The following is a 125978-nucleotide window of genomic DNA, read 5'->3' as shown; positions in this document are numbered from 1 at the left end:
CATGGAGTATGTTCTTCCCGTGCTTGGTGGGTTTCCTCTGGGTACTCCGGTTTCCTCCCACAGTCCAAAGATATGCAGGTTAGGCTAATTGGCGTTCCCAAAAAATTGCCTGTGGTGTGTAAATGAGTGTGTGTACGTGTGTGTGCCCTGCGATGGATTGGCACCCTGTCCAGGGTGTACCCTGCCTTGTGCCCTAAGCCTCCTGGGATACGCTCCAGGCTCCAGGTCCCTACGACCCTGAATACAGGATAAAGCGGTATAGACGATGAGTGAGTGAGTAATAGAGTAATAAAAATTTTCTTTTACTCCACTACACCCTACAGCAAATATCTGTAATTTGTACAATGTACTTTTGTTTAAGCAGCATTTTAAGCCACCTCCTGACTATTGTGTTATTGCATGATTACCTACAGTAAATGCACCTGTGAACTAATACAAGCTCAGTAAATTTGATACTTTAGTAAATTTGAAGGTATCATCATCTGGTCATAATAATAGAAATTACATTTAATCTAAATTCAGAGTGCTCAGTCCAGCCCTTCCAGCCCTTCCAGTAAATTTGTCTACTTTTACTCAAGTAGAAAAGTAAAACGAGGAATTCTACTTAATTCTAATATTTTGCCTAAGGTATCCATTTTTACTTAAGTACATGATTTTTGTACTTTAACCCAGCACAACCTAAACCCTAAACCTTTCAACAACATGACAAGGAGACTGTGTGTTGTGCCAGTACAGTAGTAGATTTTTTTTTATGTATCATTGGTTGAAGAAGTCTGCTGCGAAACTATGACCAAATTTCTATTATACCACTAAGTGTATATTGTGTTTGGTTCTAATACCAGATTACATAAGCTGCGTAATAGCTTGTGCAGGCTTCTCAGCCGCCTTACTTTAAGTGAAGTGTAGTGTGGGGCACCCCGGGGTAGCATTTACACTCATCAGCAATAATCACAGAGAATGAGTGCTCTGGGAAGGATGGGAAGGTCAATGCTCTGTTGCGGGTATCGACAAAGCTAATTGAGGACTGAACAGTCTGCAGTGACATTGATTAACAGTCTCTGATCTGAGATCTACAGGTTTAAATGTTACAGCTGAGCATGTCCCCGAACACTGATTTTTATGACTGAGTGGGCATAACGGATGGACCGAAAGGCCAACGTTGTCATGTTAATGGACCGTCGTAAAACCACACTAATCATCTGGTCATAATAATAGAAATTACATTTAAACTAAATTCAGAGTGCTCAGTCCAGCCCTTCCTTATACTTATAATGTGGAAACATTTTATAGAATTTATAGTAATTAATAGTATTTAAAAAAGCAAAATGATGTGATATAGTGTAAAGCCAAATAGTGGAATGCAAATTTTTATCTAAATAAAAATATTTCAGTGTGCAAGGGGTTAAGATAAGAGAAATCACAGTTACAAGGGCAAAGTGTAAGCAAACAATATTCCGGAATATTATTATTGTTTAGAAACCAAGAAAAACTTTTAAACTGAGAATTTTTTTTTAACATGAATCTATAAATATTATTTGACAATTTAGTTAGAACTTTTAAAAGATATGTGATTTGGGTCCAGATTTCCCTTATTTCAGAAGTAAGGGTGTGTCAGGGTAACAAGGGAAGCAGATGAAGACTTCGGAAGCAGTGTTATGATCGGGGGTTGCTTCAGTTGGTCAGATCTAAACTCAGTAACGTTATGTGGCAATAACATGAAGTGAGCTTATAACCTAAATGTACTGAATAACCATTATATCACATCACTGGACTATTCCTTCCCTGATGGCACCGGCTTATTCTAGGACTCAAATTGAGGAAAAAGTGGTGATTAATCATTTTCAGACATATAAAACCTGCCATCACATTGTTTTCTGTAATCAAAGCTAAAGGCGATGGAATGATAGCTTAGAACTTTTTTTTTTTTTTTGCCAGGCTGTGTAGGCAGAGGTATTTATTAGGACATCAATACGCATGACATATATGCAGTCATCAGGTTATAAAATGTGCCTCATCCCACACCACACTGATTTTTTCGCAACTGCTGCATAGTCTGGCCTCCCGTGTGCCCAGTGTGTGTCAGTGTGAGAGCACCATCTGTCTGTGGTACGTGAAGAGAATGAGCAGAGCCTACTGTCATAATCAAAAGAAGAGAGAATTTTACTGAAACTCATATTTCTATTCTACAAAATCAGATGTGCCCTTTGTTAAAGCCCCTCATCAAGCCTATAAATTATACCTTTGTTTGTACATTTTGTACAGTATTAATGTAGGCTTTCTTTATTCAAAGAGCAAACATCTCGCTAAACTGATTGTAAATCCAGGGACATTTTTAGAAAAGGCATCGCAAGCGGATATTCCAGCAGGAGGGACCACCAGGACACTACAGGAAATGCAGTCTGGGCCAGTTCACTGCTCATCATGGCTGTGTTCCAGTTCAGAGGAATGCTTTCTTTCCTACCATTTCTGTTGGGTTTAAACAGTGTGTGGGCTGATTTTGCATTGCCGTTAGCAAAAAAGAGCTCCTGAGAATCCCAATAGCTGTAGTACCACGTGCTTAGAATGCATTTAGAAAATAGCAATAGTGGCAGACCACTCAAAATATTGTAGGTGTCTTGTCACTAGGATACTCCAGATACAATCACCAGCCACTTTAATAAAAACAACTGTACCTCTACATATTCATGGAATTATTCCTGGAAGCAATAATACTGCAGCAGTACAGTGAATAATGTCTCGCACATACTGTACAGTACAGGTCACTATTTTCAGTCAGTGTTCATATCAAATTAGAATGAGGACAAAATGTGATCTCAGTGACCTTGACCATGACATGGATGTTAGCTCTGGACAAAATGGTATTTTAGGAAATGCTGCTATGCCTTATTATAATGGTTAACTGTTAATGCACTCTCTAAATATTATACACATCCACTGGACACTTCAATACATACAGTGCATCCGAAAAGTATAAACAGCGCATCACTTTTTCCACATTCTGTTATATCAAGGTCTTATTCTAAAATGGATTAAATTAATCTTTATTAAAAAATAAAATAATTGAAAAAGCACATGTACATAAGTATTCACAGCCTTTGCCATGAAGCTAAAAATTGAGCTCAGGCGCATCCTGTTTCCTTTGATCATCCTTAAGATGTTTCTGCAGCTTAATTTCCACTTGTGGTAAATTCAGTTGATTGGACATGATTTGGAAAGGCACACGCCTGTCTATATAAGGTGCCACAGTTGACAGTTTATGTCAGAGCACAAACCAAGCATGAAGTCAAAGGAATTGTCTGTAGACCTTTAAGACAGAATTGTCTCAAGGCACAAATCTAGGGAAGGTTACAGAAAAAATTCTGCTGCTTAGAAGGTCCTAATAAGCAGTGGCCTCCATCATCCGTAAGTGAAAGAAGTTCGAAACCACCAGGACTCTTCCTCAAGCTGGCTGAGGCTCTAAACTGAGCGATCGGGGGAAAAGGCCTTAGTCAGGGAGGTGACCAAGAACCCGATGCTCACTCTGTCAGAGCTCCAGAGGTCCTCTGTGGAGAGAGGAGAACCTTCCAGATGGACAACCATCTCTGCAGCAATCCACCAATCAGGCCTATATGGTAGAGGGGCCAGAGAGAAAAAAATTCTCATCAGACCTGAGAATTTTGTTTCTCATGGTCTGAGAGTCCTTCAGGTGCCATGTGCCTTTTGCTTCCGTCTGGCCACTCTACCATATAGACCGGATTGGTGGATTGCTGCAGAGATGGTTGTCCTTCTGTACCTCCCTTATTGGGACCTTCAAGCAGCAGAAATTATTTCCTATTTCGGAGGTCTACAGACAATTCGTTGGTTTGTGCATCTGAGCTCAATTTTTTAAGCTCCATGGCAAAGGCTGTGAATACTTATGTACATGTGCTTTCTCAATTTTTTTATTTTTTTATTTTTAATAAATTTGCAAAAATCTCAAGTAAACTTTTTTCATGTTGTCATTATGGGGTGTTGTATGTAGAACTTTGTGGAAAAAAATAATTTAATCTATTTTAGAATAAGGCTGTGACATAAAAACGTGGAAAAAGGGATGCACTGTACACCTTGACCTGTACCAGGTTGAACCCCTTTTGCCTTCGGAACTGCATTACCTCTTCATGGGCATAAATTCAACATGGTTCTTTAGAGATTTTAGTCTCTATTGACATGATAGCATCATACATTGTTGCAGATTTATCAGCTGAGCATCCATGATGCGAATCTCATCTTCCAAAGCTGCTCTATCCAATTAAGATCTGATGACTGTGGAGGCCAGAAAACTCATTGTCATGTTCAAGAAACCAGTTTAAGATGAGTTAAGCTCCGTGACATGACGTGTTATTCTGTGGTTAGAAAGGAATAGACACGGTCAGCAACAGTACGTGGCCAGGCTGTGGCATTTAAAACATGCCCTGTTCATACTATGGGCATTACTATGAGTATTCCAAGAAAACATCTCCCACCAAAATATCAACAACAGCAGCCTAAAATGTTGATACAAGACAAAATGCATTCATGCTTTCAAGATGGTTCAAGATTGTGCATCTAAAAATGCTCTTTGTGATACATTGGGTGTAAAGGAATCTTATTTGATTTACTGTTGCCTTTTTATCAGCTCTAACCAGTCTGTCCATTCTCCTCTGACCTCAACAAGGCAATTTGCCAAGAGAACAGCCATTGAGTGTATATTTTCTTTTTTTCAGACCATTCTCTGTAAACACTAGAGATGGTTGTGCATAAAATTTCCAGTAGATCAGCAGTTTCAGAAAAACTCATGCTAGCCTGTCTGGCACCAATAACCATGCCCCGTACAATGTCACTTATATTACCACCTTCCCGCATTTATGATGCTTGGATTAAACTGAACAGATGGTCTTGGGCTTGTCTACATGCCTAAATGCACAAAGTTGCTGGCATGGGATTGGATAATTAGATATTTGCATTAATGAGCAGTTGTAGCTTATGAAGTGGTCAGTGAGTGTAAAGTGCAACAAGATACACCATCCAGTCAGTGGATAGACTCTTTTAAGTTGAAAAAAAAAAGTATATGCCAAACCTTGAGCTTCATGTGATACAGGAGCAAAAGACCACATACTGTACAAACAAGATTCTGAGACTACAGTTGAAGTTAACCAATCCTAGGAAAATTGAATGTCTGGCATACTTTTCATCAAAGATCAGAGAACATCACATTATGATGATTGTCGTCATTCACTTATCGCCTTTGTTAAACTTTAAGAATTACATTTCACTTAAAAGTAAAGTGTGGCACAGATGAGTTGGGGGACATGGCAAAATCTTAACAATGGCAGGAATTTTATTTGCAGAATGCTAGTCTTATATAATCGTACAGTACACCTCCTCCCCCACTCTATTTTGCCTAAAAATATAAGACTCCACACACCTGACTCATAAATCACTCACATCCCCCTGCCCTGCAGTTGCATCAAAAAGATCATGCCGTATCTAAAAGCAACCTTGCCAGGTCACAGACTAATAAATAGAATGGATTAGAATAAAGCAGACCAGGTTAGGGTTTTATAGGTCTCATGACAAAATCAAAGTTGAGAACAATGATAATGAAATTTTAATGCTGTAGTACAGTTATTACATGAATATAGTAGTTACATAAACACATCCACTAACTCACATAACATATTTCAACCACAATTCGATCATCATAGAAATATCTGTACAGCCTTTATTTTAAAATTCGGTATGTGTATGTAACTATTTGCATTTACGTGCATACCTTTAGCTTATAACATGGTGTTGGATTAAGTACCACATTATGAACAAAAGAACGAATCACTACGCACCCCATGTGATAACATTTTATCCTAGTATAAATACAATCTTATTCATTTCAAATACAAATATACAATAGATTTTGGACTTTCAGCATTATGGAATTTTGTCTGTTACCTATGAGCAGTGCATCTAATTCATTATTGCTAATAGCCCTGATAAAATATTGCTTAATGTGAAAATCTATTTACAAAGACCAAATAAATGTACGTAGCATAAATGCAAACATACATTTAAGTATTAAGTCTCCTTGAGTTTAACGGAGGATATATCTGATCCATGCTAAAACAAGGAATGTTTCCTCAGTGCCAGAAAATGACCCTGTCTCAAGTAAAAATGATAGGGAGTCCGGTGAGGCCACACACAGCTACGGACCACTTCAAACAGAACATTAAATATAAAACTCAGGACAGAAATCCTGTGCGCCAAGATGAAGAAAAACAGGAGTGATGGTCTGCGGAGGGCAAACGGGACTGTCAAAATATAAAGCACCTGCAGAGAGGGGGAAGAATGTTAGAGAGTGAGAGAGAGAGCGAACAGCTACATATGTCAACTGATTTGGTGTGTGTATTTATATATATATATATATATATATATACATACACACACACACACACACACACAAGCACAGTATATATACAGTTTGTGTAAATAAAACTGTAAAATAAAAGTCCATATAAACACCTCTCCAAAAGTATTGGAACACCAAGGCCAACTCTATTGTTTATCCTATATACACTGAAGACATTTGGGATTTAAGATTAAATAATATATACATATGAGATAATGGATAAAATTTTATTTATTATTTTCTCATATTTACATCTAGATGTGTTAAACGGCTTCAAAGATGCAACATTTTGTTTAACCCTACCTATTTTAAAGTAAGCAAAAACATAAGAACTGACTGACAGATGTTTCCTAGGTTAAATATAAATGTTGTGTATAAACATAGTGTAAAAATATATATTTATTTATAGTCACTTATTTGTATCATGTAAGTGATAAGGGATCTCTGGATAAGGGAGTCTGAGAAAATGCTGTGAATGTAAATGTACTGTAAATGTTTCTTGTTTCTCATATTTGCCCTGTTAGAAAGATCATTTAAACAGTTAACACAAGTTTCCCCGTAAGAGTTCCATTCCAGAAGCTGGTTCGTAAGTCAGATTTGTTCGTAAGTCAGACAAAGTAAGTCTTCTACGCTTTGACATTTAGTTGGTTTAGTTGGACAGTTAGTTTGTGTGAGAGAAGAGGATGCCGAGTTGGGTTAGATGGAGGCAAATGATTCGCTGTGGCGACCCCTGAAAGGGAACACCCGAAAGACAAAGAAGAAGAAGTGAAATGTTGTCTCTGTGCCTTTAAATAATGAGGGTAATGCAGGATGCCATTTTGTCTCAGAATGAATTTTCTCATAATAAATAATAGAAACTCCAATAATCCGTTCCACAACCATAAAATCATAAAAATGATTAATATGAAAATATAAAATAAAAATAAAACAAATTAACCTGCACTTTACCTTTAAAAAGAATCACCCCCGACAGGAGAGGAGGAGAATGTTTATTGTGTAGGACAACTTTTGCACACACAAAGATGCACACACGAGATTTAATTAGACTGCAAACTAAGTTATTCACAATGCAAGGTTTGTAAAATATAACAGCGTTGTCTCTGCGCCTTTACATCGCGAGGGGAACCCCAGACGCCATTCTGCCAGCTGTTTTCCACTTTCTTGGACAGTGAACTCTGTTTTGTTGAGGATCTTATGAAATTAGGATTATTTAACCATGAGGACAGCTTTACAGGACAGCCATTTTCTAACATCTTGCTCCCCGACTGATTTATTGAAACCGGTGAGGCCGACTAAGTTCTCTCGCACTCCTACGTGCACACACATACAATATACCAGACTTTAGTTATTTTATACACTCACTTACACACTGAACATATTGTATATACTTGTAAACATTGGTATCTGGTGCGCTGCCATGTCTATTTTTGAACAATACATGTAAGCTGCTTTTGCGATTTGTTCGCATCTACGTAATGTTCATAGGCCGTGGTCCATTTGCATCTCCACAAATTTGGAACTCGAATGTTCGTAAGTTGGGGACTACCCGCATTTCTAAATGTCTTATCTTATTTTAAGGGGTGAGTTAGGTCCTGCATTTGCTGTTAAAAAGGATATATCAATATGTGGCCACAAGAGCTCTTAAATGGAGAATTCTGAAAAAAGAGGGAAAACTGGTCAGAGTTATTGCACAAAACATTGAGCATAGGCAACCAGACATTAGTCAGTCAAGTAAAGCCCCACCAGTGCATGACAGAAAAATTGTAAGAGCGATGAATAAAACCCACAATCAACCTCCACAGAGCAGGGGTAAAGGTATTTGTGAGAGGCATATCTTTTTTACTTCTCTAGTGCCTGTAATACAATACAGCCAACATTACCGCAGGGAACCTGGAATAGGTGGGAGTGGACAGAAAACTGCACACTGACTGCATGGACCATCAACTACCTCACCAACAGACTACAGTATGTAAAGCTGCGTAACTCAAATATTGACCTAAACAATGAACTGGACTGGTCAGATAATACAGATTCCCTGTACAAGAAGGGCCAAAGTCACCTTTACTTGCCAAGAAGACTGATATCCTTTTTAGTATGCAGGACTTTATTAAAAACTATTTAATGATACAGTGGTGAAATATGACAGCAGAAATATAGTGGCCATACCAGAAGGTGCGATCAGCACTCTTCAGCAGTAAGAATCAGAAAGCCACATTGGAATTTGCAAAAGACGTACAGGGACAACTTCAAATAGTTCTTAAACCAAGATTAACCTTTACCAAGTGATGGGAAGTTCAAAGTATGAAGAAAGATCTGCTTATGACCCAAAACATATAAGCTGATCATCTGTAAAGCATGGTGGAGATACCGTCATTGCTTGGCCTTGGCTACATCTGGAATGGACCCACTAGTCTTTATTGATGATGTTGATTGATTGATGATAACTTACAAGAGTATCAGAAGAATGAAGTTCATATTAACATTCGCTCTGCCAATTTACAGTGAAAGCTGTAAAACCAATCTACCTAAGGAACATCATCTTGCAGCAAGACAACACACTGACTACACAACAAATTACTTTTACATGTATTTTACATCCTGAAATAAAAAAGGAGAAACCCTTCATCACCCCCAAAACAACGCAGATAAAAGCTGGAAAAGCATCACACAAGAATAATGCAACATTTGGAAACAACTAAAGGTATTGCAACTGTTAAGATTGTCTGTTACTATAATTTTGTTCACCTAAAAGACATATTCTAGGTTGTTTTACATCTAAATGGAAATATCAGGCTAAAATTCTGATCTTTGTAATTAGATCTGATCTTCATATATCATCATTCATACATCAGTAAATGTATTCAGAAAAAAATTGTTCCTGCCATACAGTATATAGATACACACATATTGTATGCACACATATTACTCTATATGTTCATTCTTACATGGGCTCAAATGAAACAGGACATCAAATTAGAAAATACATTTTATTAATTTGATCAATGTTTTTTTTAATGAAATTAACAATGAACAAAAGGTTTAAACTCTCACAATTAGACTTTTTTAAAATTACAGGCCTAGAAATAGGGGCGAAAGCAGCGGAAGGGAGGAGGAAAGACATAACGTGGAGGGAGCAGGGGTCGAACAGGGAACATGCAGGGTACAATTCTACGCCCTACAAAAAAGAAAAATAGATCAATAAAACAATAGAACAATAAAAGATTGACAAGGGACTGAGAATGGGGATGAGTGAGACTTAGTAACAACTGATCAGAAGAGACTATTCAATATCATAAGAGGAAAATATACTAAACCGAATGCATTTTGTAATGTTTTTATCCTTCTATATCCATGCATTTCAACTGAAATTTAAATGGTTTCTAGTATAAGCTGTACACAGAGGCATCAAATACACCAAAATACCTGGGGGTCCCACTGGAATCCGTTGTGGGACTGAGCGTTGATGCAACCTTATTATTACCGTACAATCTTATTAGACCTGTATGCTTTAATACTGTATGTTACTAAAACATTACACCAGCAAGAGAAAAGGGATTGTGGAGAAATTTAATGAGAGAAAAAAAAATCTGCTTTGGTCAGAATATCAAGAAAGCACAGAGCTACAAGGACCTGTGTGAAAAGCTTAGGTTTGACAAGAATATGGACAGTTTGTACACAGACACAGACAAATTCAGCCTCTATGGACACAGTAAGAGCCTGCTGTGTCAAGTCTTAGTTATTTTCTAGGCTGCTGTGTGCTATGGCAACATCACTACAAAGGACAACAACAAACTCAAGCAAATAAAAAGTCATGGCCTCCAGACTGGACTGAGTGGAGATGGTAGTGGACCGTAGGATACTGTCTAAGCTCATGATCATAATAAGCAATCACACACACATACCCGCTCTCTCTGACAATTACTGCACAAGAGAAGCACACTGAGCGAGAGGTTACTTCCTACCTTAGACCAGTAAAGAGTGCCTTCACAGTTCCTTTCTCTCTTCAGCCATCAGACTGTATATATAGCTCCACACATAAATTCTCCTGAGAAAGCACATTGATTTTTCTGCGCTAGCTCTTGAAGAATAAACATCATGCTTATATATTGAACTCAATCCAATGGTGCACAATGATTTTTTGGGGGTTACTGTTATTACTTGCATATGGGTATAGCAAGTCTGTGTTATATACTGTATATACATATACATTGATTAGCCATAACATTAAGCCCAATATTGTGCAAGTTCCCCCTGTGCCATCAAAACAGCTCTGAAGTCTTGATGCATGACTTCACAAGCCCTCTCAATGTGTGCTGTTGTGCCTGGCATCAGGAAATTAGCTTCAGATCCTTTAAGTGCTGTAAGTAGCAATGCAGGGCCTCCATCGATCAGATTTGACTGTCCATCGGATTGAATTGGGATTTTAGATCCAAGATCAACATCCTTGAACTCCTTGCCTGCTAAGCCCCATATACAGAAAGCTGTGATATACTGAGTGCTCTGATAAGTTTCTATCATAACAGCATTTATTATTATTATTATTTTTTTTTAGCAATTTATACTACATTCGCAAGACAGGCTGCCCTTTGTTCCTCATAGGCATAAATGAACTTTGGGTGCCCATGATCCTGTCACCAGTTCACTTATACAGTATATAATTGATAATCAGTGTTAATGTAATGGCAGATCAGTGTATATCTTCTAGCCCATTTTGCTAATCATCTACTAGGTGTCCACATATTTAGTAGAAATTAACAAAGCTTTGATCCAACCATGAGAATGATTTCATTATGTTGGTATTTTGTCAAAGTTCTTCAAACCTTCCTTAAAGCTGGCTGAAAAATATACATACCAACTAAATATGAAACTTCAAAATAAATTTTGCAAAAAAAAAAGTACCACACACATAAACCACACTTTTGGGATACACTGTTTATCCAATATAATTAATTACTACAGTTTTATATACTGAGTAATATATATAAATTTTGTCTGCTTATATTCGATCTCATTTTGCACATAATATATACTGTAAACTGTATATTCACTCTAGCATGGTACATTTGTATAGCTGTTTATCTTGATGTATTTTATTTAAATACTCTGCTGCAGCTATATTTTCTTGTCTTACATTCTCTATTGCATCTTGTCTACAGCTGTAACACTGGAATTTCTGACTTTCTAATGTTTTATTTACAATGTAAGTAAACAAATGGGAAAGCAAAAAGTGATGGGATGAGTAAAATTTATACTAAATACACCCAGTGGGTCTGCAGAAGAATCATACAACTCTCAGATAACTTTGGAATACATTTTTGCATGGAATGAAGATTGTGGGTTTTGACCACAATTATTTATCATACTCTCTTACCTTCATTTTAAATATTTAAACATTTTAAAACCTCCTGTTTATTTCTCATTTTCCCTTGGTTTTAGTTCAGCCTATTGAAATCCAATTATTTTTTAATTAACCTAAATTAATGCTTACAATAAAGGTGATGTTATTTCCAAAACTAACCTTCTTAACAGTGCTTTAAATTGATTTCTTGATGTAGTGAATTACGATGAGGATCTGTTTTTGATGGTGACCTCAACACACTTCTGTCTTCCACAAATGTACCATTTCCTTGGTTCAGTCTACTAAAGTACTATTTGGATCAGCAAGTTAATGCTCTTGTGGTTAAATCTTTCCCTCAAACCTGTGAAGTGTTAATAAATGAAGAGTATTCCATCGCATCAACGAATCTAACAATCAAGTCTCAAAGAGTTCAATTCTTAACATTTCACATGTAAAAAAAAATAATAATCTAATTTACCAGCACTGGCAACTGTACATCACTAAAAACATGCTTTGACCTTCTGGAATTTGTCAGTGGGTGGCTATTCTGATTAATAGCAGAAACCAGCCACCTCAGACAAGCTACACTAGATCTCCCTCTTTGATTGAGTGCTTGTTCTTTGCTTGGCTAAACATAGACACGCCTTCTGCAAGTGTTTCCTTTGAGAATCTCCAGCCCAAGGCTGATGATGTGCTGCTGTTTTCAGTGAGCTAATGCATGCATGCATATAAAAAATCTGAGACAAAAGCATAATCTAGTAGATATGAATGAAAATACATTATACATATTGTGCTCCCATAAGCAACATGGGAAATTGTATGTCTGATTCCTAGGGGAATTTCCACACACTATAAACTCGATTATCAGCCTGGTATGTTTTCAAGGCCAATTTTAGCACTGTTACAATTAAGAATCATTTTTATCAGTATTTTATCAAGAATTTTCATTTCAAGTGAATGTGTCTTCACTAAACTCTCTGCAATTTTGAGAGGAACAGAAGCCATCTCACTGGAGAGCATGCTGAGCAACTAAGCTCCTAGTTGAGACTTATATTTCAGGTCTTCTGTAAAAATTTCATTACTTTACTGCAGATGGCAGGATAGCTTAGTGGTTAGCGCTGTCGCCCTGCGTCGTCCGGGTTCAATTCCCGCCTCTGTGTGCAAGGAGTTTGCATGTTCTCCCCGTGCCTGGTGAGTTTCCTCTGGATATGCAGATTAAGCTAACTGGCATTCTAAATTACCTGTAGTGTGTATGTGTGTGCCCTGCAGTGGATTGGCACCCTGTCCAGGGTGTACCCTGCCTCCAGGCCCCCGTGACCCTTTACACAGGATCAAGTGGTATAGACAATGAGTGAGAAATGCTGCTGGGAGCTCCCTTCAGCTTCCCTATTAAAAGGTTCTCCTTAATTTGAACACATGCTTAAAGGCATCTCAAAAATATTTTGTGCTGGAGTTTATGCCATTTAAAATTTTAACACCGAGATTTCCATATAAGAATGCAAATCATTACTAATAATCAGTATCCTAATCAATCGTCTCTTACTGTAAACTTGATTTAATATTCTTTCTCAAATGTTTCACCCATCAGTTTAGTGCCCTTTGTTGAGAAAAAGTGATCAAGACAAATTATAAGAAAAAACACAAAGAAAATAAAGGGAAACTGTCATGCTAGTGCACAATGGGGTATTTAACAAGCTAGTGCTCTATGGAGTTATTAAACAAGAGGCCTACCGTGTGGTGGAGGAACCACTGGACCATAACCATAAGGGGTAAAGCCTGCAAACACACACACACACACACACACACACACACAATACTACATGTGTGCTCAAAAAAAAAATCATTATAACTCACATTACATAAAGGAAACAAATTACATGAAAAGATTGTGAAAATACATACCTGGTGTGAAATATGCAGGAGCTGGAGGAAAAATAGGAAGCAGTGGCCTGGGCATTGTAACGCTCCTCTTCAATCTGGGAAGCCCATTTACAGCAGATGAACTCATCTATGAAAAAGACACAGTGCTGGCATATACGATCAATACACACTAAAAGGTAAGGGAGATGTATTTGCCTGAACTTACTTTTGTGTATGGCTTCTTCCTCTTGTTGCTGTTTGCATTGTGTGATGAAAAGAGCCTTTCTATTGCTGCCAAGGCTGCATTCGCTTTCGCTACCCTTTTATTAGGCCCGCATCCTCTGAACCTCAGTCCATCCACTTCCACCTGATATACAGCAATAAAATAAAAGTACAAGACCAGCACTTTAGAGTGTACAACACATAAAAAGATGGACAGGTCAGGATACATCCCTTTGAAAACTCAGTTAGGAGTAAATGGAATTCCATGTAGACCGATTACAAGCTCTGTATGTGTCTTATAGTGCCAAGTCAAAGTAACAGGGGTTTCACCCAAGGGGCTTAATCAAGGGTAGTGATTGGGTTACCCGAAGTGTTCATGTTTATATAAATTACATTACTAGACACGCTAAGGATATATTGTATGCTAACATTTGCTAAAATTAGACAAGTGTATAGTTAATAGTATTTAACTATGTAGAATTATTAAGGATGCTACCAAATAAATAAAGTGAATTCAGGATGACAGTTTTGGAAAATTTTACTGTTTATTGCACATTACAGGAAAAATAACAATTTTGTGGGGAATTTTATTCATTTTTTAATCTAAAAATAAACAGAACTATATACCCCAAAGGTATTTGGATAGTGACAAACTTTCAGAATTTTGCCTTTGTACACCACCACAAAGGATTTGAAATGAAGCAATCAAGATATAATTAAGGTTTAGAATTTAAGCTTTATGTCAAAGGGTTTTAGCCATTTACAGCCATTTTTAAAAAAGTCTCTCTTATTTTCAACAGCACAAAATTAACTGGACAATTGACCAATAAGCAGTTTAATGTGAAATTGTTGCCCGTTTTTTTTTTGTTTGTTTTTTATTGTTTGTTTTTTTAGAATTTTATCTCATAAATTTCTCAATAAATTTACCTCAATAATGAAGCGTTGTTGTTGGTTCTCTCCGTTTTCAGTGATGAGGTTATACGATAGGCCTCTCCTTTTCTCATTTAGCTCCATTACTGGGTTTTTGCCCCTGGCTGTGAGAACAGGGCCCTGAACCTTGACCTGAAACCCAGAACAAATCTTATAACACTCATGACATGCTATGAAAAATAAAACTATTCAAAACTATACAAATTGATCCAACCATGCTATCTAATGCAAAGCACATTGTAAATATAAGTACAATTAAATGTAATTTGTAAAATTAATTATAGCAATAGACTGCCTAACAATGACAATTCTCACAAAGCAGATTTAAAGAAACATGTTGTATTATTGAGTGTTTCACCTAGGTAATCTTTCAGGCACAGTAGCAACAGGATGAAGGAGACTTTTTGTGTAAATTTTTTTGTCATTTATTTTTAGCAAAACACAAATAATTGGTTGGTAATTTCCATAAGTGTACTAGAGTTGTGCTGATTTAGAGAGGTCAAGCCCTTTATTATTTCAAAAGCACCTTGTCTACTGCCTGACTATGCATACAAAATTATGATTATACAAAAATGTACATTTTTATATTCTATGGATTTACAAGGGAGTAACTGTAATAACGGCCAATACAGTACCAGTCAAAAGTTTGGACAGAGGCTTGGATTTATTCTCTACATTCTATAAAGAAAAACGCTCATTTTAGCATCAAAAATCATCAGCCTAAAAATTTTTTTTTTTTAAATCACCAATTAACAGCACCCTTAGATTAGAGCCATTATGAAGGCTTTACAGAGCGTAAGGAGCAGACACAGATTTCAATATCAGATGTTCAAAGGAAATTAGTGCATCTTTTGGATACATTACCTTTAGCATTGTTTTACAATGTCTAAAGAAATACAATTTTTTTTTAAAAGTCCATGGAATTAGAAGGTGTGTCCAACCTTTTTTCATGTATTTTTTTTTAGTGCATTACAGGCCAAGCACGGAGCAGTGGTAGACATTTTGTGTTCTAAAAAGTTACATGAATAAAATAATCTTTAATTACTTACGTACAATATAAACCAAGCAATGTAACTAAGAACTAACTAATTTGCTGCTTATAATTAAATTTGTGACTTATTTGTAAGACACTAGACAGGCTTTTATTTAGACACGCTGATGGGATGCATGTCGCTATACTTGTTCCGTACAATACTTTATGTATTCTAATAAAAAAAAACATTTTCTTTACTTTTCTGTGTTCTCTTTTAAAACACACAGTGATAATGTTTTTACATTACATATGTAAAGTATGAATAAGGGTAGTCCGGTTATTTTCCTATTCATTCTTAGGTAAGAAACATTGAATATTAAGCGAACATCAAGTGCTTATCCAATTTAACTCCAGTGAGCTGAGCCATTAGTAAGCATTTGCCCAAGATAGCAAGTTAGCTTACAGTGCCAAAAAATGTCTCGATATGGAATTGTAGCTGTAGATTTATTCTGACAGTAATAAACATTGACTACACAAACCAGTTCTCCATGACACAAAATTCATTACTTATACATTAACTGTGGAGGACAGCATTCAATACTTGTTATTGAGGAGAATAAGTTCAGTGTTAAGTTAGCTAATCTCGCAAAAAAACATCTATACACACTTTTAGCTCTAGTCCACCACTAAAAATCATCTTGCCATCTTGTGGTGTTCTTTGGTATTACAAATTTTGTAATGTTCATTTTGTAACTGTTACAGTATATTGGATGGTAGTAGATTAGAAAAAAAGAAAAAGACCTAAAAGTGCGTTTTACCTTGGTTGATGAAGAGCTGTGTTTATTCCCCGAGCTTTTGGATAGAGTTTCAACTTTTCTTTTACAATCTGATTTGCCATCTGATGTTAATAAGCCTGCAACGGGACCTGAGACTAATCACCATTGCAAGGACTGATGAAGTCTTATATGGACAACTCAAACAATCGTCTTTAAAATGTAAAAAAAAAATAACATAAGCACTTAAAATTATTATGCTTACGGATGTTTTTGCATTTAAGTTCATCTGCAGTTTCATCTTCGTGGAGTCTTTTCTGAGACATCCCTGCTGCAAAGCAAATCCAATTTCAAACACGTCTACGCCAAATATGTTAAAGATATTATACTAATTATGTCCACAAAAACCAACCTTCTCCACAAGAAAGTTTTGGTTCCACTGCAGGTTTTGCTGTAGGAAGAGGATCTACCTCTAAGAACCTGTGGATCTGTCCAAAGGCTAGAAGCCTTAGCGCATGCTAAAAATATATAAAACACTTGTTTATTTTTGTTTTAACCATTTTATGTAATTTTGCCACAAGACATCTTTGTCCAAATGAGATAATTTCAACCTGTGCAGTGTGGGTAAGAAGTTCAGCCTGATCATTTGTCATAGTTGACAATGTATCTACATCTTCTTTTTCACATGGATCATGTAGTCCAGGTCCACCTGAAAAAAATGTGTAGTTATGATTCCTATTTAAGACATTATTCCAGATAATAGATAGTTTTAGGGAACTTACCTGGAAGAAAGATGCCTGAGGAAATGCATTCCAAGACCCGCCTCAGAGTTTCACTTGGCCCCAGTGGCCTATAACTCGTGGCAAAGGCTTTTTCACATATCAGCTCAACTGGCTGGATAGGCACAATATATAAAGTTTATCAGAAAAAAAAAAACATTCATGAGTTTAAAAGAAACTCAAACGATGCAGATCCTAACACTAACCCCTGAGGTTTCTCACAACAGAATACAAATACTTTTTAATTTCAAATCTAATTAAATTTCACATTGTGTTAATCACATAAATCTTTAAGAAATCAGTGACACAGTAATGATGCTGAATCAACTGTCGCCCAACTCACCCATCCTTTAAGAGGTGCCCAGACAGGCTTTGTGTTGCATATATCCCTGAGGATCCTCAAAACTATGAGACAGGATCTCTTTCCACTGACTCGGACCTAAGGAAGTCAGACCACTTTAGTGAAAAAAAGACATACAAATTTGCAACAAGAGCAACATGTGTCATGCAATTTAGAAGCGTAAAGCAAGGAGGAAAGGTGAGTGCCGGAATAAAGGTCAAAAGTGTTTCAGTCAGTTTGGGTCATTAAGAGGTGGAATGAAAGTTGTCTGATTTTGAGAGCCTGAAAAGACAGTGTTGGATTTCTATTATCAAATTGTTTCAAGCTGTGAATTGACTTTTAATTTAACCATGTCAAAAGGCTAAAACAACCAAATAGTGCAAACTGATGGCCAACCTGGAACCATTTGGCATGGTGCAGAGAGGCCAGAGCAAGCAGGCATCTCTGCTGGTCCAGCAGATCAGACGGATCTTTCACTTTTGTGTTTTCCACTGGTGAGAAGAACAGAACAGGACACACAACAGATTCGCCATGAGCTTTTCTGTCAGAATGAACTGGCAGAAAAGTGCAATACCACAGTTAGGATCCCACTGATCTGACTGAGTTAAAACATGGTGAAGAGTAGTTATTTCATGCCCAAAAAAAAAAAAAAAAGTTTTTTTTGTCATTTTTGCTAACTCAAGATGCAGATCAGAGGCTTGAGCAGTGAGTAAACCAAATGTGTTAAAATAAGCAAGATCTAAAAATACTAGCATGAGCCACTAATCAGAAGCCAGAAAGCTGAACATTACAATGAAGTTTGTCTTACAGCCACATTTCTGTTGACGTAATGTAGGTACAGCATTTTTTCTTGTCATTTGAGTTTGGTCAATTTAGCCGCATGCTGGTATTTTTGTCACATTTGGTCACGTTTATGTCTTCCCAAAAAATTGTCTTGAGAGAACAGATATTCTAACAAGCCCAACTATGGGAGCTCATTATTATAAGCAACAATACAATGCAAGTTCATATCACTAGTGCCCTGTTTAAATAAAAAGGATCTGTGCAATATTAACAAAAACCATATGCAAAAAAAAAAAAAAAAAAGATAAAAAAGGAAATGATCAATGAAGTAAATTCTTCTAAAATATGAGTTAAGAGTCAATTCCATGATGCAAGATTGAGGTGAAAAGAGGGGGAAAAAGGAGGAAAGAAGGAAGCCCGGATCTTAGGGCTCCCCGACAACAACACACCAGATGCTGTGTCAAAAGAAACACGAATCTGGTAGCACCAGGCACGACGCCAAGAGAACTCGGATGTCAAGTTGACTCATCAATAAGCTATATCAACGTTCATAGAAGAATCAATAAATAAAACTGCATAACAGTTTGATCAGTGAATGGTGGTTTCTGTGGGTTGTACTGTATCCGATCCTTTTTATCAAGGCTGCTTACTGTTACATTGCTATACCCGCGGTTACCTTGGTTTTTCTCCAGCTCCTGTTTTTTTGTCTGCATTGAAGTAAGGATGACCCTTAGAGGCAGATCAGGTCTGCTGCTTTGGAACACTAGAATAGCTGCCTCTGGAATGCAGGGCTGCACTGTGTGCTTATCCTCTGACAGTTTCTGTAAAGGAGGAGAGAAAAGACACAGCTACATACTGTGCATCAAAGGTGGCATGGTTACAAAGTTACCTTCTTTAGAAACATATTTGTTTGTGTTGTAATACAAATAACCAACTAAGCTACATTTCACCAAAAGCTGATGGTATTTTCTAAGATAAGCAAGTAAAGCGAAGACGCATAATAGAGATGTAGTTGAATCGAAGCCCAATATAAATGGGGTGGAATTGCAATTAGACCCATTTTCTGCAGCTTAACTACATCCACTGGAGAGTAGCTGATAGCTAATTACTTTTCTGAAGCAAGTTGCATCACTGAAGCATTTCAGGCAGGTTGGTTATTTTGAGAAAGGGCAGCACACCAGCAGTAGTTTCAGTCCAGTTCTAAAGGAAACAAAAGCTTGCAGAGGTCTCAGTGGGAATGCTCTAAATAAAACTAGCAAACCTTTATCTGCAGTGGCAGATTGGTGCAGACTGTGAGAAGCAGATTTTTAGTAGGCTTTTCTCGGCAGAGCAAAACCAGCTCTAGGTCCATCAGACCCTTAATGAGGAGGCCTTTAGCCAGAGATCCAACACGCATGACGCCAATCAGTGGCCCTCCACACCTAAACAAAAATGACTGACATGTTATAAGATCTCAAAACAACCTATTCAATGGGTAAAGATATGACATTATGCAAAGAAAAGTAATGTGATATCTTAATGAGCTAACTTTGGGTTGGGTTCTTCAGGTTCAGTCGATTTGAGAGCAGTGGTCTTGGTGGAATCGATAAGCCAGTCAGAGACATGTTTTAGTCCCCCCTCCACTGCAGACACAAGAGACTGGACAGCCTCCAGCTCTTCTGCTGATGGATACACGGCTGTGTGCTTAGCCATCACATAATGATCATCGTTAGCCAACGATTCAGGAGAGCACTAGACAACACATATACACATAACATGACATATCAAACAATTAACAGTATTACAAATAGATGCAAGCATATTCTTGTTCTGCGCACACAACAAACAAAGACGTGTAACTTACATCACTGCTCTCCTCCATCATGGATTAAACAATGTTGATCAGTGTAAAGCAAAACAAGCCAAAGTCTTCATTTACCAACCGTTCACCTCAATGTCAAACTTCCCTTGAGTGTTTCTGATCCAGCTGGAAAACAGTGAAGACCAACCTGAGAATGACCAAATCCGTACATGCAGATCAACATAAAATGATGAGGCATATTAAGCAAGATCTAAGTTATATTCTGACCAGCTCTGCCAAAACACAGACCGAGTTACTGGAAATTGTAGATCATCTTTGCCAGATGGAAAGTGCTGATAAAATGGAAACAGTTTCTAACTTACTGCTACATTACAGACATGAAACTCACTGTCTATGAGAAATTTTATATTGAAAAAGTATATACACATCTTTTATTTTCATGATCAAACAGTTGAGTGGAAAAAAACTGCTTATCATCTGTTTTATTCAAGATCTAGACAGTAGAAAAGTTTACATGCACACTTTCCTATGTGCAGTATATAACATCTTTTTTCCTGTCCATTTGCATACTTTTTTTCCCAATGAAATCAGAGCATTTCAATGTCAAATAATCTTTATTCTGTTCTTTACCTAAAACATCCAGTGACAACTGATTTAACTTTAAGACATAGAAAAGCAGAGCGTAAGGATTAGTATTGCATAGTATAGCATAAGGTCAGAATTGCACAAAACAAAGAAGTCCAGAATGCAATTTAACCCATGTGTTCTAATAGGATTGATTATATTTAAAAGAAAACGTTATAAAAAGATTAGGATCGCATTTGGACTATTCAAAAGCAAAGGAAAGGCTTGTTACCGTAAACGCATGATAGAATGGTGCTCATTAAATCCTCTGGTTATCACAACCAATATGTTTTTTATGGAATAGGTCATTTCTTTACTGTAGAAACCGTAGACATACGGTTGTAATTTAATAATTTAATGCACATTGTTTTTTATTATTTATTTGCCCTATACCATTTAGGAATATAATAATCCGGTTTAAACGCAACACAGATATGACCTTCAATAACCTGAATTAGACTGAATTAGAATTTCCTAAATATAAAATCTGGTTCTTTGATATAAACCTCTCATTGTTGTTGTATCCTTGTTTGTCTCATTTTCAGTTACATAGTTTTTGTCATTGCGATATACTGTATAACTATACATACTTTTTTCAGCGGGCCCTCACTGCAGTTCTATCCGGGTTACGACCATGATCAGTTATTCTTCAGAAAACAAAACACCAATAAAGCAACAAGAAATTATCCATTACTTATTGGTCAAAGAATTTAATTTTAAAAAGAAAAAGTAAATAAATAAACAAGCAAAGACTTGACCAGCTTGAGATGTGTGTTGATAAAAGGTCAGACCAAGCTGATATTATGAAGAGGAGGATTTTTACCAATCTATTCATTTAATCCTGAACATTCAGTATTAAAGCAAGCTGAGGTCAGATTATAGTATTATACAGAAGCTTGTGTGCCTAAACACAGTGGTGTTGTTTCTTTGGTTATTTTGCTATTGCTTAATACTGTACGCACACCCACAGGTCATATAGCCTATGCACTTAAAAAAATAATAAAAGTTTATGTCACATTCGGATGCTTTTAGAAGCTCTGCAACAGCTCTTCGTTATCTAGCCAGATGAACACACTGGCTTGTATTGGATTTGGATGCAAAAGCACAAAACATGAACCTGGCGATTGAGCAAACGTTTTGCGCACGTTTTAATCCTAAGTTTACCCGCAAACAGTGGCGTTTAGCAAGACGTTGATGAAATACTGCAGCGTTGACTCACAGCCACCGTCAGGAGTTGACAAGTCGACTTACAAACCGCGAACAAACTACAGCAGTGTGAGATGCATTGCTCCTGATCGTTAGCGCAAATACACGCTTACCTGCTGGAATCGGACGTGCTCGCCGCAGGACGCCTGCTCTGTCTTCGTCTGCGGTTCTTCACGTCGGCGTGGATAGTGTCATAAAGATAAAGATCCTCTGCTGAATGCTGATGATGGCAGGCCGGCTGGTGCAGCAGGCTCTGGTGAAGAGTGTGCGCGCGCGCGTGTGTGAGTGTGCGCGCGAGGATGAGATGAGCTGTATGTGCGCGCGCGGGTGGGCGACGATACCGCAGCCGCAGCGCGTGCGTGCATTCACACAAGCAGCGCACACAAGTTTCACGTGTCGCTGCTCGGTGTAACACGAGTCCGACTTGTGCAAAGCACTCGAATAAATGACTCAGGTTCGATAATGTGACTATATATATATATGTATGTGTATTTATTTGTTTCTAATTTCTTCTACAATGCATTTCACTCCACAATACTCTGTAGTGTAAATCAGTGTGCTGCAAATACACCGCCGTGTCTCAGAGTTTCCACATATAAAAAAACGGATAAGTCTAATGGCCTACTGAATATAGCCCTGCTCATGCATTTTTAATTCCTTTCCCGGTGGTAAGACATCCAGCTAGGATTGATTTCACTTCAAGACCAAGTAAAGGAGAGTATAAGGTCAGAATTGTACAAAACAAACAGAAAAGGGCTTTCTTATTTTCTTTTTTTAACTTTAGACGAAGCAAAAAAGAAATAAAATATTACAGTAAATACAGGATAGAATGGTGCTGCTTACACAACCTGTGCTTTCTTTACTCTAGAAATCAGGACATAAGCAAGTAATTTTATGCACGTCTTTATCATTTATTTGGCCTATAATATTTATGATTTTGTTTTTTTTATTCAACACAGATATGACATTTAAAAGTTTTGAAAAATTAAAATAAATCAATGTGCCACAGTGGCTTTGTGGTAACCTCAAACCTCAAATTGCATGTGCTTGGTGGACTTCCTCAGAGTACCCTGGTTTCCTCCCACAGTCCAAAGACATGTTTGGTAATTTTTTGGGGTTTCCAGATTGACTGGGTGTGAGAGTGTACGTGTAATGAGATGGACTGGCACCCAATTCATGATGTACCCAGCCTTGTACCTTAAATTCCCCCCAGACATGATCGATGCTCTCCATTACCCTATGGATAAGCAGAACAGATAATGGATAGATGGAAATGAACTGGAAAAAAACTCTTCTTCGCAAGAAGGAATTAGAGTCTGTCTTGCATTATATCCACCAGATTAAACTGTGATGCTCCGTTCTGCTTTGTTAATCCTTGGGTGTGATAACTCTGTAGTGGTTTCAGGATTTCACACAATAACAAACAGCACTGGCAAGCAAAGTGGCAACATTTTAACACAAAGTTTCTTGGTTCTTCTGTTAAATGTATTCAATTATTTTTTTACTCAGCATTGCCTCCAGGACTGAGAATAAGTTTATGTTAAAGAACAGAGTCGACAATAAAGGATGCCATGCCGCCATCTAGTGTCCATTTTTAATCGGTCAGAACAATTTCAAATTATAAACATGGTAGAAATTTAGAGGTAGAAATTTTACAAATTGCATGATTGATCAGTCTGTACAGAGAGTGTCTGTGTTTTTCCTCCTAATACCTTCCTCACACATCAAAAAATAGATGCCGTTGTGGATCAGGGTGTGTTTTGGTTTAAAATGTTGCATGACTTCCTCTGACAGATTTAGGCTCCAGGGGAAGAATGTCCCTCTCAACTAAGGACTTTTGAGGTATTGTTCCCTTTTTGGCTTTTATGTTTCCTGTGGGAGTAACAGAACAGATTTAGGAGACATTCTTTAGAACAAACTCTCCATAATTATTGACACCATTCAAGAGTCTATAGTGAAGAAATATTGCTTAAAGAGTAAATAAAATGACTAGAATTTTCCACTCAACCAATTTGACAATTTTTGTTCTTTACAGAAAATTGTGTTGCGGCACCAGTGGCAACTCTAAAAATAAATTGTATTTTTAAGATCAGCAGAAAATCTGAAGAGTATTCATACATAAATGTGATCCAATACATCTACAATATACTACTTACAAAATTAGGCTTTATAAAAGCTGAAATATTACCATACAGTCCCATGCATAATGAGGAGCATAGTGACAAGCAATTTACCTGATTATTTACATACTATACTTCAGATTTTACTATTAGATGCCACCTCTACAAAAAGTTCTAATGGGTACACTAACAGTAGACCACATGACCGTAACTAGAGGGAGTTGGTGGGTGGGTCTTTCAACTTATGTGCCACAAGGTTCTTTGTGAACACTCATGGTATCCATTAATTTAACTTGCTACCACAAATGTAATCCTGTAATCCATTTTACATCATAAAAACTATTAATTAATATTACAATGGTCTTAATATGTATAAGCTACCTTTGAATACTTTTAGAGAGCTGCTGTTTCTTGGATATAACTGATTTGCCTGTGTGTGTTTGCTGTAGGACAAACCCCAGGTCTCCAGCCATGGTGTGAGCTGTAGCCTTCTCTGAGGCAGGCATACCTGAACTGCAGCAGCAAACAAACAAAATATGAGAAATATTGTATACAGTAACGATGTATAACATATCTCAGTTTAAAACATAAGACATAATCCTCTTATCCTTTGTTTTAAGAAATGAAAATAAAACTGAAAAGGGTCATGTTCTGCTATCACATGATGATAAATATTGCATGTCATTTGTTTCTTCTTTGGTCTTGTAAATGATCAAAATATGAGAAAGAACGTGTTATGTAAGACTTTTCTTCAAATGCAAGAAAATGGTAGGAATGCGTGGGACTAAATTGCTTTGATGCAATATGTGGGGGAAAAATATTTTGTTGGTTACTTGGCTCTTGCAAAAGAATACATCCCTCAGAACTTAGATATGTCTGAGTAACAAATTATAAATATTCAAAATACATACCTTATTTATTGGTCAATAAATATATTAAAAATAAAATAAAAAAAATAATAATTGAAAAGAAATGCTGCTTGCTTTACCCCCAGGTACCAGATGCTCCAGATGTAAGATATTTTTTTAACAAGGACACAAGACAACTAAATTACCTTCTCCTCTGAAATATTAAAACAGCTCACATTTTTTACAAAAGACACCTAAGGTGAACTGAAAATGAAGACTCATATGGCTTTTCCTGAGTAATGAAACCCTTTCTTAATAAAAGGGTGAAACAGTAAAGATGGTTTTGGTGTGATGACACCAGGACTAAGGCAAGTTTCAAAGCATTATGTCTGTTGCAATCCAAACACAGGGCATAGTTTAATTACAAGAGTTTCTGTAATGAAAAATTTTAATGGCAGCATCATGCTGTGGATATACGCTTCATCCACAGGAAGCAGGCTTTTTATCAAAAATGAAAAAAGAATTGATGGCGCAAAATACAGGGGAATATTACAAGAGTGGGCAGAAACAAAAAAGTAGACAAAAACAAAAAAGGAATATTCTACAGTGGCAAGGCCACTTGCAGGCAACATCCATCCAACATGAAGAACCTGGAGAAAATCTGCCAGAAATCTAATGACTTTTAAGAGGGTTAAATACTTTTTAAAATACTGTATATACCTCTGTATGCCAGCTGTTTTTTTACATTCTTGAGAGTTTTCTGTCGTAGGGATAAAGTGCGATAAGGCAGGGCCTTTGGTGATGGCTGCAGCACTGTCCAATATGGCCATCAGCTTCTGTATCATCTGATTTCTCCAGGTCAGGGTCTGCACTTCTGAGTCATCTACTTTAGCCGCCTCCTGTAATAGCCAAAACTAAGTAAAACTTTTATAAATTTTCCCCAAATTAGTTTTTATAATTCCATGACTGCTAATCATTTCCATTACCCTTAATGTTTTCTTTAAAGCCACAGCTGCCTCTTGGAGTACTGCCTCAACCTGTCTTCGCTGTATCCTCTCCTCCTGAAGCTCTGTTTTCAGTCTTGCAGCCTCCGCTTGTTTGTGAGTGAGATCATCCAAAGATGATTCATGTTCCTGTCTGAGACATTGGTCAAGATTCCCAGATATGAGGATTAATTAAAACCAATGACCATTTCACAAGGATGTTACATGCCTACAGCCATGTTTTTTATAATTTATACACAAAAACATTAGGCAATGATGTGTCATTGTATTTATTTAAAGGAGTCGTTAAAGCTTTTTTTTTTTTTTTTTAACTTCTGAACTTTCTGCTTGAAGAACCTAATCTTAATAAAGACTCATATTTACAAAATGTATGCTTGGTTTTAAAGCTAATGAGCTTTAGATAAGGAAATTAAACCTTTCCTATAGGCAAAACAGGAGTGCAACTAGAATAATTCTAAACCCATTCAAATCTCATTTAATATAAATAATAAAATTATACAGAATTAGATATGTAGATATTATCAAACCTGAGGGCATCATACTCCTTCTTTAACATGGAGTGATTTTTTTCTAATTTTTGGTGTTCTTGTTTAAGTCTCCCATAGCCTTCAAGTTCGGCTTGCATTTGCTTGCACTTCTCCGTCAGTTGCTGCACAACCTTTCCAGGGAAAAAAAGAAATAGCACAGATGTTTAATCAACATTTTTTTACATTTTAATGTTGTCTTCCAGGACTAATTTACACCCGCTCCAAACACATGCCCCAAAACACAGACTAGAACACTGTGATGCTAGCTCAAAAGAGGACACAACACGTTTAACTGTGAGCTGCCTTAATATGAGGACATTTTTAAGATACTGCAAAAAGTGTCCTTAAACATTTTTGACCATACTTTGAAATATTTAGGCAACCTTTTGATTAGCAAGACTTTTCCTGGTCATCTCTTTTAATATTGGCTCCATGATCTCTAGTTCTCTTTTCAGTTCTTTCTCCCTGGCATTGAGACCATCATTCTCTGCCATCAGCTCTTTCGTCCTGTCTGAAATCTGCCTGAGTTGGTTTGTCACTAACATATTCTCCTGGATGGCTCTCTTTGTTGTCTCGGGCATCTGTTTATCAGAGACTCTGCGAAATTCAGTGGCGACGGCAGCTATGTGCTCCTGCATCTCTTTTTTTAGTCTACAAAAGATGAGACAGAATATGTTTGAGACTCAAGGCCCACACACAATGAAATATGAACTGCTTCCAATACAGTAGAGCTGAAAACTAATTGCTTTATTTAAAGATTTTTCTCTAAGGAATATTTGCATATAAGGAAGAATATTGAGCAGGAAGTAGGGTTTAAAGGTTGCTAATACATCACACCTACCTGTGGTTGTCCAGTACAGCTTTTTTCTCCAGATTGTAGATGACACTTTGATGCTCGTGCTTCTGCTTTTCTAATTGTTCCTTCAGAGTCTCTATCTGAACCAAAAGTTCATCCTTTTGCACTTGGAAATCCTCAAGAGATGCAAGTTTTCCAGCTGTTACCAAAAAGCAAGGATTGATTTGAAGTTCCTTGTGAATTTAAATACTCAGATGCAGTATATTATCTTTAAAAATTTGGTATTTGCTAACCTCATGACATACCCATTTTATCTAGCATCAGACATACATGATAATCAGCATCTAAATAAGTGGTTTTTACCTAGGACCATGTTCTCGGAAGTGAGTCTGTCCTTGGTCTCTTGGAACTCACTGCGAAGCATTCCCAGCTGCCTGTCAAACGACTCCTTCTCTGCATCCTTGGCTGCCTGTAGCTCCTGAAGCTTCTCCAAGACATCAGCCAGATCATCTTCTTTTTGGGCCAATGTGCGCTTTAGATAGAGCACTATGTCCTTCTTTTCTCTCACTACATTATTATAATTAGTAGAAAAGTCCTTCTGACGAACCTCTAGTTCATCACATTTGTGCTGATACCTTTGAAGTAAAGGACAAAAGATTGATCATGGTGAATGTTTGCAGAGGGATACATTTCCTTTATTACTACAATGAGTCAGTTTTCTATGGGATGAGGAGTGGCAGCAGGTTAATTATTATGCGTTCGAGTAGACTGCAATCTAAGGGCTTGGTTTTGTTATAACTTCCTTGTGTTGGGACTAAGACAGAATGGACAGAGAGCAATTCTAAAATACTTAGTCTTATCAGTTTATAAATAAACTATTGAGTAGTTTCCTGATTTTTCGAACTCCTCAGGTAAGTCTGCATACCCATACACCTGTATGTCTTTAGGTTATAAATTCTTACAGAGGGTATACAACTTTCTTTCAGGAAATAACTCCATTTCCATTTCCACTTCTCGTACATCGAGCCTGTTTCTAGCGTTTAGCGACTATGTTGTTGCTAACGTCAGCTAAAGTTATCTAAGTTTAGCTCTGCTCACTTTTCCAGTCGCTCCTCTAAGTCTCGTATTTGAGCCCGGTAGAATTCTTTACCGCCCTCGGGTAAGGCATCATCCGGAGCGCTTTTCTCTGCAAGAGTCGCTGTCTTGTCGGCATTTTGTTTTCCATCTTTTTTAGGAGGCATACTTATCGCACTTCGGCGTACTAAAGTTTGGAGAAACTCAGCAACAATAAACAACTGCGCAGGTTGCTCTGGGTTACCAGAGGGGATGTGACGTCATTGTAGCCGATTTAAAGACTTAGAATGTAGGCTCTTACCATCCTGAATCTTTGTGAAGCCACCACACATTATAAACTTCATTATATAATATTTTATTTATATAATATATAAATAAATTATAGCAAACATTTTGCATTTAAATATTTATACTAGTTTTTCTTTTCCTGAAGTGTGTATACACACTTGGCTAAATTCTGGTCTAACTTTTAAAACTAAAATTTAAAGTTTAGTTGCACTCTAATTTTGCTGTACTTACCATAGCGAAAATAAAGAATCTTGAATCCTAAATAACATCAATGCTACTATCTACTAGCTCACTCGTTCATCGTCTATACCGCTTTATCCTGTATACAGGGTTGTGGGGGGCCTGGAGCCTGTTCCAGGAGACTTAGGGCACCTGGATAGGATGCCAATCCCTCACAGGGCACATATACACACACTATCACGCTCATTCACACACTATTTGGGAATGCCAATTAGCCTAATCTGCATGTCTTTGGAGAGAAAACCAGAGTACCTAGAGGAAACTCACCAAGCACAGTGAGAACATGCATACTCCATGCGCACAGACCCATGACAGGAATCAAACCTGGAACCCGGAGGGGCAAGGCGACCATGCTAACCATTATGCCACTGTGCCTCCTGCTACTATACACTTCAACTAAATTTTGTTTTGTGTAATATTGTATGTTTAATAATCTGGCTATAAATTGAGATCCCTCATGAGCAAGCCAGAGGTGACAGAGACAAATAAATACAGGTACTCACTGAGATCAGACCACAGAGTCAAACAGTACTGGGTACAGTACTTTAGGGAAAAGTCTACAGTATCCAGGAGAGAGTATCCGCTAATGCAAGGGTCAGTCTTGGGAAGACATCTTTATCCCACTCCCTCATTGCTGTTTTCTCTAGATTTTGGAGTATGGCAAAGGCAGACACTTATGTCAGATGAGGATGCCTGGGGTTCAGTCAGCATTCTATTTCATTCCACAGGGATTGAGGTCAGCGCTCTGTGCAGGCCCCTGAAGATCTCTCAGTAAAACCTTAGCAAAACATGCTTTCATGAAGCTTGATTTTGTATAGGGACATTATCATGCTGGAAAATGTTTGGGATGCTTTAGTACAGTAATGGGATTTTTTTAATACTACACAACATAAATACATCCTTTACAATTATGTGCTTCCAGCTTTGTGTCAAATAATAGTAAATAGTAGTAAATAATAACAGTAAAAGAGATTGTCTTCTTTTTCTGAAATACAGATGCCATTACAGTCATCTGGTATGGCTCTGACAAAGAAACTCTGTTATGATCAGTAATGGACAGAAGGGAGAATGAGCTTGAGCTCTGTACTGAGGTCTATAGGCTACCCTCTGCTCACTTGAGTAATCTGGACAAAACCATGGCTGTAGGCTATGGTCTGTTTTACAACTCATTTTCTCATGTGACAAATATGCAAGAAATGTTCCATTTTTCCAATGATAAGTTAGATGGTACCATGCATGTATGGGCTACCTAAAACTTCCACAGTAAATTCATTACAATTTTGTGGGAACTGACTAAAGTTAGCACATAGTAGTTTTATCATTTTTGTGTACATTTTACTACACTCTGGCAGGAACACATGCCTACATAATCTCTCTTTTCATTTCTTGTTGTTGTGTTTCTCTAATAAAAAAGGAATAAGACAAAATATATACATATATACAGTATCAACAGTAGGAATAGTAGTAGTAGTAATAAAATGTATTAATTAATAATAAAAAAATAATAATGGTTAGATGGATGGTTAGATCCACATATATATGATTTTGGAGTGTTTCTGTAGGATTTCATGCCTATTCATTATGTAGAGCATTTATGAGGTCAGGCACTGATGTTAGACGAGAATGCCTGGTTTGCAGTCTCCGTTCCAGTTTATCCCAAAGGTGCCTCAGTGGGGTTGAGGTCAGGGCTTTGTGCAGGGGGTAGTCAGGTTCCTCCACACCAAACTCATCAAACCATATCTTTATAGTCCCTGCTTTGTGCACTGGGGCACAGTCATGTTGGAATAGAAAAGGGCCTTTCCCAAACTTTTGCCACAAAGTTGGAAGCTTGTGCAAGATGTCTTGGTATTCTAAACCATTAGGATTGCCATGTAATAATAGGCCTGATTAAATTACTCAAATTTAATATTTAACAGGTTTGGCCAAACACTTTTGTACATACAAAAGTGTATATACAAAGTAATACTATATATTAGTATAGTAATACTAATACTGGTGATAGTAATACTATTGTATAATTTAAAAAATCGATAAAAATATAAAAGTTACTTTATCAATATAATAGTACCAATCCAGCCACCCACAACATGGGTGGCAATAAATAATATAATATATACAGTATATACTGTATATGTACATTTATATGCCTTATACTTATTATTATAATTGGGTAGCTAGATTGGTACTATTATATTAATAATTACTTTTATATTTAAATAACTTACTAGATTATTTTATTTTACAGTAGTATTAGTTAGAGTAGTAGTATTAATAGAGTTGCTCGAGAGCAGCGTCAACCCCGCCCTCTGTGCTCTCGGAGAAGCGGAGTGACGTCATTGGTGGGGTTAGAAGAAGCGCCGCGCTACAAGTGTCAAATCTGTCAGGAGTCTCCAAACCGCCTCTGCGCCTGGCCATGTCTTTACCCGCGCTTTATAAAACTCTACTGCTTCGTTATCTTTTTTATTGAGGTAAGATCGGGAAGTTATCTTGTTATTGAATCGCGTTAGTTTAATCTTTAGTCGTTTTCAAGGATAGTCACTGCGCAACACACGGGTGCGGGAGTAATTGGGAGTAATTGAAGTTTGTTTTGAAGAATACAGTGCTGACATTTCTGGAACTTGTGTAATCCTAGATCTTGTTTTTGCACACTTGTTTTTTAGTGGCGCACTTGTGGAGTGTGTTAAAATGTTGTATATACACACACGCACTTCACATATACAGTATATATGCAGCATAGATAAATAATACATCACATGCTGGCTGTGGTATTAACACTGTTTGGGAACTGTAGGAATAGGAATCTGATATATGTCTCTGGAGAATAACTGTAATGTTATTTAATATAGTGTAAAAATAGATAGTAAAAAAGAGCTGGTACAGATTATGCAGATACTGTTTCCCTATAAGATTTGTGTAGATGAGAAGGCTCTGTGATGTCCTTGGTGAAAAGCCCAAGCCTGTAACTGTTTACAAACATGGCACATTAGCCTCAGAGCCTGATTTATGTGCTGACAAAGTTTCCCTTACAGTGACAGTGGTGTCAGGGTGACATTTTACAGTATCTCTCAGACTACCTGCTCTCTATAAAGCCGTCAGCTTTATTACACACATTCTACCCATGTCCAAAAAGACAAGATCAAAATAGTCAGTGAGTGTATAAGATGATAATGCTGCTATTTTATATTTTACCTCATATGTCATGCAAAGCTTTGGTAGTTAAAATTGTGTTTACAGCAGGACTGAGCGAACAACTTTGTCCAAACACATCTGCAATGTGTTAAATGTTTTCCAACACTGGCCAGGAATCAAGCACATGGTTATGAAACACCATAAAAGAAATGTTGTAATCTTAGAAATATCCAGTCTCTTTCATTGTGTGTGTTTAAGTCTTAGTGAGGACTAAATTCACCCATAAAATCAAATGCCCCATAAACATAACCATGTGGAGAATACAACTTGTTTTTTAAAACTTAAGAAAGGGAAAAAAATAAATTTTAAGAAGCCAATTATTATTATAGGTATTATTATAAGGTTAGAGTCAGACTTTGGAGTAACATAACATTAATTAGCTACATTAGTCATTTAAAAAATTTCTAAGACAGACATGTGCATATGAAAACTCTGAGAAAGATCATGGCTGTTACTGGATGCCGTTATATGTGTCTGTGTCAAACATAACACAGGCTAAAACTATAAATGTACTGCATTGCGCAAGCCTGTCCCTAATGCACAGTGGATCCAAATGGTCATGGGAAAGAGCAGCACAGCCTGTTCCTCAGACAATTTCCTGTCCTGTAGCCACCTGGCATCCTCGTGCAGAACATTCTCAAAGCTGCATAAATATGCATGAACATGGTGCAATTTTTAATATTTGACTGATATTGCTGATTTTATAACAATGTTTATCAGTACAATGTTAACATTTAGTTTTGTTTTTTTTCCCTTGTCAATAGTCATTCAGATTAAATGGAAAACCGGGGTGAATATGTAATGGTGAGTGTTTTTTCACTCTTTTTTGCAGTTTTATATTCTGTTTTTAGCATTTAAGAGAAACTGTTAAGGTTTTTTTTTCCCTGAAATTCCTTCACGCAACCTCAGACACAAGGAAGAATCTGAGGACCCAGCAGTAAGGATCTAATTGAGTTAATATGCGTGACACGAAACGGCTTGGATCATTGCCAGTATGCTCAGAATGCTTTTAGTCAGACTGGGTTTCCACAGACAACCACCCACTGTTAATGTGCTCATTTTATTGTAACTGAAAAAGTGGGATACTGGCTTTTTATGCATGGAGTCCTCATATTAGGAGCACTGATAATTCTTCTGTCTGTCTGGATCTTTTTTGTCCTTAATAGTTAATTGACCTTCTGGGAATGTTCCCACAGTTTTCATTTTCTAACCAAATTAATGTTCCAGATTGATATACATCAACGTGAATTTGTTTTAGGGTACAGAGCAACCCTTTTTTGTGGCCTGTGAATGAGTTCATGTAATGATGTGTTAGATAACCTACTGCTTCAGTGATATATTAGCCTATTAACTAGTGTAACACAATGATGTCACCATAACAACTGGCTAGAACTGTAGACGTGAGGAGCCTGTCCCATAAGATGCATAGTCTTGTTCCAGAGAGCAGAAAAATAGCACTGATCTTTTGGTTTCTTTTGGAGAAATGGTTTCAAGACAGGAATTTTATTTTTCTTTCTTCTGGAAGTTTTCAAAAGAGACATGCCTGCTGGACACTGCATCAGAGAAACTGAGGAAGGAACTGGAGGAGGAGCTGAAACTCAGCAGCCACAACCTACAAAGTCATGCCTGGTACCATGGACGTATACCTTGGGAGGTGCGTCAAATCTTTACCCTGGGATTATATTAGCTGAGTTTTCAACTTTCCTGTAATTTGAAATGAATTTCTGGGAAATTTATATGTTTTCCCAGACATAGCCTTTTTATCTAATGTAATTAGATATTAAAAAAAGGAAAAAATATATTTTTTTATTCATTTATGACAGCGCTGTTGTAGATAATGTGGATTATTGCCTTCCTTTGGATATGTTATAATTTCCATAGTAGAAATACTAGATGGGATACACCTCATAAAATAAGACTAAATGAACTGAATAAATAATTTGTTCTTAAAAAAGTATAATCAATGATTATAGCTATTTACAGTATTTAACATTTATCAAAGGAGACTCAATTCAGCTCTTTGTAACAGTCAGAACTGATTCTACCATGAGAAAGTCTCCAGGATAGACTTTCCACTTTCCCTTTTTCTTTCTAACAAGCTGCATTTTTTAAGCTTTAAGAGACAAAAGGAATGAGGCTATTCAAGGCATAAATTCTTAGATGCTGTAGCATGGGGAAAACAGGAGTTTAATATCTCGCAACAAATAGAACTGTAAATGGTTAAAATTGTTTTCAATATGCTGTTTAAAATAAAAAAAATGCTGTATGAGGAATAAACGTTATTAGAAAATAATGAACTTCAGGGTGGTAAGAGTAACTTTACTTTGTTGCATCACACTGTCCCATTGTTGTTTTTTTCCTATAACTATATATCCTATTATGTTTTCCTCCTCACTGGTGTGCCTTCCTCATGTATTTATAACTGCTCTGAACCTCTGGGAAATTATCTGAGAAGCTTTTGGTTCCTTTAAGGTGCATTATTAGGCTTCATATTATTTGACGGCATGACTTCCTGATTTTTCTTCAATGATGCTCCCAAAATGCTTTGCAAACATTAGCATAAATCTATATGAATCTGTTATATTCCTTCCAGAGATCACTCTCCAGATTAGCATAATGAGATAGCAAAATCTAATTTGCCCTCTTTTGGACTGTGGTTTACTGCAGAATACACTCACAATAAACACTTTCTTTCTATTTAAAAACCAGGAAGCCAAACGTATGTATATTTTGCAAACTATATTGTCTCTATGTTTTCTATACCACAGGTTTCAGAGTCGCTGGTGCTACAGGATGGGGATTTCCTGATCCGCGATTCTATGACCAGTTTGGGAGATTACGTCCTAACATGCCGCTGGAATCAGAAGCCTCTCCACTTCTTGATCAGCAAAGTTATGCTCAGATCCAGTGATACATACACACGACTGCAGTATGTTCTGGAAGGAGAGCAGTTTGACTCCATTCCAGCATTGGTCCATTTCTATGTTGGAGGGCAAACGCCACTCACCCAACACAGTGGGGCACATGTGATTTCACCTGTCAACAGAACTGTACCACTATGTTATTTGGAGACAATATTTGGTCAGACTAGTCAAGAGAAGACACCATTACACTCGCCTGTACACAGAAAGGGAAGTCTAGTAGTGACAGAGGCACTTGCATTTGAGTTAATAACCCCTCAGAGGTGAGATAAACTTTGATAAGCTACACAGACTAGAGCAAAGGATTTGGTATCACTTTTGCTGTCAGAGTAGTGCTGTATGTACTGATATGGCTCGAGTAATATTTTGGTGTTATTTCACTCTTATCACACAGGGAGGCAGTCAAGAGCTTTGTTGGAAGCTTGGAACAGCGTGTTGTAGTCACATCATCCCCAAACCCAATGAACACACGTAAGTGTTGTGATCTTGGCTACATAATTTTAAAGTTTATAAAACATGTTTTAATATGTAAACTGCATTAATATCTAAAACTGTGAAATCTGTCCTTTCATTTTTAGTCCACAGACGTAGAAGAAGTCCATCACGCAATAGGAAGTTTGTTGTAGTTCCTTCATCACCTGTTATGCAAAGACCCAATGACAAGCACCCTTGTACCTCTCCAACTAAGAGTCCTGTCATCTATTTGGAACCTACCAACAACTCATGGTCTCTCAGCACTGAGTCCTGTCAAAGCACTACTGTGGACCCCAGTGACCTGCAATCCAACACAGGTCTTTATCCACACAGCCTTGTTCATATAGAATCATCCATCAGTGGACAAGAGGACCAGACAGTGCCGGGCTTCATGGATGAGGACAATGAGGATTATTTAATGCCACTTGTAATTGAAACAGCCTCCAGTTTCAGACCCAGCCTGTACCAGTCACTGCTTCTCCCAGCAGAAAATAAACCTCTAGAAGCAAAAGTGTTGAAGAGAGCAAAGGAGGTGCTTGTAGATGCTGATACAAAGACGATGGCCATGCACATCACAAAGATCGATTCTATGGTAGGACTGGTCATAATGCACTTTTATGAATATACACTATATGACCACAAACAAGTGCAGTCTTGCATACTCATAGAGCAAAACTAGAAAGGCAGAAAAATGTATTTAAGGCAACAGATAATTTGATTTGTCAGGTTCATTAACACAAGTAACAAAAGTGGAAAGTTTTTTTTGCTACGCACAGAAGACATTAGGTGTGAGAACAAAAGATGAATGTACACAGATAGATCTAAATTTTTCCTTTTATTTCCTGATATATACCATACATCTAGATATGTTATGGCTTTTAATTGTTTTTTGTTATATTAGGTCTCGTTCTTCAGTGTCCTCTTTAGGAGGCAAAATGCATGCTCAGTTGATAAGGCCTTTTGTGGTGGCAGTGGGTTATGGATCTGTGACTTACTGTATGATGTACTGTTCCTTCAATTAAATTTCTCTGTAATTGGCACACAATAACAAAATTCTCAGCATTTCTCTAAATTGGCACACAGAATGCTTTGGTTGACGTCTTTATATACTTTCTGTCTCCACACTTTGTCCTTTTGGTGGATCATTTTGGTAGATGTTAATCTTGGGTTCCAGAACTACTATGTCTTATCTCTGTATTGCTTTGCAAATTCCAATTTAGCTTTCTGAATCTTTCCTCTGATGAGTGGTTTGTAATTTGTGGTATGGTGTCTGTATTTAATTTCATCTATCTCAGGAAATTTTTAATTGTTGTATTGCATTACCAAATTAATGTGCCTCTTTTCTCAGCTTTCCCTCCTTTTGAGCTTCAAAATGTTTTGTTTTCAGCTAGACAGTTTTGTTTTCAGATAGATATCTCTCTAGTCTTTCACCAAGTGTAGACATTCAGAGTTAATTGTTTAAACAAATATATATAACCTGGGGTACTTGGGCAACAAGAAACATTTGTTTCATGTTCATGTTTCAAGTTCCAATATTTTTTTCACTTGTTATATAAATTTCTATATATCTATAAATTTCAAGATAAAAGTAATAATTAGCTTTGCAATCTGGAAATTATTTTTCTCTTATAGATGAGGACAAAAAAACTTTGAATGAAGCTTATTTTAAGCTTAAATAATCCAACACAGTATTACAAAGGCTTATGCAAGACTTACGGCTTATGGCTCTATTATAAAGGCTCAGTGCAGGTATCCTAGGAAAGACATATCAACAATTAAATAGCATTAGTGATAAAATATAACTGTGGATGCATGTTTGGACGAGGTAGCCCGTTTAAAAGCTATTTTATCATCCAGGTTGCTCGTATATCGGATTTATCCAGTGAGAATATAAAAGGGATGGCTGTGAGCTCAGGAATGGAGCTGCTCACACTTCCTCATGGCCACCATCTCCGACAAGACCTACTTGAAAGGTTAGTTAATGCACTCAGTACTGAAAGCACCAATGCTCCTGATACAAGCTTAGCATATATTTACTTTAGATGAAAATAAAAAGGACAAAATAAACACAGATCCTTTCCTCAGGTTCTATACCATGTCCATTATGCTGGCTATGGTGCTGTTGGGTTGCACGGGCAGTGTGGATGAAAGAGGCTCCCTACTGCACCGAATGATCTCACTGGCGTCTGAGCTGAAGACTAACCTGGGCAACATGTTTGGCTTTGCTGCAGTTATGAGAGTCTTAGAACTGCCACAGGTAGAGAAAAACAGTAAACAAACAGATGAATAATGCTTAAGTGTATATGCAACAAATGTAACACATATATTTCATCTCTAGATTGTTCGGTTGAAGGATACTTGGATGTCTTTAAGGCAAAAATACACAGAAAGTGCAGTTTTGTATGAGAAAACCTTGAGGCCCTCCTTGAAGAGAATGACTGATGGAAAAGGTATTTTCAAACATATAGTTTTTCATGTGTTCTAGATCATTATATGCAGTACTTACTATACTAATGGAAAACAGGGCATTGTGTCATTGTATAATGTTTAAGGTATATATTTTTCCTTTTTTCACTCAATTTAACTCACTCACCCTACCTTCGTATTTTATTTGAAGAACTCTGTGAACCATCAGAAACAACTGTCCCTCATGTGCTTCCTCTGCTGCTCCTGCTTGAGAAGAGTGCCATAATTCTTGAAGGGTCTGAGTCCTGGGAGAGTCTTGACTCTGGAATGGACTCTGTTCTGTGTCATTTAAATTCTGCTCGTATCATTGCACGCCATGGTGAAACCTACTGTTCTAATGCCAAGGCAAAACTACAGGGTAAGTCCAAACCTCAGTCCATGTATATCATTAAAACATGAAGTTCTACCTTAAATTGTGATTGTCACCAAAAATTTATAAACTGTTCAGTACATTAATTTTTGTTTGTGTGCTATATGTGTTCAGGTATAAGTGTAAATGCGCTGAATATGGAACTAAGGTCAGTTTGTTACCTACAGGTTTTCATGAGCAGCCAGACGTACTAGAAGTTTTCCTAACCGAGTTCCAGATGCGTCTGCTGTGGGGGAGCCGGGGAGCAGAGGCAAGCAGGGAGGAGCGTTATGAGAAATTTGACAAAGTGCTTACAGCCCTGTCTAACAGACTGGAACCTCACCAGGCTGAATGATACACATTGTACATATTCCATTGTACATATATTTAATTTTTTTTTATTTTTTTTATAAATACCATGGTTTTACACGGTTTTACATAGAGACAAATGATGCAACTTTCTGTGGTGGAATAACATTTCAAATTATTTTTAACTTTTATATCGGTTTGTAAATAGTGTAGATAAAAATACTATTCAGATTTGTACTTCAGAGTATGATAAACATTATTTTGCTTTGCTTAAATTAACGAATAATTAATTGCTTCATAAATTGGTTTATAAATTATGTTTATGTCATAACATACATACTCTATGTCTTGGTACTGACTGTTTGATTATGTCATAACTTTTTATTCTTAGATTAAACCAGATCAATTTTGCATCCTTTTTAATTTAAAAAAAATTATTAAATTCTATTTTCTGACTACTTTTTATCAGTGGATGTACTATTGACTCACATTACCACTTATGGGTTTTAAGGTGTAAAAATTAAATACACACTACACTATGTGTTCATTTCATGTTTTAGCAACATAAACAATATTTATTGAAACAGACACAAAAACACCATATGCTCAGGGATACCCATAATGGCAGGTGTTATAATTAATGAAAGATTATACAAGACTCTTTTTGTTTTAGATTTGCAAATACAAGTAGTTTTTTTCATACATTTAAAATGGCATGAATACAATGTTTAATGTTTTCTTTGGTCCATCCACATGCCATCCAGCACATCAAGCAACAGATACTCCCCAGACTGGAATTATATCTGTTGTCTCTATGACTTATGTGATCAGCTTGCTTAATGCCTGATTGTCATTAACACACTACAGGCAATTTTGGAACGCCAATTACCCTAACCTGCATGTCTTGGGAAACCGGAGTACCCAGAGGAAACCCACCAAGTAGGGGAGAACATGCAAAACTCCGTCCATACAGACTCAAGGCTGGAATTAAACCTGGACCCTGGTGGTGCGAGGCCACAGTGCTAACCACAAAACCACTGTTATTATCATATGAATACCAATAATCACAGATCTGTGGATATAATACAATATGTGTGTCTCTTGATGATAATAATATTAAAAAATGGTTTTAGTCTAGAGTATGAAATCCTATTAATGTATGAATAATTTTAATTCATTAGTTAGACAAAAAGTGTTTATTAAAGTTGTATTATTTTAACACCACATGATTTCCTTCACCTCTTAACTGACTTCTTATCTTAGACTTTGTAACTGGGTGCCAACGTGTAGAGTGTTTACAACCCGACAGAAATGCAGTTAGTTGTGATAGAACATTGTATTTTGGGTATTTAGGACTAATTTACTCCATTCTATATTTGTATTTATTTTTCCTTTTTTTTTTCATTAATTTCTTTTAACTGAAGCTTTATAATGTACTCAGTTTGACAAACATGGACGAGCGCCCCTAGCGGTTAAATAAATCCTCCACATCTCGCCATGGATTCGTGGTGTAACGGGGTTATAATGTTATTTACAATTTTGTTGATATATTGTTTATCCATAAGTGATAGTTTTGAGATGAAAACGATATACTGCACCATAGCTGACAGCTGTGACTGCGACTTTAAACCAAACATACAAGGTAAGAAACGTACAATGGATTAATACAGTATTTTTTGTTGAAGCTAGCTAGCATGCTAACACAACTGACGCTGTATAATGTGACAGTTTGGCTAGCTTTTTGCTAGCTAGCTAGCTAATAAGACAGGCTTGCTAGCATCACACTATAAAGTACTGTAAAAAATTTTAAGTAATAAAAATGCTAGTGCTGTATATGTACTGAATAATCGATTTTGGAAGTGGATATCTGGACTGCTAGGAAATTGTAATTCATTTGTTCTTAGTAGCTAGCTGGGTAATACATGAAGCAACTAGTAGGTAGCTGGCAGTTTTAAAGAGCTATTTATGTTTTGTTACTCGTGTCTAGTTGACCAAAGACTTAATAAGGAATAAATACTAAAGGCATACAATGCTAAACCTGGCGGAACTGATTGAGCTTATTCATTCGTGCTAGTAATGGAGTGCACAAACCAACTTGCACCATCGACACCTTTAACTGAAAAACATCTTTCATAAACCATTTGGTACAGAGATGTTTAAAAATATATAAGTGAACTTTTTCTTTTTATTTGAATCTGTTCACGCTAACATTGTCTTTTTTTTTTTGCCTCTGCCATAGTGCTCTCTGTTCCTAACATGTCCAGTAACAGAGCACATTATTCTATGTGTTATTGAGATTCTTAATTTAATTCATAAATTTTAATTGACCGATCAAACAGAACATATTTCTAAGAACTATTTGAATCCACTGCATTAAGTTATCTTACGTTTATCATTGTTAAAGTTATAGTAATTCTGAAGCCTATTCCAGAAACACTAGGCTCAAAAGGCCACAATGCACTATTGGCATTCACACATCCACATTAACGCTTAGGTCATGTTAGCATGGCCAATCCATCTATGTCGATCTATGATTTTGGAAGTGAAAGGACACCCATGTGGACATGTGAAGAACATATGAAACTCATACATCCAACTTCAGGATTCAGCCTTGATACTGCTAGCCAGTAGCAGTACCCACAGCACCAACACTTTTACAAATTTGCCCACCCTTGATAGACTGAACAGACCTTTAAAGATCCCTGAACCCCACATTAATATCCGCTATAGTACCATATGGATTAGGTCAGGGGTAACTCAGCAGTTAGGTTGTTGGACTACTGATCAGAAGGTTCCAGGTTCAAAACCCTAGTACCATTAAGTTGCCACTGTTGGGCCCTTGAGCGAGGCCCTTAACCCTCAACTGCTCAGTTGTATAATGAAATGACTAAAATGTCAGTCACTCTGCATTAGGGCATCTGCCAAATGCTGTAAATGTAAACATGTATCTGCATGCTTCTGTTCAAAAAGACTAAATAATCTATCAATTGCTGTTTATTTTTTCCTTTGCACAGGCTTGGAGTGGGACCTTTATAAAAATTTGTACGGACAGCATCTGGTGCAGGATATTGTGTCCGAGTCAGTGGCGAGCTTCCTGCAGAAGCAGAATCCATACAGACCCCTTGCTCTTTCCTTTCATGGAGCATCGGGCACTGGAAAGAGCATGGTGAGTGCCATTCTGGCACGCCACCTGTACGGCACCTCGATGGGCAGCCCTTACATCCATCAGTACGTCCCCACACTGCACTTTCCACTCGCAGACCGCGTGAAGCAATACAGGGTATTGTGTTTTTTTTTTTACTTTTGGATAATTTTTCACACACATTTTTGTCAGGTAAATATGGTGGACAATTACTCTGGTAAAAATGAAGCCACACACACAAATTTATAATCAGTGGTTATATATGCTTCATTGAACTCAGAATTCTGATATTTCAGATACAGCACTGCCCATCTACAGTCTGAATCTTTTTCAGTGTTTTTATGGAAGGATTTTGAATGCATGACGACTAGCTAATGTACACTCAGTCAAAAAAAGGTCACACATTCTAATATTTTGTTGAAGTGCTTTTGCCTTGATCATGGCACACATTCACAGTGGAGTGGTTTTGCTAAGCTTACGCAAAGTCACAACATTTATTCGCTTCCAGAGTCGCATTAATTCCTTTGTAAAATTTTATATAGATGACAGTAGAGTTAGCCTGCTGCGTATGTCTTCTCCAGCACATCCCAAAGTTTCTTAATAAGCTCAAGATGTGGATTCTGTGCTGGCCATCCATGTGTGAAAATTAAGTCTTGTGCTCCCTGGACCCCTCTTTCACAATGTGATCCTGATGAATCTTGGTAGTGTCATCTTGGAACGTGCCCATGGCATCAGGGCAAAAAAATCTATTAATGAAAAAAACCCTATAATTCATCCTATTCAGGTAGTCAGCTGACTTAATTTTTTGGGCACATAATGTTGCTGAACCAAGACTTGACCAACAGAAGCAACTTCAGATCATAACACTGCCCCCACAGGCTTGTATGGTAGGCACTAGACATGATGGAAGCATCACTTCTTCTGCCTCTCTCCTTATCATGATGCACCTATCACTTTGGAACGGGGTAAATTTGGAGTCATCATAACCTTTTTTATTGATCCACAGTGTATTCTTTATGCTTCATAGCAAACTGAAGCCTTTTTTTATTAGCCTTACTGATAAGTGGTTTTCTTAAGGCTACACAGCAGTTTAGTCGCACTCCCTTGAGTTCTCTTTTGTGTGTGTAAATGCTCCGTATTGTGTGTTTAAATGCTCTTACTTTCACTATTCACATCATGCTCATTCAGGACCACATTTCTTCCTCAAGATGATGGTTCACCACTATCCATCCAGGTTTTAATAATGCAATATGTTTTTTAACAAACTTTTAGTCGTTTCAGCAACCTCCTTAAATGTTTTCTTTTCTTGATGCAGGGAAATAATTTAATCCTTCTGAAACAAAGATAGATCCTTCCAGCAGGATATGTCTCCTGACATGGTTGTTTCTGTGAAATGAGAAGCTGCTTACTGCTTTAGTTAGGGTTAAATAACTTGTTGCCACCTGAAACATACAGTATCAATCACTGGAGTAGTTTATCAATGGAAGGACTTGTACCTATTTGCTTGGTTTAATATAGATAGTGGCCTTTTTTTGGCCAGGCAGTGTATGTGTGAAATATATATAAGCAACCTATTTTTATTGATACAACATTACAGTATTTAAAAAAGAAATATTTCTTTCAAACTATTTTTGTTCACCAAGTGATTTTAAGTATATTCACACATTAACTCAGCACTTTCTCCCCCCACTGCTATTCTTTTTGCTGTTTGTACGCAGTCAGACCTGAAGCACTGGGTACAGGGGAACCTCACAGCCTGTGCTCGCTCTGTCTTCATCTTTGACGAGATGGAGAAGATGCCACCTGGAGTGATTGATGTTCTGGAACCATTCCTCGGGCCTTCACATGTTGTTTTTCAGACCAACTACCGCAAGGCCATCTATATTTTTATTACGTACGTCTCCATGAGTGCCTCTTTGTGACATCTTTTTGCAAACTTGAGCATAATACAGAGAAAATAGTTGAGAAAAATAACAAATCTGATTCAAAATTGATTTATTTGTTGCCTTTTTGATGTTTTGAACAGATTTTTTACATTAGCATAATTGTGAAACCTGCTTTTCTGATATGATGATACTTTGCTCCATTTAGTACCGCAGGTCAGGAAGTCATTAACAGAGTAACCCTGGAGAGCCGACAGGCAGGACGAGACAGGGAGGAAATTCAGGCAGAGGAACTGGAGGAGGCTATTGCAGACGCTGTATACAACAATGAAAATAGTAAGTATACAGTATACAGAGATACAAAACATACTGGATGTGTTTTCTTAGGTTTTTAAATAAATGAAGGGAAAGAACTTGAGGTTAGGCTACACTGTATTTTGTTGAAAAACAGGTACATAATCCTGAAACATCCTGAGAGCCAGAGTTTATATTGTAATACTCTTCAAATAAAAAAACAATTACACATATTTTTTGTAAATTATTAAAGTTATAATTGGGGCATTGGTAGCGCCATTAGGTCTCACCTGACATGCGGAAAGCCTGATTTTGATTCCCACAATGCCCCAAACCTGGCCACTGGATGCAGGGCATATTTGGTGCTGATTTCATGCCCAGAAAAAAGGTAGGGTTGCATTAGGACACCCAGTGTGCCAAATTAAATGTACGGATCAGATGGTCCACTGTTGCAACCCCTTAACAGGAGCTGTCCAAACATCAACAAATCAAGCTTATAATACTTATAATGTAATGTATATTTTCTTATGAACATTCATTAAACTATGTTGCTACTGTTGCCCCTTGTATATTCTGCAACCTTTTTTAGAAAATTTTGCTGTGTGTAACAATACAAGTATAAATAAATATAATCTGCTTCCTTAACACACGTATTCATTCATTGATTAAGTCCCACTCTAGATGAGGTATTGTTTAAAAATGCAGACATGTAGGGCACAATTTATTTTTAAGTTGTGATTCAGGATGTGAAATATAAAGTGTGTTACTACAGTCTTAGAAGCAGGTTGCTGATTATTAAAAATGACTTTAACTTGTAGATAACATTTATCTGGTTCATTTTATTGAGCTCCTGAATGAACTTTGTTCCATAGGTGGATTCTACCATTCAAAAATAATCTCCGAACATAGAATAACTCACTTTGTGCCCTTTCTGCCCTTGTGCCGGCGACACGTGGAGCGTTGTGCCCTGCGGGAACTGTGCCAGCGCGGCGAGTGCCAGCGCAGAGACGTGGCAGCTGCAGTAGGGGGCGCCATGTCCTACACACCACAGGATGGGCAACACTTCTCAAGCACCGGCTGCAAGCTTGTACCTGCTAAAGTCAATCTCTTCCTATGAGCCATGGGATTGATGCACATGGACATAACATGAACTTTCAGACCAGCTGGTGTTTAGTTGCACCTTTGCACAGGAGCAGATTTTGCTTTTGGAAGGACAGTGGCTTTGAATGAACTGGCCCAAAAAGTACAATTTCAAAGACTGAATCAAAGATGAGTTTACAGGAACTAAAAAATGCAGGGTATTAATCAGTGTGTAAAGATGCAGGTAAAGGACCTTGTAAACGAGAATTGTCTCTGTGTAAGAGAAAGTATATCAACAGCTGCTCTGTGTGTACTAAACAGTTATGTTGCTGATCGTTATAAGCGAACAGATGTACAGAACTGCAGTCAGCTGACTAGACAGTTGGTGATTAAAACAGAGTGACTTTGTCTGGATGCAAAAATTTTATAGCTGACTCTGTACATTGTTAAGTGTTGGTCAGGCTAATTAGCAATATTATAGAAGGAATATGGTAATTCCATTCCAAAGTTTGGACACAACTTATCAATCACTTATGTATTATTTTATTAGTTTTGCCTTATTTTAGAATACGAGAATTTATGCATTGTCCAAAAACAGCTATGTACCCGCCAATAATAACAGCCCACAAACAGCCTATAAACTACATTTGTGCTTTTTACATTTGAGGATCGTTCTTACAGATTGCTCTTTAGAAATACCTTCTACCATATGTCTAAATAATCTTAAGGATGTCTTTAGTCAGTTTTGTCAAGATTTTTGACTGGTACTGAAGGATCAAATTTGAATTCTACTATATTTTACTGTGTTTTACATGGAGTACAAAAATTGTTTATACTGCTCTAAAGTGAGATATCACTGTTCCCATTTTGTTCAAATTTCCTTACCTCGTGTATAGAAGTAAAGATTATGGGATTGTTAATTTCTGAATGCAATGCATATTGTGAATCATTGAGGTAAGATAAGTTAGGAAAGGTATTTAGTTAAACGGTCTGAATTGTCATTTGAAATTGTTGGGCCTCTGTCTTATTTGTGAAAGTACCAATTTAGCCGTTGACACTGCAAGGTTTCAGAAAATGCTAAAGCATCTAAGATTTGAAAGGTTAAATTGAGACTTTTAAGCCAAGTGTGTGGAATTTTATTCTTGAAATATATTGATACAGGTTTCCATCCATTGACAATTCTGAACTCTAAAGTAGTTTTTAATTAATTAATATTGTGACATATGTAGAATTAGGTTAAGCATTTAAAATTATCATGGAGGTTTGTTTGTCATTTTATTCACACAAAGAATGATACTTTTCTGTTGCTGTTCTCTGTATTATTTATTTGAGCGTAATAAATTAATGAAGAGGAGAAAGAATTCTGTAATGTGACATTAAAAACTTAAAAACCGTTTTCAAGATTCTCTACAGATGTGTTTAATTTCTTCATTTTTAGAAGCTGTTTCCCTTCCCCTTCACATTGTCATTTTGGATTGTATGACTTTCTTTGTCCTTTACATTTGCCATGATTTAAACTCATAAAGACTGGTTTAGTTAAGATGTGCTCCATACACACTATGTACAGTGAGCCGAAAAATTTATTCAAACACTATTGGTGCTGTTATTTTGTATTTGCCTAAGTTATGAAAGTCTCTTTGATAAGCTCACAGTTTTAAATAAATGTTCTCCCCAGACTCAATTTCTTTCTTGGCCCAATTCAAGTTTTCTTTCAATGACGTGTAATACCCCAGTATTTCTTGAAGAGAAATAGCTCCATATTTCACTGTGGTTATGGTAATTTTTTTATGTGCAATCATTCTTTCTCTAAACATGCTGCCAAAACTTGCTATTTAGTTTTATCTTTTGTGCCAAAAGGTCTCTGATTTGTCTTAATGCTTTTACACATTGGTCTGCGTTTATTTTTTTTTAGCAGAGGAGTTTTTGTGGTAAAGTTCATTGTGTAATGTTATCTGTTTTTTCAGGTCATCTTGCATATTTTTTCAAGTGACTGCTGGCTTCTCTCTTACCTCATTTATCTTCACTCTATGTGCAAGTTATGAAAACCTGCACAATGCACCTGATGTCAGGGACAGTCAGTTTTTCTGGGACAGTCCATGATTTAATAAATTTTCACTTGCATATTAGCGAACCAATTGTACTCGTCTGTTGCAAGACTTTGCTGTACCTTGTAGGTTTTTCCATTCTCCTAGTGTCTTATCATGATTGTCCCAGAGAACTTTAGAAATCTTGTTCTGACTGACCATGATTGTTGCATCCGATTTTTCAGACACCAGGTGCATACATTTAATAATTCATTCATGCAATATGTATATCTAAAACATTATTTTTTTTAGCAAAACCTTATGTTTAAATACTTATTTTATGATCAATTAAAAAAAAAAATCTCATTTATAAGTCTGAAATTTATAAATGCAGTAAAAGAACAGTTTTTTAAAGGGAATATGTTTGCTTAATTGTCTACTTTGGCTGGTGCTACAGGAAATTAGTGATTTCTCAACAGGAAATGAAGAGGTGTGATATGTTGTGTGGTGGTGGTCTTATGAGCTTAATATTTAGGCTGACTTAAAGCTTTTTATAGAAGGACCTATACAAAAGTTCCTTAGCAGAGGATAAAGTTCTTACAAGTTAGCTTTTCTCTCCATTACACCTGCATACAAAAGCCTAGCATAATACCCACTCTGACAACTTCATCAGTCCTCATCTTTATGTACAGGGAGAAAGACCGCAGTGAAGCACCTCACTCTGAATGCCCTTTCACCTCAGGGTAGCGTTTAAGGAAGGATTTTCCAATGTTGCAATGTCCTTATGAAAAAAAAAGCTGGCTGGGATAATACCACAGTGACCCCGGTCCACTTCTCCACACTTGGTTTGACCCCCATGCCCTGGTTCACACGCTCTCCAGGACGGCTGTCCTCCCCTGGCCTCTGGCCCGTCCATTCACACACCTCACTCTTCCATCCCAAATCAGGTTTAAAAAGGCACCTCACCACCTCCCCCCAGCAACAATGGGCCACAGCTTTCTCCTCAACATCTGTGAGTTCCCCTCTGTCTTCTCATTTTCTCCCTAACCGCTCCATTATTAGGTCCCTTTCACTTGTAAATGTGGCTGGTCACAGCGCTGATGGTGCTTTCATATGCGTGGCCGAGGTCAGGGGAGAGCCAGTGGCCGGCCAAGGGGTGGGACAGGGGCTGGAGAAGGCCCTGTGTGGCCCAGGGAAGAGAGAGTATTGCCACAAAGAAGGAAATCCTTTTGAGGTGCAGTCATTCGGGACGGTTGGCAAAGGCAACTTTTGCTTCCCTCAGTTAAGAGCTGTGCAATGGCATAAAAGTGTGTTCTCTCATCTAGGACACTAATACACTGTACTGGATACTTTCTCTTTTCATCAGACAACCCAAAAGTGGTCATTAAGCAAGGATGTAAAGGCCAGTATTAATTTAGCCTCACATTGAAATGTTTACACTGTATCTATTCTTTGTGTGATCTTTGGGGGATTGTATGCCATTTCGTTTCTATTCTCAACACAACAATGGGTGGTCTTGGTGGCAGTGCAGTCTCCAGGACAACAGGTGAACAAAGGGTGAAGGGAGGAGGGAATGCTGGGAGAGGGCTAGAGGAGGCAGTCAGGATGCCCTTGGCCTCTACGTGGTCAGTAGGGGATATGGGCCTCTCAAGGACATGGGAGAAAATGACTGTCAAAACAGGTCTCTCTTCCCATAGCCCAAAATGATTGATAAGTTTCTGCCCCTGAGAGAATCCGTTCAAAAAAAAAAAGCTTTGACATTGTCACATTTCTCTCTTTCCAGATGATATATTGCCTCGTTTGCTCTCCGTAGAAGTTGCAACGATAAGAGCATCCACTTGCACAGCAGTAGGCCAGAGTGGCTTCTCATTTCAGCTCACTAACTCTTTGCATAAAATGAGGTCGTAAACCTTTCAAATCAGCACTGCTAGTGCTGGAGAACAACATCTGTGATGGGGTTCATTCTTGTTCATATTTTGTATATGAGTTTGTGGATGAATAGCTTTAGGAGACGGGAGTGTGAATGTAAGAAATAGTGCTATGTGCACTTGTTATAATTGTCACTCCAGACAATACACACACACACACACACACACACACACACACACAGAATTATACATTTGCACTAACTGCTATAAGGAAATTACTTTGTAACAAAGTTTATATGTATACAATATACAATATAAAATAAATAGACAATATTTAGATTTTGTCATATGTAGTTTATACCTAATTTGTATTTGGAATGGTATTTCAGTTTGTTTCCAAAATGTGTAATGAATTTGTATTCCAGAAACTGTAAATATTTTTTTCTATGCTAGATGATCTTAAAATATGTTTAAGATAAGATGTTTAATATTAAAAACTACTCTATTTTATGGCCTTAAAAATGACTTAGTGTTTAATAGTGGTGCTTTTTTTATAGCTTGCTTGTCATTTATTATTAAATAAATAACCTGAAAAAGGCGCATACATAATATACCAAAGGTGTCCACCTTCCAAGTCATGTAGACCAACAAAGATATACCTTTCCCCGTTTTGAACTACAATTCCATCACCTTCAGGTTTCAGGTTTTGGTGATTAGCTGAATCAGGTGTGTTAAATGGAATAGAATGAATGAACTGCAGTGTCCCATTGCTTTAACAGGGCCTGGAGCATCACACTATAGCGCGCCTAGTCATTCCTGGACTGTATATAAAGGGAGGAACCAATGTAGTGTGGAACTGTAGCATGAATTTTAGACGGGCGAAAAGAAAGTGGGACACAGGAAGCAGAGCTAGGGCGTATATAGCACCGTAGCATATGAGTGGGTTATTTATTTATTTATTTATTTATTTATTTTTGTGCTAATTGTGTCTTGGGGTCATTTTCATTTCATGGTGTATTTTTATATTTAACAGGGTGTATAATTTCATTTATGGTCATTTATTAATATTAGTATGGATTTAATGTTAATAAAGCTAAGTACACAAATGTACAGTCAGCTTTATTGTACCTCTATTCAACATTGTCTCGGTAGGCAGAATGTACAATTAATATTTTATTTTGCACCCCATTACATAAATTACAAGAATAGAATAAAAATTCCATATGCATTATTAGAATAAAAAGATGACAGCTTGCAAATTAATTCAGAATATTTTAATGATGATACATTTGATTTAAAAAATCATCTCACACATTTGTAGAAAAAACACTATATGTATATGCTCATTTAAAATTTTAAAACCAACTCTGAAAATGTTACCAATATATGAATTGGTCTTATTTTCCCCCAACACATATATCGCTCATTGACCTAGAAAATCTGTTTATAATACAACTGTTTATTAATTAAAGTAACACCTTTACTACAGTTAAAGTTAAATTCCTTGCCTTTTAAATTAAATAATAAAATATTTGCACATTGTCGAATTATGTTTCATTGTCCAATATTTAATTAATAGCCTAAGTAAAATAGCTGTAAAATAATTGTGCACGTTTAAAACATAGACTAATGAACCCATTTTATTAGCGCCATATAGGCCATTTTTTGTCCTATTTGACCAAATGATCTGACAAAATTGTGCAAGCTTAATCTGCTTTAATCCGATTGTATTCACACGCCCATTTTTGTCCACTTAGATACTTTCTCCTTATACAATGTCAATAAATGTGACAAGAGTGTTAAATCGCCGCACAATAAAACCCACATATTGTTTAAATGCATAATTGTTATAGGCCATGTGCGTTAATTCATGCAATATAAATATATAATAAACTCAACATGCAATGAAACAGAACTGGTAAAAGTGAGGAATGATTGTTACATATTTTTTCCCTTTATTTAAAAAAACAAAAGTGTGTACAAAATTTTCAAGTTTTATGGCATAAAGGCAGCGTTCATAAATTCATAATTTATTTTCAATATGGTATAGTATCATTTATTTCACAAGAAAAAAAATACAAACAAATCAAAGCTATATGGAGCTTATTTTTTCTTTAAATAAATATCTACACGTTATATAGGGTTAAATTCGTGTAAAACATTTTGTTAAAATGTAAGAATTAAATTTCTACATATTAACATGTTTCGTCTGTATTTAACAAATTCCCTCAAAACAGTCTAGTTTTACAATATATCTGCAATATACATTATTTTCTTCTCAGCCATTTTACTTTTACTTTTTCACATATTTTAAAGGGATACGTGAAATCATGCAGAGTAAAAATGATGTAGTTGATAATTATACGCACAATTTTCAGATGAAGATTGTGCAGTTTGTCCAGAAGACGCAGGAGTGTGAACCAGTAGCAACAGATGTCCATGCACAATTCTCGATTTACAACTCGACAGTCACAAGAATTGCGTTTGGACAATCAGTAGCTCCGGCTCATGTAAACCGAACTGCACAGATAGCACTCATTAAACAAGCAGTTGCAAGCACATTTCCATCCATGTATTCGTACGTAGATTGATTCACACAACAGGCCTATAGAGACACTATATGTAGGTAATAGACTATTTTTGGTTAAATGTTATTTTGTTCATTCATGACATCTAAAGATACATTATTATTATTATCATCAACATTATTATTATTATTATTCGTTTACCACAATACTGCTGAAATATCTGAAAACAGAAATTACTTTTTCTTAATAGCTTTAACATAATAAAAAAAAAATTATTCTTTGTACTAGAGGATTTAAATACAGATTTAATCAAATTATAACTTATTATACCCTGTGGAAGAATGCATTGCCATGCAAGAAAACAATTTGCTGATTTACACCAAGCTAATTTGTTTCCGCTTAAGCTTGCAGTGCATTTCGTTCTCGACAACCCGTTTATTCTTTACGGAATATGAAGACAGTGGGTGAAAGGGTGAGTCTGATAAGTGTTAAAATTTTGTGTTGATCATCCCATGTGTTTGTGGTGCAGCGTCGTTAGCCGTTAGCATAGCACCGGAGAGCCGTTCGCCATTTCTGCACCTGTTAAAGATGCTCAGTCGCTCGCTCTCTCGCTCTCTCTCTCTCAGCAGAGCAATGCCTATTCCCCGGTTTTCCAGCATACATGCGTCCGAAATTCCGTGACGCGTCGAAAGCAGATCCTTGTTGCAGTTCTGTTCATCATGACAAGGGAAAAAAAGTTCTTCAGCGCATTCCAGGTTAAAAATGCGTTAGTGCTCGGTCTACCGGAGTTATTCCAGACTCAGTGAGCTCCGGTGCACGGGGCGCGAGCTATAAAGCAACAGGAGAAAGCGGCACGAGCGGATCCGTTTCAAAGGACGCTAAAGAGACTTCCCCAACGCTGACGCCGAGCGCGCGCACTCGCGAGAGAGAGAGAGAGAGAGAGAGAGAGAGAGGCGCTGGTGATCGCATGGTACGAGCTTTCAATGACACCACGGCGCCCATTAAAATGGCCATTGTGAAGAAGAAGAAGAAGAAAGGCTGAAGCTGCTCTGTTTCATTGAGAGCCGCAGCTGCCCCTTAAAGCCACAGAGCAATTACAATCCAGCAGTGTACACTCGGTGCCAATTACGCATTGTGCAGCGCGGTGACGTTTGCCTCTCTCTCTGCGCCCCGTACAAAAGCCATACCTGACACTCCACCACAAAGCAGGCTGTTCATTAACACTTTGCAAATGGACTGTTTTTACAGGCACGCATTAATGCCTTTTAAATGCGAGTGTCATTTGTAAAGCACTCAGAGTTAAAGCGAGCTTCAGGTCAAGATGTTCATATCAGTATTTATTTTGTAGATCTAAATATAACTAATTTTCTGAAAAAATCTCCTTTGATTTTTCCTAAACTCGTTTTATTAAGTCAATTTATTTTACGTTTTTTGCCAGATGTATGGATGATATACACCATGCAGGAGCGCTTAAAACAAACCAACCCCTTGTGTATGGAGAAAAACACGTCAGCTTGTAACTAATATTAAAGCAAGTAGCCAAGAAAGAAATGAAAATAATGTAATGTAAGCTCACTCACTGAGACAAGAGGAGAATTACCAGCGACAGACAGTGCAGCAGATAATAAGCACAAGAAAATGGTCTATATAATGAACTATAAACTGTACAATCATCCAGACAGTAAAAAAGAATAGCACAAAAAATCCAAAACAGTGATCTGGATAATGTAGACAATAATTCTTAGCAGCATTAGAAAATGTAAACTTGTGCCTGTAATTTTGGTAGATTTTTTTTATTATTTCTCATGCAAATCATCTAACAGTAGAATTTAGTTTAGAATTTATATTTTTACTTAAAATTGAACATATTAAGATTTTTTCTTTCCACACTCTAAAAAATGCTGGGTTGTTTTTGTAAACACATTGTTGGGTTGTTTATTCTTTATTCACTTTATTTCTCCAAACGGCAGCCTGCAAAATGTGTCACAAATTGTAGTTTTAAGAATTGTTTAAGCGAGAATGTATGTGTGAACAGCTCAAAACATTAGTCGGTTATTAAAGATAGCGTCTTTTTAAAAAATTGACCCAACGATTTCGGAGATTTGAGCTCCAGGCAATACAGGTGACCTGCGCTCATGTAGCCGCCCAACGCTGCCTCACCTTGGAAAGAACTTTTGAAAACTACGGCTGGCTGCAATGTCTCTGCAGTGGTTAAAACAGCGGATTTATTTCACTGTGTATTTCTAAAAGCCAATCTTTGGTATAATACGGTTATGGTATAAAATATCGTGTGACGCATCCTGTACGCTGCGTTCCATTTGCAATATATCCGGTGTCTTCATACCCTCGAGTGTGCACTTCCAAGTCAAGTCTGTTCTTTGCGTTCTTGGAATTGAGACACAGCATAAAGAACTTTCTGGATTTTTCACTTCTGAAGCGAGGGGCACGCTATTTAAAGTTGGCAGTTTTTTTATGATAAGTTAATATGAATTTTACCTAAATTTTAAATGTTGTAGTTGTGGTATAGGAGCAAGCTCATTTTCATATTTATTCACTTTTGCACTTTTTAAGTCTCCCCTTGATATGGAGCTGTGGGGGGTTCATTTTTTTTATATTCTGTGCCAATAGTCGGCTATACTGTATATTATGCGAAAAGTGCACACACAAATAAAAAAATAAATTTACTAAATTTAATCTTAAATGTAATTTTATGTAAAGTATTAGTAGTCTTCACTAACGCCGTGTGTTTTATAGTGTTGGTAAATTTTATAATATTTTAAAGTTGTCAGAAGAAGCAATTGGAATATGTTTAATGACAGTCTCAATATGTCTTCTGTTTTTGTATGTTTAAAAAATAATAATTGGTTGTGTTATTTTGACCCAGCAGTTGGTTTATTCTTTGTAAACTTTCCAGATTCTTTACTTCTGACTGGATAATACTCTATTATATTTTATGGTAAGGTAATGTAATTTATTATTATTATTATTATTATTATTAATACAAAAAGTTGTGGTAGGAGCAAGCATATTTTATTGGTCAAATTTAGTGCTTTGATATGGTGGTGTTGGGTTAATTAATTTTTTCTTTATGTTTTATATTATTCAGTAATTGAGGATGCATCATCGTTTAAAATGAGCTTTTTCTTCAACCTTATGAAATATTTATTGTAAGTTGCAAACTCATCACTTAAATATCAGATTCATCTAGGGTTTGTTGAGAATTTGAAAAGGGTGAATGTTTCATATTAACTCCAGGTGGAGCGTTGTATCCTGTTATCCCTCACACGTTAAATAATAAAGTAAATTAGTCAGAAATATACACTAAATTCATTTTCACATTATGTATTTTTATGTATTGACAAGAGAAAAATCGTTTTGCACTAAATACATACATAGCTGTACATCCTTAACAAAAATGCTTGACGAAAATGTTAGTTATATTGCAACTCTAAGTAATGGTGTGTAATCCACAGGTGGGGACCAACATGATGAGAATGATATTAGCAAAATATGGAGATGACTGGAGCACTGTTCCATGTTTTGTGAATAAGAAAAACATGTTTCTTGGGGATGAGACAAGAGGAACCTGACAACTTTAAAGGGGCCTCTTTGTTTTATTGTTTTACAGATTGTTTATGTTACACTTACTCACTCATTTACTATACCGTTTTATCCTTTATTCAGGGTCACAGGAACCTGGAGCCTATCCCAGGAGGCTATAGGGCACGAGGCAGGGTACACCCTGGACAGGGTGCCAATCCATTGCAGGACACATACACACACTCACACTACGGGCAATTTGGGAACATCAATTAACCTTACCTACAGTCTTTGGAATGTGGGAGGAAACCAGAGTACCCGCAGGAAACCCACCAAGCACGGGGAGAACATGCAAACTCCATGCACACAGAGACGGGAATCGAGCCTGGCTGGGAATCGAACCCTGGCCCTGTCTTTTTTGAAAATAATAATAATTTAAAAAAATCAAATGGAATGTGTCAACCCAGGAAGAGTGTTAATTTTATCCACACGTTGGGTCAAATAAAATAACCCAGCACTTTAACATTTAACCAAGCTAGAGTGTCAATTTAACCCATGGGTTTGGTCAGATAAACAACCCAGAATTCTGGGTTAAATGGTTAAACCCAGCACTTGGGTCAAAACAACCCAGAGCATGCTCTGTCCAAAACTGGGTTATGGCAGTTTTTGGAGTGTAACATGAAATTTTATCTACTTGGATTATTTTCTCTGTTTTTTTTTTTTTTTTTTTGGTGTATTACACAGCTTATGCAGCTATTGGTCATTTTGACCTAAAAATACACAAATGAAAAAAAAATTATCTTCATATTATATGCGTGAAATTTCACATTTTATGTTCCATTAAGTCTAGGTCTTCTTTGCACTTATATATCATTACAGAAGTAGGAAGTTTATAAAATATATATTTTTTATTTTACAAAAAAAAATATAATCAAAAGGTGGTAATTTTAAATATTTCCTGTTGATCATCTTAAACTTTGTTTTTTTTTAGCTGGTGAAAAATCAATAGCATCAGAAGATTATATGCATTACTATGTAGAAAAAAACAAAGTTTTATCAAATGCATCTAATAAAATAAGTCTTTAAGTATTTTAACATGTCTATAAAACAGATATTTTGGAAACGAATATTTCATTGATTTATCCCTTTAAAGTAACTATTTCTATAGAAAGAAATTTCTATGGTTTTCCTTTCAGAATTTTTTTTTGTAGTAGAAACATTAAGTAGAAGAATTAACCATCTGAAGATAGCCAAAGGAGACACTTTGCACATAGAAAAGTGTATTTAGGATTAGCTTGTGAGATTTTGACATACATTTTGAGATAAAATGGTCAAGAGGTCTTTAGTCAGTTTCCCACAAGATTACCTTTAAGCCAACAAAGTTAAGAAACTTTTAATTCAGCAATTTTCCCACTCAAGGCACTAAAGTAAAATTAAAATAGTTCATTATACTAGACCTAAATATTGAATTATAACTAAGGAACTATTATAATAAAATAATTACATAATTACAATGTAATAGTGATCTACTGAATATTGAGTGCTGTACAGTTGCAACTTAGAAGCATAACTTGTTTCATTTGGTATGTGTGTGTTCACAAGTTTTTAGCTAAACTTTGAAGACCCCCCAGTGAGTAATGCTAGACTCTTACTGAATAAATTAGCAGTTTTCTATTGGCCTAGTGTCCAGCCAGCCCATAACCTCTGACCTCCTACCAAAGGATTGGTGAAAGTATGATTGATCTGACCAGCACTGCCACTCTGTGAAGCTGGGAAACTGTGTGAAAAAGAAAAGCTTCAAAAAGTGTGTTTTTTTTAAGGATCTGCAGTGAAAATGCAAGAGACCTATCATAAGTATTAGAAGTGAGGCTTGTTTTCCTTGATCTATTGTTTCTTTTACTGAAGGCAGAGCTTTAGATGTCTAATATTGAGTTTAATTTCAGTTTCACAGATGTCTACAACATCTGCTTGAATTCTAGCATCACTGTGTATGAGTGCAATTGATTAAACATTTAGATTTAATAGAACACATTTAGCATTAAAGTACCTGTTGCCTTTATTCAAATCATTAAGTCAAGGGTTCATTTTAGTTCTCCAAAAAATAAAACATACAAGAAAATATAAAACTAAAGTAAAAATCAAAGGGGGAAAAAACGTTTTCAGCTAATAACGGAAAAATAATTCTATACGTATATTCTGGTCTACCAGAAAGTCTTACTTTGAAACTAGTTTATTATTCTCCTATTTGCTTCTTTAGCTGTCCCAGTATTAATAGAAACTTTATGTAATGTGAATAGATTCTGAAAGATCTCTTTGTCATCTTGTTCAGTTTTTTTGGAAGAGGCCAAAACAAAAGGACTGGATGCAGTTATAAACGCAAAGAAAGGGGAAAAAAGTGATTTAAACAACACAACCAAACATTTGTGGACATCTGAACATCACACCTGTATGTGCTTTTTGAACATCCCATTCCAGATGTGGTCCTCTTTTCCTACAATAACCTCCACACTTTTGGAAAGAGCTTGCACTAGATTTTGAGTCGTGGCTGTGGATGTGTTCATTCAGCCACAAAGCGCATGACCGAGATTAGCCACTGATGTCGGATAAGAAGACTTGGGGTGCAGTCAGTGTTCCAGTTCATACTAAAGATTCTCAGCGGGGTTGAGATTAGGGCTCAGTGTAGAACACTTGAGTTCTTCAACTCTAACCATGTCTTTATGGAGCTTGCTTTGTAGACAGGTGCACTGTTATGCAGGATCAGGTTTTGACCCTTAATATACAGGGAACATTTATAAGAAAATCCTGTATAGACATTGTATACTTCCAGTTTGGAGAGAAACTACACAAAGGTGTAAAGTCTACATTTAGACAAGATCGAAAGACTATTTTAAACAAAACTTTTTAGGCAGATTCCTTACTATAATCCTGAAGTATCCCAGTGTAGCAAATATTCTTCCCCAATACAAATGACTTAACTTACTAGCTAATTCAAAGGCTTTCCTACAGCTCAGTTTAACTCAGCAGTTTAACTCCGCTGAGTTAAACTGATCGTGTTAGAGCGAGACAACAATAAAATGTCCAAGATGTGGAATTCTTCATCACCAGGGTTTTGAAACTATGCTTTAAGGGTATGCATTTTCAAACCGAACTATTTGCTTTTCACTTTGGAGAAACCATTCCCTATCGTACAAGATTCCCAGGATAACTTATTTGCAACCATACAAAAACCATGTAAAGATTTATTGCTATATTATACATGTATAATTCGAAATTTGCCTGTTTTGGTATAAAGTGTGCCATTCCTGAGTACTTGTAGTTAATCCAATCCTCAAAGTTAGACATATTCTTCTTTATACAACTCTCCCTCACTTGTTTCAGATATATAGAAATATCTTGCAGCACTTGTCACTGATGTTTCACCATCAGTTCCTTTAACTGCTCTATGCTCAAACTGTATTCAGCCTCAATTGATTATTCACTTTGGATAAAGTGAGTGCTAAATAAATAATGTCATTGTAAATTATACCACAATGGACAAACCTCAAAATACAGTGGCGACTACAGCCTGACAATGAGACACACAAGTGTTTATAATCTAATGAACTGGATAAATTAAAAATCTGTGTTTAAAATAAAAATCCGCGATAAAATCGACCAGAATTAAATTGAAATGAGTTATAAAGATGGCTCATTTGCTATCCCACTTGTGGAAAGTAAAGACACTTTAAATCAGAGTCGTAAACTCAGCTACCGGCAAAATGTAAAACACTGTATGATTCTTCACTCAACCACATTATAGCCGTGTCTATTTCAGGGGTTTATTGGAAATAAATGCACACAACATTTTATAAACTGATTTTTATCAGCACGACTCCCCTTTTTAGACATTTTGTGTTAAATAAGTTATCACAAAACTATTTTTACAAACTGTATTATAGCCTAAAATAAGTTATATTGTTCTCAAGAATGAGGACTTGTAGATCTGTTACATATATATATTATACAGTATATCTGTACATATACTGTATATATATATATATATATATATATATATATATATATATATATATATAACAATATTGTATTATAACAGTAAGTATAATGTTTTGTTCCTTTTCCATAATGTTGCATATCTGCTTAAAACAGAACTGATATTTATAAATCATGATTTTCTAATCATTAGCTTATTGTCAGTTCAGATCAGTTTTGTGTGTCTTCTCCTCAGACCCCTGCACTGCAGAAGGTTTTCTGTCTTTCCTCTTCTTTGATGCTCTGCTGCCCCCTGCTGGGGTTTGTTGGAGTTTTTGCTCTGTGATTTGCGCCAATAAAAGTTCCACACTTTGTTCTAATACAGGGGATAAAATGTTCTGCTCTTCCTTAGAAAACCGTCCCAAAACATGTTTGTCCACAGGTGTGTTTCCTGGGGGTCGACCGATACCGATTCTCAGCCGTGGCATAACCTGTCACAAGCAGGAACATGGTTTAAAAACTTTAAAGTAACCTTTTTATTTTATGGGGTGTCACATAAAGGTGAGACTTACATCATTACGAAGGCTGTCGATACAGGAACGGACACCATTGTGCCCCCTGTCAATAAAACATGATTGCAAGAAGAAACATATTTTATTGAATATAGTCAATAGATTATAGATTAATCTGATTACTGACATAACTATGTAATTAACAAGGTCTTTTGTATCCTCAAAGCTTTTTTTTTAATCTCACACAAGAAGATAAAAAAGCACTTTTGCCAATTTTTTTGGTTAAGTGTATTGTTGGGTCCGAAATTCAGGTGAGTGATGAGTTGTGGTGTCACACTGAAAAAAATCATGTAACTGTACTGTAGCTTCTGATGATCAGAGCTTCCCTTTTCCATTTATTGCAGACACCACAACTCATCACTCATTATTCTGGTCAGAGTCAATGTGATTTAAATATTTTTTTTTATTATATCTTGGAAACATAAACCAGCTACATTTATCCAATTATTAAAAGCAGAAAAAAAACGGTTAAGGGTGTAAAATAATATCTGTGGGGGATCAGGAAAAAGGTAATATGGGTAATCATGTAGACAACTCAGTATTTTATATTTACCCTCTAGTGGTGAATGTCAATAATGCTATGTTCAACTGTTAAGAAACTAACCTGATTTTGAGAAGGTCTGCATTTGATCAGCAGTAATCAAACTAGCATTTTCTTTTCAACCATTTAGTTAACCTTGGATTTGTTAATTAACATGATCCCAAAGATCCCAAGTTTAATCAGGGTCTGTTTACTTGTATGTAAAATATTTAAAACAAATGGAACTGACCTTGCACTCCCACCATGTTTGATGGCAAGCTTCCCAATCGGTTTGTCAAGTTCATCATGGACCAAGACAATGTGCTCGGCTCGAATAGAAAATTTGCTTGCTAAAAAACAATAATCAACAACAACGGTAATAAAAGAAATACAATGCCCAAATGTCTGGCTACACTATGTAAACTTTCTCTCATCAATACAGTGATGACCTCATAAATTTAAATTATAAATATTAAATATTCATCTCACTCACCTGCCTTTGCCACACTCACTCCATTGACATTCATAAGCAGCTTTGGCCGGAGGATTACGAGTTGTGTGTCCTGATAATCAGAGACTATAACCTCTCCTGACACATGTCTGTCTGATTTCCACTGATCAGACACTCCCAGGCGCTCTGCCAGTGCTGCGATCACAGCCATGCCAACATTGTGCCTGGAGCCATTCATTCCAGGGTTACCGAGCCCCACCACCTGAAAACATTGAATGCACATCAGTCTCGGCACAACAAGGCATGGAGAAAGTAATAAATAAGGAACAGATTATCAAGGGTTGCTCTGTAAAAGGGAAACCAGTCAATGATGAGGTAATGTGATGCTGCTAAGTTGACCATTTTCCAGTGACTGCCTGTTCCAAAGTGTTTTATTCCTTATAGAACTATTTTTTTTTTAATGACAAGTTACTGATAAACTTATTCAACTGTTATAGGAAATTCCTGGTACCACTTATAGTAGCAATAGACAGTCACTTGATCCTCACACTTTCTTTTTCTCTTTTAATGAAATGAGAATTTTTTGTCTTATTAATCTTGTTAATGAGAAATTAGATAAAACAAACTCTCATCCCATGACCATGAAAACTTCCTGACTGTTCCAAACTCCTCTTACTGAAGACACCTTTCTTTAAATATTACACAAATCTACATAATGCATGTTAAAATCTGTTTATTATTAGACTGAGACTAGACAGCTCATCATCCATACAAGTCATTGTGTATGAGTTGTTACTGTAAACACAACAATATTATACTAATGTCCTAGCCTCAGGCCCCGCTGGATTTTATTATAATTTCACCGAATCTAAAATCAGGAAACGTATTTATTAAACTGATTAAATGTCTAGAAGATCTGTTTATTCAATTTGAAAATTTTGTGAACCTGTTATAATGTGGTATCAAAAACATTTTAGGACTAGTTTTGTAAGACACCAACAGATGGTAGCACAATGCTGCACGCACAGTCACTGAAAGCACCAACCGTTATAAGTCAGTGTGCCAAAATACCCCGTCCTGAGTACATAGGGAGCTGTGCAACTGGTGTTCTTCTGCTATTGGAGCTGTGGCACACAAAACATTGGATGCTTACTGACGACAATGCATCCCGTCACTGAGTTCTCCTTACACATGAGTTTCAACATAATCTCACTTCCACATCGACCCTACTTGCCTGTTTTAGCTCTTATCGACCTCACCCTCTTCCCGAAAATAGAGATCTAGCTCCAGGGTCGCCATTTTGACAACACTGCAGAAATCCAGCCCAGTGAAAAGAAGACTTTCAGGACATATTCCAGAAGTAGCAGGAACACTGGGAGTGCTGTATTGATGTAAAAGGGGGCCATTTTGAAGGTGATAGTGTGGAATTGTAGATTGTTTTAGTTTGTAGATCGTAGAAACGGGAGTCTGTTCAATCATACGTGTTTGTCTTTAGATTTAGTTTAAAGCCTATCGAAATGTGACAACTGTATTGTCAATTGAATCGATACACCTCAGTAGTGCTTAAGTATGAATTTAGAAAACAGATCTCAAACTAAGGACGATACAATTGTTACTTCAATTAAATTAAATTCAATTTTATTTGTATAGCGCTTTTAGCAATTTTCATTGCCGCAAAGCAGCTTTACACAGTCAAAAGAATTATTTAAGTTTGTATGAAATGTGAATTTGTATGAATCAAAATGGTCAGTTTGTCCCTGGTGAGCAAGCCGAGGGCGACAGTGGCAAGGAAAAACTCCCTGAGATGGTAATAGGAAGAAACCTTGAGAGGAACCAGACTCAACAGGGAACCCATCCTCATTTGGGTGAAACAGAAAGCAGTAAATGATCTGCATTTATACAGTGTGTAGGGTGGGAGGCAGTTCAGCTATAATAGTACAATAATAGTGATTACTGTACTTAATTTAATATTTAATGTATCTGTATTTTACTTGAGCATTTTTATTAGTTAATATTTTTTTTACTTGTACTTCCCTACATCCTACAAATATAAATGTACTTTTACTTCACTTCATTTCTACATAGTGTTAATTACATAACCACAGTGTAGTACTGTACTGTGTTTAAAGCAGTAATGAAGTCGCCACCTAGTGACTATTCTGTAGAATTGCATTTCGTAATCATGTACAGTACTAGGCAGAGACAGACTTTTACTATGACTTCAAGACTACTGTAAGCTAATACAAGCTCAGTATATTCGATACTTAAATAAATTTGAAGGAGAATTCTTATCTACTACTAATCAAGTAGAATTGTAAATCGATGACTTCTATGTTTACTACCTAGAGTATCTCTACTTGTACTCAAGAAACTTATAATTCATTTAAATATTATTTATTTAATAGTAATTTATTTGTGTAATTTGTCAAACACTGGCAATTAATAATACATACCATTTTTTTCCTCCTGGATGTGCTGGCTGTTATTTCACTGGACATCTTCTCACAATGTGAAGATCCTGAATTACCCATAAGCACTGGGCTGACTAGTTTAGTTATGATCCTCCTCATGAGTGACATCAGAAAGCTGGTTAAGTGTGACACAAAGCTCCAGACTTTGACTTTACGCATTGATGGAAAACAAAGTTCAAGTGATTACCTTCAGTTACATCAGCAGCTGTTACGCTGCTAGCAAATTCAGCTTCTTAACCCTGAGTGCAGTCACTTATAATTCAATACAATGTTACAATAAAACACGAATAACCTCTGATAATCAGTCTAAATGTTTCTTCCAAATATAAAAAAGAGAAACCACATGCAAAGCACGCGACAGGGGTTAGTGAGCCTGGAAGCCAACGGTTGCCAGATATCACACATTAAAACATATTTTCAACGTTACAATCAAGGACTGTCTCAATTTCCGAAAGTTTATGATGCTTCCAAAGATCCGATAACCTACTTCCTGTTAACACGCCATTTCTTCTTGTTTAAAAAATATGAAGCCTTGACACAGACATTCATAAATACAATTTAATGTTTCCTCAAGACATGGCAACTTTACAAAGTGCTCCATTAGACAGACAGAAGAAGAAAAGCAGCTGCGAGGACCTTATAACACTGACGCCGCCCTCTGGTGGAGGCTGTAGAAATATTACAAAACATTTCACAAGGAAGTAAGAGAAGAGAAAAAGTAATGTAACTGAGTAAGATAAAGTAAATAAATAAAGCAAGTAAGTACATAAGTCAGTTAAGTAAATGCAATTTTTTTTCACATCAATGCTTAAACTCCAGGTTCTATGTCAAATATACATAAAAATCAAGACAAATCATCGTAGATCTTTTTCACATTTAATATCATATAGCACCCAACAAAATTTAAGTGAAATATACTACAACATAAACATAAGAGTGTATAGTTGTATATGTGCTGCTGCATTGAGAGTTGACTTTTGTAATGTTATGTTAAACAAGTTCAGCCTTTATTCATCACATACAGTATGAATTACTTTATGTAATGCCCAATGAAATTCTTTATTCTTTGCATATCCCAGCTTTTGTTAGTAGGCTGGAGTCAGAGCCCTTGGAGCAGATGGGGTTAAGGGCCTTGCTCAAGCCCCCAACAGCGGCAACCTAAAACTGTCAACTTCTCTATCAGAAATTCATAACCCAGTGCGAATCCACAGCACCTAAATTAAATATTGGGCCCAAATCTATGCCCTTTTTAAAACTAGAATTAAATTATGGCAGGAATGTGTCGTACTATGGTCTTCTAATTATGGAAGTAGTTGCACCATTGTTGATGTTATCATGTGACTGTCAGAAGAGAGGCATTTATTTTTCAGGTTAAAGTGTGTATACATTTTTTTGCCCCTTATCCTCTGTAAAGGTATTTTGAATTGGTGATTTTTGAGGCTGGTAACTATAAATGAACTTCTCCACTGCAGCAGTGGTAAGTCTTGGTCTTGCTCTCCTGGGATGGTCTTAATAAGTAAATCCAGTTTCAGCCTGGTGCTTGATGGGTTTTACAAATGCACTTTCCAAAACTATTCCAGAACAGCTGAGTTTTGTGTCTTAAAATGACTTTTGTTGGTGCTGCTGTTACTTAATTACATAATCCCATTTGTAATATTTCATAGTGTTAAAATTTACAGTATTGTTCTAGAATGTAGAAAATAAATCCAACCTTGAGAGAGGTAGAGGTAGAGAGAAAATTTAATTTAATACGCTCCAACGCCAGAGGCGCTAAGCGACAGCTGAGCGACCATGTCTCCGCCCCAAGCGCTTAAAATTAGTTTAAATGTACTTTTGTATTTTAAATATCAGCCTTAGAATTTGATGTACTTTTGCGGTTAAGTAATGTAAAATTAAACGTGTAAAATTAAATATTTCCTATTGTTTAAAAAATGTTGTCATTATTAGTTTTTTTTATTTATTGCGTTTTTCATATTTTTTTTTTTAGAAAACCCTGTGCAGTTTTTTATTCATTAATTTATTTAAGATTGTTATTTATTTAAACATCAATTTTTAAACATTATTCTAATTTCTCAATTATTATTATTATTATTATTATTACTTAATATTCAACTGTCGAGTGCGTGTAAATTTCGCAAAAGCCACTTCCGCTATTTAAACTTTTCAAAATACGGGTTTAAAAGATGGCGTTATTTGTGTCTGGTGAAGTTTGACCTGACTACACAAATAGTTGTAACAGGGTATTTAAGATAAACGAGCAGCAGAATGGAGGGAAATCTGTAAGTCAGAATTCAGCCTGTTAAATACGAGTGTAAGTCTGACCGTGTGTATATATATGTATGTAGCTGGCTGCACGCTAAGCGATGGCGCAGTCCTGAGGTTATAATTTGACTTGGATTAGCTGGGTAGCTAGTGAAGCTAATGTGTTTGTGTTTCCTACTCATACACACAGTTTAAGCTGACTTTAGCAGAACAATTGTGACAAACAGCTGCCATGATAGTTAGCCATGAAATAGCTTGTAAAAGAAAAAAAGTTAGGTTAGGAGTTAGGTAGTAAAACTTTCTGATAAATTGTATGCGTAGATGAATAAGTCATATTTTGTAACAGCTCTAATATCAACCTGCTAGTAGTCATGTGACCCACCTGTCTTGCCATTGAGGTGTGTGTTGTTGTTTTTTTTTTTTTTTTTAAGAATGCTTTCAATCTGTAAATCATTCATGAGCAAGTATGTTTGATTTTGTGTGTGTGTGTGTTATTTCTAATAATAACTTCTGATCTTTTTCTTTAAAAGCCTCATAATGCTTGGGCATCAGAGAAATTCAGGGCTCTGACTTCCCCAACACAATGCTTCAAACTGAAGTCAAAATGCAGGAAACCTTGAGAAGGTGTGTGCGTTTGTCATACTGCAAATGTTTTTTATTTTTTATTAATGGCATAATGGATCATTTAAGTTCCTGACTATTTGATGGGTTATGTTTCAGAGATGGACAGAGTCAGTCCTCTACGGAGAACTGGTTTGAGAGAAGACGGCGGACAGAAATAAAAGATAGTCAAGGTTGCAGTGGACCAAAGGAACTTGTCCCCAAAAGGCTCCAGCATCCAGGAGGGAGTAGGGGCCTCAAAACTGACACTGCCCCAAAGGGAGACACATCAGAGCACATAGGAAAGGTCCTTGTCTGTTTGTAGCTTTTCTTTACTCCGTATACAGTAAATGTAGTGCACAACTTAATATGCAGCTCAGAATGGTGTAATTGTACATGCTTTTGCTTATGAAAAATATGATGTAAGCATCATCTTTAAAGATTTTTCCACACTTTTGTCTCTTGTTTCAGCCCTCAAGGCAAAAACCTGAGCTGCAAAATAAAAGAATAAACAGAAGATCATTAGACACAGCTAGCAGAGGTAATCAATTAAACACGGGTTAATTAGAAATAAATGAAGTCTTTGATAAACAGTAAATAATTTTAATAATTTTAATAAGTTTTATTTAGATCAAACCTTCTTCTTCTTCTTTTTTTTTTTTTTTTTTTTTAAAGGTTCCAGAGGTTCCAGATCTGCTCCAAAATCAGAAGCAAGACCCAGGTCAGAGGTTACAAAAAGTTGCACGTTTGAAGTAAACCTCTCTGATTTTCCTGAGCTGTGCGACACTAAGCCTGTCTCAAGTCCAGAAGCTTGGTCGTGCTGGAGCTCAGTCAAATCACCAGCTCTTCATGATTCACCAGCAGCCACTGTTCAGGTGCAATGGAAGCCAAAAAAAAAATATTTGCAGGAGCACTCTGACTTAATGTTCCGATATACATATGGTTACATTTAAAAGGTCAGAATAAAAACTGATTTCATACCAATATTCTTTAGGAGACGACAGGAAATACAGGACCAAAACAGAAATCAGTACATAACGTCACCTCACCCGAAAATACTCCCAAGAAATCAGTACATTACATCACCTCAACCAGAAATACTCCCCAGAAATCAACTGCCACAGCAGGTGGAATGGATGTTTTTATTGGTAACTCTTTACCGTTGTGCGTAAATGGAAGTACTTGTGCAATAATTTTCTTTCTGTAGATGCAGATATTGAGCTTGTGTTACCAAACCCTTATGAATCACCAACATCCTGGGCCAGCATTGCCTCTCAGCCTCCTAAAGTCGTGCAGAAGAGTCCTGCCACACAAGATCCACCCTCTCAGGTTAGGTGCCTGTTAGTCGGTTTGCAAATGCTGAAAACAGAATTTTATTTTTAATTCTTCAGTGAGATGTATGGTGATGGTAAATGTTACATAAACTGTTTCACAGGAACTAACAACAGGTAATGCTGGTGGGGATTTAAAAAAAAAAAAATTATTTTTTTAATTTTAATATTTATTCACCATAAATAATATATGAATAAACTTTGTTCAAGGGATGTTTAAGTCAAAAAGGTACTTGAATCCACAAAACACAATTATGAGAATAAAAATGACCTTTATTTCTCCATATAATCTTCTGCTACACTAATGCACTTATTCATGCGTTTCATTTGTGCACACTGCAAATATATAGTAGACGCTACAGGAAATGTTTCCAATTACAGTAAATAGTAATCATTAAATTTTTATCTTTTACATCAAGGATGATGTTTGTCAAACAGAAGCTGGACAATCTGCCAAGAAAAAAAAGAAGAAAAAGAAGAAATCCAAGTCAGTCTGTGAGGATGTAGAGGAAGAGACAGAGATAGTGATTGAACAAGAGCCTCCCAAGTTTGGGGTGAGTAATTTGATCAATATCTTATGTATTTAATTTTGTGTAATCTAGGGTTTCATGCTTTAAAAAATATACAAATCCAAACTATACAAAATATACGTTCCTCAGCTATTAACTTTGCCCATCACTTTCATGTCCCTTACTGGTTCCACTAAGTTTTGATTTTTCTTACTTTGCAAACTTTGCATAGTTTTCTTTACCTGTAGTTCAAACATTTATTTCAGTTGTCTGATAAGTTGTCAGATCTATGTATATCGAGTAAAAATGTCCAAAGCATATCATAATTTTCGACACAGATTTTATTACAATACCTATTTAAGATTCTTTTATCAAGAAGAAATACTGCATGCTTTCTGATTTAACATATTTTTTTTTGCGTGTGTATATGTTAGAGACACCAGTACTTGAAATTACAGTAGAAAGAAGTGCAGAGTCAAGGCTAAATCATTTTGTCTTTAGGATGAAGAGGAGTTTCCAGATCTCTCTTTTGCTTTTGTTAATCCAAGCAAAGGCCAGAGGCATTTGTCAAATCCTGGAAAAAAGGTAATATTTCCTATTTCAAAACACACCAAAGCGAATTTTTCCATAAGAAACGATGGAAACTCAAATTATTTGTGCCACAGCCCAAAAAAATAAATACATAAAAATAATTAATACAAAATCTAAAGTAAAAATAAAACAAATTAACCTGCACTTTACCTTTAAAAAAGTAAATATAAATATCGACAGATAAGTGTTTCCATTTGTGCGAACAGGCGCTGTGTATGTGTGTGAAGCTAAAGTAAAGGAAATCACTGCTGTAAAGTAAAAATAAAACAAATGAACCTGCACTTTACTTTTGAAAAGAATCGTGACAGAGCAGTGTTTCTGTGTAGAGGAGTGAGTGAGTGAGTTTGTGAGTAAGTTAAAAGGGGGGGGGCATAGAGAGAGAGAGAGAGAGAGAGAGAGAGAGAGAGAGAAAATAGATCTTTAACCTCTCTAATGAGACTTTCTTTACACATGCGCACAGGTGTGTTATAATAAACAGGACATGCGTGCTGTACACAAACACAAAACCTGCACACACCTGTGGCACAATGTTATAGTAAACGGTACGCACGTGCACGAATGTTGATTATACCAGTAAGAGACGCGCACTAAGACAGAGCAGGGAAGACGATTATCCACAATTCTGCAGCGCGCGCAAGAGAGAAAAAACATTGGCTCAGTTGTGATCACGTGACACTCGTCTTTTGGAAGACTCGCAAACCGCGTTACTAGCAATCCAAGGTTCCGCTGTATATTGATGTAACACTTTTTTTGGAAGTCACTTTTTGTCTTCTTTACGCAGGAGAATACTGGGATACCTGTGAAAGATCATTCAGTTGTGCAATCTGAGAATTTAAACAAAAGCAAAGCCACTGATGGAAAGTCAGGATCTGCAATTTCAAAGAAAGCACAGGTTGGATGTGGATTTATCACTTTTTCTATTTCAGTACAACTTAAGTTCATATAAAAATGAGTCTGGGTTTTTTTAAAAATGTTACAGTGGGAGTAAGGTGATATCATGTAGTTGAAGAATGAAATTAGTAGATTAAAGACATCCAAGTTTTCTTTTACTGAGAATAGACTTTATTCCATGTAATTATTTGATTCTTCCACAACAATCACAACCCAGCACTCAGTTATTGTAGTATGTTTATTATCTAGTTCTTGTGGTTATTCAGAACATGGCTAGACCTAAACATGGTCAACTAAAATCTAATAATAATAATAATAAAAAAAAAAACTTATCATTTTATTTATCTGATCACCAGCCAGCAAGTCAAAAAAAGAGCCATGCACTTGTTCAGCTTGATCTTGGGAACATGCTAACGATTCTGGAGCAAAAACAACAGACTCAGAAATCCAGACAAGATGTTAAACCAGTAACCCTTTCAGGTATTTCTGTAATGAGAGCATTTTTAGTTAATTTACGAGGGTGTTTGCACTCCCTCGTGGCAATAGTTGCAATAGAATTGTTTCAATAACTATGAAGTGAAATTGTGATATTTAGAGCTGTGCAATTTAATTTTAGTTAACTGAATCAATAGGTCAGGTTTTTATTTATATTGCTAAACCTAAATTGTAAGTGGTCTAATATTGACAAGGTGATTTACTAATGACATTTATCAGTAAATACAAACCCCCGAGTATCGCTGCTTCTTCTTCTTTTTTTTTTTTTTTTTGAGTTTAGGAGTGGATGCAATACCATCACACACTGGAATAACTCATTACTTTGTTTGGGATGTGATATTTAAGCAATTAACAACACAAGTTCCATAGTTTTTAGTGTTATGTTAAATATTTTAAACAGTTTTTATTACTTGCACACCTATAAAATAAATATATCTGCTTGAACTTAATGAGACCATGAACTTTAGTACTGTTGAATCAAATTGATAATCGCAGTGCCCAAAAATGTTACCAAATTGAATCCACAGTCTACTTGAGATTCACAGCTCTGGTGAAATTCCTGATGTACACTTTTTGAATAATTTAGCTTCACTAGGTTATAATTAATTATTTATTACCCTTTAATAATTTATTCTTATGCTTAAAATTTCATGTTGCCGCTGTGCTCAATTCAGTGGGAGGAGCCCTACCAGTTGTCCACAAGGAAACAACACCTCAAAAAAAAAATTCAAAGCAGCAAGAGAGAATAGCACACAACCCTTTGGATTCCACCTGCCCTTTAGTGAAAAAGGGGAAACAGCGAGAGATCCCTAAAGCTAAGAAGCCTTCACCCCTTAAGAGAGTAAGTGATTCATAGGCGTTTAAAGGTCCTGTTTTAAAATACTGCAGCACACAATTAAGAATCGCATGCACTGGTTGTTGAGTAGGTCATTTTAAAGGAGAGAGAAGAAAGAAAACAGAACCGTTTGCTAGAAGAAAGAGATCCAGCACGAATGACTAGCGAAGTCAATCAAGAGCCACAAGCCAGTGACCATCTTTCTGAGAGCAGTTCAGCACAGAAGTGTCATAACCTGACAAGTAAATCATGTCTTTCACACTTTCCTCATGTAATGTGTGTGTGTATCTAAAATAAACATTTGGATCAGATTTGAACTCATCTTTAGCACTGATGACATATTGGTTCATTTTGCTGAAAGGTGACCAAAGTGATGCTGAGGAGGCTGATCGATCAGGTTCACCTGAAGACATGAAGAACTCTGTTTATGCAAGTACACCATCTAAAAACCTGGATTTAAATTCCAGCCCTGGTCGTCCAAAAATCCATAGCAGGAAATTCAGAGAGTAAGGGGAAAAACAGTTCTTTACAAATGTCAGGTTAATGCATGAAACCCAGTAGATTTGTGCTTAACAGAAACGTGTTAATTAAAATACAGTAATAATTAACACTTAAACTTCTTACCTGATATTTTTAATCTGTTTAATTTTAATAGCTATTGCAGCCAGATGCTAAGTAAGGACGTAGATGAGTGTGTGACCACTCTGCTGAAGGAACTGGTAAGGTTCCAGGACCGACTTTACCAGAAAGATCCCATGAAGGCCAGGATGAAGAGACGGCTGGTCATGGGTATTAGGGAGGTGCTGAAACACCTGAAGCTCAGGAAAGTCAAGTGTGTCGTCATCTCTCCCAACTGTGAACGGGTAGAGTCTAAAGGTATTGGGTACAAAGATTCTTGTTGTATTGTGTATGCTTGTGTATAGATTAGAAACTTATCTGGTAATACTGTTTTATGCACATTTTGAACTTCTCTTAAGATACTTGTGTACAGCAAATTCTCTATCTGCTGCAATCAGTATCATATATGGGATTACAATAGCCAAACATTTTGATAGATTTTGTTCTACTGAATCCACATTTACTAATAATGAATGTCATTTTATTAACGTATAATATGATGGATGTATTTTCGTTCAAAATTCTGGTCTCTTGGTGAGCTTGTTGGATTTTACATATTGATTCTTTCCTAGTCATTGCTAGCACACTCAAATTCAGGTAACAATCTACTGCATAAATGAATAGACTCTAAAGACAGACATTTTTCCTATTCAGGTGGACTCGATGAGGCTCTCCACACAATCATTGATGCGTGTCGGGAGCAAGGTGTTCCCTTCGTCTTTGCTTTGTCAAGAAAGTCTTTAGGTCGATGTGTGAACAAAGCTGTTCCAGTCAGTCTTGTAGGAATCTTCAACTATGATGGAGCACAGGTATAGAACTTTATATCCTGCTTCCATTTAAGTACAGTTGATAAGTAAGTGCTGTTGCAGGACATTGTATATGATACAAGATGGAGACATGTTTTCAGAAAGTCCAGGTCAAATAGGTCATGACCTAAAACCTTTTTTAAAACCTGTAATTTGGACATGTCACACCTAGGCATATTCATGAATGGGTATATTTCAATCTGAAAAGGAGGACATTTTGGTGCACACATTTTATCATTTAATCCTTTTGTGTTTTGTTTATTTCTTATGTGTGTAGCTGTAGAAATGCTTACATTAGCATTGGTCATTTGGTAAACCAAACCTTAGGACATGCTAAAGTTAATTAACTAAATGTTACTATATTGTCTATTTATCTTTAAGTGTACATAGAATTTTAACACTTCGAATTCCTGCAGGGAAAGTAACATTTATTGTCATCACTCATACAGGACCATTATCACAAAATGATTGAGCTCACATCACAGGCAAGAAAAGCATATGAGGAGATGATTGCCAACCTTGACCTTGAGACAAGTCCACAGAAGCAGCCAGAAGAGGAGAATGAGGCCCAGCAGCATATGGAGCCAGCATTAGACACCCCAGAGGCAGAAGAACCAGAATACAGTAAGATATTTTTTTTATTTTTTGATGGCCATCCCATACAATCAAAATTCAGAGAATTGGAGCTGAACCTGATCTAACTTCGATAACTCTTGACTTCGAAATACACCACACCAAAAAACTGTATAAGACCTGACTCCAACCGCTGGACCTTTGGTTCTGCAGAGAGGGCAGAAACGTTTACAAAAGATATTTATAAAAATAATAGGATTTTTTTTTTTTTAATAGTCTGTGTTTTTTTTCAGTTAAAGTTTGGAAGAAAATGCTGGAGAAAGATTACAACCACAAGTTCCTGCCTTTTGAAGAGAAACTTGCTTCAGTGACCATCACCACACATTCAGAAAGTGAACTTAATGACCTTGGAGGAAGTTGATAATTCACTACTTGATTGATTGATTAATTGAAGACTTTATTCTATTGTACATAGGGGTGTAACGATAGAAAATTCAATACACTAATATAAGGTGGCTTTTCCATCTGATACAAATTCAGTAAAATAAATGTGAGCATGGTGAGAATATGTGCCTTAGGTTTCTATTTGATTAGAACCTTCAACATTATTGCAAACCATATTTAAATAACGTCAGTGTTTGTGATCATGCAGATTCTTAGCAGCATATCATCAAACAGAAGCTGTGAATTAGAATGTAGCAAAATTAAAACATGTCTTATTAAATCTAATTTGTCTGCTCAAGCTGTAATGTCTCTCAGGCGTGTGTTTCTGAAGCACTGAGTATTCATTTTAAGTAATAAACAAGGTACAGTGATGGCCAAAAGTAATTAGACAAAAGTGAAATTTAGCGTTTATAAATAATAACATTTTCAGTTTTTGAAATAAGGAAAAATGGAATAAGAAACAATATTTTCTGTTAATGCACTGGAATAACTATAAAACAATTAATATTTAGCATGAAGTCTTTTACTCCTTAAAACTTGCTGGATGCAGCTTGGCATAGAGTTAAAAAATGTCTACAGTATTCTAGCGTAACTTGCTCAGTCCCTGCCTCAATTGCTTCCTCAAGATCACTCGCAGACTACAGGTTTCTTGAATACTCCAGCCCTTTTTCTTTCTTTCTTTTTTTTGTTTATCATTGTCCAACATTTTTCTATTGGATTTAGGGTTAGAGACAGCCCAGGCCATGACTCCAGCAGCTGAATACCATTGTCATATAGCCAATGTTTGATTAGCTTTTCAATTAATAAGCATAACTCATCAGCCTGACAGGGTTAAGCTAATTAGTAAATTCACCTGTTTTGTGCACAGAGAGAACTATAATACATGCCTTGTATGGTCTTAATACTTCCGTTACTACTACTGTTGATTTTTCAGAGGATGGTGTGGTTAAAGTTGAACTCCCATAATGTACACATTATTGTATGAGAAATAGCCTACTTAATCATGCAACATATTGAATGTATTGAAAAATTGAGAGGCTTGTATTGGATGATATGATATGCGGCACCATATCGTTACACCCCCTAATTATGAATTAATTAAATATATACTATGTATGATTGTCAATATTTTTATTGATTTAAATGTTTAAATATTTGCACAAACATGTCTTAAAAATTCAAATTAAATATCACTGCCTCTAAAGTAATTTAACCAATGAGTCAATGTTTTGACCCCCACTCCCCCTCCCCACACACACACCCCCCACACACACACACAAGATGTTTTTTTGCATCTTGATAAGTTGTTTAAGTACCCAAAAGTGTTACTTTGGGTAAACAATGTAGCAGTTCTCACCTTTTAAATGAATTATAACATTTATCATATACATAGACCCTTTATGACCTCAACACCTACAGCACAGTGTTTAGTTGACCAGAACAACATTGATCAACTAAACACCAGCAAACTGGAGACAGGATCGTGGGCACCTAGGGCTCACTCATGCCCACAAGGACCAAAAGCCAGCTCATCCAGTCCGATCTCACAGAGAAGCCAATGCTGGCTGTGATTAAAAAAAAGCACCAGAACACCACAGCCAGCCACGCACATGGCTTAGCAAGCAAAGAGCTGAAAAAGATCGACTGCCAATTTCCTGAAGACAGATAGCACAGAACACCCAGAGGGGCAGAGCTGCCCTGGTGGCACAAGGAAAACCCAAACATAGGTGGTTTTAATATTTTTGTTTTTAATGTTATGGCTCATCTGTGTACGTGTTTGCCTTAGGTTAGTAAACATGCAGACAGATTCACTTATGTTTAATGCTGACTATACATTTTACTGTTTTGAGGACAAAATATACATCACCATTAGTTTGTTGCCTAGCTTGTTGCTTACAATAGATCAAATTGGAGACATCCGTGTTTATGAGGTCAAGAATGATTTCATTCTGTGGTAAAGTGAATGTAGAATAAAAGTCAATGGCAAAAAGAGTACTAGCTGGTGATGGTGGATTGCGGTTTTTCTGGCACACAGTATAAGGCTTCTAACGCCCAATGAATAATGTCAGGCACTTTTTATGCCTAAACATAACAAGCAACAGTCATTTCAAGTCCACACTTAAATAAACACTTAAGACGTGTCCATTTGTTTTAACGCCATTGCTTCAAGTCATTTCGAATTGACCCAACACAAGGCTGAATTCCAAATTCTCAAACCCCTGATCAAGGGTACTACTTGGTGTGTGTGACCCCCTAGCACACTTGCTGTTTATTTAATGCTATTTGTTTAAAACTTTGAAAGATTTTTGTTAAAGACTTACATCTCTACAAAATGTTTTTTTCCCATGGTAGTGAAAAACGTACTACAACACCTAAGCCTGTGCATTTTTATAGATTTATTATGTTTTTGCACTTGCAGGCATGCAGATTAGGCAGGCATGAGTACAGATAGCTGTTTTGGGGTAAACACTCCGTGGACAAGTGTAAAGCTACTGGAGAGAGCAAACTCACAGCAATTTTAATTCATGTCATACTTTTTAAAATCAATTTAAAGTTTAATGTAATGTTTGCAAGACAATTTATTTCCTACTCTTGCTTTAGAGCTATGGAGTCATTACCTCGCCAGCCTGCTTTTTCTTTCTCATGAAGTTAATAAGACAATGCCTTTGATGCTGCTGAGACACCCCTTACAAAGCACTGACAATGGAGAGTCCATCATGTTAAATTATCATCTTCTCCCTCATATCAACAATTAGACATCTTATTTTTAAAAATGAGACCAGGTTTTCATTTTGTTTATTAGACTTTTTTTTATCAAAGACCTACAGATTAGGCTATCTGGCCTTTCCAAATTGCCCGTAGTACTGTATGTGAATGAGTTTGTGTGTGAGTACACCTTGTCCAGGGTGTACTCTGCCTCATGCCCTAAGTCTCATGGGATAGGCTCCAGCCTCTTTCACGACAGGATAAAGCGATATAGATGATGAGTGAGTGAGTAATCCGTGATTTAATTTACAAGCGGCAAGGTGGCTTAGTGGTTAGCACTGTGACCTTGCAGCTCAAGGATCCAGGTTTGATTTCGCCGTGCATGGAGTTTGCCTGTTCTCCCTGTGTTTGGTAAGTTTCCTCCCACAGTCTGAAAACATGCAGGTTAGACTTATTGGTTTTCCCAAATTGTCTGTTGTGTGTGAATGAGCATGTGAGTGTGTGTGTGCCCTGCAGTGCCTATCCCACCTCGTGCCCCAAGTATCCTGGTAAATCGGCTCCAGGCCCCCTGTGACCCTGTACAAAATATAAAGTGTTATAGATGAGTGAGTGAGTGATTGAGTGATTTAACTTACTACAGAACAGCTGTTTTAGAAAATTACCATCTTGTGGACAAACAGATTTAATGCATTCTTGATATTCAGGACTCTAAAGCACTATCACGAAATAAATAGGTGATGTTTGTAGCTACAGTATTACTAAATTAGTGTTTTAAACTTATGCTCCAATACATTTTTTTGTTACACTGTTTTTAGCTTTGTAGTTTTATTTAAAGTGTAAGTATGTGGGTAGATCCTAGCAGCAATTATTTCATAATTCATCCCTACAAGGCATTAAGATATAGGGAGTGAGTTTACCGTTGTAACACTTCAGATTTTTACAACCGAGTACTGATAGAAAATATATAATTAGGCTGTTTTTAAAAGTGTTGTCTTGAGTAGATAAATATCATGCCAGTCTTTTTCATTCAAAGTCTGTTGTTCACAAAACAAACCTCATCTGTAGCAGGTCTAAATATCATACAGATATTAATAATATTTGTATTGCTAGTAAAAATACATAGAAACATTCACATAGTTGTACCAGCTGGAACTTCTGAGATATACAGTAAATAACAAAAACATCATGTCACAAATCTCAGATTTCTCAGTTTAAAACATATCATATAATGTAGCTACGTATTCCTGGGGATCTGTGGAATCTTTAATTTTAGTCTTTTTGCATGGATCATTGTTCATTGTCTTATGTCTCTGTAAAGGACTGCTGTCTTTTTGAATCACAAGGACAGTTTCACTGTAAATCCCACTGACTTTACTGTAGTCTTCCTCTTTTTCTATTGTGAGCTTCTGCTTACAGTCTTCCTTTGGCTTTTGTTCCATCAGTCCATAAGGAGTGACACAGACTTGGTTCTGCTCATGATTGCATGTACAACTTGTCTCAGAGCTGCTTGCCATGTTTTCGTGAGATATGTCAGGTTTCTGCTGAGGCACATCATATGTGCTATATTGATTTGAGTGTTGAGGTGTGTTTAAAGCTGTAGATTCAGGATCAGAATTTTGACAGTTGTGTGCAAGAACTGGGAATTTCTGTTTATCACTGTGATCAGCAATGTTAAGCTCATTCCATGTCTTCTGTTCTGACATATTCTGGTTTGCCCCTTGTCGTTCCAGATGTACTTTATATCCAGAATTCTCACCATTTTCTTCACTGTCAAGCACCACCACATATTCCACATGATCAGGACACTCTGGAACAGGAAAGATACCCTGGAAGTTGACGGTATTGCATATATCTTCCACCTTTACTGTCTGTGAATGATAGCACAGAATATATCACATATTGAGCTATGATCTTATGTAACAGTAGAGCTGTTTCACTTTATCCATATCACAGCATTCTGTGATAGATCTGTAATAGCTACAGTACTCGACAGAAGTTTTTAGCCACCCCACTTTTCCTCTAATTAAATGAAAATGAAATTTAATAAAATAAATATAAAACAAATATTTTATTGTGACAGGCTACAAAGTGCCTAAAGATACAATTTTTAAAAATTGGTTGTTCATGTGACAACCTCAGCAGCAACCTCATTTCCCCTCTCATCTATTCCAGCCACGCAGCATTCAGCATCACCTATATCAGTACATTTAAACCACCAGCCTGATTATCCACCATCATCTGCACCTGTTTCTCACTGGTTCATGCCTCAAGTTAGATGGGTTTTTCGCTTGGATGATTTATAGGTCACTGTGTGGCTTAACAAACAAACAAAAAATCCCCTGTACAGGGACTGGACTGAAAATCAAAGACAAAGTCTTTTATGGAGGTTTGAAGATCTATTCCTCAAGGCTACATAAAAAAAAGACTGGTTCTTTGGAAGCAAAATATTAAAAAAAATGGGGGGCTCAAGACGTTTGCACAGTACTGCATTTAACATTCTGGACCAGTATTCAACATTAATATCATTAAAATACGATCCTTCTGTTGTTATTTCTGTTCTTAAAACAGTAGTATATTGTGACTGTAGAATATTAATATTCCTCTGCAAAAACATATACTATAGTGAAGCCTACTAAAACAGGCTTTTTTAAACAGCAAATGTACTTTATATGCTGTACATTTATCTACACAGCAGTGAACACCGAACTTGTATGCCCAAAAGTCTGAGAATATATTACATCATAAATAATTTTATCATTGGGCCATGCTATTATTACAACGTTGCTTAATATCCGTAGTTCCCCCATATTTTGCCTGATTATTAAATTTTTTTTCAGTTTTTTTTCATTTGATTCATTACTCAGACTTGCACTTGTGCTCACAACTGCTTGTGCAATTTCCAAGCCATTACAAAAGCATTGATTGTACAACAAAACAATAAATTATGATAGAAGATCTAAAATCTAAAAATCTAAACTTCTGCATTTTTCTTTGAAATATGTAAGCAAGCAGTGTTTTGTAGATTAAAAACAACGAATACAAATTGATAAAGAAATTAGCCGCAGTAAAAAATTTATATGGTGCGAATGTGAACATTCAGCAAGTTGAAAGCTTGATCCTTGAAAATCGCTGCACAAATGCAAACTCCACACAGACATATCTGAGGCGGAACTCAACCCCCTAACCCTGGAGGTAAATTAGAGGGTAACGAAAATACTAACTTTTGTGAAAACACCTAGGTTCTGTAAAGGAAAACATCTTGCATGTAAAATATAATGTTTTGCCGCAGCATAGAAAATATTTTAAGAATTGCACAAGGATTTGTAAGAAGAGCAAGTCTTCTATGAGTAATGAGCAACTGACAAAAAATATATTACTGGTTAGACAGTACCAGCATATTAACTTTGCAATGAAACGAAAATGTGACATAGTAGCCTACATTTTAAAATATACCAGCAACAGTTAAAGGGAATAAAAGGTTTTAAATGGACCTTATATATTATTTATATATATATATATATATATATATATATATATATATATTATTTATATATATATATACATACCTTTACTGTTTCTCTAGTCTACAGTAATGCTTATGTGGCAATGCATGTCATTTATCAACACCTTGAAAATGTTCATTTATAAGCAGGTATCTATATCAGGTATTTATAATTGGTATCTCAAAAACCATTAAATTTGATTGTATGTTTATCATAATGTTTTATCAGTCTGAATAAAATCTAGACGTGCGTCTAAAACTGTGCAGATTTTGTACTACCTTTAAAAGTTGGCCATCAAAGCCTTTGATCTTTGGTCCTGGAACAGGAGGCAGTAGGAAATGCTTAACACTGGGGAAGAGAAAAAGCAAAACATTAACTTTAATGAAAGTTTTGACCATAAATTTACATAATTTCCCTCTTATGCCAAGTGTGGTTGATCAACTAAGACCAACCAAGCTTTTGGTTTCATTGTAGGCTTTAGTTGTTTTGAATTATAGCCAGAAAGTAAGTGAGGAAAGAGTTTGGCATTAAATAATGTTTGAGATTGCAAGCTATACTAATGCATTTTTGTTTTTCAAGCTGAATTACTTAAAATAAAAAACTTGTGATAATGTGAATTAAGGTCCTTTAGCTTTTACGACTGTTTGGCTCAACAGGCATCCAGGAACGTGAAGGTCAAAACCATAAAAACAATATGACCTCAAATAATTGCTTGGTCAATTGGCTACGCTCCAGTTAAGTGGAAATTTAGACCTATTCCATTAAACATTCAAATATTGTATCCAGGTCTGGGACTGTAACAATAAGAAACAGTGGAACTATGTATTTCAAGATGTGTGTTGTATTTCGAGAAGTACTGTTGTTGTTCAGGTTTAACAACATACATTTTGTACATACTGTATACATGGTATGAATGAGTATTAAAGAAAAAATAGAATTGTGTAATGCTTACTGTTTTCTTTTGGCTGTTAGTATTCCAACAAGGACCAATACAACAAAGGTTGTAATAACAGCTATGACGATCAAAAATGGCTTCTCAAACACTGAGTCTAAATGAAAAAAAGTTAATAGAATTTAATCAATGAAAATTACAAACATCGCACCTATAGGAACTGTCAGAATCAGTAAAAGGTAAATGGCATTACCAATAACAGACATTTTTTGTACTATCAATGTGTCACTAATATCAATTAGTAACCATATTTATTATAGGTTTACATTATGTCCAATATTCCAAATAATGTTTTAATAAGGAATAAAAACAGAACTATTGTTTAACACTATTTTTAGCTCTTACTGTTTGGCATTTGGATGAACACTGGAGGGGTCCACTCACTCCACAGGCCTTGATCTAGTTTACACCGTACTTGTATAGTATAGTTTCCTCCAGGTTTGGGACTGAAGATGCTTAGTTCCTTTTGCTTACCAACATTGTAAACCTAGAAAACAACAATTCCGCTAAAAATCATCCAGTTGTGTCAATAAAAAAAAATTGAGCATAGTTGCAAATAATGGAAATATTAGGATGCATTTGAAATGAAATTACATTTAACTACAAGAACAGGCAAAGTCATTACAGCAGGATTTTGAATATTTGTGACACACCTCCCAGTCACTGACTTGCTCCTGTTTCACTCGCACTTCATAACTGAGAGTAACCCAGCCTGAACGAGTGTCGATGTCATGCGGGGCCTCCCACTTCACCAGAAAATACGGGTTGTCCTTCACTCCCATTAGAGCCAAAGTCATGTTTCCTGGTGAATGTGGCTGAACTGCATAAAAATAACAATATAAATGAAGAAATCATGAGGCTTATGGACTTTGTTAAATAGCCAGTGTCTTGATAAATAAGTAAATGGCGATGTTTTCATCTATAGTAATTTAACCTATCTGATTGGGATAAATTTAAGCAGTTTCAGTTAACTATCTTTATTACAGCTCATGTTTGGTATTAATTCAAATTTAGGCCCACACTAATTGATAGTATTATAATAAATATATATTAATTATATCCAACTTTCTCTTTTCTCTTAAATATTAGAAAAATGTTTAGAAAAATGTTCTGAACAAAAGTATAAGCTAATACCATTACTTTAATAAATTACTTTTCCCTGTGACCACAACAGTTACCATACTCAGTGATTTTTTTTTTGTTGTTCACATTAACTAACCAATAAAACATGACAGGTATTTTATTTGAGGAAAGTTGTGTGACTGGCCCAGCTGGACCCAAACTTATATATATTAATATATTCATTATTATATATTAATATATAATAATGAATATATTCATTAATATAGATAATAATTTAAACAAATCCATGTCGCAAAGAGATGAACTCCTCTTATGCCACAGGAATTTACTATTACTAACATTCATTGTAATTATTAAAGAAAGCTACCTAATATTGTTGTAATACAAGGCCCTGCACAAACTGCAACTATAGACATTAAAGCGTACCATCACCATTGTACCATCATTAGCAGACATGTCCAACAATACTCACTCATCTTACAGGCATATTTAAGGAGAATGTACAAATAATTCATTTATTAATTTTCCATACCCCCTATCCTGTTCAGGCTCATCGCAAGGCACAAGCAAACACCCACTCATACACTATTGGAAATTTCAGTTGGCCTACAATGCATGTCTTTAAACCCACAAAGCTCATGGAAAAACTCCATGCAACCAGACCAGAGGCAAGATCTGAGTCACTGCACAAGTGACGATAACTAAATATAAATTTCTTGTTTAATGAACTGTCTCATCAAGCAAATAACCTGATTTACTTAAGTCGATATTCATTATAACTGCACTCTTACTAGTACAATATATAGAAATGCATTTATTTACATTACACATGACGTCACGTCACACACTCCAGCAAGGACGTTTGAATGAAATAGCATTTTCGGTTGATAAGGTTGTGATAAGTAGACAAAGATGTCCGTGATAGACTCAAGATTCAAGCGAAATGTCACAACCAAGAACCAGCGAGGAAGGTAACAGCACCAGAAAGGTAACAGGAATGATTTTTTATATATATATATATATATATATATATATATAAAATATATATATATATATATTTTTTTTTATTACTTGGATTAATCATTCATTCTGACAGCACTAATGTTTATTGTAGACAACCATACAAGGGTAATTGTTACTAAGCCTGCCCTGAGTACACTAATTTTCTTGTATGGTGCCCTCACAGATTCCTGCATCTAAGCTTGGATGTACATTTACATTCCAATAAAGGTTACCGATAACATGCCTCTGAAGTTTGACTTTTTGCACCATTAAAATACTTATAGGCAACCAGTTATCATATCTTCTTCTCTATAAAACATGTTAATGCTCAGTAGTACACATATATGGTTCTTTAGTACTAAAATGCATTATTTTTCAATTGTCATATACAGTATCCCAAATTACTATGGCCGTTAAAAAATACAACAAAAAAACAACACATTTTTTTTATGAGGTGTTAGTGCAGTATATAGGCCCGGGGCACAGCCTAAGCTTTTATCCTTAATGCTTTCCCCCCCCCCCTCACGTTACTTTTACTTTTATACTTTAAGTAGTTTTGAAACCAGTACTTTTACACTTTTACTTGAGTAAAAAGCTTGAGTCGATACTTCAACTTCTAAAGAAGTCTTTTTAAACCCTAGTCCTATACTTCTACTCAAGTAATGAATGTGAATACTTTTGACACCACTGACAAAAACACACAAACAAACAAAATGAACTGACCAATATCCATAACGTCCACTTCTACTGGCTCAGAAGATGTGTTGCCATAGTTATTAAAGGCCATGACAGTGATGCTATAAAATATCCATATGGATGTATGGGCTTTGTCAAAGAAGCACGAGTTGTTTCCTGACCTATGGTAGTCTGGACATTCATAGACCTTTTCAGACCTGGAAAATGAAAGAGATAATATTCAAATAAAAGTAAACAGTATTTTATTTTAAATACTAGTTGAGAAGATGCATATTTGTACTACATATAAAATGTCTTGCAAATGGCCGAATGAGTATTTATTAAACATTTAAAACAAGGTTTTCACAACATGCCATGTAAAAACATACTGAAAAACATGCAAAGATATATTTTTAATGATAATGGTTCTGTATGCAATCATCTTGCATGCGGGTTTGTGCTGGTTAATGAGGTTAGTAAGGGCTACCATGGTTTACCACCGGAAGAAGCAAAAACATTAACAACCAATGTTTAAACACTAAATACAAGAATGCCCATCAATAACAACAACCATTATTTATGTTTGGTGAGTAAAGTCGGACCATAGACAATATGCAAATTGTTAAGACCACCTGAAAGTTGAGAAAATTAAGGTAAATAATTACAGAGCTGTAGCCTGGGTAAAATTGAAAACATAACCCTCTTACCCCTCTTTCCTGTAGAACAGTCGGTAGGTAGTGGTCAGTCCACCAGTTGAGCCAGGTTCCCACCAGCAACTGAAAGTCTCCTTATCAGTAGATCGACAACCTGTAAGTTTAGGTTGTCCTGGTGTTGATTGACCTGTATAGCCCCGCCATACAGTGTATGCACAAAGAGGTGGAAAAAATTACTGACAAAAATATGTCGATTGATGTTCAATTAAAATATTTATGTAATTCTAAGATAAACATAGAAATGGTTTGCCAATAATACTGTATACCTATAACAACACCTTTTGGAAAAGAATATATTTAAAGGCACATTAGCAACATATATATATATATATATATATATATATATATATATATATGAATAGCACATTTACTAACAAATTTATAAAGAAACTACATAGAATATTAAAGAATATAATGTTTTAAATTCATATTTTACCACATACCCAACCCTACACAGTTCGATGTGTCAATGACCAGAAAAATAAAATAAAGTGTAAGGTACGTTAAATAAATTTAAATAAAAATGAAACTGAATTTTGAAAATATAAAAAACGTACAGAGAATAAGAATAAAATAAATGTGCAAAAATAAATAAGAATTAAAGTGAAATAATATACACAAATTCAAATTAAAAAAATATATGCAAGGGGAAATATTAAATCTAGATTAAATTAATAAAATTAAATTAATTAAAAATCTAGAGTTTCTATGTTAACGGTTAAATCCGTTTTTATGTTTTCTGCTCGATTTTTGTTACGTATTGTTTCTGAGCCAAAATGAAAGGGATATGCTTTGACTTTGCCTTTGACAGCCACCACCGACATAAAAATTGGCAGTACATTTTGATTTGCTTTTAAAATCCAATGACACAATGTTCCTGTCTGCACTGTGAGCAGTCCTGCATGGTTTATGCACAACACATCCAATCTAATTTACTCCATTTCCATTTGAAATATGAGAAGATTACTCAGGCAGCGAGCTGAAGGAAACCCTAAACTGTTTACACTTTTAACCAATGATTATGTGTGTGTGATGCTTCAGTAGATCTACAACCTGTAAGTTTGGATTGTCCTGGTGTTGACTGACCTGTGTGGCTTCACCATACAGTGTAGTTACGATGAGGCACGGGCAAAAAAGAATTGCTGACAAAAATATGGGTCCGTGTCAAAATATCACTTCTAATTTTAAGAGTGAAAGTCAAAAAGGATCCACATTTAAACATGTTCAATTAGAATTAATCACAAGTTCATCTAATTCAAATAAATCTAGAAATTGGTTACTCAATAGGTTTAGTAGGTTTGTCAGGTAGCAAGCTAAAGGGAACCATAAACTGTCTGTATCAGAAATACAATCCTGTATTTCTTATCTATGCATTTTAACCTGCTTTCCTGCATGTTAAAAACTGCCACTCACACACGCGAGGTGGAATCCAGTGAAGTAAGAAAACTGCAGCCAAGACTCGTGAAGTGTCGCTCTGCATGTTGCTTGAGGCCCAGCTGAGACACAGACGCTCGCCGAGTTGAGGCGGTGTCTACACGGATCACATCACCAGCTCAGCAGGACTGTTTTGACACCAAATATCAGTCTAGTAGTGGAAAACAAGCATTAAGCAGGTGTAAACATAAACTAAAACTTGGATTGTTTTCAGCAGTGTTAAAACGTAGAGTGTTTGTTAGTGAACATACCTAAACGTCATTCAACAAAAATCTTTAAAAAGCTAGCAGAATTCTTGAAAAAAAAGCATCAGGGTTGATTATAAAAAAATAACCATGTCAGAATTTGAATGCAGAGCCGTGACTCATTAAAAATGAAAAGAATGTCGCCATGCCTAGAGTGTGCCATTCACAAATAGCAATACGTGTGTTAATAGATTAGTCAGAGAGGCAATCAAGAGGCCAAGAACAACTCTATTGATTTCTCCCCACACATCAATATCATGACTTATTTGATGTAGACTAAAGCTAAGCTGCAGGTTGTATCATTAAAAAAATCTGTAACTTTCAAGAGGGCAATATCTATGCAAGGTACTGGTACTGTACAATAGTGCAGCAGCACCACAATCAAACACCAGAATAGGTGCTAAAACAAGAAGCATGAAGGAATGAACAATGGAAAATGTCAATTTATGGAGCCTGTGCCCACAGTAGCCACCGTCTTCTTGGCTAAGGAAGTAAAACCTAATAGGGTCTTTTGGTGTTGCAGCCGTTCTGCCTCAAGGCCCAACATGTGCTTTTTGCTTAGTTAAGTTGTAGAGATGGTTATTGAGTTAACTTGACATTATTGTCAGCTCAAACCAGTCTAGCCATTCTCTGCTGTCCTCAAGCATTAACAAGGCATTTCCACCCACAGAACTGCCACTAAGTTGATACTCCTTTAAAAATATGTTTTTCATATTGAATCTGAACCACTTTTGTATAGATTTCCTAGATCGGATCATACAACTTAAATTACAATTGGTCAGATCAAAAATCATGCGACTTTTTGCCTCTGTGTATAAGTAGGGTGCTGACTTCAAGAATAATCACAGGAAACGTGTGAAATACTGTAGCAACTAAAACAGCTGAAGCGAGTCATTTGGCTTTCTTTCTTCTTCTGGGCCCGTATTCACAAAGCTTCTTAGAATTCTCTTAGAGAACTCGTACCTTAGCCTAAACAGTCAGAGCCGGGAGTCTTAGACTAAAAGTGATTTAGAAAATTTCTTAGAGCAACTCCGATTAAGGAAAGTACAAAAACCTTTATCTTAGTGAGGAGGCGTGGTTGTCCCCGTTCAAGGACTGTGATTGGTTGATAAAAATAACCTCTGACATCTGTAAAGGTGAAATGCGATCTTTTTGAAAATAGAATATATGATAATAGAATAGACAGTGGCAGTAGGTGGTATAGTGGTTAGCACTGTCGCCTTGCACCTCCAGGGTCCGGGTTTGAATCCCGGCCAGGCTTGATTCCTGTCTCTGTGTGCATGGAGTTTTCATGTTCTCCCCGTGCTAGGTGGGTTTCCTCCCACCATCCAAAGTTATGCAGGTTAGACTAAAATCGCCCATAGTGTGTGAAAGAGAGTGTGAGTGTGTGTATGTGTGTGCCCTGCGATGGTTTGGCACCCTGTCCTTCTGGGGAAGGCTCTAGGTCCCTGCAACCCTCAATACAGGATAAAGCGGTATAGAAGATGAGTGAGTGAGTAAGAATAGACAGTAAAATTGTATAATCATGACTACAGGCTACTTCATGCAAAGTGTCTGTTATAGGCTATATATCTTAAAGTTAATTAAAACAGCCAAATGTTGAAAATGTCTACTTTTAAAGCAACCAATTTCCACAAAGTAGTTAAGTTCTTACATTTATTTACCGTACTAATTTTATTACTTGTGATCTATTTCAGATTGATGGAATCAAAATGGCTCACCTTTTTACCAATTCACATGATTGTAGGACAGTCTATTTACGTTGAACTTTTGGATGATATGTAGTCAACAATCTTCTGGAAGGAAGTAGAACAACAAGAAAACCAAATTAGACAGAAGAGTGTTTACTTTTAGCATTATGTTCAGTGTTTGGAGAATATTTCTTCTTTCCGCCATTTTGTCCTCTGCTATAGAAACTTTTAAAAGTCCTTCTCTTAACTTTATTGTTAAAATATATATATATATATATATATATATATTTTACCTCAGGAGCTGTTTTTAGGGCTAAGATGTTTCGTAAATCATTTTTTTCTATACTAAGATTAAATCCTCAATTTAAGGATAAATTTTAAGAAAATGTCTATATTCTAGGAATTTTCTTAGAATTTCGTCACAGGACCAACTTTTAGGCTTAAGAAGCTTCGTGAATACAGGCCCTGGATATCAGCAAATACAGCCGACTAACTGCCATCCTCCAGAAAAAACAAATGGCAAGCATATTTTCGCTAAAATCACATCAATTGTTAGAAATAAATGAATGGTCACTCAAATATGATGTGTTTTAACCCAGATAATGTCAGACAAGATGTACCGATGTGCACTTGCATTCCATTTCAGAGGAAGGACGCACGGCAGTTGCGCAGGCAGTGATGAATATAGGCTATCTTCGCTTCCTCCATGCAAATGTCAGAGGTCACCGGCAGTCACGCAGGCAGTTCTTTCTTTTAGAATCATTACGGAGATTCAGATAAGTCACTTGTGATTATAAATGTCAACCGTAATGACAAGCAAGTCCGATCGGACCAGAAAATCTGAATTGAACAATGTGGCTTGTAATGTGAACAAAGCCCCAGATCTTATTTTACCCCATTCTTATGTTAAATGTGAATAAAGCTCTAGACCTTTATCTGCATGATCTGATGCATTGCTGTGCTGTCAACTGCATGACTGTATGTGTATATAACTATTCTATTCGAGTATTGATATATCTGAAAAATAAATATACTAATCTGTTAATTAAAAAAAACTGCTAGAACAACTGAAGCATTCCACTTTTCCATATTCATGTGTTCATGTAACAAAATAATATCACTGTTTACTGGCACATGGAAATCTCCATGGCTTTTACATAAGCAAACGCAATGGAGGTATGGAAAGCCCAAAGGCCTTTTAGAATCACTCTTAAAACTCAGCTTTGCTGTCTTTAAAAAACAAAAAAAGTAACATTGTCAATAATAGCTGTTTATCCTGAAGATCACGTAGTACAGCATAAATTTAACTCTTATTTTATTACTTAAAATAATTAATTATAATAGCTTTCTATTTTTAGCTCACAGGGTTGTAAAACAGTAGCATATTAACTGGATCATATGGTGTGCCTAGGTCTATGGAACAGTTCTCAGACTGCAAACAAAAGGATCTCCTCTTCCATACTTGACATCATGGTCTATACATTTATCAAGTGAACTCAGTGTTTAGCATAGACAGCTGCCTACTAACCTGACGTCAATTATCATTTACACAACAAAATTACGTAATGCTGTCTCTCTTTTACCTGCACATACCCACAGATATTCTCTTGCTTCTCCAATAATCAAATGTCTGAGTTAGCATTCATCTTTAAAAGGGTATGAATTATTTATCACATTCTGGCACTAATTACTTTGAACACTTTGGCTTCTACTGAAGAGAACTGTAACATATACAAGTAGCCAGGGTGAACTGCAACTAACCTTAAGTCTTCCAAAAGACACTGGCTGTGGGTTATCTTTAACCACAGCTATCACATCTTTATATAAACACATTTGCACTCTGATGAGCATCTGTTATATTCCATAAAGATGTGCTACCACAGATATGGACAAAACCATATGCCAAATAACTATTAAAATTTTATATGACATGTTCTAACTATTAATAACACAACAGTATGATCAACAATTTACTGTAGTATGTTTGCTTGTGGTTTGGGACAGAGCCCCATAGTCTTAATTAACATGAGAACTGAAAGAAACTATGAAACTATATAATTGCTTACTTTAAAATGCAATAAGCTTTTAATATGAGTAGTGCGTTCACACTGGAAACTTCAGTAAGATTATTTATTATTAATACCAAAATGATGCACTAGAATATACATTCCCCAACCCTGGTCCTGGAGAACTACTTACTGTGCACGTTTCTCAGCTCCGAACCTAATTGATTTAACTAATTAACTAAATAACAGCATTTTCTAAATTGAAATGGATGTGATAGAGCAAGAAAAACATTCAACTTTCCAAGACAAGCGCTAGGAACCTGTGAACCAGAACATGCAAGTTTAAAGTTGGCTAAATAAATAAGTAAATAAATAAATAAATAAAAAATAATGCATTTGATCAAGCAAACATGGTCTGGCATTGTAATTTGTCATTAAGCCCTCGGTTCTGGACCTACAGGGGAAAGCCAATCTCACAGGGGGTCTGTTCCTACTTTGGTGGTGAAAATTGCAAACAACCATTATTAGATTTACATTATTAGTTTTACAGTTTACTTAAACTAAAAGGTATTAGTTCAAGCCTCAGTAACTAAAAAAGAAACGTGGTTGATAAATGATGCCAGCTTGAAGATAATGAAAAAAAAAAAAATATATATATATATATATATATATATATATAAAGAAATGCTGTACTGTGTTAGTGAATGTTTTAAAATAAAAGTTTCAAGGTGTCAATCTTTTCAAGGTGGTTAAATATGATGGTAAATATTTAAATTATAATACTAGATTTGTATTAAATCTACTACTGCTACCAAACCAACTTATTTAAACAGACACTGGCTGTGCAAATGGTCAAGAAGCCTCTGCAGTACCTACACAGTCTATGTGCACAGGTTAAAATTTTTTAACTTACATGCATTTACAATATGTGGCCACAATTATGTGGACAGCTGAGACTTATAATTTGTTTTCCTTGGAAAATTCCATTGTTCATTACATGGTCTTCAAACACTCACTTCCCAGGAGTATCAATATCACGTGAGAAATAACTACAAAGCATCACAGACCTTTACACACATTTAGATCATACATGTACATTAACTTACATGGTAAATACTAGAATAAAAGCAAACTTCACAACAGGTGATAGGAGAGAAACTAAACTGAGCCATGCTTACAGTTTAAAATGTTGATAATATAAAATTTGTGTTTACCTTGGTTATCTCCAAAATCCCTCAGAATCCCCCAAAATAGTTTGGGAAAAAGTCAGTGAACTACTGCTACGCGCGTCTTTGTGTGTGTGTGTGTGTGTGTGTGCCACTCAATGTTGACAGGACGATGAGGGTTAAAGGAAGCTGAAGGAAGTGGAAACAAAGTAACAGGGAGACAAAAGAGACACCTACAGGCCTGTCCTGAAATGACATTTTACTGTCCGACCCAGCTGCATTTAACACTAATGTGTCTAATATGTCAGATATCCACATATTCCATGTTACTATTAATTGTATACAATTTTATTTGCATGAAGAGGATTAAATAAAAAACCAATATAGATTTTTTCAGATTTAATATGCTATATAATTTTTAGTGAGTCAAAAGCTTGTAGACACATGATTGGGATTTGTTGTCAATGCCTTTTAATTGCTTGAGTTTGACTCTAATTATTAGTTTATTTACTTTAGTTATTTCTAATCTTGGAATTTTTGCTCATTCAACCTAACTGAACTGCTGTAACTCAGTCAGGTTTGGGGGAACGCTGACTTAAACATACCCTTCCATTCTAGTTCACCATTTTGTTTAGATTTTTACAGAATTCAGGACAGCGCTTAATGATGGCTTGTCCAGTACTTTTGTTTTGTTATCATTAAGTCATTATGTTGCAGCTTAGAAGAAATAATTTGTATTATTGTTTTGCAGATTTTCCCAGTTTTTACTGTATTTTAACTCTCTGAGTGATGTCTTTATGCTTGGATTCAGTATTTTTAAATACTCTAGTATTTCTTTTTCATGATGCTAATGTGTACCAGTTCATTTTATGATGTGCATCCTTAAAATTTAATGGTTTAGCCATGATCAATTTAAAGCCTCACTATTTTTCCTCAATACACAACAAGTTATGAGGAAGCCGGTGAAGTTTTCTTTCTTCTGGCCAGAGAACACACCTCTTAAAGGATGATGATTATCTGAAAACTTCAGTCTGTGTTCTATACTGGTTTTTATGCAGGGGCTTTTTGCTTGCATAACAAGCTTTTATTTTAACATTTCCTCTTGAGTTTGTTTATGACTAAAAGGTAATACAGTATGTCCCTTTTTATAAATGATGCATTGTGTATGTGGCCCCAAGATTTTTAGATTTGCATACAACTGTTTGCTCAGATGCAGCACAGTGGCTAAGTTAGTCGCCCAGCAGGCATTGAGGGTACAATTCTCGCCTCTGGTCTGTGTGTGTGGAGTTTGCATATTGTCCCTGTTCATGATGGAGTTCTTTTGGGTATTCTGGTTTCCTCCCACAGTCCAAAGACATGTGCTGTAGGCTGATTTCCAAATTGTCTATAGTGTGTATTGATTGGCTATGTGAGTGTGTGATTGTACCCATCCATGGTGTACCCTGCTTTGTGGCCATTAGTGTGGCCCCAGGCAACCCTGAACAGGATATGTGGTTCAAAATGAATGGATATTTGTACTGATGCTTTTGGTACCTCAGTTGTTTGAAAACTCATCCTAAAAATAAAAAAAAAATTAAATTTAAAATAAAATAAAAAAATTATAAAAAATTAAAATTAAAATTAAATGTGAAGGTCCACATTTGTTTGGTTTAGATTTTCTTATGGTTTCTGGCCCATTAACAATCAGAGATGCAATCTGAATTAACCTTTTAAGCTTTCAAAAAGCATGAATTTCTGGTACTTTCAGTCTGTAGGCTTTAGGATAAAATAAATTTGTTTTTAATTAATTGTTTTAAAATGACCTCTGGTGTAAACAAAGCAGATGCCCTAATTTACTTGCCAAAAAGTATAGCACTGTAACTTGAAATGTGTAGAGTTCTGAAAACTAAGATGTCTGTAGCTTACAGAATTTGTAAGAATTTGCTAGTAACTGTGCAAATAACTTGAATTCATGAATATGCAGATTAGTAACACCCACTTACTTGACGCGTGAAATAAGTTACAAGGTTTTTATAAAGTGATAGACATTAAATGCAACACATATGATGAAGAGCAGTATTTCTATGCGCTAAATATAAAATGTAATATATACTTTAAAAGACATGGCGGTATTGTCGCTTCTGTCTCATTTATCCGTCTGCCTTTCTTCGTGCATCTCTATACAAGAGCCAGTTTGAAGGATCTGGGTCTTGTATAGAGATGCACCTTCGTCAGAGTATGAAATCAGGAAGTGGAAACTTTAACGCGTATATATATATATATATATAAATATATATATAGAGAGAGGCTGTATTATAAACCGTTGTTTAGCTTCTATATAAGTGCACTACAAAGGGTATGGCGTCATGGTTTCTATAGCCTTTGTAGTGCAACCTGATTCCGAATAACAAGGTATTTGAGACATGGCCATGTTCTGAGGCGAAGTGGATTTCCCCAGGAAACTGTAACAGTGTTTTACCTGTGGACAGGTTTACACGTTTTGCCCTTTTCTATAGTTTCGGACGCGCTTATGTTCTGCAAAACCGACTCGCTCATGTATCGACCCATGGCTGGTCTTTTCGGTTTTGCTTTTAAGAGCTGCTTGATATCTTTTTTCGTCATGTTACGATAAATTACACACCGAGTCGTTTCCGTCCTGAGCTACGTGCGGTTAAGTTTGACTTTCTAAACGTTCAGGCCCCGGAAGCAACAGATTTTCGCAAACTTTACAACTTTTTAAAATCAACAAAATGTCTCAGGACTCTTATGACAGCTCATTTAATATTAATTTTCTTAAAGAATCGGTGTTAAAAAGACTGGCTGAGGCTCTTGATAAAACAAACAGTAAAGGATGGAGAAAACTTGGGGAGACTGTGAACAGTGACCGGCGCTACAAAGTCAGGTAAAGACCTGTATCACATTAACTAAGAGCTTCAGTCCACATCATGTGTTAGATCTCTCTCTCTCTCTCTCTCTCTCTCTCAGTTTGGGGGACATGGAGATGTGCTCTCTCAAGGTGTTAGAGGTGGAGGGCAGCCCATCTCGCAGTCTACTGAGACTCATGGGAGACCGAGGCTGCACAGTGGGGGATCTGGTGGAGTTTCTCAAAATGATGGGTCACACTGAAGCCATACAGTGTCTTAAATCAGGTACTGTACATTTATTTCTTATATTATTTATTGATTTCCTTTATAATCACTTCATTCTGGTCCAAGGTTCTGTGGGTAGGACACCAGTACAACACAGGGCTGCACACACAGACCCGCGCACACATACAGTAGGCAGTGCCAGTCAAAAGTTTGGACACAAAAAAAATTGAATGGTCTTTCCTGAATTTCAATTTGTTTCTAAATTGTAAAACAATTCTAAAGGCATCCAACATTCCAACAGTTAAATGGTGAGATGTGTCTGCTACTTATGCTCTGTAAAGCCTTCATAACGGTTCTAATCTGAGGTGCTGTAAATTGGTGATGTTTAAGGCTGGTAACTCTTAATGAACTTCTCCTCTGCAGCAGAGGTAGGTTTTGGTCTTGCTTGCTTGTTTTAACCAGTTTTAGCATGATGCTTGATGGGTTTTGCAAATGTTTTTTCAATGACTGTTCCAGAACAGCCAACTTTTATGTTTTAATATAACAACTGACTGTTGTTGTTGTTGTTGTTGTTGTTGTTATGTAACTACCTAATTTCAGATGTGTTATTTCATAGTTTTAAAATTTTCAATATTGTTTTAGAATGTAAAAAAAAAGTCACTAATCAAAACAAACATCGAATTAGAAGGTGTGTCTGAATATTTAACTGGTACTGTACATTTTGTGTTAAAATTTATGGTGCCGGGTTGCTAGCCCGTCACCCAACCTTCCTCCATCCAGGCTTTGTAGCCGCCAACCATCGAATGATTTTGTATGGACATAGGGTTAAGGACCAACATTGGCAACTTGGGAGCGGCAGGGCTCAAACCCTTGTCCCTTCAATCAGCAATCAATAGTCTCAACCGCCTAAGCCACCTCTACAAGGATATATGTATCAGATATGTTATACATTTTAAAAAGTTTTTAAAAAGCAGTTAGTTTACACAGTCACCCCAGATGTATACATACATACATACATACATACATACATACATAAAGGAAGTTACCAGCATGTCGTAACATTAGTTTTTGGCATGTAGTCTGAGGAGAATTTCCAGTAAAAACAACATGGTAAAAGTCACATGACTGTTAAGCTTAGTGTTGCTCTAGTTACTGACATTAGTGTCACAATAGCAGAGGAGTTTAAGACAGTTTGTGCCCTTTGTGTACTCACATAATTACGAAGAACCTTCAGGAACTGTAAAAATACAAGCACTATAAACCTTGCACTATTGAGCCATAATGTTTTACGTTTAAGCTCAAAAATCTGTTTAGCTTTTAGTTATGATTTTTTTTGGATGTCAACAGGGATTCAAATCCTTATTCAGCCCCAGTCTGTGAGTGTGATAGTTGGACACACTGTTCGCCTCAGCTGCTATGCTGCTGCCACCTCAAGCTCCACTATTCAGTACCAGTGGTTCAAGACAAAAGACGAGGTACATTACAAGAGGAATCAATAAAGAATTGATATTTAATCATAAAGATTTTTAGCATGTAATTTGGCTACCTTTGTTTTTTTTTCAAGCAGTATTGGTAATTATTTTAGTGTTCATTTCCTTTAGGTTCCTGGATGTTCCTCTTCAGATCTTGTGCTGAGTCCTGTCCAGCTGAGAGATACTGGCTTCTACATCTGCAGGGTAAACTGCGGTGATGCTTTTGAGTTCAGCCACTGGGTTCAGGTGGATGTGCTGGATGTAATGCCAGCATATGGTAAGCAACATAATTGCTTTTCACAGTTAGGAGATATTCTTTGCTACAGTACAAATAATTCCCTTTTATCTAGTAATTGCCTACATAGAATATGCAGAAAGTTTATATATAACCAGAGAAGAAGAAAATGCAGACAGTTTGTAAACAGCAAGAGGAGAGGAAAAATATTAAGTACAAATAACTTTCAGTGGCTTAGAGTAGGTGACAAGTAGCTCAGTTGGTGTTCTTAGGATCTAGAACCCTTAAAATTTCAGTTCTCTCTTTTCATGGTTATTTATACAGATTCAGTAAAGGCCGGCCTTTAGTAAGAATGAAACCTGCTTGAGTGCAATGCAAGCACTATAACAGGTTGTAATGTACTTTTTTTGATCTGGTACTCTACTTAACCTGTTCACAGCTTTTGTAAATTATTCATTTTAGGTGACAGTTAGCAATTTGCAAACTGCATACTGAGCTACTTAACATAGAACGAGGCAGAGTACATTTTTTATCCAATGAGTGGGTGTTTAAAGGTAGTGATATATATATATATATATATATATATATATATATGTATATATATATATATATATATATATATATATATATTTTACACAGATACTGTATATAATGTATATACTGTATATATCTTCTTGAACTTGTGGGGGGAATGATAAAAATGTATCATTAATAGAAGAAAACTCAAAGTATTTAATTTATTTTGAGTTTTCTAAAATAAACAAGGTACAATATACAACAAAGCATCACATTTTACAATGGTTGCCAAATGTATAGAAACAGAAGTGAAATTAAATTTTTATTATTTTATGCAATGCAAGAACATAAATGAAGTCCTTTATTCCTAAAAACCTGCTGTATTAAGTTGGACATAGGATCAAAAAGATGTCTGCAGTACTCTGTGTCATTTGCTTAATCTATGCCTGCTTGATTACTTCCAATTCACTTGAAAATTTCCTTTTATTTTTTTTTAGTTTTAGCCATTTTTGTGCTAAGGTGGACAGCTGCAGAATGTAAAAGTCCTACCACATATTTTTTCCATCTATTAACCAATACAGCTCATTTAAATTTGAACAACCCTTTAGCTAGATTTATAAGAACTAATTAGTGACATCTGATTAGTGCACGGGGGAACGATAATACATGGCATATGTTGTCGTAATATGTTTGTCCCCACAACACACTTAATACTTGGCTGAATGACCTAAATATATAGTTTTGTGCTATGTTTATATCTGTATATTAAATGTAAGTTTTTCTTTTAAGGAATGATGTCTATTCCTTCTGAAGGAAGACTGAGAGTGGTCATACAGCCCAAGCCTCAGTCTTTGCTAGTGGGCGATGCTCTGTATCTGGAATGTGGAGCTGTGGGAAAACCTCTGCCACGCTACCAGTGGTACAGGAATGGGGCTCCTTTAAAGAACGCCACTAAGAGGAGACTCAGTGTAAGAGACAAGTAAAGAGAATGAACATACACATAGGCTTGCTTTACATACTTCATGTTTGTATTCAGCTTTTCTAGAAGCTTAAAACATAATTAAAAGCAAATTTGCTGGGTTAATTGGGTCAGTTGATTGGAAAGAATTCTTTATTGTTGGATTAGATCCCATATTTGATGTTGGAGCACCAGGGAAGATATCGCTGTGAAATCTCCTGCAACAATGAGCGGACTTGGAGTAATGAAGTAGACATCCACGTAGGTATGCCAGCTTAAAGTACCTATCAGCCTAATTTAATGTTATTTATAAAGTTAATATGCATAAGTATAGAATAGTTCTATTATCAACCTAACATAGTTCAGTCCTCAAGTAACTGCTTTTATTTTGAAGTCAAAAGGCCGAGGACAACATTTCAGTTTTCAGGGGCAACGGAATGTTCTGAAGGTATTAAGACGTTATGTCCCACCTTCTGAACTCTCTTGGGATTTTGGGCATTTATTTCATTCACCCAATCTGAACCTGGTCATCTTAGAAACCAGTTCTAATCGACACATTTTTGGTGCATGCTGAACATAATTTCAATGCTTTTTCTCAATACTCTCATAAGACTCTTTCCATTTTCCTCTGTTGACTGGTGTAAAGGAGGTAGCAGAAATAAAAGACCCCACTATGGAGCTGAGCCTCTGTTCAAAAAGCAGGACATGGTGGTGAGGAATGGACATTTGTGTGCATGTGTGCATGTACCAAACCTGAAATGTGGTTCTTCTTTTACCTTTGGATTCTTGAAGTCATTCAATTCATACTTTCAGCACTTGCAAATGTGACACTCCTGGGAAAAAAAAGGAAAAAAAAGAAAAACAACTTAAAACCCACAACTGAGCATTTTTCTCTGTACAGAGAGTGACAATAGTAATATATCCTCTTTAGCTTGCTACAAATCCTTAGCTACCCAGAAAACTTTTTTTTTTCTAAGAGTGTACAAGTTTCATCATATTCTCTAGAAGGGGAGCATCGGCTAACATTTTTTCATCTTAATTCTTTCATTTATTAAGATGTGTTTGCATAGCACATACTTTCCTATTCTCTACTCTTGCAATGAACGAATGAAAGGCCTTCAATTAATCTAATGTGCAAGTTATTCAATTAAGGAATCAGATTTACATGTTCTTAAATGGGTGTGGGCTATTAGTTGTTCATCTTTTTTACTTTGCCTCACTCTTTGGTATAACTGTATATCAGATCGTATTCAGCTCTTTTAATTTTTTTTTTATACAGATGACTTCATAGCCTTTGGACAATGTAAGTATTTTCATTTCTACAATTGTAGACTGGTTCCTCAAAATATGCACTCTTATTAAAAAAATAAACACTAAACATTTGTGTCATTCTGGGTTTCATTTTCAGATAACAGTCTCGAGAAGCCTTACGGTAGGTAAAGGAAAAATTAAGTTCACATAGTAATGTACTACAATGTAAGCTTTTTGTAAAATAAATTATTCTTAATTAATTCTTAAATTAATTTGGCGACTTTTTTTATTATGAAATGTACAAAATGTAAAATATTAGATTGTTTTAAGTGGAAATGGTGCCAGGTGTTAAATATTATTGATACCACAGCACTGTTGAAGGCTGTTGATTGGACACGATCATTTATATAGTAACATTTAATTGACAGATACATGTATGGTGAAATTTGTAGGTCCACATAATCTAACAAAAGTTAGTGCTGCTTTTTTGATTTTTTTTGTTAATTATAACCATGACTTAGTAACAAAAAAGAAGCTGGTGAGTATATGACTCTTTATAACTGTTAAAAGAAAAACAAACTTTTCTGACATTTTACTTAAAAAAATTTTTTTATTAATAAATATTCTGAAATTAAGCCCAATAAAAATGCTTACAAATCTGATTGTGAAGTCAGTAATAATGTCACTTGCACAAGGTGGTATTTTGCACAATTTAATAAATACCTTTTGTTTCTGTCATAGCCACAGACAAAGTGGCCTTGCTGATAGGTAACATGTCTTATCAGAACCACCCTCGGCTGAAGGCTCCCATGGTGGATGTGTATGACCTCACCAACCTGCTTCGCCAGCTCAACTTTAAAGTGGTCTCACTGCTGGACCTGACAGAATCTGAGATGCGCAATGCAGTAGAGGAGTTTCTCTCTCTGCTACACAAGGGCGTTTATGGTACTGCAGCCTTATACAAAAGTTGTAACATATGTATAACAGCATTACCCAATAAATATTTACTACACTGATCAAATAAAATAAATCATTTCTTATTTACAGGCCTGCTTTACTATGCTGGTCATGGTTATGAGAACTTTGGAAATAGCTTCATGGTGCCTGTTGATGCTCCAAACCCATACCGATCAGCAAACTGCTTGTGTGTGCAAAGCATTCTGAAATTGATGCAGGAGAAAGAGACTGGTCTCAATGTCTTCCTTCTTGATATGTGCAGGAAAAGGTAAGCTTAATAAATATGCATATTTTTATTCAATGTGGCTTTAAGTATAAAATAATTTTTAAAACCAATCATCTAGTCCTTATATATATTTATATGTGATTAAAAATCTTAACCAAATTATTCTTGGTTAATATGTTAAAGAACGTATTCTTTAATAAATTGCTTATTCCATATTCCTGCATTTGCTTATACTTGGTTCAAGTTTTATTTTCCAATATACTATTATAAATGCTGTAAATGTCCTTTCAGAAACGTTCATGATAAGGACATGCCAAATGTTACACTCAAAGTCACAGCCAACATTGTGTTTGGTTATGCTACGTAAGTTTTTGGTAATTTGTTTCTTATTTCTGGTTTAAATCTTCAGTCCAAAAAAAATTTCATTGTCAAAATATTTTACTCCTGAAGCTGTCAAGATGCAGAAGCTTTTGAATTAAGCTCCAGCGGATTCACCAATGGTGTCTTCATCAAGTTTCTCAAAGAGCGCCTCCTGGAAGATGAAAAAATTACTGTGCTCCTGGACAGTGTTGCAGAGGGTGTGGATTTTTTTTTTATTACATTCTGTACATTTCCACTGCAGTAAATAGCCTTTCATTTGGAATTGATAGATTATGTAAGAAATAAAACCTGACAGTGTGTTGTCTAGTCAACACATGGGTAACATGCAAGAGCTTGACATCTCACAGAGGGCCATTACGATCTTGGGGTGATCGCAGCAATTGCAATTTGCCAATGCTTAAAACCCTTAATTTATTAATGAATGGCATCAAACTGATCATTTATAGTTACATTTAAGGTTTTTGAACCTTTTATAGTTGCATTTAATAATGTTCAACAAGTTGGGTCCTGTTACGACTTATGTTATAGTAGCTATAGTCACTCCCTTATAAGCCTTTCTAGAAATTAGAAAACATAAAATCCTTTGTTCCACCCATCAGCGATCTGTCCCCTATAACATGACAGCTAAAATACCAACCATAAGGCTATCACAGGAAACCTACGAGATGTGTAGGTAGTGTAGAAGTGTAGAAGTCAGCCAAATGCATCTTTTTGAACTGCTGCTCATGCCAAGTCAGGGGATGGTGTAGATGTAATGACACGATGATAACCAGCACTCATTTATTTATTTATTTATGGAGGCCAGGGGTAGCTCAGTGGTTAAGGCATTGGACTACGGTTCGGAAGATCCCAGGTTCAAACCCCACAAAACACCGAGTTGCCACTGCTGGGCCCTTGAGCAAGGCCCTTAACCCTCAACTGCTCAGATGTATATTGAGATAAAAATGTAAGTCGCTCTAGATAAGAGCGTCTGCCAAATGCCTAAATGTAAATGTATGCTTGTTAAATTAAAAACATGTGGTGACAGAAATCAGTAATCGATGCAATTAATCTTAGTAATATTATCTTATATATACTTTCTAACTGGTGTACTGATACTAACTGAGATACTGTCAGTTATACTCAGCAAAAGCACCAGTATAACCCTTTATATTTCATTGTGTTGTGTTTTAGACATGGGCCAGTTTGATCCCACTAAAGGCAAGCAGGCTCTTGAGATCCGTAGCAGCCTTTCTGAGAGACGCTCCCTGACTGACCCCATCCTGCCTGGAGAGTGTTCAGATGTGGTCCAAGCTCACAGCCTCCTCTGGGCTACAGCACATGGTGAACTACTAAGAAAATAAATGTCCTCTAACCATATCACAAATACTGTGTTTTAATTAGCTATTTATGGGAAATGCTTGAACAAAATTGTTATGTACAAGTATACCTGTAGAATATGTAAATTCTTTGTTAATTCTTTGTTTTTATTGCACTCCAGAGCTGCCAGAAAGCATGACCTTGGACTTCGAATGCGGTGTGCAGCTAAAGTTGGGCTTTGCGGCCGAGTTCTCCAATGTGCTGGTCATCTACACCAACATTGTTAAGAAGCCAGAGGAGATGTCCTCATGTCAGGCTCACCTCATCAACCTTTCAGTGAGCTATAAAAGCTATTTAAATGCTTTTTTTTTTTGTTTAGTAACTTATCAGAAAATTAAGTATTTGTATCTGTTCCTGCAGGACCTCGACCCTAAGATGATGAATAAGGAAACTCCAGAGGAAACTGGAAGTTACCTGCTCACAGGAAGTCTTCCCCAGCACTGCCTTTATACAAGACTTAGTTCCCTACAGAAGCTTAAGGTAGGTCTTATATAATTTTGACTAAAAAATAGATTTTTTGAGTATTCTTGAAGAAGACTCATCTAATTGGCTAGATCCTTCTTAAGAATTATATGGGTCGATGTGGTGGTCTTCAAACATTTCCATTTTCTCCACCCCACAGGAGAATCTGGTCTTCACTGTCTGTCTGCAGGCTGAATTTAAATCTCTAGATGAGCAGGTACAATGGACCAAAGAGGTAGACATCGGCAAGCCCCTAATAGCAAAGCTGGACCTGCACCGGCCCACCAGGAGGAACAGTTGTCAGCAGACATGCCTCATGCCCCATAGTCCTTCCACCAGTCCGAGTCCGAGTCCAGGAGCTGAGCGTATGCTCTTCCATGGGATCCCCTGCCACCACCCTCAGTCCAGTAGCTCCTTCCTTCATGTATGTGAGCCCTTGCATGGAGCCGCTGGCGCTTACGGAGAATCTCTGCACGATGATTATGAATGTCACTATGAAAATAATTTATATTCCCCTTGTATGCCTCTACCCAGTGTGCCCATTGAAACCACTGAAGATATTGAAGATATGCAGAACAGGTTCATGGACAGCTTACATTTATACAACCAGCCTTGACCTGGGAGGTTGGGAGAAAATATTTACTTAGACATCTTAGGTTATGTGTTATTGTTAAATATCAGCTGATCAATATAAATTGTTATATGTTCTGTTGTAATATTTTATGTTACTCAGAATGCACTGTTATATGGTATGCTTTGATTAATATTCAAATTTCATAGGTGTTCACAGTCCTAACTATGTATAAAATAGATGCATAAAGAAGCCTGTCTGATCCATAGTATTGCATGTGACCATTTACCAGGTCTAATATGTATTATGCATGTGAAATACCTTTATAGAATTTTAGATTGCAATGAGTCAGTAAGCTGTCACATGTAAGTATGTTATAATTTTCAGTAAAAAAAAGTAATTTACAGTAATTTATTATAGTACTATGCTGCTATAAGAAAAATCTTATAAATTAATCTTAATCTATATAAAATGCTTTGCATTACATAGATGTAACATTTAAAAGAAATAGTCACATAAAAATATACAAATTGCTTCGTTTTAATGTAAAAAACCTAATTAGTTAACTACTTCATAAAAATTAAATTAGTAATAGAAATACATGATCAAATAAAGCCTAGTTGTTGGGCAAAAAAAAGCACATGTCTTTCTTTATAGGAAAAAAACCCATGTCTAATAAAAAATTATCTAGATGCTAAATTGTAAATATAAAAAAAAAAAAAATTTATACATACTGTAAGAACAGTATATTTAGCAAATAGTGTGCTTTAATGTGCAAATAATGTTCCTTTTATTTAAGAATATTGTAAAAATTATTATTACTATTTGCTCTAGGAATTTTTATACATACACCCATTTTGCTCATAAATAATGGAACAAAGAGGTTCTGTCAAGCAGTTGCACAGGTGTGCCTAGAGGTGGTTCTGAGAGTAACAACTGCATTGATGGCTGTTCACTTCAACTCGCAACATAAGGTCTAAAGAGGTGCAAGTAAAGGAGGCCATCATTAGGTTGGAAAACAAGCAAACAAACAAACACAGCAGAGAAATAGGAAAACTTTGGGAGTGGCCAATACAACAGTCTGCAACATTCTTAAAATGAAGGAATTAACTCGCAAGCTCAGCAACAGGCCTGGAAGACCACGGAAGACAAACTATAGTGGACGACCGCATAATTCTGTCTATGGTGAAGAAGAACCCTTTTAAATCATCTAGTCACAACAAAAACACTCTTAAGAGGTATGCATGTCATTGTCAAAGTCTACAGTCAAGATAGCCCATAGTAAAATTCTTTGAGTATATTGAGACTGAATTGAGCTCTCATTACAAACTCGACTTTGTCTTTTCTATTTCTTTTAAAGCTGACTTAGAAGAAACAAACAGACACAACACAAGACTTTTTTAAGAAACATTTAAGAAATCTGAGATGTACATAAGAAACAGAACTGCATTTGAAGCAGAAGCAAATGAGCCATAATGAGATTAAAGCCAGATATAAATGAGAGGCATGAAACTCAAATGCGCAAATATAGTTTTATTGAACATATCAAAAATCCTCTATTAACAGCGTACAGTGATGAGCCACAACTAGCAACACCTGAGACCAGTGTGCATACTGACCTGTCCACCTCTTTAAAACCAGCAGGTTAACAATATTAAAAATATTACAGTTTAATATTACCAATAGTTTGTAGATCCAGCCCGTATGTAAAAATAAAATACAATAAACAATTATATTGAGTAATTCACACAATATAACAGACATCAGAAAAATCTGGCAAATCAAGACACTAAATGATAGTGATACACAATGTCACACAACTTGAGAAAGGTATTATGTCACACCTGCTTATCCCAAATATGAGTTATACAGGAGTTATAAAAAAGGCCACAGCATTGTTACAATCTACCAGTGAAAAGAATCAGTCAAAAAGGAGATGAAAAATTTTTTAGGGGAAAATTAGTTGCTTGCTGTATGTAAGGGGGGACAGGAACAGGTAAATGCCTGCATGTTTTTTCTCACTACATCAGTCTTCTTGTTGGTGGATGTCCAACAAGTTTGTCCAAAGACTGCAGGTCCTGGAGTTGCTTAGTATCTAAAGCCATGTCTACACATACTGTAACTGTGTATTTTTAAAACAGAGATTTTTACCTGCAGTTTCGGCCTTTCATCCACATGCAAACAAAGTTTTGGTCATTAAAAGCGGAGTCATTTTAAAAACTATTCCAAAGTTAAGGTTTTTTAAAACTTTGTTTTTAGTTGTGTTATGTGGACAGGGGAAATGAAGATTTTGGCTTGTTGTAACATCACCTTGTGTGGCAATGATGTCATTGTCTGTGTGCTAGTCTCCCTAATTTGACGTCAGCTTTACTACTGCTACATACAAAACTCTGATGACACAGTCCTGTTGGACTTCTACAAAGCACAACCTTTTATCTAGGCTTCTGATCGGCCCCCTGTTGATTAGGGATGCTCTTAACAGCACTTAACAGGGCCTCCGAGTGGCGCAGTGGTTAAGCGCTCGCCCTATCATCCGGGGATCGCTGGTTCGAACCCCGGGTGATGCTGTTTTCCTCTCACAGCCGGAGGCACAGAGGGAGCTGATTGGCCGAGCTCTCTCAGGGGGGAGGGATAAGAGGTACTTGTGCTCCCACATTAATCACGGCTCTACAGCCAATCAGGGGCGTCTGTGAGCTCGCGCACACGGAAGGAGCGGCTAGCGCTTTCCTCCGAGTGTGTTACTCCGCCCCTAACGGTGCGTGAGCGAGCAGTTCGAAAAGATGTGGTCGGCTCGCGTCACGTGGTTCGGAGGAAACACGGGATAGCTTTCGTCCTCCCGACTGAGTGGTTGTAGTAGCCTTGATGGGTGTGGGAGCCTCCTAGTGACGGGGAGGAATTGGCCACGACTAGATTGGGGAGAAAATCGGGGAAAAAAGAATTGGACAGGACTAAATTTATAAAAAAAAAAAAAATAAAAAAAAACAGCACTTAACAGGACGTTTTGTTTGTTTTTCATGTGGACAAAGATATTTTTAAAATGTCGGTCTTGTGGACAGAATTAGAAAAATCTCTTTAATCTCTAAATATTTTTTTAAATACCCAGCTAGGTGTGGAGATGGCCTAAAGGAACAACAAAAATGTATTCGAAACAAGATTTACCTAAACACCATTCAGTTTCTCCACTCCCAACTGTCTGAAGGTTGAGAGGTGGGCTTGAGCTGTGAGCTGGTGCTTATCTGACTGCTAATGTGGTGGTATAGGAGACTCTGGAACCTTCTCCTGCAGTTTGTTAAGATTCTTGTACTCTTTAAAGGTTTCTGAGGTGGCATGCTTCTGAAAAGAACCCAGTTAAAGTAAAGTGTATATAATTACCAACATAACCTTTCCGCAAACATACATATTGGTCTTTATTTATAGAATATATTTAACTGATGTTTCTAAAGTTACATGTTCTGGCGACTACTGTTCAAACTTACCACTTTCAAACGGAGCCCTGGAAGTCACCTAGAGGAAAAAAAAAAAAAAATCTGCGGCAACAGTTTTGTAATTTGTGCCCTCAGTTTGATAATCCGTTCTTAAACTGTTCCCTCAGTTTAACTATCCGTGCACTCAGATTTTGTCATCCGTACCCACAAATTCATAATTCTGTGCGCACGCTTTTGCAATCTGTTCCCACAGGCTTGTATACAGCCTTCTTTTAGAAGAACAGGAAGCTTCCCACTACGTGTTAATGAATCTTATTATCCAATTTATTATGGATTGTTAAGTGTAATACACCGAACTGTCTTACAGCATGCTTACAGTTATTCTCTAGCTATCAATTTTAGCAGCTTTGAGGTAGAATACTGTGATTTAATAAGAATGATTTGCATTAAAATCTTGTGATAATCAGTACATTATTATACTTATTATTGTTGTTATTATTATTATTATTATTGAGATTATTATTAAATGAGGAAGAAAGCAGTTAGTCAAGAGTCTGTCATAAAACACTAATCCGGGTTTATTAAATATTAACAATAATTATTTTTATTTTATAATGATAAAAGATTACATTTAAGTACACTTATTATAAATTAATTCAGAAATGCTTTATTTATAAATAACCTGAAAATTAGTCCAAATCTGTCTATCCTATAGGGTGAGGAAAAAGTAAGTTCAAGGTGGATGGAAGCCTAAGGGTTGACAGAGACTGTCATTGGGCAGCAATTCGTATGATGTACTGTATATAAACCGTAAGATGCTGAATTGACTTATTTACTTTTACCTTTTAAAGTCGGAAAAACACATTTCCAAAACTATAATAGGTTATTTATAAATTAAGCATTTATTAATTATTTTGTATGCTATAGTTATTATTATTATTATTATTATAATAATTGTAACGTGCTGATTATCACAAATTATCACAGTATTTTAATGCAAATCATTCTTATTACCTTATAGCTGCTACAATTGATATCTAGAGAATCACTGTAAGCATGCTGTAAGAGAGTTTGATGTATTACACTTAATAATCCACAATAAAACAATATGTAATAAGATTTATTAACACGTAGTGGGAAGCTTCCTGTTCTTCTTAAAGGAGTCTGTGTACAAGCCTGTGGGAACAGATTGCAAAAGCGTGCGCACAGAATTATGAATTTGTGGGTACGGATTACAAAATCTGAGTGCACGGATAATTAAACTGAGGGAACAGTTTAAGAAGTTGTGGTAACGGATTATTAAACTGAGGGCACAAATTACAAAACTGTTGCCACAGATTTTTTTTTTTTTTTCCTCCTCTAGGTGACTACCGGGGCTCCGTACTTTCATAAAACTACTGGTTTGCAAAAACCGATCATGCAGTAACATTACCTTACCACTACGGGGGTACTTGATGTTTTAACTTAAGAACGTGCCTAATAATAATACTGTAACCAGCTAACTGATTTTTACCATAAAAGAAATAAAATTCCAACAACTCTAGTGTTAGTTACCTAGATATGCTAATGTACAGTACATGCAATACCACAGGTAGCATTTGAATTCCTTTTGCAATTTATGAACAAGCGTAAGATGTGTAATTTTTAGCTAAAATATACCTTTATATTACATGTTTTTAAGCACAGACTCCGTGGTTTTAGCTTTCATTCCGCCTAACTGTCAATAATAATTATGCTCATAATTTCACATTCTCCGCGAAAACGTAAAACCCACCTTAGCCACCCGCTTCCCCGCTTATTGGTCGTCTTCTTCATTTTATTTGCGGCAGGCAAAGTAGGTGGTGCGCTACTGCCACCTAAAGGACTGGATGAATGATGCTTGGTAAAGTCGTTTTTGTTGACTTGATACTGAGGCATGGCGATGCTTTCGCTCAACATTTCTGCAACACACTGGTCACTTAAACATTTACAGGCTTAGAGCATTTGTGGGAAAATTTGTGGGAAAATATGTCTTCATTAAAATCTACATGTACTGTAGGGTTAATTGGGTTGGCCACGAGCAAATGTTGAACATTCAGTCATAAATGTATAATCAAAAATAGGTTTGGCCTTAAAAGATAAATTGGCCATTTGCCAATATAATTGTAATAAATTCATAAAGGTGTACACAATTGTAAAAGGTTTGTCATGTTGATCAGCTAGCGAAACCTGTATGTACTGTAAGATAATATAACTGTGTGGTTAGAATTTTTAAAATAAAGAAACGGAACAGGAACCGTAAAGCGGAACAGACCGCATTACTGTACCTGCAGCACAAAATACTATACACAACTAACAACAAATATATATGACCTTTAACACAATATTTTGATTTCTTTTATTTTCTTAAATAAAATAAAATAAAATAATTCTTAAATTATTTCACATTAACCCTCCCCTCCATCTACCCGTATGTGAAGAGTAAGATGAAGTGTATAAAAAAAGTGCTAAAAACTCGTTCGTGTAAATGTTTATTAGAGCACCCTAGCCCTTAAACCCCAGAGCATTTTTAGCCATTCGTTTCATTATTATGTTTTAATAAATATATAGAAATCATGACTGTGCAATATTTATAAGATCATCATGTGACCATCATAATAATAATGAAAATAATAATATGAAAAGTATGCATAAATTAACATACTGTACTTCATACTTTGGACTGATGAAACCAAGAATAACTTGTACCAGAATCATGGGAAGAGAATAATATGGATAAAGAAAGGAATCCAAAGCAGACCACGTGTCAAACCTGGTTTAGGGAGTGTTATGTCATAAGTGTGTATGGCTGCCAACTGGTGTTTATTGATGACCTGACTGCTGATCAAAGTAACAGGATGAATTATAAAGTTTATAGAGCTACACTCTCTGCTCTGATTTAGCCAAATCATGTGAAATTGATAGGACAACACTTATTATTTTTATTTATTATTTATTGCTGGGGTGGCTGAAGTCCTTCATGATCTTCCTGGCCTTGGTCCAGCACCGCTTGCTGTAGATCGAGTGCAGGTCAGGGAGCTCGATGCAGGTGATGCGCTCAGCTGATCGCACCACCCTCTGTAGGGATCATCTGTCCTGCATGGTGCTGTTCCTGAACCAGGTTGTAATGTTTCCCGTCAGGATGCTCTCTATGGTGCAGGAGTAAAAGTTTCTGAGCACCTTGGAGGGCAGTCTAAAGTCTCTTAAACGCCTGAGGTGATAGAAACGCTGTAGGGCCTTTTACACCACGGTGTTGATGTGACAGGATCATGACAGGTCCTGTGTGATGTGAACACCGAAGTATTTGAAGTTGTTCACTCTCGCCACTGGGCTCTCGTTGTAACGGGGGTCTGGTAGTTCCTTTCCCGCTTAGTACTAAAGTCCACTATCAATACCGATAACCACCATGGCCGTCCTGCAGATACTGGCATACTACAAACAAACAGGGAGACCAAACTCAGCAGTCCTTGAGTGTAATTATACCAAAAACTTACGTTTTGATGCCCCAGGAAGTTATTGCACCCCACTGCCTGTTAAGAAATATGGAGACACTCCACCGAATTGGTCCCTTGGGAAAAAGTGGACACTTGTGTTGTAAAAGGAAAAAGTGGGAACCACTCAGTTCACATAACCAATTGTTTAAAAGGTAGGTCACCTAAATGTAGTATAGAACCACATATAGTAAAAATACATATATTAAACCACATGAAGAAGGCTTTGCAAACACCTCCCCCGTCATGGGGAGGCTTTGGACAGACTGGCCTAAAACACCAGGTGACAATTATTATAATAATGACTTAAATTATCACAGAGATGAAAGGTCCTATTTAAATTCTCAAAAGGTTATGAGGCATGTAAGCAGTTTGAGCATGATGCACTTTTTTTAATGCTTTTGTATTTTGGTTATGTCTTCTCTGTGCAGTATTAGAGTATTAGTTGGACAGACGATATCTGATGAATGTACGTCATATGCAACATTATTTGTAAATATATATAGTTTTGAAATGTGTAATAAAATGTATTTATGAAATGTAATAAATGTATAAAAGTTGTCATAAAATGACAAAAGGGGGAAATTGTAATAAAAAAAATGTTTTCATTATGTATTAATTCTGATCTTTGTAGTAAGTGTGCCACGTAGACTATAGAAGCATTAAACCTGTCTAATGGAACATAGAAAGACAAGCCCAAGAATAGAACAGAAACAAACTGATTGTAGTTAATAAAGAGTAAAGAGTTGTGAGTTTAAATGTAGGAACTTCAGGGCGTTGATAATGTTAGCAGAGATGTTTGTGTATAAAATGGGACAGCTGGGAGAAAGAGATGCCCTTTCTCTATGCGACAATTGTTTGCTGTATGAGACTGGTCCTTCAGCAGAAGTTTAAAATAAAACCTTTGTTACTTTGCTCTTACCCACTGTATGAATTACTTGTCTTTATAATGTTTTCAGAATTTTACCACACTTCCATGCCATCATTTAAATAATAATTTATATTTTTATATTTAATTATATTTTATAAGCTCAACATTTATCCTAATCATCATTTATCTGTCTACTGAGGTTTATCATCTTCTGATGCCAAAGCTGTATACTTTGATCATTTATTAATTTTAGATAATTTCTGAACATGTTCTGCAGTCATAATGGAGCACAGTATAAACTGTAATCCACAGAAATATACATTTAATTATGTGCCATTATTCCCCAAAGACCTTCCCACAACACACTCCTTTGCTCAGCAGTAGGCTACGTGATGTGGGATTGCTGCAGGATAATTTGATACAAGCTGGGCTGTGGCTGGCTACCTTTATCTTCATGATTTATTTAAAAGAAGCAGATCCTACTGCTGCCGAGTCACCATGGCTGCAGAGAGAGAGAGAGAGAGAGAGAGAGAGAGAGAGAAAGAGAGAAGGGGAGGAGCGTGAGCGAGGTGCAGTGTGTGTGTGTACAGTATATCCGTGTGCGTTTCTACGGAAGTGCTATAGACCCAGAGGCCCTGCATGAGACAAGAACGAACAGAAAATGGCTCTCCTTATACAGTCACAGAGGATGTACAGGGGAAGCTGTAGTGTGAATGCAATACATTTGCTTCTTGTTTTGCTCTACTGGCATGGCGTGAACACAGGTAAAGTATATATGTATATCATTTATTTTGTCTACATTAAAACTGAAGAAGGTTTAGTATTTGATGCGTTGACCTTCTAAATTCAAAAGGTTAAAAGTGTGTGTGTGTATGTGTGTACAGTATGTTTGTGTGAATGGATAAAATATTATATATTTTTTCTTAAATGCAAATACATTTGCCCTAATACATAATTAATTGGTTTAATTAAATAATATGCAACTTATGTTGAAATGTGAACTACAATGAAAAGAATGCCTAATTTTTAGGTAATCTTGCCTTTAATCAAAATGTCATTTTGTGTTTTTAATAAAGAGACCACCTTTTCTCCAGGGATAAACAAGACTATAGCATATAAAGGTAAACAGGATTTTTCATATTAAATTATCCTGTTTAGATTCTTTTATAACTTTCAGACTTTATATATACATATATATATATATATACACACACACATACATACATATATATATATATATATATATATATATATATATATATATATATATATATATATACACTCACCTAAAAGATTTTTAGGAACACCATACTAATACGGTGTTTGACCCCCTTTCGCCTTCAGAACTGCCTTAATTCTACATGGCTTTTCTACATTCAACATGGTGCTGAAAGCATTCTTTAGAAATGTTGGCCCATATTGATAGGATAGCATCTTGCAGTTGATGGAGATTTGTGGGATACACATCCAGGGCATGAAGCTCCCGTTCCACCACATCCCAAAGATGCTCTATTGGGTTGAGATCTGGTGACTGTGGGGGCCATTTCAGTACATTTGAATGTCTCAACAGAAATCGAGACTCATCAGACCAGGCAACATTTTTTCAGTCAACTGTCCGATTTTGGTGAGCTCGTGCAAATTGTAGCCTCTTTTTCCTATTTGTAGTGGAGATGAGTAATACCCTGTGGGGTCTTCTGCTGTTGTAGCCCATCCGCCTTAAGGTTGTGCGTGTTGTGGCTTCACAAATGCTTTGCTGCATACCTCGAGTGGTTATTTCAGTCAAAGTTGCTTTTCTATCAGCTTGAATCAGTCAGACCTTTAGCATCAACAAGGCATTTTCGCCCACAGGACTGCAGCATACTGGATGTTTTTTCCTTTTCACACCATTCTTTGTAAACCCTAGAAACGGTTATGCGTGAAAATCCCAGTAACTCAGCAGGTTGTGAAATACTCAGACTGGCCCGTCTGGCACCAACAACCATGCCACGCTCAAAATTGCTTAAATCACCTTTCTTTCCCATTCTGACATTCAGTTTGGAGTTCAGGAGATTGTCTTGACCTGGACCACACCCCTAAATGCATTGAAGCAACTGCCATGTGATTAACTGATTAGATAATTGCATTAATGAGAAATTGAACAGGTGTTCCTAATAATCCTTTAGGTGATATATACACATATATACATATATAAATAGTAAAATGGTATTAAATATTTCTTAATTCAATGTTGTTACTCCCTTGAGGCATATATTGCTCATAAGTCTGTAATCTTTCAACACACAGGTCAAAGTCATGAGATCAAGGAACACCTTGAAATCCTGAAACCTCAAAGCATAGAGCTTTTGTGTAGCCTGACTGATGTTCCAAGTAAAAGCTCAAACATAACAGGCTTTTGGAGAAAAAATGGCAAAAAAATAGAAAACTCCACACAAACCTTTTACAAGAACAATGAACCGTATATCCTTAAAAATATGTATGTATAATTTAAATTAATTTTTGAAATGCTCGGTTTTTTCTTATTTCCTACTATTAATTATTTACTAATTAATGTAGATCCAAGGAAGCCAAATCTGTCTGCTGAAGGCTTATGGATCATTTACTGTATTAAATACTGTAGTCACATTGTTATACACTCATGTAAAGTTTTGAGGACTGTGTTTACTTAATTGGAATAGTAATTTAGGCAAAGACATGATGATTGAAAATGTATAAATCAACAAAAAAACAGTACAGCGTGTCAAATAAGTATTGATATGTTACCATTTTTTTCCTTAAATATTTTTTCTATAATTGTTATTGACATGAAATCAGATGTTGGTAACAACTCACGTATTTTACATGTGCAAGGAAATAAACCATAGATGTCCATAAATTAAGTTATGTGTAATAATGTAAAATGACACCTAGAAAAAGTATTGAACACATTTACAAAGGGAGGTGCAAAAAGACATGGAAAACCAAAACTCCAACTGAAATCAATGAGGAATTAGAAAGCAATCCTGCCTCTTATCAGTGCAAATTAATATCAGCTGTTTCAGTCCAAACTGATGGCCTATAAAAATTACTCTTAGTACCGAGCTGTCACACAGGAAACATCTTGTGATGGGGAAAAGCAAATAGCTCTCTCAAGATCTTCGCAACCTTATTGTTGCAAAACATACAGTACTGATGAAATCGGTTTAAGAAGGATTACAAAAATTTTTTAAGTTTCAGTGAGCATTGTTGGGCCATAATCCAGAAGTGGAAACAACATCATTTCGCCATGAACTGGCCAAAACCAGGTGCTTCTTACAAGATTTCTGACGGAGGAGTGAAAATAATTATCCAGAAGTTGTCCAAGAGCCGAAGACCACTTGAGAGCTTCAGAAACACCTGGAGTTGGCAGACAAAATGCTTCAAAGAAACCAATAAGTAATGCATTTAACTGCAATGGCTTGTATGCACGCTCACCATGCAAGACGCCATTGCTGGGAAAAAAAAGCATGTTGAAGTTCATTTAAAGTTTGCTGCACAACATTTGGACAACCCTGTGAAATACTGGGAGAATATAGTCTGGTCATGTAAGACCAAAATTTAACTCTTTGGAGGCCATAATACATACCTCTTTGGAGGACAAATGGCACTGCATCACCCCCAAAACACCACACCAACAGTGAAGTTTGGAAGTGGAAACATCATGGTGTGGGGCTGTTTCTCATTATATGGTACTGGCAAACATCATATAATTAAAGGAAGGATAGATGGAAAAATGAGACATTTTTGAAAAAAATCTGCTTCCATCTATCAGGATGATAAAAATGGACGGATATTTTCAGCATGTCCAGGATCCCAGACCAACAGCCAAGTTTTAAAGACTGCTGTGTGGAAGAATGGGCCAAAATCACTGGAGGCATCATGTCAAGAGCAACTTTAGAAATATATTTACTGAGAAAATTAGTGATGTGTTCAATTCTTATTACTGTATGACTGTATATTGTCATTGCACTATTCTTATAACCTTCTCCGAGTAAATGTAAAATCAGCATGTCATGATTTTAACCTTTAAATAATCTGAAACAGTGTATTTTAACTTTTGGTGCATACAAAGGTATTTTTCACTTTTCCTATCAGACAGCGTTCTTTAGGAAAGGTTATACACTGTTTAGATTACACTTAACTATCGTATATATAAAATGATCAATGTCAGTTTAATATTTTAAACTATTTAACTTTTTTCCAGCTTTAATATCCAGGCCATTGATCTAGGAAATTACTCATGTGTTTTTACATATTTGGAAATAGAGGAACAAGTTACATTTACTTTAAAAGGTATGTTGACGAACTTCATGTTTTAGTACATCCGGTTTACTTTTAATTTAGTACTGATTAAAGATAACACATATTTTGCTGTTAATACTGTCTTAACCGGTAACACCAACTTAAATATTACAGCGTGCATAAATGTTGTGTTCATTGAATAAAACCAAAAATATATTTTGAACTGTGTTTCTTTTGAGCAGTACCAGCAATTAAAGACAAGCGAGACAGGCCCATAGTGAGCTATGTTGGAGATTCAGTTGTCTTGGAGTGTCACATGAAGCCCATTCCGAACACCTGGGTATGGTACAAAACCAATGGCACTGAAAAGGTAAAGAGCTGAACATTTACAGGAATTATCCCTAACAACTGTAAGGAAATATAAGCAAATATAGTGGGGCCTCTGGTTGTGTGTTGTGGTGTCTGGCACCAGATCCTTTGGGTACTGTTGGTTGCAGGGTGGGGCCTCAGTTGATCGGACTTGTTTATCCAGCACATCCCATGGGTGCTTGATCGGATTAGGATCTGGGAAGATTGGAGGTTGGGTCTTAAGCTATTTGACTGCTGGGGACATCTTTTTCACTGAACAATTTTAAGCAAATTTTTAGTACTGTAATGGCAAATGGAAAAGGTTTTAATCCAGGATGTGTGGATAATAAATTATTATTATTATTTTTTAATACACAATTATGAATTGTAGTTAAAATGTCATTGCCTATTATTTGTCATAAAGTGTGTATTATATGTTGAGACAATCACAGACAAACCATAATGTATGTATGTGTAACCATTACTCAGGAGCTTATCAATGCCACCGCTGACCCCACACACTACAAGATCTTCATAGACAAAAATACCACCAAACTCACTGCTATGAAGTTGACTGAGGAAGACTCAGGAAACTACACATGCAGCGCAGTTTTCGATATCAAACCCACCGAGTCACATGTGGAGCTCAAAGTTCTGTCCTTCACAGAGCCGCTCAAGCCGTTCATAGCCATAGCTATCGAAGTCGTCGTCCTTGTTACTCTCATCTTGCTCTATGAGAAATACAGCAGCAAACGTAAAAGCCACGCTGGAAGCACAGGTAGGCAGTGACAGTGTGTGTTCAATTCACAGCGAACGTCTGAATGTCTGAACAAATACTGCATGTACTTTTACTTTTTTAAATTAAACGCTACTATCTTGCTTTAACTTTACAGAGAACGGATTGTATGAAAATGCACCGTAAGTATATCTATGCATATGACTTTCTGTAGGCCAGTCTATTATAATAATAGCTTTCAGGTTCTCTCTATTTTTATTTAGGTTATACTGTATTTGCATTAAAAGCACGTACGTTCTGCAATAGTTTTAATTAATTAAGTTTTTTTTTTGTGAATTGTGTTTTTCCAAAGTAAAATATAAATGTCAAAATGTTTAAATTTTAATAATTTTATCAATATTTTCATCTTGGGATAAAGGCTAATAAACAAAACAGGATATTGCAGCACAGAGATCATTGTTAAACTGTAAAGGTAAAGCAAGCAGCAAATTAAACACTTTTTTTCTATAATTCTTTTTCTTATAGAATAGTATTTGATATAAATACCCTTATCATAGGGCTGTTTCTTGAAAAATTTTCCTGTGTTCCCGAAGCCACAGACAGGAAACCTGGTTTAAGGTGCCACATCATTCCATCTATATTTGGGACAACAGACCTATTCAGGTGCTGCCAAGGCAACCTGTCCACTAGCGGGAGCAGTAGTCACAAGTAGGACTGTGTGGTCTAAATAGTGTGAGCTCGAAACCTTGACTTGCAGAGTGTTTAACTCCACAAGAGAGAATCAAAGTTATCAGTTTTGACATCAAAGAATAGGTTCACAAGTATTCCCCTCTGTCCATCATGATGATGACTAAATAGACCAGTATGTAATTGTGTCTCAAAACTGGTATAAAGAATTCGATGACTAGATAGACTGTCCTGTGTTCCAGCTCATAAAGCACATAAAGCACCTCTGTGGCAACACACTGCTTCCCAGCTACTGCGTGATGTAGGTCTTGCTTATGAGTCACCACTACCATGTGGATCCCGTAAGAACTGCACCATGCTCCTTCAACCGAGATGCGTCTTTGTCTGTGGTATATAGGTTTTAGTGACCTCTCCCATTTCTGAAATTTCTTTAAATACTATTTACAAGCCTAGCATCTTTTCCAGGCAAATAACCTCAAGGCTAGCAAGCAACCTCATGGATGTAGCCACAAAATACACTCCCCCAGCTGTGAACAGATTGTAATTACATGTTAAAGGATGATGCGTGTCTATAGCCAAATGTGGAATACAACTTGTTGTAGCCCCAGACTCACAAGTTATTAGACAGAAAACAATATCAATATTGAATACTACATCATATGGTCACTTTAGGAATTTGCTGAATGTCTCACTATGTGTGACATTCTCATTACCTCTGATGGTTGGGTAAAATAGAGCTATAATTTTGAAAACTGGAAACACAGAATATTTAGTGGCTGCCAGAATGCTATTTTAAGATTCTGTATAGGATAACATTTTAATCCATAGTATGCAGGTTTGTGTAATACATTGTTTGGGGTTTAGATGTTGGTGTATGTGTGCATGTGTGTGATAAACGTTCTATAATAAAGTTATATTGCTTGTTTGTTATAGGACACGGGAGGAAAATACCATGAAGGACGGAGAGACTACGACCAGACAAAGAAAAGTGGAGCACTAATACAGCAGCAGTTCCACTCATTAGTAAACTTGCTGTTTAAAATAATTTAAAACATTCAGCATTTTACATATCCCTTTAGCAGTATATTGTTATAAGAACAATAAAAGGACATATATATAAAATTCACATATCATCCTCTGAAAAACATTTGGGTGCTACATTTAGAACAGTGCTCATAATTTTATCTAACAAAAAAAATATTGTAAAATATTACAATATTTGTATTGTGAAGCAATATTAAATGTTATATAAATAATAAACAAACAGATTTAAATGTTTGTCCTAATGCTCTGTCTAATGTGATGCTTATTGTGAGTGTATTATTCTAGAAAAAGGCCACAGGATCAAAGATTGTGTGGGGAAAAAAAAGTAAAGCTTATTTTATTTTTATTATTATTTTATGGATTTGAGTTATTGGATAGAAACAATAAAACCTGTCTAGCTTTCTGTGTAAACAAATTAAAGCTTAAAGAAACAAATATTAAAATCTTATACTGTATCAGACTTCATATCCTGTATAAAAATGAAAAGCTGGTGACATTGGTGTCCATGACCATAATGTTTTAATGTATGTTTTAATTTCATTGACTTCATTGCTTTAGTAGCATATGGTTGCTGTTTTCATGTTTCGCACGTTTTCAAGCATGTGAAAGCATCATAGCACTGTATAACGTGTTTATAATGCCTTTAAACTATCACAGGTGTGTGCCTCTAAAACTTTCAACATCCCTAATGCAATAATATACAGCAAAACTACCAGTCTTATATGGCTTGCAGGGTAATATAAGAAGTTGTTGTTTTGTGTAATGGTATTAAATGATGATGATCACTTGAATAATAAATTCATAAGATAAAATGCTGTCTTATTTTCATTTATATGTGCAATAGAGCAAAAAAAGTGACAACCTTGATAAATAGGCTCTGCAATATATGTAATAATCCTAAATCCACATTAGATTGGTATTTGATTCCTTTAATATGAACATTTAAACCAGACATATTTGATTTCATATAACAACTGCAATACCCAGTGGCATAATATTATATTACATTTTATTTTATCCTCAAGTGCTCTTGATTTAACTTATGCCTTGTTCAGCAGAAATTTTACAAGGAGCTTAAATACATCATCATTCCAGCCAACCACATCTCCATTAGTGACTTTGTCATACAGGCGCAAGCTTTCAGTGCCCCAGCACAGGTTCTTGCGTGGGTTGTCGGGAACAGAGAATGAACTTAAGGCCAATGTGTTAAGCTGATAGCAATAGAAAGAGAAGTACTGCCCATCTGTGATCACAGCCTGGGAAACAAACGGTCTGTTCAAGTCCTGTTCACTCCAGAAGCCTAGAGAGAAAAGCAGAATGAAATAAGTAGATAGAATTAGTTTAAATAAAGATGGACCACGTCACCATTTTTCTCAGTAAATATATTTCTAAAGGTGTTAACACAAAATTTTCACCAGATGTTGGTAACAACCCTTGCAGTCCATAGAAGAAAGGGAGGCGCAAAAAGTCATGGAAGTCCAAGACCCCAACTGAAATCAATCAGGAATTAAAAAGCAATCCTGCCAATTATCAGGTTTTTTTTTTTTTGGCCAAATTAATATCAGCTGGTTCTGTTCCACCTGTTGGCCTGTTAAAAGGTTTACATTACTAAGATGTTACGCAAGAAACATTTTATAATAGGAAAAAGCAAAGAGCTCTCTCAAGACATTCACAACCTTATTGTTGCAAAACATACTGACGTATGGGATCGGTTAAAGGAGAATTTCAAAACTCAAATGCTGTTTCAATGAGCACTGTTGGGCCATAATCCGGAAGTGGAAAGAACATCATTTCACCATGAAAATGACTATTCCAGAGTAATGGGTTGTAATAGTGTGTAGAGTGATAGCATGGGTAGCATCATGCACTTTAGTTGCTTCAGTTGTTCAGGACTAGGCTTAGCACTGTTAAGTGGCAATTTTAAATACATTTTTTTTCCTATTTTTCTAGCGCAGGCATATTCCATGACTCAAATTGTAAAAAAGTGGTTCTGGGAGCATGAAGAACCATTTTCACTCATGAAATCCAACCCAGTTGAACACCATAAAGATAAAGGCAGTTAACCTAAAGATTATAGTGTCCAACTTTCTTTTGGCAGGGCAGAGTATTTTTTAAAAATCGTACCATAATCAAAATATTACTCTATGGAAATTCACACCTTAGGTCCTTTACTGGGTTTGAGACTCTTATTTCATTTACCTTAAATGATTTATGATCAATAGAGTAATTTATACTTACATAATAATTAAAATCATCACATTGTGTGTACTACCTTTTAAAATAAAACCTGTATAATAAGAAGTACAAGTGCTATTTTAACTTACCCTGATACATGGCTTGTGCTCCCGTCCATGCAAAGAGGCTTGCGATAGCGTTGGCCCGTAAAAACACTTCAGTATTTTCAGAAAGATTTTTAGCAATTTGTCTGTCCCTGTGGAACCTATCAGGGACCACATGGAACTGTGTGTGACCGTAGCAGCACGGGTCTTGCAGTTTAGCACCTATGGAGAAAAAGACTGTTCTATAAAACACTGACACAAATTAACTTTAGAATTCCCTTATTCCAGCATCTTATATACTGTGTGTAGTGGAGTCTAAAAATCCAAGAGCCCACTGAAAATCTAGAACCCTATCTAAATACAGTATTCACAAAATTGTGAGTGATCGTTAACTAATCTGTACATGCCTAATTTCTTCTTGTAAAGAGAGAAGCATTTTTCACTTGCAGTCCAAAGATGTTTGGACCCCACTGTGTGTTATACGATATGTTTACAGAAGACATACAAACCTGTGGAGATGTTATTATCATACTGTCTTCGGAACAAAGGAAGGCAATCAGGAGCAAACTGAATTACTGGCACTTCAGCAGCTACCTCTGTCTCGAGTGGCACGAACTACAGAAGGACATTCACTGAATCAATATTTACGATGCAACTGGTTCTACAGTGCAGGTCAGATTTACAATTTTACACTGAAGTGTTAAGTTTATGTGGAGGAAATACCTGAAAAAAGACATACCTCAGGTAGCTGCTTTCTGACGCGTATCTGACTGTGAGGTCGGTCATCAATCTGGAACCTCTGTGGCTCGACTCTGCCACTCCGATGTCCTCGTGGAATAGTCCTCTCTCCATTCACCCAGTAGAAGTTAACATGAGGAGACAGATCTGCAAATCCATTAAAAAAAAAAATGTTACATAGCCAGTGGATGCAAACCCGGGAAAATTGAAAGGCTGCAACAGGAAGGGCATCTGGAGTAAAACATGTGCCATGTTGTGTGCATCATATCAGATTTTCTGCTGTGGTGACCCCTAACAACAATATTACTTGATGAATGCTTGTGAATGGAGATCAGGAGACTCACCTAAGCTAGACAGCTGGAGAACAGGATTTGTCCTGGCCAATGAGGCAACAAGCCCAGTCACAGCATTCTTCAGAAATGGGGTAGCAAACTGTTTGTACTCTTTCTGAATGAATGCCCTGCCTTTTTTCATGTGCCAGTGCTCCTGCAGGAGAGCGTCACACACTATGGAGCGCAGCTCAGACCCCACAGCCTCCTCCAGGTCAGTAGGAGAGCTCAGCTCATCCGGGAGACCCGGAAGAAACGCCGTCTTGGTGAAATGCTGGTACCATTTATCCGCTCCGACAGCCGGGGTCTGAGGACAAATCACATATTTCATGCGCTGGATGCGGGTAAGAGCACGGATCTTTTCCTGAGGCTCGACTGTGCGCAGCCGGTCAAAGCACTCCAGTAACACTCTCCTTTTGGCAGATTTACTCTTAGCTGTGCGAGATGGTAAAATCGGTGGATATACTGGCGTCGCTTCTGCACTTTTAACTTGCACATTTCTGCTGCAGATCACACGCGATGTCTGAGCTGATAAAAATAACTGCAAGGGCGATCTACTGCGCGCCGCCATGTTTTTCACCAATGCAGCGCAGTAACTCTTCTTCATCTAGTTTTAACGGTGATTTGTAAAGCTACACTTGGTGCCTTACTGCCACCGCCTGGCCTGGAGTGTAGCACGTTGAACATTAAACGGACTCGGAATGCTGCGGAATGTACTGTACAGTACTGTATGTGAAAATGTTATTGGGCTTTAATAATTGATACAAAACATACAGTGAAAAAAATCATGTGGATATTGTGAACCTATATACATTCTGCAGCCACAGAAATGATTTATTCCTCATCTTTTTTTACTTGTGGAATGGTAGGTCAAAGTTTCTCTACGTTTTCCCTGCATCTAAAGGGATCCTGATCAACATGACAGTGCACCTCTCTACATAAAAACTTGTTTGAAGTTGAAGCACTCAATTGTTATACTCTACTATACTGTCGGGTTACTGAGAATCACGTGACCGTGACACACAGGGCTGTCGGAATCACGTGACTGATTCATTACATAGGAGATTTTTGTTTTTAAATAACCAAATCAAAATTCCTATTTTTAATTTCACAATGAATTTTACATTTAATTTTTATACAATATATGAAGACGGTTTATAGTAATGACCTCAATTTATCTCATAAACTAGTGTTATTGTATCTAGGTTTTTAAATATCTCTATTTCTTGCCTTTTTATTGTGTATTTTAATCATTGCTGTGTGTATTGAATCATTAACACTGTCTAAAAATCAAATATTCCAAACAGTGGCTTGTTAGTTGTATATGGTCGTGTTCATAATTACAAAAGATGGAAAGAAAGAAAGAAAGAAACAAAGAAAAAGTCTTCGCTATTTGTTCCTTACATTTCCTTTCTATTTTAGATCTCCAGTTTATTTTTAAATATTCAGAGATGGTGATTATGTGCATAAACATTTCCTTGAACAGCGTATTTTAAAACAATATACACACTGTCAATGATAAATGCAACATTGCAATACCTGCATGTCCAAATTAATTGTGCTGCTTACGAAGTTATGATTTAAACTTTAACGTTACATAAAATATATCCACTACATGGCAGTACAATAAGCCCTTGAATGAAGCTTCATAATATTAACCTTTCCATAACTAGTATCTGGTATTTTTTCTTTAACTAAATATCCCCTTCTTTTAATGACGTATGTACAATATTCAAAGAAAAGTCTAGGTTGTTTTGGCACTTTTATTGCCTTGCAGCCACGGGACGTTGTGCAACTGCGCATGCGTGTAGTGTGCTTTGCGACTCGGGGTGAAACATGTTTCTGCGCAGGGTTACACAGAGACGAGGCTTCTGGCTGCCTTATGTGTTTAATATACCTTGGCGTGCTATAACAGTCCAGGTGTTTATACATTGAATAGTTAATCTTGTAATTTCCGGGATTAAGCGCGGTTCCTTTCCGTTTTTTATAGGAAGTTGGCAAATTGAGACTCTGAGGCTGTTAGCAAAGTTAGCTTGTTATGTCAGACGCTTTTAAAGTGCTGTTTATCTGTTTGTTTGAACTTTGTGTGTTGTGTTTGTCTCAGAATCTTCGCTTGTCTTCACACAATGATGAAGTTCACCTGGCGGAGGAAGCCAGCAAGAAATATGGAAGTCCTGGTCCTACAATATTCTCCAAAATTATTGACAAAACAATTCCTGCAGACATAATTTACGAAGATAACCGGGTAACCTTTGTTTTTTTATGAACATTTTAAAACAAACCGTCAGAGCTGTTATAATGTCATTCATAAGTAATATTAGTTCAGCAGTCATATACACGTGAACTACATAAATACAATAAATACACAGGTTTTAAAGGTCAACAGGCTAAAGTGAACACAAATGTTTGTTTGTTTATTCATTTAATTGTTTCATAATGACGAATAACAATTACAAAAAAGAGAGACCTGAGTGAACTATATAATCAACACAGTTAACAGCACAAAAAAGAAATATAGAAGATAGGACAAAATAAGCCATCTTAACAAAAATATGTAAATAAATAAAAATAATTGATAAAACAAAAAGAAAACAAACTAATTAAATGGAAAAAGAGGGAAAAAAATCATAGTGTATCAAGATAAGAAAAAATGGCATGTTTAGCAGATGGCATGTTCAGGATCCCCAGTCCATTCTTTGTCCAGAATCTCAACCCATTTACACTAACCCTAGTTGCGTCTTGTAAATACTCATCCCTTGCTGCCTTTGGCAACTTGCCACAATAAATCATGTTCTTGTGTTTTCTTTCCATTTAAGTGTTTGCGCTAGTGTTTGTTTCGCACAAATTTCTCACAACTTCTTGTTTATTATACTGTAGCTACCAAGTTGGCTGCCACACCCCACAATGCAACACTCTCCCCAAGCCAGGAAAGACGTGCCTCTCAACCCCCTTTAAAATTATGCCACATTCACAGCAGGGGTTTGAAAAACCAATTCACGTTAAATGTCCTTGGAAAAGTAGGAAATATACAGCCCATGATATATAATTCTACAAACACCATAGTTCTCTCTTTTTATGTTTCTCATTATACATTTTCAGTATGTAATGCTCAGAGATTTGTTAATGGATTCACCACCATACACAGATATTATGGATGTAGAGCAGGGTGTGATTCTGGTAAACTATTTTGGAAGAAATACCAGTCTCTTGTAGGCATAATGCACAACCACACATATGCACACACAGGTGTAGGTAAGAGAAGACCCACATGACAGGATATACCAAATTCCAGACTGACCTCTGGGATTGGGATCTTACCAGAGACACCACTGTGCCACCCTAAAGGGAGCATAATTTTTTAAATTCCAGTTTTACTATTTGGGATTTTAGTGTTCTTTTCCTGATTAATTAGCTTATTTTAATTCTCTAAAATGTTGGTACATTTCTTGTTTGGAAAGAGAAGTTCACCATAACTGTATAAAGGCACATAACTGCACATTTGAACCCTGATAATGATTTAAACACATTTTCATATACTTTTTACTATTTTCATTCAAAATGCCACATAACTTTGATCAAGTATGTTGTTATTTCATCTTCTTTTGAACTTGATCCCCTGACAGTGCACTACTATACAGTAACATCTCTTTCAGTGTTTAGCATTTCGGGACATCAGTCCCCAGGCCCCTGTGCATTTCCTGGTTATTCCCAAAACTCCTATTCCAAGGATAAGTGAGGCTCATGATGACGAGACACAGGTTTGTCTCTCTCTGCTCTATTTTCATAATATTTTACATGATGCACTTTGAAGACATCAGTGCCTTAATATATATTTTTTTCTTTCAGCTACTTGGACATCTCTTAGTAGTAGCAAAAAATCTTGCAAAGAAAGAAGGATTAAGTGAGGGATACAGATTGGGTATGTTTGAAGTATTGAGCTTATTATTCTTACAGTTATGTATGTAATTCTTACAGTATGTATTGAGAAATATTTTAATGTTTTTTTTCTGTGGTTATTTTTATAAAGGTAAATTATTTTTATTTTTTACAGTCATAAATGATGGAAAACATGGGGCTCAGTCTGTGTATCATCTGCACCTTCATGTTCTTGGAGGGCGACAGATGCAATGGCCTCCAGGATAGACGAGCACTTCATCCCGAGTGTTTAATTATGTATTTTAATGTAAATAAATAGCTAATTACAGCATATAAAATAAAAAAGAATTATGTACAATGTAGAATTTTTTTTTCTGTAGAACCAAAAAAAGACTTGGGAACAACACAATAACAATAAAGTTCACAAACTGATTGATTATGCAGCATAATTTCTAAATATTATATATGATATTTATATATTATAGAAATGTAATTCAAAAAGGTTCCCACTGATGTGATACACTGAACTGCTAACTTTTACCTTGACCTAGAATTCCATTTAATTTCATTTAAACCTATATCATGCCACAGACAAATGATCTTCAATTAACACTAACTCATCAGTTCTGCAAAAGATATGAAAGATATGATGAAATAAATAACACTTTTGCTAACTGCAGATGTACAATGGTAGCAAGGCACCTTCTGTCTTAAGCTGACAATATTTTGGCAGTAGCAGTGGTGCATTACTATTTTTACATTTATTTGTTTAGCAGATGATCTAAGCTTTCACTTAAGATAGAAACAGCACAGAAATGAGCACATGAGGTGTAATGGTCTATTTTAAGACCATAGAGGCTCCCTGGGCTGATACCAGGTCTGGCATTAGTCTAAAAAATGTTTCAGTTAATGCTGAAAAAAAAAACAGCTATGGGTAAAAACATTTAAAATTTTTAGTTAACCTAAGAACATTGAAGTCAATTCGAAAGTAAATGTTTGGGAAGTCCCAAGTTCAAATCCCATGACTGCCAAGTTGTTCCTGTTGGGCCTTTTTCTGAGCAAGGCCCTTAAACCTCAACTGCTTAAGTGAATAATAAAATACAAATGTAAGTTGCTCTGGATAAGTGCGTCTGCCAAATACCTAAATATATTGTAAATGTGTGGAAAATATTTTTTATCATTTGTTAGACTCTGTCATTTGGCTGCATGATTATTTTCAAGTCCCTGGAAAAAAATTCTTCTAATTCTTAGACTTCACTAATCTTCACAGATGAAAAAAAAAAAAAAATCACAAAAGAAAACATCTCTGTGGAAATTACATGAGCTGGAATTTAGACTGTGAATGAGAGGAGCTTGGAAATTAGGGCAGCAGGTAACAATACAGGACCACACAGTCTTAGGATAAAGCACTTATAAATATACAGACACTTATTTATATATGCTGATAAATAAGCACATCCTTAATTATACAGTATAGTTTTGCAATTTATGCTACAGCATTTTAGCTTCAGTAGCCTACATGCTTCACACACTGTTATACACTAAAATTACGTCCAGCTTCAAAAATACATTTTAAAGTAATGGATATTTATGTTAAAATTACATTAAATGACTGAAATGTTGACTAAGGTGAATTAGACAGCGCTTTTTGCAATTTTCCTATAATTAGTGTGTCCCACAAGATTTAAATAATTTTTAATCACATGACCTGGTTACACAGGGTAAATGTGCGAAATATAAATCTTTATATCTAAAGGCTATGGCAACATTCTTATATTATCTGTCGTAAGCAGATTATTTACTAGGGTATTGTAAGAAAAAACACTGTGTTAAATATTACTGAGTAATTGTAGTTTGAGAGAAAATAAGATTATGGCCAATTTCTTGATGTAATTTGGTACAGTAGACTAGACGATTTAATCAATACCGCACACTAGCCCATTAAACAGTATGTCGCTAGAGCGCGCGGCCAGTTAACGTGATGGTATGCGTCTCCATGGCAACCTTCAGCCACGTATACTAAAGTCACAAATAGACACCCGTGCACCCCGCGCTGCTGATCACCTGCGCGCGCGTCCATGTCACGTGTCCCAGGCAGTCGTCAGAGACATGATTCAACAATATCCAGATAATATATTATTCACTCTTTCCTCAAAATTTAGGCTTGGACATGAACAGATGTGACATTTATCACTGAATAGTCTGTATCTCTGAATAGTTATTAGAAAACAAGAGAAAACATTCCTATCTGTAAGTATTGGTTGTTTTAATACTTGTCAATGAAAGTAATATTTTTTTTATGTAAGCAATGCTAGGAAA

General features: G+C 36.2%; 11 protein-coding genes and 1 long non-coding RNA gene across 23 annotated transcripts; 6 read left to right on the top strand and 6 right to left on the bottom strand.

Moving 5' to 3' along the window:
- Nucleotides 1-5617: 5617 nt before the first annotated feature.
- Nucleotides 5618-22306, bottom strand: LOC128509865 (spermatid perinuclear RNA-binding protein-like). 7 transcript variants are annotated; one of them, XM_053481727.1, is made up of 18 exons: nt 22140-22306; nt 21411-21467; nt 20239-20361; nt 19924-20126; nt 19657-19816; nt 19072-19216; nt 18009-18103; nt 17616-17711; nt 17276-17387; nt 17105-17202; nt 16906-17011; nt 16759-16824; nt 16539-16651; nt 14745-14879; nt 13822-13962; nt 13638-13743; nt 13467-13511; nt 5618-6318 (listed from the first exon to the last, which is right to left on the bottom strand). In XM_053481727.1, exons 3-18 carry the CDS (start codon nt 20257-20259, stop codon nt 6218-6220), a joined length of 1743 nt encoding a protein of 580 aa, XP_053337702.1. In that variant the 5' UTR covers nt 20260-20361; nt 21411-21467; nt 22140-22306; the 3' UTR covers nt 5618-6217. The 7 variants fall into 7 exon arrangements, with proteins under 7 accessions (XP_053337702.1, XP_053337701.1, XP_053337700.1 ...); XM_053481726.1 differs by lacking the exon at nt 21411-21467 and having other exon boundaries at nt 20239-20383; XM_053481725.1 differs by lacking the exon at nt 21411-21467.
- A 1300-nt stretch (nt 22307-23606) lies between these two features.
- On the bottom strand, nt 23607-28608 carry cfap157 (cilia and flagella associated protein 157). Its single transcript, XM_053481453.1, has 9 exons — nt 28420-28608; nt 27685-27956; nt 27367-27520; nt 26909-27176; nt 26526-26656; nt 25981-26131; nt 25715-25893; nt 24528-24659; nt 23607-23898 (listed from the first exon to the last, which is right to left on the bottom strand). Exons 1-9 carry the CDS (start codon nt 28560-28562, stop codon nt 23850-23852), a joined length of 1479 nt encoding a protein of 492 aa, XP_053337428.1. The 5' UTR covers nt 28563-28608; the 3' UTR covers nt 23607-23849.
- On the top strand, nt 28142-38988 carry sh2d3cb (SH2 domain containing 3Cb). 3 transcript variants are annotated; one of them, XM_053481451.1, is made up of 11 exons: nt 28142-28232; nt 32877-32916; nt 33638-33766; nt 34881-35296; nt 35428-35504; nt 35612-36099; nt 37365-37480; nt 37593-37764; nt 37846-37957; nt 38125-38331; nt 38511-38987. In XM_053481451.1, the coding sequence occupies exons 2-11, from the start codon at nt 32890-32892 to the stop codon at nt 38675-38677; spliced, it is 1911 nt and encodes a 636-aa protein (XP_053337426.1). In that variant the 5' UTR covers nt 28142-28232; nt 32877-32889; the 3' UTR covers nt 38678-38987. The 3 variants fall into 3 exon arrangements, with proteins under 3 accessions (XP_053337426.1, XP_053337427.1, XP_053337425.1); XM_053481452.1 differs by lacking the exon at nt 28142-28232 and adding an exon at nt 31294-31391 and having other exon boundaries at nt 38511-38986; XM_053481450.1 differs by lacking the exons at nt 28142-28232; nt 32877-32916 and having other exon boundaries at nt 33596-33766; nt 38511-38988.
- A 1127-nt stretch (nt 38989-40115) lies between these two features.
- On the top strand, nt 40116-46426 carry tor2a (torsin family 2, member A). Its single transcript, XM_053480410.1, has 5 exons — nt 40116-40273; nt 41646-41911; nt 43492-43667; nt 43865-43992; nt 44823-46426. Exons 1-5 carry the CDS (start codon nt 40129-40131, stop codon nt 45065-45067), a joined length of 960 nt encoding a protein of 319 aa, XP_053336385.1. The 5' UTR covers nt 40116-40128; the 3' UTR covers nt 45068-46426.
- Nucleotides 46427-58800: 12374 nt separating this feature from the next.
- Nucleotides 58801-63378, bottom strand: ptrh1 (peptidyl-tRNA hydrolase 1 homolog). The gene is made up of 5 exons (XM_053481336.1): nt 62956-63378; nt 60545-60764; nt 60302-60401; nt 59532-59577; nt 58801-59450 (listed from the first exon to the last, which is right to left on the bottom strand). The coding sequence occupies exons 1-5, from the start codon at nt 63130-63132 to the stop codon at nt 59181-59183; spliced, it is 813 nt and encodes a 270-aa protein (XP_053337311.1). The 5' UTR covers nt 63133-63378; the 3' UTR covers nt 58801-59180.
- Nucleotides 63379-65147: 1769 nt separating this feature from the next.
- LOC128509826 (selenocysteine insertion sequence-binding protein 2-like) lies at nt 65148-74136 on the top strand. Of its 2 annotated transcripts, none has more exons than XM_053481678.1 (18): nt 65148-65252; nt 65766-65859; nt 65956-66142; nt 66307-66376; nt 66511-66710; nt 66830-66962; nt 67043-67164; nt 67586-67720; nt 68177-68260; nt 69048-69158; nt 69514-69637; nt 70327-70493; nt 70579-70729; nt 70849-70993; nt 71143-71363; nt 71760-71914; nt 72361-72535; nt 72778-74136. In XM_053481678.1, exons 2-18 carry the CDS (start codon nt 65819-65821, stop codon nt 72903-72905), a joined length of 2349 nt encoding a protein of 782 aa, XP_053337653.1. In that variant the 5' UTR covers nt 65148-65252; nt 65766-65818; the 3' UTR covers nt 72906-74136. The 2 variants fall into 2 exon arrangements, with proteins under 2 accessions (XP_053337653.1, XP_053337652.1); XM_053481677.1 differs by having other exon boundaries at nt 65156-65284.
- Nucleotides 74137-75412: 1276 nt separating this feature from the next.
- Nucleotides 75413-90247, bottom strand: prlrb (prolactin receptor b). Of its 2 annotated transcripts, none has more exons than XM_053481188.1 (9): nt 90153-90247; nt 84976-85147; nt 83557-83689; nt 82898-83067; nt 80743-80909; nt 80435-80576; nt 80090-80186; nt 79416-79485; nt 75413-77502 (listed from the first exon to the last, which is right to left on the bottom strand). In XM_053481188.1, exons 2-9 carry the CDS (start codon nt 85040-85042, stop codon nt 76846-76848), a joined length of 1503 nt encoding a protein of 500 aa, XP_053337163.1. In that variant the 5' UTR covers nt 85043-85147; nt 90153-90247; the 3' UTR covers nt 75413-76845. The 2 variants fall into 2 exon arrangements, with proteins under 2 accessions (XP_053337163.1, XP_053337164.1); XM_053481189.1 differs by lacking the exon at nt 90153-90247 and adding an exon at nt 86963-87032.
- A 2264-nt stretch (nt 90248-92511) lies between these two features.
- malt1 (MALT paracaspase 1) lies at nt 92512-101995 on the top strand. 2 transcript variants are annotated; one of them, XM_053481610.1, is made up of 17 exons: nt 92512-92985; nt 93069-93232; nt 94520-94647; nt 94774-94921; nt 96185-96363; nt 96522-96618; nt 96748-96801; nt 97633-97656; nt 97762-97785; nt 98346-98549; nt 98652-98829; nt 99079-99150; nt 99238-99365; nt 100342-100491; nt 100649-100803; nt 100888-101007; nt 101150-101995. In XM_053481610.1, the coding sequence occupies exons 1-17, from the start codon at nt 92834-92836 to the stop codon at nt 101603-101605; spliced, it is 2433 nt and encodes an 810-aa protein (XP_053337585.1). In that variant the 5' UTR covers nt 92512-92833; the 3' UTR covers nt 101606-101995. The 2 variants fall into 2 exon arrangements, with proteins under 2 accessions (XP_053337585.1, XP_053337586.1); XM_053481611.1 differs by lacking the exon at nt 96748-96801 and having other exon boundaries at nt 101150-101994.
- Nucleotides 101996-103126: 1131 nt separating this feature from the next.
- LOC128509588 (uncharacterized) lies at nt 103127-106835 on the bottom strand. Its single transcript, XR_008356061.1, has 3 exons — nt 106760-106835; nt 104559-104893; nt 103127-104055 (listed from the first exon to the last, which is right to left on the bottom strand). It is a non-coding gene; the product is annotated as an uncharacterized LOC128509588 (long non-coding RNA).
- A 3155-nt stretch (nt 106836-109990) lies between these two features.
- On the top strand, nt 109991-117249 carry emb (embigin). Its single transcript, XM_053481576.1, has 8 exons — nt 109991-110129; nt 110442-110486; nt 111649-111838; nt 113585-113673; nt 113865-113992; nt 114460-114748; nt 114864-114888; nt 116327-117249. Exons 1-8 carry the CDS (start codon nt 110027-110029, stop codon nt 116391-116393), a joined length of 936 nt encoding a protein of 311 aa, XP_053337551.1. The 5' UTR covers nt 109991-110026; the 3' UTR covers nt 116394-117249.
- An 88-nt stretch (nt 117250-117337) lies between these two features.
- On the bottom strand, nt 117338-120376 carry mrps30 (mitochondrial ribosomal protein S30). The gene is made up of 5 exons (XM_053481575.1): nt 119799-120376; nt 119456-119601; nt 119226-119331; nt 118762-118938; nt 117338-117737 (listed from the first exon to the last, which is right to left on the bottom strand). Exons 1-5 carry the CDS (start codon nt 120352-120354, stop codon nt 117478-117480), a joined length of 1245 nt encoding a protein of 414 aa, XP_053337550.1. The 5' UTR covers nt 120355-120376; the 3' UTR covers nt 117338-117477.
- A 1198-nt stretch (nt 120377-121574) lies between these two features.
- Nucleotides 121575-124095, top strand: hint2 (histidine triad nucleotide binding protein 2). Its single transcript, XM_053481171.1, has 5 exons — nt 121575-121703; nt 121888-122028; nt 123437-123541; nt 123630-123702; nt 123835-124095. Exons 1-5 carry the CDS (start codon nt 121620-121622, stop codon nt 123924-123926), a joined length of 495 nt encoding a protein of 164 aa, XP_053337146.1. The 5' UTR covers nt 121575-121619; the 3' UTR covers nt 123927-124095.
- The last annotated feature ends 1883 nt before the right edge of the window (nt 124096-125978 follow it).

The sequence above is a fragment of the Clarias gariepinus genome, chromosome 21 (genome assembly GCF_024256425.1).
Source record: "Clarias gariepinus isolate MV-2021 ecotype Netherlands chromosome 21, CGAR_prim_01v2, whole genome shotgun sequence".
Taxonomy (NCBI): Eukaryota; Metazoa; Chordata; class Actinopteri; order Siluriformes; family Clariidae; genus Clarias; species Clarias gariepinus.
The sequence above is the reverse complement of the archived record's forward strand: the minus strand, read 5'-3'. Positions and strand labels throughout refer to the sequence as shown.

Coding starts and splice junctions, on each gene's coding strand:
- malt1 (XM_053481610.1), top strand. CDS start 92,834: ATGTCTCAGGACTCTTATGACAGCTCATTTAATATTAATTTTCTTAAA. Junction 96,619..96,747: donor TGAAGTAGACATCCACGTAG/GTATGCCAGCTT, acceptor TTTATTTTGAAG/TCAAAAGGCCGAGGACAACA. Junction 98,550..98,651: donor GCTACACAAGGGCGTTTATG/GTACTGCAGCCT, acceptor TCTTATTTACAG/GCCTGCTTTACTATGCTGGT.
- ptrh1 (XM_053481336.1), bottom strand. CDS start 63,132: ATGCGTAAAGTCAAAGTCTGGAGCTTTGTGTCACACTTAACCAGCTTT. Junction 60,765..62,955: donor CATCCAGGAGGAAAAAAATG/GTATGTATTATT, acceptor CAATGTTTTCAG/GTGGTGGGGCTCGGTAACCC. Junction 59,451..59,531: donor TCGACAGCCTTCGTAATGAT/GTAAGTCTCACC, acceptor TGCTTGTGACAG/GTTATGCCACGGCTGAGAAT.
- LOC128509865 (XM_053481727.1), bottom strand. CDS start 20,259: ATGATGGAGGAGAGCAGTGAT. Junction 17,388..17,615: donor GGGCACCTCTTAAAGGATGG/GTGAGTTGGGCG, acceptor GTGCCTATCCAG/CCAGTTGAGCTGATATGTGA. Junction 16,825..16,905: donor AAAACTTTCTTGTGGAGAAG/GTTGGTTTTTGT, acceptor TTTGCTTTGCAG/CAGGGATGTCTCAGAAAAGA.
- cfap157 (XM_053481453.1), bottom strand. CDS start 28,562: ATGCCTCCTAAAAAAGATGGAAAACAAAATGCCGACAAGACAGCGACT. Junction 27,957..28,419: donor TTAGAGGAGCGACTGGAAAA/GTGAGCAGAGCT, acceptor TTTACTTCAAAG/GTATCAGCACAAATGTGATG. Junction 27,521..27,684: donor TTCCGAGAACATGGTCCTAG/GTAAAAACCACT, acceptor TTTTGGTAACAG/CTGGAAAACTTGCATCTCTT.
- hint2 (XM_053481171.1), top strand. CDS start 121,620: ATGTTTCTGCGCAGGGTTACACAGAGACGAGGCTTCTGGCTGCCTTAT. Junction 122,029..123,436: donor TAATTTACGAAGATAACCGG/GTAACCTTTGTT, acceptor CATCTCTTTCAG/TGTTTAGCATTTCGGGACAT. Junction 123,703..123,834: donor AAGTGAGGGATACAGATTGG/GTATGTTTGAAG, acceptor TATTTTTTACAG/TCATAAATGATGGAAAACAT.
- sh2d3cb (XM_053481450.1), top strand. CDS start 33,596: ATGGTTTCAAGACAGGAATTTTATTTTTCTTTCTTCTGGAAGTTTTCA. Junction 33,767..34,880: donor ATGGACGTATACCTTGGGAG/GTGCGTCAAATC, acceptor TCTATACCACAG/GTTTCAGAGTCGCTGGTGCT. Junction 36,100..37,364: donor TCACAAAGATCGATTCTATG/GTAGGACTGGTC, acceptor TTTATCATCCAG/GTTGCTCGTATATCGGATTT.
- tor2a (XM_053480410.1), top strand. CDS start 40,129: ATGGATTCGTGGTGTAACGGGGTTATAATGTTATTTACAATTTTGTTG. Junction 40,274..41,645: donor CTTTAAACCAAACATACAAG/GTAAGAAACGTA, acceptor TCCTTTGCACAG/GCTTGGAGTGGGACCTTTAT. Junction 43,993..44,822: donor TGTATACAACAATGAAAATA/GTAAGTATACAG, acceptor TTTGTTCCATAG/GTGGATTCTACCATTCAAAA.
- LOC128509826 (XM_053481678.1), top strand. CDS start 65,819: ATGCTTCAAACTGAAGTCAAAATGCAGGAAACCTTGAGAAG. Junction 71,915..72,360: donor TCAACTATGATGGAGCACAG/GTATAGAACTTT, acceptor TCACTCATACAG/GACCATTATCACAAAATGAT. Junction 72,536..72,777: donor GGCAGAAGAACCAGAATACA/GTAAGATATTTT, acceptor GTTTTTTTTCAG/TTAAAGTTTGGAAGAAAATG.
- emb (XM_053481576.1), top strand. CDS start 110,027: ATGGCTCTCCTTATACAGTCACAGAGGATGTACAGGGGAAGCTGTAGT. Junction 110,130..110,441: donor CTGGCATGGCGTGAACACAG/GTAAAGTATATA, acceptor TTTTTAATAAAG/AGACCACCTTTTCTCCAGGG. Junction 113,674..113,864: donor AGTTACATTTACTTTAAAAG/GTATGTTGACGA, acceptor TCTTTTGAGCAG/TACCAGCAATTAAAGACAAG.
- mrps30 (XM_053481575.1), bottom strand. CDS start 120,354: ATGGCGGCGCGCAGTAGATCGCCCTTGCAGTTATTTTTATCAGCTCAG. Junction 118,939..119,225: donor TGATAATAACATCTCCACAG/GTTTGTATGTCT, acceptor TTTTCTCCATAG/GTGCTAAACTGCAAGACCCG. Junction 117,738..118,761: donor AGCACAAGCCATGTATCAGG/GTAAGTTAAAAT, acceptor TTTTCTCTCTAG/GCTTCTGGAGTGAACAGGAC.
- prlrb (XM_053481188.1), bottom strand. CDS start 85,042: ATGCAGAGCGACACTTCACGAGTCTTGGCTGCAGTTTTCTTACTTCAC. Junction 80,577..80,742: donor AGCAAGTCAGTGACTGGGAG/GTGTGTCACAAA, acceptor GTTGTTTTCTAG/GTTTACAATGTTGGTAAGCA. Junction 79,486..80,089: donor CTAACAGCCAAAAGAAAACA/GTAAGCATTACA, acceptor TCTCTTCCCCAG/TGTTAAGCATTTCCTACTGC.